Genomic DNA, 126,368 nt, shown 5'->3' on the forward strand with positions numbered 1-126,368 from the left:
AAAAACAGAGTGGGTTTCTGCTACCTACAAAAGCAAAGTGGAGACCAGCCTTTTCTGCCATGCTGTTAATCACCTATAGATGACTCTTCCACCTTATTGCATACTTATTTTACAACTGGCTTTTCAAAGCAGGTGTTCCCATTTACAGAATCCCTCCCCTGAGAGGCCTTGACTTCTCCACCTACAATTAGTATTGCTAATGTTGTTCTGCTAGGCTCTTTCATTCTCGTTTTCCTTCAGTCCTTACATTATATTGTGAGATTTTTCTTTTCTTCTGAGTCTTAATGCTTTTCAGCTTTTCATCTTGGATTAAGAATTTCTTCTTGATTTGTTACCAACTCTGTCTGGCTTTTTTTCTATCTGAGGTGTGTTCTCCAGGTGTATCCTGTTCTAAGAGAAATCTTACACTCCCAACATTCTACACAAATGTACTTCCTATTCTATTATTTTTTGCCCATTCTTCATCTAATGAGGCTTGAAAGAATGTCACTCTCTTTACTACCAGGCCTGCTGTATAGTAAGCATTGCCTGCTTCCACCGAAGTAAGTTAAGGATGCTCCACTCATTTAAGAAGGTACTTAGAACTCTAAATTAGAACTCTAGATTATATGTGCTCCATAAAACTGTATTAATCTGTACTCTAGCAGACAGACTAGATTCAGAAAACTAGTATAACTATATGGTAGCACATCTGTCTGCCAGTGTCCAGGGCATTTATAACAAAGTACAAGTTCAATTGTATAAATGTTGCAGTGCCACAAATAATGCATGTTTAATTTTCAGCGATTTCTTTTTAATCTGATAGTAACATGGACAGAAGAATAAGGTTTTATAACTGTGTTAGAGGAGAAGATCAGTGATTACAGGAGGAAACTTAAAAGTAGAGTATCAAATCAGTGACAAAACTGTGAACAGAACTGAGGCTTTTCTGTTCCCAGTCTCAACCCTTATGCACCTACTCAGGCTATAAGACTGTGAAATAAAAAGTGTTTGTTGTTTATAATAACATCCCTGGCTTGCCTATATTAGTTGGCAAAAAAAAAAAGAGATAAATGGAGCTTACCCACCTCTATATTGAGGAACAAAAATTGTCAAATGTTACTTACAAATTAAAGATGAAGTTGTGTTTTTACCACTAAGATAGTGACTTGGCATGTTTTGATATGTGACACCTTTAGCACTGGAAAATCCGTATATCCAGTTTGGAAAGGCTCTGAGATTTACAAACCACTGTCATGAGGCCCACTGGTACCTCTTTGTACTTAAGAAATATTTTAGTTTTGGTAAGAAATTTCAGCCACTGATATAGGAAGAGATTAAACTACATAGACCAAGTGCTCTGGAAGATAACACAGACTCTTCATTCCACTAAGAAGGGTGGGGGGATGTTGGGATGGGTAGTTTGATGCAATTATCCTTAAAATGCGTTTTGCTGAAACATTGTATAAGAAGCACAGTTCCTTCTTCTACTTACTTCCGTTGCCTATCATACAGTATGAAACAATTAAGAAATGCCTCATTAAAATGTTTGCTATAATTTAAAGCTAGCTCAATTTGGAAAAGATTTGACTCTTTGTCTTGCATATAATGTTGTGATTCATCTGTTTGCAGTTCCTTGTTGTTTGTTTCAGTGTTGCCATAGCAATTCTTGCCTTTCAAGTACCAAGTAAATTGTTGAAAATATATATTTTCTTGATTATGTAAACAGCATGCTTCTGTAGAAGGAAATACTTTACTATTATGTGCACTAACATTTCATCTATTGTAGCTACAGTCTCCCTCTTCAATACTTAAGGTCTTATTTCCAAATTCTTTTTTATCATGATTTCAAAAGACTCTGCCCTCACAATGACATTCAGAAGGTTTGCTCCTCAAAAAGTGCACAGTAATTAAATTATAAATTTTAATGTATTTCTTTTTTCATAACTGTTTTGTAGTATCCTTGTGCAAGCCAAGCACTTAACAACAGAAGTCTGCAACACATGTGCCAGAATTGCAGTCTAGTATCTCTCTGTAAATGGAATTCCTTTCATGTATCTGAGCAACCCCCAAAACAAAAAGAAATGCATCAGAAGATACAAAGCTCACAAATGGTTTGGCATCTTCCTGCGTAAAAAACCCGATGTCTTGTAAGAACTGCAAATAAACATAGAGGGAAAAGGAGACTGGATATTGCACAGATAGTGTCATTGGCTTTTCAGGAACGGGGCTTGGCAAATTTTTGGTTTTTCAAGATCATAGGATAATCTAGGTTGGAAGGGACCAAGGTCTCTAGTCCAGGCTTCTACTCAAAGCAGGATCAGGTTTGACATCATATCCAGAAAATCATGTTCATTTGCCCGGTGTGCAAAACACCAAAATACACACAGAGCAGAGGTATTTTTTCCAAGTCATTTTTGTGCAAAGTTTGGTGCTAGGTAGTAACCCACAAAGCTGGCCCCTGTACCAAGAAACTACAAGGCATTTATACAGTTAAATACGTCAATCACAGCTAATATTCACATGCCTCAGCTAATAATTGGTTAATTTTTTCTTGCTTCAATGTAACAGTACAGCTCACTTTAATTTACTGTGCATGCTCATAGATTAAGGGATTTACTAGAGCAGGTGGTGGTTCCTGGACTATGGGCCTGATTTTCAGTATTACTACAAGGATAGTCCCCCTACTGGGCACTTTGTTTTAGTTCTCATCCACATTCCAATTAGTTGTTTTCCTTGACTACACACTTTATCACCCAGTTCTCAGCTGCTTCTGAGGTGGGATGTTTGCTTTAATCCATCTCTCAGTTCTCCTCAAGATATCTCCTCAAGGATATAGTCATGAAAGAGGTGTTCCCTGTCTCTCTCCATTTCTGTCTCTGGCCCTGAGCTTCTGTTTTGCCAGGCTCGCATAATTCATTGTTATCTCTTTAGCCGACAGTTCCAAAAATTCCGTTTTCTTAGGGATATCAATACAAGACTGCTGAAGTCTTTATCAGGGAAGACTAGAGATGGCACGATCACTTTCAGGCACCTGCTAACTCTGTGCTTCTCCTCATGTGGAAAATATTTCTTATGATATCCTCATTATATGAACGTTTCTTGTTTCAAATTTTGTTTGTTGAGCTTGTCCCCCAACTTCCTGTCATGGACCACTGTGAAGAATCTGGCTTCATTTTCTCAGTGACCTTCCCATAGGTACTGGAGAGCTGCTGTTAGGTGCCTGGCAAGCCATTCCTCTAGCACCCATCCTGCAGCCTTGTCACAGGGCCTGTGCTCCAGCCTCCAACTGTCTTGGTGGCCCTCTGCTGAACTCTCACCAGTTTATCAATATCTTTTCTGTACAGGGGGCCCAAAACTCACTGTAGCGTCTAGATATGGGCTAACAAATGTGGAGTAGTGAGGGATAATCACCCCCTTCAAACTCCTGGCCCTGTGCCTGTTCACACAGCGCAGAAGGGTGCTGGCCCTTGCTGCAGCCCACACACACATATTGCACCTGCTCAGCTCCCTGCCCATGAGATGCCCCAGACTATCTACACAGTGCTTCTCTGCCATTGCCAGGTTTGTGTCATTTCCAGGGTCTTAGCCTTCCCAGGACTCAGCACTTGTCCCTGTTGAATTTCATCACGTTTCTGTCAATGTGTTCCTGCAGCCTACCTAGGTCCCTCTGGATGGCAGCTCCTTTCTCAAGTGTATCAACTGGTTGCCCCCAGTCTGGTGGCATACACCAAATGGATAAAAGTGATGATGGACAAAAGTATCCATCACCCCCTCCCCCACTCGTTGATAAAGTTGTTAAACAGGAAGGTCCCAGGACAGACCTCTGCTGTACCCCACTTACTACCAGCCTCTGGGCAGAGTAAGATTTGTTAACTACTATCAATCATTCAGCTATTTTTTAATCCATCTGATTGTCCACCATAATGTCCTAACAGGACTATTGTGGACAACAGCGCTAAGAGCCTTGATAAAGATAAGTGGCATCCACTGTTCTCCCCCGGTCCACAAATCCAATCATTTTGTTTCCAAAGGCAGCCAGGTTGATCAGGCATGATATATCCTTAGAAAATATATGCTGACTGTTCACAGCTTTCTTTACCTTCACTGGCTCAGAAATGGGCTGTAAGAAGAATCTGTGACTTTTTCAGGAACCAAACTGAGGGTAATCCCTTGTAGCTCCCCAGGCTGACTTTTGGCCTTTTTTGAATATGGGCGTATTTTGCAGCATTTTTATTTCTTTGTTTGCAGAGATCTTTCCCCATCTCCATGACCTTTTGAAGGTGACAGAGGGCAGCCTTTCAAGGAATTTGGACACTTCCTTCAGCACCCTTCAGTGCAGGCCACTGGGCCCCAGGGACTTGTGTGGGTTGATGTCTCACAAGCAATTCCTTACTCAATCCTCATCCCCTGGAGAGCCCCTCTCTTCCTTGAACCCTGTCACTGAGCACAGAGGCCTTTCAGACCTTGCTAGTGAGACAAGGAAGGCCACAAGTAATTCAGCCTTACCTGTGAACACCATCACTAAATCACCCCCAACCCATCTGTCAGCAGCAGTTTCACATTTTCCTTGTTCAGTCTTTTACTGCCAATGTCATGGCAGAAGCTCTTCCTGCTGTCCCTGACATTTCTTCCATGTCTCAACTCTATCTGAGCTTTCGCTTTCCTGATAACATCCCTCCTTCAAAGGCAACATTTCTTAAATTCTTCCTTTGTAGCCTTGCCCTCCTTACCTCTCCTGTACATTGCTATTCTGAAATGGGCTGTGCTATGAGTTCCCCATTTATCCAAGCTGATCTCCCAATATATTTACTTGATATCCTGAGTTTAGGGTGGTCTGCTCTTGTGTTTCTGAATAAGCCGAAATCTGTTCCTCTTAATTCCAGGATCTGTGCTCTGCTGCTCTCCTTCCTCACTGCTCTTGGGATCTTAAAAACCACTATTTCATGGTCACTGTTGCTGGGGTTGCCATTGATTACCACATGCCCAACCAGTGCCTCCTTGTTAGTGAACAGCAAATCCAGCTGTGTGTCACCCTTGCTTGGCCCATCCAGTACCTGACAATCCTCAGAAATTTTGATTGTTTGTGTCCTGCCAAACTGCCCTTCCAGAAGTTGTCAGGCATGTTAAAGCCCCCCAGAAGACGCGGAGTCTGTGACACAGGGATCTCCTTGTCTTGTTTAAAGATGGCTTCACCCACTTCCTCAGCCAGGCTGGCTGGTCTGTAACATATTCCCACTACGTTGTCAGTTTTACTGGCCTCTCCTCTGACCCGGGCCCACTAGCTCTCCCCCACCTGCCGTCTGTCCCACACATCTGACTGGTCCTTTGCATAGAGAGCATCCCCCTCCTCCCTGCCCTGTGTGTGCTTCCTGAAGGGCTTGAGTATGCCCACCACAGCACTCCAGTCCTGGGATCCATCCCACCTCCTCTGAGAGATCCCAGTAATGTCCGAGCTGTGTGACTGCACATGGTGCACTAGTCCCTCCTACTTGTCTCTCAGGCTGTGTGCGTATATACTGACACACTTGAGATGCCTGTCTCTTCATTCCATTTTACTGTTTCTGAGGTTTCTTTTCTTCTTGATCCAACATCTCCTCACTGAACTGTGGGTTGCTACCTCCTTTTTCCATCATTCCTAGTTTAAAACTCTCCTCAACCATTTGGTCAGCCTGTTGACAAAGATGCTCTTCGTCTGTTTTACTAAGTGGATCCCATCTCTTCCTAGCAGTCCTCAATCCACAGATTGGATCCTTTGGTGATAAAAGCTAAATTCCTGTCCATGACACCTGCTATACCTCCTGTGCAATGATGTATTCATTGGTTCATGTTGACCTGCAGAATCCATCAGCTCCCTTCCAAGCCTTTCTGCTAAACCAGCAGGCCAGATGAGACCCAACCTGGGCTATCATGCCCTTGACCCTCACCTCCAGAGCCATGCCATCACCCTCGATATATCTTGGCCCTATCACTGGAGCCTACACAGCTGAGTAGCAGGGAAGGATAGTGCAAGGGCTGGGTAAGCCACAGATTCCCAACTCCAAGTTCCCCACAAACAGCAAACCTCCCTAGACAGCACATCAGGTTAGCAGATGTGGGCCTCTGGAGTCACCCACTATTACTGATTCCTTCCAGTGCTCCTACAGGATTAGGGCTCTGATGCTTCTCCAGATGGGGCTTTCTGCCCCTCACCTACTATCAGGGCTCTATGTCTACTGTGCAGCTGCAGATCTGCAGGTGGAGCAGCAGCTGTCCTCTTGCGGCCAGAATTCACAAGCTTCCAGCATTCAACCCTCGCAGGAGTCTCTATGTGCCCCATGGCCAGCCACAGTCTGCCTGTCTCTCCTTGAGGGCAGTTGGGCTTCCTGCAGAGCCTCTGTGAAGATCTTGTCAGCACAATGCCTCCAACTGCCCCAGCCCTGGGACAGCCTGCAGCCCTGGCCACAGGGACCTGCCTCCTGCCCCTGGAGCTCTGTCTGAGTCCAGGCCTCTGACACGTTTTACCCGCTGTAGCTCAAGTAAACTGTCAGAACATCAAAGCAGGGGACAGTCAGTTCCAAATACCAAAATATTTCACAAAAATTCAACTGCAACTCAGTGAAACGTGTTGATGGTAAAGGATATTCTGCCTCTTATCTTCCTAGTCATGGTATTTCAGACTTTTCCCACGAATACAGTATCCAATATTTCCAACACTATCTGCCACCAGGTGGCTTGGGCAGAATAGCCTTTTCCTGCAAGGCTATTTCCTGCTGCCAACCATTAAGGTGTCTTCTCACAGCAGTCATTCAGTCTGGCGTTACCTCTGGTACGTGTCCTGCACCTGCAACCTATGTACCTAGCCCCACATTGAGGATCTCACCATAGAGGAAGATTTTGATGCCTTATTTATTCTAACAATTTGCACAGACAAATGAAAAGGTCATATTTTGACCACTGTAGTTTTCCACTCCTGTTAGCTAAATTTCTGGTGTTTACAAGCAATCTCAACACCTTGTCTGAAACCCAACTCTTGGTGCCATGTTGTCCCCCCTCAGTTTGCTTCACTTCCACAAGGCAACAGCAGCTCTGATTAGTTAGTGAATTCCTCCTGGGCCCATACTGGTAAAAAAAAGCATAGCAAGACCTTGAAGGATGAATAAATTTAATCAGAATCTGAATTCTTTGTCACAGACCTGCCAGACACTTTTGCTGCCTGATGCCCAGCTGAATTATTCATCTTCTCTTGAGACTAAGAGTAGCTCACAGGAAATTCTAGACCTTTTGTCAGAAAAGTCTGTTGACTGAATTATTTGGAGAATTAATTTCCTATGGGTAGATTCACCAATGTGCTCTTCCTCTTCTCTGCATATGAGAGAGAGATACTGGAAAATACAATCCTTTCTGACTCCTATTTTTTCAGGGACTCCTAGTAAGATGTAGATCTGACAAGCTCTCCTACACGTTTGCCTGTGAGACCAGTGTGGAAGACTAGAAGAACATGGCTGCTGTTCAACTGCCAGCCCCTATAAGCTTTAGTCTCTAGCCAAGCCCTAATTAGTTTTGGGGTTTGGGAAGCAGATGCAGTCACAGAATCACATCTGCAGCCACTTCTGAGTGGAAGCTACGTGGGACATATCTTGGTTTCAGGCCCAGTATGTTGAAGTGCATGGTAAAAAGCTGTTGATTTTCTTTACAAGGTGATATTAACCTACGGTTGTGGCCAAGGTGTCCAAGAAACAAAACATGTCACCCTTCCTAGAAGTTGATAGTTGCAAGTCAACAAACAATAAATAATTCAATTTATTAACTCTCCTGTTTCTCTGGAACAAATGGAATAATATAAACATCTGTATTTATATAAAGATTTATACACCTATATACCTTCCTGGTTTTATGCACAGAAATCCACACTTCCATGCTGATAAATGTGGTGGCAGCTAAGCTGACTCTACATCCCTATTTAACAGGAGTTTCAAAAGGTGTAGTAATATTCTTCAAAGCTCCTGTAATACTGGTACTAAGCCCTATTTTCTTCTACCTACCTACTTGCTTTTCCTGGGCTAGCTTATAATAAGCAGGTCCAATACAAAGTAGACCTGTAGTCTTCCACCCTAGTGCAAGTAATGCTAGTATCACCTTATTGTTTACATTCCAGATTCTGTTTCAGGTCTAGCCAACCCCTTATCTGCACTCATAAACACTAACATTTTCCAAATATTTCTGAAAAATCCCTCCCACACACATAAGCAATATAGCGTTCTATCTGGAGCTGCAGGTGTATTCATAAATGGGCAATGAACAGCATTTCTCATCTGATGTTTGAGACCCAAACTTGGAGGCTGTGTGATAAAACAAGTGACCACTATAAGAATTTTTCTGTAACATGATTGACTGCTCAGCCCACATTCCTTCTCCCAGCATTCTGGAGAACCAGACAGACACATCCTCTGACCACAGACAATCTTTGGAAAACCTGCAATAACTGTGCGCTAATGGCAACTTTTACCAATATTAGATATAAGGTCTTCACAGATTAGACTCTACTTTCACTGGCCTTGAAGATGAGTTTGGAAGGATATAGAAATCTCTGCTGTTGTTCTGGGACATCTTCACCTAAAAAGATTAACACACCATAAAGTTCCATTCTAATCAGAAATTTGCCCTACAAAATTTCCAGCACAAACTTTCTTTTTGATTGAGTCCAAGAGGCTTCCAGTCTAACTCTTTTAGCCTTAAAAATTCAACCTGGAAGTTAGGAATTTGGATTTTTTTTTCTTTACTTGCATGTTGTTCACCAAGCAAACCCTGCAACTCGAATGTGAATTTGGTTGCCTGTATCCATCTATGAGTCAGAATGGAACCTGTTCACTTGCTCACGGCTCAGCTCTCTGGTGCCAGGAGCAATAGTCTGCTGCAGGCATTAAAGTCCACAGGAGAAATTTTCACACACTCTGTACAGAATGATTGCATTAATTTACTTCTTAAACAATTACAGAAGACATCTACCTATCTTAATGGACTTTCAACTTTCAAATATTATTACTGCATACCAATAGGAACATTATGACATTCTGAATGTGATTTATTGGCAGTGCCGCTGCTTTCAGCAAAAATAAAAACGTATACGGAAGCCACAGTTGAATAACCTTGTATCATAACTTCTTTGGGAATGTGTGCAGGTACATCACAAGTAGGATATAGCTGGTCAGGAAATATTTAAATCAGTATATCCAGTAGCAACATTTTGAAAACACATTTTTTTGTGAAAATATCATGATTGTCCAAGCTGAAATGTATGAAAGACACTAACTTAGCTCTACAGAGTTCTTGTTGGGAAGCTTTTATAGCATCCCAGCTCAGACTGTCATTCCAGATGAGAGAGGATGACATTGAAAATCTGAACATTTTATCCAGAAACGGATATTTCAATGCAATTCTGCTTGTGCAAATGCTTTAAGAGTTCAGCTTTTATTTCAATGCAGAACAGAAACAAACTCAAAAAGCTTGGCTGTTATAATGAAATTGAATTCTCATCTTTCACCGACTCTAATAGTTTTATTATTTTCCAGAGGATTACAAAACTGGACTCAAAATATTCATGCAGACAACAGTACTTCTTAGTGCCTATTTCATCAGAGGATCTCAACTGTAATTAATTAAGCCTTGCAGTACTCCAGCCATGAACATCATACCTACATACTACAGAAAATACAGCACAGCACTTAAATAATTTCTCACTGTCAAAATAGTAGCCTGCCATGGAAATTGTATCTCTTGACTCCCAGTCCTTTTACCTGAACACAATGATCCTGTCAAGTTGTGGGAACTAATGACTATCATTAAACCAATCCAAAATATTACTGTCCACAAAAGCAGAAGTTACACTGTAGGTCTCAGAGGAGACAAAAGCTAAAAAGAACCTGTATTTAGTAAGTGACTTGTTATCTGTCAACCAGGAAAGTTCAAAATAATTTATTTTCTTTTTCAAAAAATGAGCTATTTCAGTGTTACTGTCATCAAGCGATTCACCATTTATTTGTTGAATAAGAGACCACTGTTACATCTGAAATGTGGACTAATTATTCTAAAAGCATTAATCAATTTGTTAAGAACTCCTTGGTAATAATACAGTCTCTTTGCTGCTACCACAGTAAGATTTACCTCACATAACCATAATCTGCTTACTGATACAAATACTACCTCCTTTTAGTTAATTTCAGGAAAACATTTTAGAAGTGCTCTAGGCTGAAAGGGATGATAAATAATTTTTAGACTGAAAGTTGAAGTGGATTGATTAGGAGCAATTTTTTATGTTTTACACAATAAAAAGATGAACTACATGGTTCACGGAGCCAATTTGCAGAGCAACCTCTTCTCTCTAATTGCTGCTAGACTAATGTAGAAGCACACTCCTAGGAAGTAGAGAAATCCATTTAGCCAATCATGTCATTTAAGCAGCGAATACAAGTAGCGGATTTTTCCATTACCTTTCATAATAGCCTTGCTACATTCCACCTGTGACCCTCATTTTAAGAGTGCAATGCTCTTTTATACAATTTTGTAACCATAATAAAGGTCCTCTTCAAAATTTTTCAAAGTGGACTAAGGACATTTTTAAAAAAAACATAATTAGGGACATAACCAACCTCACTAATTCCTGGTAATGTATTGTAAAACCAAATTATTTGCAAAAAGGTCTAATAAATTCCCATCTTCAGGGGTAGATAAGAACATTTCCTCTATTTCCTTTGGCACAAGAATCTAATGACTATTCTCTTCTGACTACTTACTCTGTGGTTGTCCCAGTTACTGAAAAATTTGTTTTAAGAATTGTTTGGGGTTTTTTTTAACAGGAAATGGGCAGACTCCTATTTAAATCAGAGAGGATTTTTTTTAATACTGTTCACATGAAAATAGGTAATATATTGTTGTTGGAGGGGAAAAAAGCATATACTTAGCTCCACCCATTATAGCAAATCAGAGTACACAGAATAATTAACTTTATGTTCCAGGTGTCTTGTCTAGGGACCATTTCTATTAACTGCTGGAACTACATTAAAAGAACAACATAAATAAAAACAACCCTGGGAGCAGAAGTGTGTTCTGTGCAATGCTTCTAAGATGCTTTACTGAAATAAGAACATGTTTTAAATTTTATTTTTCATAAATACCTAGAAAGAAAATGCAAACATGTTTGAAGAAAGTATTCTTCATTATTTTAGAATAAAAGCAAACAACATCATTGACAATGTCAGGTTATAGAGAGTTTCCTAATAGACCGAAATAATTTTATACAGTGTTTTCTGATCTTCGGATGCTATCTATTAAGTAAGTGTGAGGTGTTGTGACACTGTTACCACGAAGTATTTCTATGTTCTAGCAAGACTAAATTAAGGGAATTATTCAGGAATAACTGCTCTAATTCTGCATTATGCACACAAAGGTCACCAAAATCTGAAAAACTGTTACAGTTTTTGCTGCGGCATACAAATGATCTGTGCAGAGAAAAATAGAAGAACTGGTAATGCCAGGTTATTTTTTTTAATGACAGCAGTGCTACTTGTAACACATTAATACAGCTAACAACACTCCTGTTGCTTAATGCTCCACTTTAAAACATTATTAGGGAAACCTGCCACTTTCTGAAGGCTGTACTAACATTAACCACAGCAATTCAAAACAAATGTTAAATATCTGCTACTTGTCTAAATACTGATTTGAATGTACTATTTAGATACCTTAACAGCAAGACTAGCATGGATACATCTGTTTTGTAGTATTTGCTGGTTTTCAGCAGCACCTGGGTTTTAAAACGGGCCTCACAATGACCTGGTTGGGATGTTAGAAAGTAGTTAGTAAATATATTTTTACAAAGGCACATTTTAATGAACATATTGTACATACTGATAAAGACAGGGCATAATGCTTTTAAAATAATTAGCATCTTGAAGAAGGGTCAGTAGTCATGGTCTGCCTGCTGCATGCGCTGGTAATCCCACTACAGATATGGGATTTACTGAAGACTTACATAAAATGAGCTAAGTAACTCAATCTTCAAAAGAATATGACTTCTCCAAACTGCTAACAGCTCATGACCTGCTCCAGGGAAACCAAGGAACAAGTGAAAAATGGGCTATGATGTCCTAATTGAATAGCAGGAATTGAATTAGCAAAGGCTGTTTCAGCCAACACCTACAAGTCACTTGGAAGCACAGCTGTGGGTTGGGCTCCACCCTGTATTAGTGAAGTGGCATCTGGACAAGATGGGTATAAAATTCTGCCCATGAATTTCTTCTAAAGGCTCTTCTCTTTTGCTCTTTCCTGAGACCCTTCCTAGCAAACGTTTGAAATTGAGTAGGGGAAGTTGTGTCCTGAAATGTTTACAGATTTTTTTTTTTCCCAAACACTGTTGTGGCAGCATAATTTCACTGTCTCTGTTAGATTTAAAACAGATTTATATCAGTAAAATTGCGAAGAGAAGCAGGCAAGCATATTTACTTAGCATTAATGTAAAAATCTTAAGCAAGAACAAACTTTGCTTTTAAGGTGCAAAAGGAATTCTCACAAATGAAGTTTCACACTTGCACAGTGTGGATAATATAAGCATTTTACCTACTGATTTTCTGAAACAATTTACTAAATAGGCAACTTTTGCAAAATAAGATAAATAGTGTTTTAAGATCAGACTGTGGCTCTGAAAACTGGAAAACTTCCATTTTTCTAGTACCGGAGGCAGTCATCAGCAGTTAGCTTCTTCATGGATTCAGTCCTGGATATCAGGGAAGTTTCCCTTTCTGTTGCAGTAACCATATCTTCTTTACCATTTCTTGCTAATATATTGAACAGGTTGCATTCCTAAAGTTAAAACTACCCAAATAAACCCAGTTATTATCAGAGATGCCTGCTATATGTGAAGTGATATGATTGCTGAGTGATAGTAGTTGTGCCAGCAGAAGTCCCTAGTATAAATAGGATGCCACTGGCAAAACTACATTGATGATTCCAAGTGGTGGATGTAGAAACTATACAGCTGTGGATAAGCAAATTTGGCACATTTGTATGTCATAGTCCTCTTTTGTCAGGATAAAAACAAGCCTTTTAGGTAAGCCCACTTTTTCTAGGTATACCTGCATCCAACCCTGGGACAGCTTTAGGAATATCTATCTCAAGCATTGGAACTGTTCAACAGAAAAGGACTCTGTATTTTAATCCTAAAAAATGTTACAGCTGCTTATAATTTTATAGTAATAAGAAAATACATTTGAAGGGACCTACCTCTGTTTTGTAGCTCCAAACTCAAAGCTCAAGGCTTTCCCAATCAATCTGGTCTAACCCGTTTCTAAAGGCCTCCCGGCCATGGAGCCCACCACCTCCCCAGGTTCATAACAGATTTATTTGAGATCTTTGCATATAGTATCTTTAAGAGTATTTCCATCCTATCTAATCTGAATCTTTTCTGCAGTAATTTAAACCTGTTACTTCTTGTTCTATTGCGCACACGGAGAACAGATTGATTTCTTTCCCTGTAATAATCTTATGTAAAAATCTTATCTGTATTTGAAGATTATCATGTTTTCCCATTCCTCGCTCCCATCTTATTTCAGGTAAACAACTTGATTTCTTTCAACCCATCCTCACCACATTTTTTCTCTACCAATGACTATTCTTGCTGCTTTTCTGGACTTTTCCCGTTTGGTTCACACCTTCCCTGAAGCATAGTTCCTCAATCTGCACAGGGTAAACCTGCACAGATTTAGCAGTGCTGACCACAGAGCTACTTCATTGGTTTTGGTTGGGATGCAGTTAATTTTGTTCACAGCCCCCTGTTTTGGATTTGTGAACAAACCACTGTATGTAACAGAGGGATGTTCTAGTTATTGCAAAGCAGTTGCTAGGCAGCGTCAGGATCTTTTCCTTTCTCACACTGCCCCACCACCGAGCAGGCTGGTGGTGCACAACAGGTTGGGAGGGGACACAGCTGGGACAGCTGATCCCAAATGACCAGTGGGATATCCCCTGCCACATGGCATAGTGCTCAGCAATTAAAGCTGGGGGAAAGAAGGAGGAAGGGGGGATGTTTGGTGTTACAACATCTGTCTTCCCAAGTAACCATTACTCATGTTGGTGCCCTGCTGTCCTGGAGATGGCTGAACACATGCCTGCCCATGGGAAGGAGTGAATGCATTCCTTGGTTTGCTTTGCTTGCATGCACAGCTTTTGCTTAACTTACTAAAATGTTATCTCAACCACAGGTTTTCTCTTTTACCCTTCGATTCTCTCCCCCACCCCACTGGTGGGGAGGGAAGAAGCAGCTGCTTGGGGCTCAGCTGCCCGCTGAGGTTAGCCTAGCACATGCACATTTCACATTTTAATGCTTTTCATATTTCTCTTTTGACATCTGTCCTTTTCACAGTCACAAGAGGCTGAGGTCTGCTACATCCAATAACCCCCTTCCTGAAGACCTGCTCCCTAACCAGTTACTGCCCACACTTAATTTGAGCCGTCTTCAAGCTTAATTTGCTCCTCTTCAAGTGTAATACCTTGTACTTGTTCTGACTCGATTTCATTGTTGGTTGTTTTTAAACTATATGCCCCATTTGCCAAGGTTGTTTTGAATCGTATTTAAAACATTCAAGCATCGTCCCAGATTCCTACCCCAGGTTAAACCCAGAGAAATTTTAACAGAAATAGATAAGTAATTTCTGAGAGGAGGATGATGGAAAAAATACTATTTTGGCAGTGGCTTGACAAATGTTTTAGAAATACTAGTGCATATGATCCCATCTCTCTTACCTCTGTAGTCACAGGCAGTATACCCCCAGCCTGGCTGCCTGTCCCTTTCTGTCACACCATCAAGCTTCCTTTTTCCCAGCTCTGCAAGTTTCCAGTGTCCCAGCTTTCAGCTTCTGCCCATCTACCATCACCTTACAGTTCATGCTGAGACCCTTTCCCACGTCTGTTCAAGTTTCTCACCTTAGCTCTCCTGCCCTTTTACCTCTGCACGCCTTCACATACCCAAATTTCCTTTTTGTCTATTTACCCAACTCTTGCCTCCTTTTTACATGTATCTCCAGCTTTGCCTTCCTGTTCTTCTGTCCAGGTTCTAAGAAACTCAGGACTGTCCTCTGCCCCTGGACAACCCCTTACAAAAATATGATTTGCTGCATCTTTCATGCTTTTGCTTCCTCTAGCCTCTCCCTTTCACTTACTGTCTGTCTTCTGAAAACCCAGTCGTTTTCCCTGCATTTGCTTTCTCAGACATGGAGGTCTGCAGGGCAGGAAGAACTCCTTTTCTCTTAGCAGGTGTGCTAAGCGCCAGGTTGCTGCTGGCCGCCAGTGATGGCATCTATGGGGAAAGCCCTAGTCAGTCATTTCAGTTTTGTCACGCAGCACACAACATGCAGTACAGTTAAAACAGAAAGCCTCTAAAGAGAGGGATTGTCTGTGTAAAGTGGTTACTATCAGACACCCTACTTTATTAATAGAGTATCTACAAATATAGGACGTAGAGTGAGATGACAGTGCTGCCTCCATTCCAGCTCATACATGATTACCTGAAATCATATGAAAACCATAACACTTGACTTTGGAGGGAAGTGTATATGGAGGAAGGTTTGAGATTATGAATCCGCAGGCTCAACTATCAGGAAGTAAGCAAAAAAACTTCAATATTTCTGAGATGTAAGATAAAAAAATAGTTATGCCAGTCTCATGAGTCTTGGAGCAGAAATCCCATCCCTAATTGCACTATTGCTTTCCCATTGTTCATCACTCAAAAGCCTGGAACAAGGAAGGCTTGTGATGGAACAGTGCCACATTCTGATAATCTCCATCTTCTGAAATTAGTAGCTTCAACTGTCTTCTGGATTTTAAATCACATGGCAGAAAACCAGGTTTTTCTGAACAATTCTACTTCATTTCCTGTATCTGAAAAGGCAACAATAAATTGCCTGGGGTACTCAGCTCGCTGAGTTGGAAGACAGAGATGGGGAGCAGAATGAAGCCCCCATAATCCAAGGGGTGATGATTAGCGACCTGTTACACCACTTAGACAGACACAAGTCCATGGGGCCAGATGGGACCCACCCAAGAGTACTGAGGGAGCTGGTGAAAGTGCTCACCAAGCCGCTTTCAAACCTTTATCAGCAGCCTTGGCTAGCCGGGGTGGTACCAGTTGAGTGGAGGTTAGCAAATGTGATGCCCAACTACAAGAAGAGCAGGAAGGAGGATCTGGGGTACTACAGGCCTGTCAGCCTGACCGCAGTGCCAGGGAAGGTTATGGGGGAGATCACCTCGAGTGCCATGAGAGCAGGACCAACTATATTAGACCATTTAGTTAACAAATAAGTAACTAAAAAAACAATAGTACAAATCCTAATGAACTTACAGTTCAAGTAAACAAAACAAAGAATAGGAGAAAAAAGTATAAGTGGTATACACAGAAGGAAAGTGAGAAACTGAAAAAGAGGACTAAATTATTGGTAAGTCTTCTGTGTGGTTGAGATACTTGTTCTTAGCAATATAACTAGTTCTGTGTATTTACTTCTCTAACCTAAGGAAGATTTTCTTTAGAATGGCTATACCTTCACTGAAGTTAACAATTCTCAAAAAGATCTTTCAAAAGAATACTATATTTACCATTTCATGTAACATTGCTATGAATTCCAAACAATTATTAATTAGTATTATGATGATTAATCTACCACTACTTATAAATGTTCAGTTAGTGTTTTAAATTAGTTAGTTTCCATGTTTACACAGATTAACTTGTGTAGAGCTTTTTGTTTGTAGTTGGGGTTTTTGTGGGTTGTTTTTAAGGTTTAAGAAATTTTACTGATATGGGGATTACAGCATTAACTGTACTTCTGTTAGTGACTGTGAACATATCAGATTTTTTCAAACAGATTATCCTGGATAAGGCCTGTGTTGTAAAAGAAAGGGATAGCAATGACAGCAAACTAGGGATACATCTTACATTGACAAAATATTTGTTCTTTAGATATAAGTTTTTCAGTCCCTGATTCAGAGACAGTACACAAGAATCATATTTTTGGCCAACATTTGTTATTCACCAAACCTTCTGCTGTAGGTCTAGTCCAATTATTACATTTTCTTAAATCCTACCAGGAACTGTTAAGTGCAGCGGTACAACCTCTGGCTGAAGGGGTCCACAAGTCTGAGACTGTTGAAAGAACCAGGGAGGTAGCACTATATGCTAGCCATGCTACCCTTGGTACCTAGTACTAGGCATTTTCAGGGACAAAATACTGAATTACATGGGCTGTTGCTGTCAACCTTTACAGACTTCCTGTATTTTTGTTTATTAAAAAAAATTTATTAAAGATTTCATGTAGTTGCCCTAGTATTCCAACATAAGTTTATAACTGAATTCTTGTGTGTGAGTTTATTTATTTTGATTACAAATGGTTTTCTACACACTGGAGTTGTTGAAAATCACATTTTGTGTTCACCATATCATTTATATATTTTTAGTAATGTATTCTGAGAACTCATTAGGACACATGGGTGGAAAATTCTCATTTAAAGTAGAATAGTTGTTAAGCAACTTTAAAATTTAATTAGAACCCTTTGCTGCATTTCATTATGAGGTTATTTCATAATTACTCAGCAGGTCCTAGGTATTTACTAATGCAGAAGTGACAGTACATGATACTGCTGAATTATAACTGCACAGCTGGAGAAGATACTTAGAGAAATAAAGAACAGATAAATGCATCATTTAAAAAGCATCAGGGGAAAACTCAGCATTGAGCATCCTTCCCTCCCCGCCTTTGCAGTTGTAAATAATGCTACAAGATTCAGCATGGTTGTCTGTCTTCTAATGGCTTAAGGAGCTGATCAAATAGAACCAGTTCGTTCTTTACTTATGCAACTTACACGAATTGGGATAATAGTACCTGGAAGAAAGCTGTGCTCCTAATCAATGGCAAACTGCTACAACTGGCCCTGTACTCTCTGCTTTCAATTTAGTGCAGTAAGTCAACAGGATGGGGTAGAATTGGGTCAAAATATGCTGAGACACAGTACTTTTTTTTCCCTCTGGGGAAAAGAACCCCTAAACCTACAATTCCTTTTGCTTGAGTAGCACCTGCATTGCATACCCTCCCAAATTCTACCATGAAAAATGAAGTTACCACCATCATGCAAAGCTTTTTAAAGAATATGGTAATATGTTATTACCTTTCAGAGTGATAAAGACATGATTATTATCCAGACATTATTTGTGCACTCATTCACAGAAGTACAGTTTATATTTCGACGCTTCCAGACATAAGAAATGAAAGTTCAATGGAACCCTTATGAGAAAACAATGATTCGCTGTGCCTTCCTTCCTCTTTTGACTAGGAAAATTCCAACAGTAAACACAGTTTAGATACTGAAGCCCCTCAAATTAAGCAATTTCTTCCAATTATTTTGTGTATCTTCACTGGTATCTTTAATCAGCATGTAACTGATAAATATGTTGAAAAACATAAACTTGTATGTTTTTCATTTTAACTTCTCCTGCAGTCAAATTTGGCTTTCTGCAATCACTTACTCTTTTTCAACATCCCAAACAGCTTTGAATTTCCCTTTTTTTGCCTTCTTCTTTGCTTATTATTCTTTACTGGTCCCAACAAAGCCATTGTTTGATTTATGGAAGAAAACAGAGGATACAGTAAGCTTTTTCTCATTGTGATATTCAGAGCTCAACTTCTTAGTTTCCTTCCCTCCTGTTCTTTACTTGGCCTCTTCCTATATTTTAATCCGATTTTCCTCCTGCTGGTTCCAGAGGATGCTTGTTGCAATCCACCAACAGAACTGTCGCTGTGGCTGCGGTTTCACACGCATTAAACCAGCATATGCAGCTCTCTGTGACCCTCCCCCTGCTTCTTTTCACCCCTGCACCATTTCCTCCTTTGTACCTCAGGGAACTGATTCAAGCTAAAATCGAACCCAGCAGCTAAAGAGAATTTTTAACCCAGCAGCATTACTGTGATGTTTTTGATAGTTTTTATTCTAGCACAAAGAAGATGGTGTGTAAGCATGAAAACAGGGGCAGGAAAGGTGTAATAATAGCTTCTTTTAATGGTCAGGTGGTTCATATAGATCTAAATTAAATGCAGAACTACCATGTGACGGGATCAGCTCCTTAGTTTTTTGCAGTCAGCCAAATTCCACCCAAATCTTAAGGTGCAACATGGATGCTATTTTATTAACTGGGGTTATTACACAGCTTCTCCAAACTGGCACAAATTATACCACCTTATGCATCTTTATACCAATAGCACAGTGTCCAACGATTGTCAGTCTGTGTCAATTGTATCACAAGTAATTTAGTTGCACTGAACCTGCCCCCCATAAAACCCAGAAAAATTCACTTTCCATGCCTGAAAGGCAACAGGTTATCCCAGACATCTGAATGGTTTGCAGGCTTCTTCCATAGAATAAACATCCAAGTTTTTTTCCAACAATATCCTGGATGAGACAGTACAGTCAAAAAAACCCACAGCAGCTTTAAGTTTTGACACACACAGTTTGTAAGTACTATGGGAAATATTAAGGAGCACTTCTTGTAGATGAGTTCTGCTATGAGAGCGCCCAATAAAAATTTTGCTACTGATTGCTCTGTGCACACCACTAGTACAACATCAAATACACTATAAGTGTAAGGAACTCTGCTTCGTTACCTAGAACAGCAACCTTAGTTTAAATTTATTTTTCTACAGAAATCAAATTAAATTAAAACTAACAAATTATGTGTCTTTTTTTAATGTTGTTTTATTTAATCTTTTGCCTTTTTTCTCTACTTAAGAAAGGAAACATCTTGCTAAATTACACTTCCTTTAAGATATCTGACCTTGTCATCAATCACCCCTTATTTTCCACTAACAAATTCTCTTCTTCTAACAATCTCTTACGCTCCCAAGATGAAGTCAGAAATGCAGACACACAATTTCTCAATATCAGACCAACACAAAATCTTAGCTGACAAAATATTAGAACATGCCTCTGTCATGATAAAAATTTGGTTTGCTTACTTCCACCACTGAATGCTTTTCTTAAAAATTTTAAATCCTTGGTATAATACAATAAGAACAAACTGAATGTATTTCTCAGGAAGATCTGAAGTATTAAATTACACTGAAGACATAATATTGGATTTACAGATTCAAACATATTCATTTCACAAAATAATGAGTCTTCACAAATAATGTCGAGCTGCACATTTAAATCCATTTAAGATTATAAAAATATTAATATTTTTTCTTATCACACATTTTCATGTATCTGCAGCTGAAAAAAACTTCCTTAAAGAAAGCTTCCCTTTACAAAGAAGCGGCAGCAGAAGCTACAATATTTAATTCCTACCTACAAGACAGTGGTTTTGTAAGAGTTCCATCAACATATAGTATACTGTTGAAGTATATCACATTCTGTGTCACAAGAATAAACCACCATTAGAAAAATATATTAAAAATGGATAAATACATAGCCATACTGGATTTTTTACATTTGCTTCTGTCTATGCAGACTGATCAGCTCTACTTATATATGAATAAATAGAACTTAGCTGTGCCTATTCTCAATTATTTAACTTTTTAATTTTTGCACATGTACCCAGAGCCTAATTTACTGGTTATTATAAAGGCCGCTACAAAGATATCATTAGGTCAAACTAATTCCCTGTTCCGTTTTTCAAACAGCAGAAAAGGAAGAATGAACACTGAATCAGGAGTTTTAAATGCAATTGGAAAAAAATATTCACCTAACAGGTATTACCTGACAGAAGAGCACAAGATTTTTTTCTTCTATTTTTTTTTTTTTTTTGGGTCTCATGAGTGGTCACCTACTATCACCAATACTAGAGACAGTAGATGCGGTATTTTGCTGGAGATGGGGGATTATTTCACACCGTTCTCCCTTATTTTATATTAAAAGATTATAATTATGTTCTACAACACTAGTACTAGGAAACAAGAAGGTCACAAATAAAAGCTAATGTAGTTATTAAAAACATCATGTTGCACCAACCTCATGTTGTTTCATGAATAGCAACAGACCCTGTAAGACATCTGCTTTTCTCCTATTTTGGTTTTGCCTGCACTATCAAATGTGATCACATTACAGTATTTAACAGCTGATGCCTGTCAGCTTTGTATATGACCACTTGTGAGACAAAAAGCAAAACTTATTTCAGTGTTCTTGCATACTTAACATGTATTTTAAAGTAGTATATAATTTATTTTATATAGGCCCTTGCTGCACATACGCTTGGCAGCATAGTCTTGGCAGCCTAAGGGTATTTTTCCTCAATATTTGCATTTGAGTAACTGACTTGTAAGTAAAAGGTTCCAGGCAGTACGCATGTGTTTTCACAAAAATGTATCATCTATTGAATGATTATTTGCATGTTTAAATAAAAAGTAGATCCTTATTTACACTTTCTATGAAATGGCATTTTCTAGTTTGGAGAAACTGTATGAGGGCAATTACACTAATAGCTGGTACCAGGGGGTAAATTACCTAAGCATGTGCTTAGGTAGCCAGCAGCGCTGGGGCTGCTAAGTCTGTTTTTCTTTAAAATAAATGCCAGATTTGTGGTTTAATAGCAATAATGCTTGCCCATATTTTATATAGAGTACACATCTATTACATGATGATTTTATTGTAATTGTAAGTATTAAAAGAAACTGACCTAAATGCAGAAAACTCAGTTGTGGATATTTAGCTTGTAATTACATTTATTTCCTAAATGCTTAGAGGAACAAAACATTTCCTTTTAATTATCATAAATCACACTCTTTTCTGTCACACATTCTTTGAACATATGCATATTTTCACCTCAGTGTTTTAAGACTTTTTTAATCCAAAAGAATGCTTTGAGAAGGTTGTGATTCTGCCAGTGCTTTAGAAGTGAGATCAGACCTTCATGTGCTGCAGTAAATGCTACCATTGCCTCATACTTGTCCTATAATTATCAACATCATTAAAGAAAGCCCTTGACCCTTTATGCAGAAATAATAATCTGCTTTCCCACCCCCACCCCCCCACTTGATAGCAAAGGCTGCTTTCACACAAGAACAAAATTCAAAACTACCAAGAATGCAAACACAAAAAAGTTGCTTAAGACATCAGGGCTAACTGTATCAGCCAAGTTAACTGTGTAGGCTCTCCATGCAGTCTGTGCAAGGAGTTAAGTGCTTCTATAAAAGGGCTAAATCACTGGGCAGGGAAATACTGATTTAGCTAGTAAGAAGCACTAAGAACTGAATGTCTCCCAGCTCCCACCTCCATCTACACATATGGTTCTTAACAGAGCTGAAAAGCCACTTGGATCGAAATTCCTACTGCTCTTTGAGTAGCCACAGCATTGAGGCAAATTTGTTTTCCTTTGCCGCAATGAGCTTGTGAGAGCTCCCTCAGGAAACAGGGAAATACCCTTGCCCTGACAGCCCTCTATCTGTAAAATCCTTCTATGAATGTCCCCCTCAGTTCATCCTACTCTGTTCACTTCTCTGGGTCATTCTGTACTACCAGGCTGTACTATCGATACACATGGTATTTGGGAAGTGTGCATTTTGCCCTTTTTCACATTAATGGAACCTTGTTGGAATCAATGACAGTTTTGTCCTTGAAAATAGTGTAAACGTTAGATTTTTTGGTATTCATCTGCCACAAAACAATAGGCTGTATATTGCCATTGCCTTCTAAGTAGTATTGCCTAATCAAAAAAGTTATGTTCTTCCACCGTCCACTCTGCCAACACAGTAAAAGGTATTAAACTATTTTAAAGCCAGCATTAGCTGTGACTTGTAGTACAATATGAAACTATCATACAGTCCTTCCCCTGAAAAACTTACAGCTTACACAGGCAATACAGATACCAAAAGAAGTAGGTGATCCATGAGCGGATGACAGGAAAAGCTCTGCAGGACCTGCCACTAGTGAACAAGAAATACCTAAAGATGGAAGGGTTGAGGGTGTTCCTGGCTGCAGCAGTCTTGACGTTGTGTTAGTTTAAATGCTCAGTAAAGTGAGCAAGTTAAATAACACATCTCTGAGCTTCAGGAGATCTGACTGCAGCTTATTTAGGGATCTGCTTGGATCCAACAGGAGACTGCCTATGTAAGCAGAAAGGCGCAGCGCAGTGGGTTGCTTTTCCGGAAAACCTCTTTGAAGCACGCAAACACTGGACAGTGCAGACAATCACGCTGGTGTGGCAGGAAGCCAGCATGGCTCAGCAGGCAACTCCTGACTGAGCTGACATGTGAAAAAGGAAGTACACAGAGGGAATTTCAGAAAGAATATAGGGACACAGGCCAAGCATACAGGGATGAGAAGGGCAGCAAACAAGGCTTCTGTACGTTCATCAGGAGCAGAAGAAAGACTGAGGCAAATGGAGCTCAGTGAGAGAGGGGACCTACTGACAAAGGACATGGGAAAGATTAAATTCTTTTTTCACCTTGGTTTTCCCTGGTTAAGGTCTGCTTTCTGGCCGCACATTTCCCCGAATCTACAACAGGATCTGCAGAAAGGTAGTATAACCCACGTCAGGGGACAGCGGAGGGAGCACAGCAATCCTGACCAGAAGACCATTACACCCTGAGGAGCCGGTGACCCACATCGTGGTTAACCTGAGCAGGTGCAGTGTGGGCTTCAGGCGGCGTTAGGCTGTGATGGGCTGTGCAAAGCCCTTGGCCGCAGGACAAGCTCAGGACACACATGGTGCCAGAGGAGCTGGTGGGCATCTCCCACTTGGTACCAGAGAGATTATGCCACCTGCATGGCCTTGCCTTTATCCGAAAGTGTTAGCTCTAATAACTAGCATTTTAAATGGTACTTCACAGAGTCCAAGTGAGGATCATATGTACCAGTACCTGCTGGTGGAAACAGACTACTTCACCCTACAGACACATAAAACACTCCATGGGACCAGACAGGGTGCTGCTGAGGGCGCTTGCTCATGGCACCACAAGGCCACTCTCTACGGTATTGCAAAGCTTACGGCAATCAGGAGGTTCTTGGTGGCTGGAAAAGGCAAGTGTCACACCCATCTTCAGGAAGGAGGATCCAGGGAACTACCGAGTGAGCAGTCTGAGCTCAGTCCTAGAGGTTAGAGCAGATCCTCTCTGAATCCATACCTAGGCACATGAAGGGGATGGTGACTGGGAACAGCCGGCATGGGTCTACCAATGGCAAATCGTGTCTGCCCAACCTGATTCCCTCTAGGGAAATGTTTATGACTGTGTATATGGGGCAAGCTGGGGAGAAGTTACCAGACATGGCAGGGAGGGGCAGGGGGAAGAAAAGGGAAGCAAGCAGTCAGTGCTAGAGAACCAGTGCCATAGGGGCTGGACACATGGACTGATAGAAACCTCCTTAAGTTCAACAAAGGCAAATGCAAAGTCCTTCCTCTCAGCAGAAATAACCCCACGCAACAGCGCGGGTTGGGGGCCAACTAGTTACAAAGCCTTACAGAATAGGCCTGTATGTCCTGGTGGTCAGGCTGAACCTAAGTCAGCAGTGTGACTTTGCGGTGGTGACAACCAGCCACATACGAGGCTCTATCAGAGAAGCAAGCAGGTCCAGGAAAGCCAGCCACCTTCTGCTTTCAGCACTGTGTGACTGCATGTGGAGTGCTGTGTCCTATTTAGAGCTCTCTAGCACAAGAAAGCCACTAACATAGTGAAGCAGGTGACCAGCAGACAGCTGCCAAGGTGGTCAGGGAGGTGTAGCACATGCCATCCCTGGAGAGGATGAGAGAACAGGGTTTATTCAGCCTTAAGAGAACACTAAGAATCAGAAGCAGGACAAATTCTGACAGCAACACACTGTAATTTTGCCCTGTTAGAAAACCCAGTGTAAATAGGAGCAAAATCCTTAAGGACATAAAAGATTAAAAAAATGGCACGCTGATACAAACGTATGCTACACATACTTCTGACGATGGAGAAGCTGATTTATAGGAAACTTCTACCTCTTCTTTGAATTCAAAAGGGGTGCAATGTCAGGCTGCTGTTAACCTCTCATTTGTTGGCATTCTGCTCCTTCTAGGACCATAATGCAGAGAACTGGATCTGAAATGAGTGGTACTATTTACATTTTACAGTCCTTTTTCCCCTTTCGCCCCAAGTAAATACATTTAAGTTTGCTTGCCTCCAGAGAACTTCACAGTACTGTACTATAAATCACTTTTCCCTCCCTATAACAAAAAACTTATGTTACTGCCTTTTTGTTCTAAAGAGAAATACTTGACATTATTATACCAAGGGATTAAGAAATATAATTATTTAGGGTTTTATATTTAAAACCAAATGTTACATTTATTGTTCTATCTAATCACGTTCCATACTCAGCTACCATGAATATTTCTCCTACCAATATAATCTATCTTTTGGTGTAAAGTGACAGTACTGGAGCAGTACAGCACATCCTTCATGAAATCCTTTAATATTCCTAACTGATACTTTAAAATTACATTATTTCAAACTAGATGTTGCTTCCTTCGGACACTGCCTTAATTCAACAAGAAGGAAGTTTCTGGGTTATAATGACATGCATTGTTGTGACAAAACTAGTATCCAGTAGGATTACGCTAGTCCTCAAGCTGTTCTTGCCAGCCTGTTTGGATACCTGCCACATTCTTCAGTCCAGCCACTGCCTTGTTCTACAGTTTGACAGTGAACACCTTTAAAGGAAGTAGGGAGCAGCAAAGTTCCTGAAAACTTTATTTTTTTTCTACTCCCTTGCCTTAGTGACAGAGCTTTTACATGGGATATTCTGATGCAGGTTCCTGGTACCAGCATAGCCAATTTATTGTTTTCATTTTCTTTAATAACTCTAAGAAAGGCAGGAAGAGCAAGCTTTTGTCATTAGTATTACAATATCCAAGCCATTGTATGAGAACATTGTAGGTTTTGTACTTTAAAACTGAATTAGTTGGAATATTCTATTGTGATCAGCAATGAAAAAATGCGGTTTATTTTTCACATTAATATGAAAACATTCCTAAAGAATACAGCTTCTGAAACTGCACAGTCAGATATACTGCAGGTACAGAAGTCTCCTTAGCAGCTGAAAGAACACTAGAAAAAAAGTGAGTTTGTAAAATAGCATGGAGAAGAGAGGACAGAAAGATCATGAACTGCATTCTGCTAGAAGGCTACATGAAAGCCATGAGAGCAGCTGCTACGACAATCGCCTTCAGCAGCTCATACAGGAATTCTGTTGCACTCCCCAGCAGGAGAGTGGCCATACCTCTGCTTCAGGTCACTCCTGTGGTCGGCTGGGGCTGCAGCCTGTTCTCGGAATTCAATCTGTACCAAGTCTGATTACCTGGAGGACTGTGACATGTGCCACTGCTTGGCACAATCAGGCAATATACACACACACCACATACACGCAGCACAATAGCATTAAGACTAGTAATAGAGAAGTTGGTTCTGAGAGCCAATAAGACTGAAACAATGACTTGACTGGTACACAGAGCCACATATGCCATTTTATGTTTGACATATTGCTCCTAACTAAGCATGCTTTCACAAAACTACTTTATTTCCTTCCTTTTTCTTGTCTGAAAAACTATGCAATACTTTTCATTAATTCCAAAAGCTTAAACAGATCTGGAATCATTTTATGCCAGAAAATTGCACTGAAATACCTACAGAGCCAGTCAAGCTCTAAAGAGTTCGCAGTACTGACAGTTGCCTTCTTGCTTGCACTGTAGAACAGGCTCAGGAGTTGCCTTCCAGGAAGAACATCCTGTAAATGAAGACAAGGACCACAAGGAGGAGGGGGAGAAGGAAAATTCAGGCAAATAACTGTGTCTTTAAGGCAGCTGGGGGGGAAGAGGACAGAAGATGCATGAACTCCTTAGCAGAGATGACTAAACCTTAATACAAATGCAGAAAAAGGGCAGGTGCGACTTCATCAGCTGAAACAAAGACAACACTTAATTTGATCTCATGCTTTAAATGACATTTCTCTGGCTTTGCACAAGTAGAATAAAATCGGTGGCTTATTTGTTCAGCTTGAACTTTAAGGACTCCTATCCTTTTACATGGTAAGGCCAAAACTTCAAAGGAAGTTTCCGTAACTCATCATAAATGTTTCTGTAAAACTGCACTAAAGGTTTACAGTCAGCTGTATTACCCTTTACAGGGATTATGTGAGATGAAGCTTGGTCAGTTTCATACTAAGCAGCAACTTTTTCTGAAACTGTAACTAAAGACCCAGCAATATAGGTTCCACACATGAAAAAGCTTTTTCTGTTACCATTCTAAATGAGGTACAATTCGCAACAGCCTCAGAAAATAAACCAAAAGATGACGCACAGGGTTATGGTTTGCTCAGGTTCTCTTCAGAATGGGGAAGGAAAGGGGAGGAGAGGAATGAAAAGGGCACAGGAATTTATGCATTTCTAAACTGCATAAAACGAAGCCTAAAAGAGCACAAGATTCCTGCTCCTCCATTTTTACCTTACTGAGCAAATTACCTCCAGTTTTCCTTAGGTCACTTGGAGTCTCAAAGGATGCTTCTCACTCAGCTGGGGACAGGGCAGTAGGGCAATACACACAGTCTCTCCCAGCAATTCCTACTGGTTCAACAGACATTGTTCCGAGAGAGAAAAGCCTCTCAAAAGAAGATTCTGACAATCCAACTGAAAAACCTCTCTCCTGCCTACCAATTTTATATTCTTTGCAAACGCTGTCAACACTGCCCAGGATTCTCCTGTTGTTGGTCGTCTACCCCGACAGAATTTTACTTCTTCTAATTTCAAAGAAAAACAAAAGAGAAGGGAAAAGGATGGGAAGAAGGAAAAGAACAAAACCCCCAATCAAACCATTTCTGATACTCTATACACTCAGCAATGTGCATATTTTTCTTTTAAAGTGACTAAACAGTTTCCATCAAAGTTTTTAGTTAAACTTCAATATATTTATTTTTATGTTCTAAAAGGAGAAATTAAAAAAAACAACAACAAAAATTACGACCAACATTAAATACACATATACAACAGGTTTGTAGCACAAGTATTCGACTACACTGTGAAAAGGTTAGACAAATGATCATAAGAGTTAATGAATAAGGTTGCCTGTGGGTTCAAAACTATTAGCAATGATTAACATCAACATGACAAAAATAGACTCCCCATATATTATAAAAATTCTTCTCTGTTAATAAAAGATTTAAAAATACTTGGTGCTATTTTTGATTTATTTTTTAAAATATACAGCTTTTTATCTCATTTGTGTATAGGGTTGGGGGTTTCTTCTCCCCACATCTGAACATTTAGAAGAAAATCTTTCATTTCTCTACCCTTCAGGTTCTACTACACTGAATATGTATTTGAGTTTTCAGGTTGGCATAGTCAGAAGAGACTGCATTTAAACAATAATTCTTTATTTAAGTTTACTCAACTGCTTTCCTCCAAGCAAAGGCTGATAGCCTCCTATAGCTACTTTTTACAAATGACGTAAATAATTCCTGAAAAAGTAAAATAACAAGACGGTTTGTTCATTGTTTTCCATTTGCTGACAAATTCTGCTGCTCCAGGTCACCTGTCAACGACATGGAGGATTTTGCAGAATGAAAATGATACATGAGTATTTTAAATCAAGACAGAAATATTTGAAGGCTTATTTCAGTACTGTCACCGTAAAAAACAAACTGCTAATTTTGCTCCAACAGGTCATCTCCTCCTCTCACTTTTCCATTACTTTTCCTGATAAAAGACATACCACTTAGCTTTAAAATTTAACTTTCAACAGTCGTTCATGGCAAATCTGACTTAAATGTTTTCTAATACACAGTGTGCAAGTTTGCACACATTATTTGTACAAACGTTTCTTCAATTGTTCTAGATGCCTTGCATCAGCATCCTGGAGAATTAATACAGTGGCTTTAGACTGAAGTGGATTAAACTCTATAGTCATCAAACAACAGAGATCTATCAGTTGTTTTTGACATTTCTCTAAACCATCCTTAAGCTTCAGATGTGAAGCTGGATCCTTTTTCAGCCTATTCATTTCAGGCACTGAAAAGCCAAGCAAACTTGTTAGAATATCATCAGCAAAATCTACCTCAAGATAAGCTGAACCATCAGAAATTTTTGCCTTTATACTCCAGGAGCCGTTGCTGCTTGTGAGGCTTCCAGTAAGAGTAACAAGAAAACACTTAACTTTCAGAATTGTAACAGTTTCTGTTTTTTTTGCAAGGAGAAGGGAAATATATGTAAAAGGTGGAGAATCTAAATCCATGTGCGCCTCTGCTGCTGTGCAGGGCAACACCTGCAAATCACGCCCCTTCTGATCTGCTTCTGGATCAGTTTTTGAGAAAAATACAGGATAATCATTTAAGAGCCTGTTGCCAGAAGTGTGCTGGGATTTACATCTGCTCTCATCTAGGTCTGTATCATTCTGCCTTTCTTCAGGAGGATTTTCCAATGAAATATCTGCAGAACTGCAGGTCTGATGGATGGTATTCTGCTGTGAAAAGCTACTCATACTATTTCTATCTCCATCAAATATGGTTCTTCTGAAAGTTTTTTGCTTGCTGGTAGCTTCTAAAGGCTTATCTCTTTTACTTACAGCAACTTTTTCACAAGTGCCATTTAAAGATGAATTGCAGCAGCTTCTAGATGGGTGTGGAAGTCTCTCAGTAATTAAACCTATGTTTCCATTCATGACCACTGGCAGCACTTCTTCCAGCTCTCTTTCCATCTCTTCTTCCAGAAGAAAGTCATCTTCTACAGGAAAGTCATTTAAAAAGTCATCACCATATTCTATGGGAGGTGAAACTTGTTCATCTGAATGAAGCAAAAGACTTCCAGATTCCTGCAGCAAAACATTTCCATTGTGTGCAGTCAGTGAACCTGAGGCTGTACTAAAATTTTTGCTCCTACTGCAGTATCCACTTTCTAAAGATGCTGCGTTGTTTAAAGTAAATTCATTATTTTCATCAAGACTGGCTAAAAGCTCTTCATCCAAAGGGCCTAGACTTTGTTCTAATTCATCCACAGGCCTTGAAACAATTTGGTCATGACCAGCTTGTCCAGCAGAATTAGGGCTTTCAGTTCCTCCAATTAATCTAGCAAGGACTCTTCCCTGAGAATACTCCCCCAGAAGAGCATCCACTTCACCCCCCAACAGTTTCACATTTTCTGGTTTAAGAAGAAGGACTCCAAGACGATATGCAATATTACCCTGTACAGTGATTTTTGTTCCAGGAGGAAGATTACTGTGGAGGACAGACACTGGTTGGTACTCCATGCCCTGAATTTGATGTATCCCATCAGTTAGTTGCAGCATCAGCATTCGAGTAGGCTTTGCTTCCCAGGGCTTCTGGAATGCCTGAGTACTGGCTGTCACTTCCTCATTTACAGTATTTTTCCCTCTCAGCTTCTGCAACTGGGAATATGCTGGCTGGCTAACATCAACCAGTGAATCAATCTGTATGGAGTAGAAGCCTGACAACTCTCCTTTGGGAGCATCTAAGATACAGTCAGGCAAAATGGGATATTCCAAATCTCTTAGATCCGTAAGAAGCCATTGCTCAAATACCTGCCTGTTAATCTGAGCTTGACTTAAATTACTACCAGTATTTTCTTCCTGGATCCAACTAATACATGCTTCCAGCCATGTCAAAGGAACTTTAACATGCCATGTCGATGAAAGCCAGGTTTCCACTCTTGCTGCAATGTTAGATGTAGACATATTCTTTTAAGTTAAGAGAGTGAATTCCCTAGAACAAAACCCAAAAAGACAGTTACTCTTCTGACAACAGCTAAAGTTACAACAATTCTCTTGCTTGTGTTACACAGAATTTGCTCTCAGTTGAAAGTTTTGCTACTCTAAGAGTGACAACATAGAGGCAATTCAAATTAAAAACATTTCTACAGATACTAAAAATAGACATGCATTTCCAATACTTAAGGTCTCAATCAGCAGAAAAAGTATGTAAACTTCACTCATTTATGGAGTATCAGGAAAGTATGGAGACTTCCACATGCAATCCTGCTTGGTGAATTCTCCTTTTCTGTTGATTTAATTATAAACATACAACTGAAATCCTTTTGTTATGTGTGGAAAGCAAATGGATGAAAAAAACCCAAAACCAGAATTAGGTTGTTCTATACATGTCCTCTATTTGTTTTGGTTTTATTTCTGTGGGTGCTGCTGTTAATAACCAGTTTACTTCAGAAATTGACCTGAAAAGTTATTCACCCATATTGTCAGCACTGTTGAGGTAAGAGACCCCACCTTCAACAGAAGCACACTGGGATTTATCTGCCCTTTTATCACAAGGGTGACTTTTACATGGCAATTGGATGAAAGCTTTGTACCCAACAACAGAAAAGTAGCCTGAAACATCATTGTTATCTAGAGACCCAGTCCAGGGTTTGGCTGCAATCGCACTAAATCTTGGCAGTCATCATCTCAGGAAGAGCAGTGGTTAATAAGCTCTAGCTTCTTGCTAGTTTAGGAAGTAGTTATGCATGAATAGAACAGAACAGAATAGAATAGTTCAGCTGGAAGGGACCTACAACAATCATCTAGTCCAACTGCCTGGCCAATTTAGGGCTGGCCGGAAGTTAGAGCATGTTACTAAGGGCATTGTCCAAATTGCCTCTTAAACACTGACAGCCATGGGGCATCGGCCACCTCTCTAGGAACCCTGTTCCAGTGTTTGACCACCTTCTTGGTAAAGAAATGCTTCCTAATGCTTCCAGTCTACACATCCCCTGGTGCAGCTTTGGACCATTCCCATACAGCCTGTCGCTGGATCCCAGGCAGGAGAGATCAGCACCTCCCTCTCCACTTCCCTCCTCAGGAAGCTGTGGGGAGCAGTGAGGTCACCCCTCAGCCTCCTTTTCTCCAAACTAGACAAGCCCAGAGTCCTCAGCCTCTCCTCACAGGACATGCCTTCCAGCCCTGTCACCAGCTTTGTTGCCCTCCTCTGGACACAGTCAAGGACCTTCACATCCTTCTCAAATTGTGGGGCCCAGAACTGCACACAGTATTCAAGGTGAGGCTGTACCAATGCTGAGTACCACAGGATAATCACCTTTTTTTGACTCTGTTGTGCTTGATACACCCCAGGTTGTGGCTTGCCCTCTGTGCTGCCAGGGCACGCTGCTGACTCATACCGAGCCTGCTGTCAACCAGCACCCCCAGACCCCTTCCTGCAGGGCTGCTCTCCAGCATTTGTCTCTCAGTTCATACTTGTGCCCAGTGTTACTCCATGCTAGGTGCAGAATCCGGCATTTGCAGTGGTTAAATTTCATGCCATTGATGATTGTTCATTGCTTCAATCTATCTAGATCACTCTGCAAGGCCCCTTGCCCCTCAAGAGAGTCAACAGCACCTCCCAGTTTGGCATCACCAGCAAACTTGCTAATGGTGCATTCAGCTCCTGCATCCAGGTCATTGATAAATACATCAAAGACATATTGGGCTGCCTAACTGTGCCCGGATCACGTTTCACCCCTTAAAGCCTTAGAAAGAATGACCAAGGAGCTCAACCTCCCTACCGAGCGCCACACAACAAGAAACACTGTAGTAGTGAAGAAACACCAGGTTTGGGGTTTTTCTGCTGCTATAACTTGCAGCGAAGAAAACCCGCCCTGCCACCGTGCTCTCCCCAGAGTTACCCCACTCACAAGACAGCTCCGTAGCCCAAGCGTAGCGCCAGCCTGCCGCCCCCGCCGGCCGCTAAGGGAGGGCAGGGGAGGGGAGGCCGCACACCGCAGCCCCTCGGATGGGCCGACCCCTCACCCTCACCCGCACTTACCGGCGGGGCGACCCCGATCCACCGCACCAGGATCGGAAGGATCAGGAGGGCGCGGCCGCGCTCCTCTCGTGGCCCCCAAAAAACCCCGCGCGCCTCAGCAGCCAATAGGAGGCGCGCGTCGCGCGCGCTTTTAAGCATCGCGAGAGCCCTGCCTCCCACACCCCACTCGGCGACGGACAGCGAGCACAAGGCGGGGGGTTTCACAGACGCCATTTTCTGTTCCCTCGGCCGAAGTCGCTCTCGCTCTTCTTTGCCACCCTACAACCCGTCCACCGCGGCTCCCAAGGGGCAGGTGAGGGTACCGATCGGCCGTGGGGCGCCGGTGCGGGGCGGGCAGCGCCGTCCTCTTCCCGCTGGCCGGGCCTACCCGGCCTGGCGCTCACGGAGGGCGGGGCGGAGCGGGGGCTGCCGCCTCAGCGCCCTGATGGGCAGCGGCCTTACCCAATGAGGCGTCGGCGGTGCCGCGCAGGGGAGAAGCGGCGGGGCCAATCGAGTGGCGGCGCTAGCGGCCGTGCGCGTTGGCGGTGGGGGTGCTCGCTTTTTTCTCCTGTACGCGGTGGGGCTGGCGGCGAGCGCAGGTACGCACAGCCCGCGGCGAGGAGGGGGCGCTGTGGGGGGGGGGGACGACGGGGACAGGACACGCTGGTACACGGGCCAGGCTGTGCCCCTCCGGGCGTTGCTGCGTGACACAGCGGTGCGAGAGGCCCGCGCGTCCCCTGCGGCGGGGCCTCAGCCCCCGGCGGCCGCCGTTCCTCGGGGCCGCCGCGCACTTCGGCAGGGAGTGTGGCGGAATGGGCCGGGAGCTGCTTGGAGGAACCGGTGCTGAGGACAGCCCCTAGGGCGGCTGGGGGCAGTTCGGGGGTCCCGCCCGGCCCGAGAGAAAGGCGAGCGGTGCGGGCGCTGTCCCTGCGCCCGGTGGCCCGGCCACCGTGGCTCCCGGCGGTGCGGGGGCGGCCGGCAGCCCTAGCGGGTTGCGCTGTGAGGGCGGGGAAACGGCTGCCGCCGCCGCCTTCCTGCGCCCGCCCTTGATAACTCTGTGCCCGGGGCGAGTTGTCGGGAATGATGGCGGGCGGAGGGAATGGCGCTCTCGGCCACGGCGGGAGGCTGCTTTCGGGGGCGGCGGCGGGGACCCCCTCGGGCTGCGGGGCTGCCCCGTTCCGCCGGCTGCGCCGGCGCTTGGCCCGCGGGTCGTCTCCTTTGTGTCTCCCTGGGCTGAGGGGGTAAATCTCCCCGCGGCCGCGTGGTGGTGGCGGCGGCTTTTCCGCTCCGGGCTCCGCCTAGCAGCGGGCAGGCGCCATTACAGCGGCCGCCATTTCTGCTGGTCGCCGGCGGGGAGGCGAGGCGAAGCCGGGGCGGTGGGGGTTATGTAACGCCTCTGCTCCCCCGCCCCGCCGGGAGGGAAGGGGCGCGGAGGGCGGGCGGGCACCGGGGGCCAGCCGGGCCCCGCGGGGAGGAGCCGCTGCTGCGGGGCCCCAGAGGGAGCGGGGCCGGAGGTTCCTAGCTCTTATGCTCGTGGTGGCTGGTGCCGCCTCCCGCCTTTCGCGGCTGCTTTATCCCTCGGGTGGTTATAAAAACATGGCGTTCACCGGGCGAATCCCGCGAACTCCATTTTCCCAGCGGAGCGCGGTGACTGAGGTCACCTGGGGGAGGCCTGGCAAGGCGGGTAAATAGGCGCGACTAGGGGAAAATAAGCTTGGGGCAGCATATTGCAGTTCGCTCCTCGCAGCCCTGAAATTCTTGGCGTAGTTGGCAGTGGAGTAGCCGGGGTCCGAAAGGGCTGTTTAAACTGCGTAAAAAACGCACCCGGCCCTTCCCAACTCTCCCCCACGTAACAGCGTGTTGGCAGTCTCTGGCTGGGATTTCTGTATCATTAAACCTGCGTGTGCCCGTTAGCTAGCTTTAAGTGCCTGGGAAAACCAGCGTGTGTTGGGAAGGCAGTGCCTGCTGTTAGCCTGTATACACAGGGCATCAGTTACACATTAAGAGCTGGCTGAGAGTATGGCTAAAAAAGTTAAACGCACCGCGGTTTTTTTCTCTCCTTCATGGATATTGCCATGAGTGGCTCTTTGTTGAGGCAGTGGAAAAAATAAAATCCAAGGGGGCAGATATGATTGTTTGGCTGTGTTGTCTGTAGAAGCATGCTTCTGAAGAGAATAAGTTGCAAAATTATTTCTTTTGTCCAGACTTCACTCTAATGTGACTTACTAGTATTCCGAGATTAACTTAACAAAAGCAGGTCACAAATAAGATACCTATTTCAGAAAATCATAGTGAAGTTCAGCTGCTTTTGACGTTCTTGGTTGTGTGGGTGCAGAGGATTATACATAACTATGCAGGGTGACGTTTCTGAAAGCTTTTTTTCAGTGGGGCTAGAAGTTCTAATTTGTCTCTTGTTCATCCTTGAGTAGAACGCATGCGAAAATGTCTGCTAGTATGTTGCTAGAGAATTTATAAAACTAATGCTGACAATTACCATAATAGGACTTTTTTTAGTTTAAATTGTTTAGAACTAAACAACAGGAGTAGATCATTATGTAGCGTCCTTAAAAAGTAAATTCAAGGCATGTGTCCTATAACATCCTGAAAATAGGAGCTGGATGCGTGTTCGCTTTAAAGATCTGAAAATAATTTTCAGTAAATATGGTTATTTAAAACTACCATGTGCCCAAAAGCTATAATTCAGACAGTAATTGTTTATCTGTGAGTTTACAGACTTATGTCCTATGTACCTTTAGGGGTGGTTTTGGCCTGGGTATACTTTCTCTTTTAAAAAGAAACTTTGCAGCAAAAACTCAGGTCAAACCTCTGTGTTTTGGCTGTAGTGAGAATTGGAGCTGTAAGTGAGCAAAGTCACGATTGATATATGCTGTTTTTATAGGCTATTGAAGCAATAGGCTGTTGGATTTTGATCCCGCCCAGGATACTTGAGTTGTTCTCTGCAAGGATATATAATAGTGGTAAGTTCTAGAAGCAGGCATTTCTTTTTGCTTTTTCTCTTTAGTACGATCTACAGTTTGCCATTTCACAAACTAGATGTACCAACTTCTTTTTTCTTCAACAGGTTTTGCCTGCCTGTCTAAGAAGAAAAGGAGATGGAGACTGAACAACAGGAAGAGACCTTTACAAACACAGAGACAAATGGTAAATTTTTTAAAGGAGTATTTCTCTTTAGAAAATAAACTCCTTAAATTTCAGGGTTTCTGGATACTTTGTAATGCTTTAACTATATCAGATGTTTGTATCTGCAGTACTTTTGCATTCTGCATTAAATATTTTCATTTTTAATTAGACTGTATCATTACATATGCTTTTGAAGCATAAATGCATAATCTTTCTGTTGGGATGTTTTAGACATGAGGTAGGTGGTTGACAGTTATGACTAAAGATTTGAAAATATTTCAGGGTTAAATATTCATTACTTGTGGAGAGCGTAAATATATAAAAATACTATGAGGCATATCCATTAATTGCATTCTGTTTATCGCAGTTTTTACATGCAGTAAACTTGGGTGAAATACCTGTAAAGAGCTTCATGAAAAAATTCTTGGACATCATTAGTGAGGAAGCTAGGGCATTAGTGTTTTTAATTCATGCCAGTTTTTTCCAAACAGCGTTTGAAGTGCTACTTTACTGCTATTCTACCAGTATTTCTGTGCTGGACAAACTACATTTGAGCTTTTTGCCGAAAAGATTTTTCCTGATTGTAAATTATAAGTAAATACTGTGTGGGTGATGCTGCACCACATCAAACAGCGTGTCATGAATTTCTCACTGGCTGTGTGCAACATTCTCATTTAAACCACAGTTCTTAGATTTTTTTAAAAATGGATTTTCAGTAGTTAATTGACATGGAAGCTGTTAAGTAAGGACCTGTTTCCGTGCTATGGCTGCTCAGAGTAGGCATCAGTAATTAGCGTTGTGCTAATAGGAGAGAATGTGTTAAGAATACAGAGCATAAATTTGGCAAGTGTTCTAGCTTATTATGACTTAGAAAGTTAAATAAGTGTTTGTGTTTCCCCCCTATGGACCTCTCTACAGGCAAACGTCCTGCAGAAGATATGGAGGAAGAGCAGGCCTTCAAAAGATCTCGCAACACGGATGAGATGGTTGAGTTGCGCATCCTGCTTCAGAGCAAAGTATGCTTTTTCATTTTACTGGTTTTGCTTATAGCATTGGCTCATGACAGTAGTGACCAAGTGTATGTTGGGATATATGTTTAGAAAGAGTATGTACTTTATTTAATTCGAGATACCTTATCCGGAATAATTTAAGATGTGGGTGAATGGGAGTAAAAGTGGATTGTGATGGAATTATCTTCAGTGGTTCTTTTAAAGGGTAAGTCCCTACAGACTAATACAGTTATTTTTAAAAGATGTACTTTCTGAAAAAAAAAGAATAGAAATTGTAAGGTGTTCTTATATTTGAGTGAAAGGTTGTTATTTTGAGGGAAATGACTGTTAGTCTCTGGAAAGGAAGCCGTTTAGAAACGAATGATCAGCTAGTGATTGTAAATTAAATATGAGGGGCGAGACAAGAACTTGCTTAGGATTTTAGTAATACGCCCAAACAGATATATTAAACTTATTCAAATATATCAACAGGAAGAAATATGGGAATAATGCATCACAAATTGCAGTGGTTTCGTTGAGAAATGTAAATAGTTACAAGTAAAATTGCTATGTGTGAATTTCCTGTGGTGTTTCCAGTTGTACAGATGATTTGTCCTTTCTAAAGTGTTTCAGTCTTTTGTGTTGGCTTGGGGGAATGTTCCCTTAACCATGGGTGGTATTTCTGACCAATTGTCAAGTTACGTGGGGTACTGTAAAGTGTTTTGCATGCTAATGTATGATCTGTGTAGTAAAAGCAATGCTTTTGCATGTAATCCTTGAAATAACCTGGTAAAAATATAGTTTTGCAGTTACTGTTCTGGACTACCTGCCAGTTTATTCCTGTTGATGATAGAAACTTGAAGTTGTTGGCTGTTAACGTCGGCTTTAACCTTTTTCCAAATAGACTGCTCTGAGAAGGCAGCCCAAGTAACAGATAACAAAATAAGCACTTGAAATTATCGAGAAATGTTTGGCTTGCAAAAATGGAATTTGCAAATATATTCCTTGAAAAACAACTTTCCCCTCCCAAAAAACCCAAACAAAACTACACACCCCACCCCATCAAAACTAGGAAAACAAAAGTTGATCAAATAAATTAGGGAAACCATTGACAAACTTTATGTTCATACAGTGTATTTTTTGAGAGCTATAGTCTCTGAGATTGCTTTAACCAGGCAGAATTGCCTAGAAACTTCCTATTTGGAATTTAAGTATTAGTTGCAAAACTGAATATCCGTATCTTTCCAAAGGTCAGTGGCAAAAGCTGTTGGTCATTTTTACCATGGACAAACTATACCAGTTTGTTTCAATTTGATTTAAGTCTTTGAAAAGCAGTGCCTGCCTGCCCCCACCTCCTAGGCTAACAGGGTAATGGTAATGCAAAAATAGATCTACCATTCTTGATCTTGCGTTCAAAAACATAGTCTGTGCAGTCTTGGCGTAACATAACTTCTGAAAACTATTTTCCAGAATGCTGGAGCAGTGATTGGAAAAGGTGGCAAAAATATTAAGGCACTTCGTACAGACGTGAGTATATATGAGTTTGAACTAATCTAACACCAATTCTTTCAGAGCACTACCTCGAAAGCTTGATTGCGTGCATTTCTAGAAATGGGAGCAATTCAACTCTAGACATCAACAGTGTAGTTACAAGCCATATGTAGTGATTGTTAGAGTAGGTAACTTGGTTCTTCAATTTCTGCTGTAATTAAAACCCAGCTTGACTCATGTGGCGGAAGAGGTTTATTCTAAATCTCTTCGCTTTTGAATAGGATTCCACTAAATTACACACTTCAAGTGAATTAACATCCTAATTAGAAATATTGACAAAGCTTAAAACCCTTAATTGTACCATTTCCCATATGTGTGACTCAATTATAGTACTACTGAAACCACTCCAGGTGGCTGGCTTAACCCAGTGATAGTGGAATTCTTTAACTTCCTTTAAAGAAGCAAACAAAACAGAATGACCCATCTGTTCTATAACAGCTTGCACATGAAGCACAAAAGCATTAATTGTTAAGGTTGCTTGATTTAAATATGAGTATAAAACAGTAAAAGAACACTCTTCTGTTACTTGGAAGCATTTTTAAATGGTCATGACTTACTTGCCTATCTACATCTTACAGTGGGTTGACTCTTGTGATTAGACACATGCTTAGCCTTAATGTTGTGTATTTATAAAACTTGGCAGTGCTTCTTAAATTCCTTTTGTTTACACTCCTGTACTTAACATCAGCTACAATTTCAACAGTTTTTCTGATCAAGGCGCTGTTCAACACAAGATTTGGCAATATATCATTACAAATCAGTTCCAACTAAGTTCATAAACTACCGCAACTAGAATGGAGGTTTAAGTTGAAGTGGTCAGGAATCATACATATGCTCACTAACTTTGGCATCTAGTTGGTTTTTTTAGGGTGTTTTTTTCCTTTTGGGTTTTTTTTTCCAGTAAATAAATACGTCACCAAAGTCCAGATAATTTACATTGGTCTGGAAAACTAACTTTCCCGATTTGCCCGAAGTTCTACTAATATCAGTCTCGACAGGTTTTGTGTCTACCCTCATGAGCCAGCCTGCTACTATGTTAAAAGTAAAAAGTAGTTTAGTCAGATCAAGTGACTCATTTTTAAGGTCCATACTGTTAAGCCACAGTCGGTGTAGCAATCCGTTATTGTGTTAGTCTTCAGAACAACTTAAGCTTGTTTCATTAATTGAGAGTAATGAGTATAGTTTGTATTAAATTAAAATTTATTGCTTTTCCCCCTTTTCCCTCTCCTTGTTTTTTTGGCCATATATCTCCGTTGCCCATGTACTGGATCGACTTGCCCCTGCGTTGCCCACCATGACGTTGGCCCATCCGCCCCTGAACGCCCATGTGAAAACCCTGGTTGGCTATGCCCAAAAATGTGCTCGTTGCCAAACGGGTACCATACTTGACAACTTCCGATTGAATACCCATGCCCAATGCCAACATCCACGAACGCCAATGACCAATGCAGTACAATGCCAGTGTTTCAGTCCCAGACAGCAGTGGCCCCGAGCGGTATGTCCCAACAGTTTATGCCTCACTGCCTGATTAGAAAGAGAGAAATGTATTTTATTACCTGCCTTTGATATAATTAAATAGTATCCCCTTATAGACGGTGTATTGTTTTTTTCAAGTTTTCTGTCTTATTTTCCCCATTAAGTCTTTTTGTCACTGAACTTTTACGTGAGTTGCCCACCCAAACAATCCACTAATTTTATTTCAATGGAAGGAGCACAGCTTCAAGTGTTGCATATTTGCTGCATTGTAAATCAAATTGTTTCAAAATAGTCTCTCGCTCTGTCTTTGTGGCCCGCCTTGCTCCCTTCAACATTACCTGTTCATAATTATTTCTGATGAAATGCTAACTCTGGTTCACTTCCCTTCACTTCTCATTTGTTTTGTCTTTTTTTTGTCTTGCATTTGTATTTGTTTTCTTGGAGAGCCCATTAGTAATCTGATTTCTAACTGGTCTCATAAACTTACTCCAGATATGATGTTCACCACTTGCATATCCCCACTTCTTCTATGAGAAGGTGTGCCAGTTTTACCAATGTAATAGCGAGGGTGTCCTAAATTAGTGGTGGCGGGGAACACGAATATTCACTTCTGCTTTCAGTTCTGCGTCAATTTCTTGCCCACTTAATCTGAGCCCTTCCAAAAGCCCATTCTGTCTTTCTTTCTCTCTCTCTGCAAGACCTACCTAATCTTAAATTTATCATGCATATATATTGGGCATAAACAAAGATGCATGTGTTGTAAATTGAGCAAAGAGGTTTACTTTAAATGGGGAATATTTATTGTAAGCTCTTCTGTGTAGTAAATCTCTTTAGAATTTTATGTAAGATGATGAAAAACTTTACTTCTTCTTTTCCACCTTCTCCATATCGTCTGGCGTTATGGCCTCCAACAGCATCTTGAGTATAAGCGCAGACATCGAGACAATTGGAGAAATCTTGAAGAAGATTATCCCTACTTTAGAAGAGGTATGTCTCTTAATGTTTGTTTCTTTCTAGAGGTAAAAGATCAGCTTTTGAAGTTAGATGGTTCTAGATGATTTGCTGCTTTTTAAATACAGGAAATCAGAAAATAAATAATGAAAGCATTTTAAAGAAGGGTTATAGCTGTCGAGCTATATGTTGGCTTTTTTTTTGGTAGAGGACAGAGTCAGTCACTCGTTAAATTTAACATTTTGAACAGCCTCCCCCTTTCCAAATACTTGCCTCCTGACTTGTTTCGTCCCAATTTTGAAGCAGTTGTAACTTGTATCCTGCATTGACTTTGTAAGTAAGAATGTTGCACTGTTTGTTATATTCTTAAATCTTTGTAGAAGGTTATGCAATGTAATGTAATAAACAAGGCAAACTGATTTGGCATCAGTTTATATTGAGGTGAGGTGCTCAGATAGTTGTGATCCCATCAAAGGAGATAGAGGATTACATTTCAGCAAGAAATGAAGTCATACCATTGTGTTTGGAGGAAAAAACCTACTAAAACCCCAAATATTTTAAATTTTTGTTAACATACTTTCATGTAAAGAATAATATTTTATTCTTTTCCTTATATGCGTCTGTCTTACAGTATCAACACTACAAAGGCAGTGACTTCGACTGTGAATTAAGACTTCTTATTCATCAGAGTTTGGCAGGAGGAATTATTGGTGTCAAGGGTGCTAAAATTAAAGAACTCAGAGAGGTACTTGTTTCCTGTTGGTCTGAGATTTGGGTTTTGTTCAATAAACAACTTCAGTGTTTGTGTTCGTAAGGGGCAAATGTATCTTCTGTGCAGTAATTCCTTCAGAACATACTGCATACATGATTCCAATGCTTTGAGGTTGATCTGTGAGTTGCAACTTTTCTTGCAAACCCTCAGAAGTAAAGTTGTTGGTTATAAAGCCTACAGGACTTATAGTCAAGCTTCTGAGCAATATTTGTGGTACAGTAATCTTTTTAAAGAAAGGATTTTTTTCCCCCTCTACTAAAATGGCACTTTCCACTCCTAGAATGAACTGCTGCATAGACTAGATTAATTTGTGTGGTTGGACGTGCAAAATGGGTTAGAGTAAATGTATCTGCACAAACTTACAGTGATAATTCAAGGGATGTCTGAATATTACTCTAAAAGGGCTTTATTACTGTATTTTTTAAAATCTACTTTCTAGAAGACTGTATTTTTTCAGTGAAGGAATGAGGTTTTAATAAGCTAAGGGTCTCTGTGAATGGAAAACACCTGTTTTCTGTCCTTTGTTAGAGGCAATTTCAGATCAGTTCAGGTACAAGCTGATACCTGTTTGCACAGTTAAGAAAGGCAAGATAACTAGACATAACCCTAGCAATATCACTGTCCTGCATTCAAAGCATGTTTTCCTGTGTCCTGGTTAGTATAACCCGCAAACTTGCAATGGATAGGTGGTCCTTTTGCTAGTATTTAACTAAATAATGGTGTAGACAAGATAATTGAAAGAGGAGGAAATGGAACTATATTGGCACAGATTTAAAAAAAACACCAAAACCAAACAAAAAAAACCACTTAAATTTGCTGTGAGAACTCAGAAGCAAGCATGCACTTAAAATAGCTGGGAATTTAACTGTGTTTTGGATTGTTTCTTAAAAATGTTCTAATGAGTTTATAAAGTTTAAAGTACTTGTATTGGACAATCCTGGATTTCTTTTTTCTTCAACAGAACACTCAGACCACCATTAAGCTCTTCCAAGAGTGTTGTCCTCATTCTACTGACAGAGTGGTGCTTATTGGTGGAAAACCTGATAGAGTTGTTGAATGTATCAAAATTATCTTGGATCTTATCTCTGAGGTAATGTTTATTAAACTTATTCTTTCGTTGGCATTCATGAATGTTGGGGATCATCTGGGTGAAAAACGGTTTCTTTCAGTTTCTATTTTGGATTCAGTGCCTCCTACTTCCCTAGTAACAAAATGACTGTTACCACCTTTGGAAGCTTTCTGTTTTCTAGAATTGGGGTGCACCTTATGGGGGAGGGAAGCAGTTTTTGATGCTAGTGGGCCTTTATTCATTATTTGCATATCTTAATAAGATGCAAGAATCGAAGAGGAAGCAAGACAAAATTTGTTTGGTTTATGTTATTGATAAGTAACAGCAGTTTCTCTATCATAGTTAAGTTCACAGGAAACACATCACCATCTCCTCCTTTCTTACTAGCGTTATGAAATTGAGAACATGTTCCAAATGCATAAATTCATATTTGTTTGTTAAATGTATTTATTTAATTAAATATGCCAATTGTAATAGTCCTGATTGGGTTGGGGGGGGTTCTTTGTTTTAGTCTCCAATTAAAGGACGGGCCCAGCCTTACGATCCCAATTTCTATGATGAAACTTATGACTATGGTGGCTTCACAATGATGTTTGATGATAGAAGGGGACGTCCAGTAGGCTTTCCGATGCGTGGAAGAGGAGGTTTTGATCGAATGCCCCCTGGTCGTGGTGGACGACCAATGCCTCCATCGAGAAGAGATTATGATGATATGAGCCCTCGCAGAGGACCTCCACCACCTCCACCAGGTCGTGGTGGTAGAGGTGGCAGCAGAGCTCGTAACCTTCCTCTTCCTCCTCCACCACCTCCTCGTGGCGGGTGAGTTGTTGCATAAATAAATTATACAAAACTCACATTGTGTACAGTCTTCTGAATCATGTTCGGCTTTCCAGTGTTTTTCCTGCCCTTCATGTTGGTAGTGATTATGCAGGACTGAGTGTATTAAACCAGATTATTTCAAAATGTACTGGAATTTAATTATTTGCTGCACTGTAGTAATCTCCCAGGGCTATAGTCAGTAGTTCTGAAACTTCTAAGTCATTCACTGCTTGGCTAGAGTAATGTGAAATTAAGTTGCATGTGAACCACAAGTGTGAAAATTTAAATTCAATCAGAAACTATTTTATAATGCAATTCACGTGCTGCTGCTTTTTTCATTTTAGAGATCTTATGTCCTATGACCGAAGGGGCAGACCAGGAGACCGTTATGATGGCATGGTATGAGTTCGAAATTTGCCTTCTTCTGTTTTGTAAGCACACTTAGCATGCTGACTGTTAAAAGATACTGCTGCTGAACAGAAGCACCTAAGTGTGGTACATGCATGGTTTTCTGATGATAACAACCAAAATGTGCTGTCCGTACAAATGGTCCCCTCCTGTGGGAGGAGTGTTTTGTGTGTAAGTGGTATCTGAGACATGATCTGTTTTCCTTCTTTCCTCCCTGCCATTAAAAATGATACGGGAAGTTTGACCGTGCTCTACCCTGCAGGTTTTTTTGCACTGACTGTCTTAGATTTTTTTTAATCAGGGTGACAGAAATAGGAATTGGTAGGCTTTTCAGATAAAGAAAACACATCAGACAACTTTCTCTTAAATTCTTTTAATAAAAGCATTCTTAATGCTACTGTTGGAAAATATGAGTACAGATAGAGTAATACAGGTTATAGAATAGTATCTATGAAGAGCTCTAGTTGATCTGGAAAGTGTTTGATCTTTAAAGAATTGCCTATTTGCTGGTTTCTCTGTGCAAAAAATGCACTATAATTCTAAATGTTTTGGAGCAAGGACCGCTGCTAAGTTGAATACTAAATTAAATTAGGTACATGAAACCATATTAATTCTAATACTTGCTGAAGAAAAAAAAATTTTCTTCTATGGAAGCTTAAGAAAAGGCTTAAAGATATTCTTCCACATTATATTCTGAAATGCAACTTCCAGCAGACATCTGCTGTTGCGCTAGAGTCCTCTTCCCCGGGAAGAGAAATCATATGTGTCTGGGAGGTAAATACCTATAGTATCAGTCATCTTTTCTCCTCTGGGTTTGTTTGCCACCTTTAAGATGACAGGTGAGACAAGCGTGTCCCCCACTTAAAATCAGTGGAAGAGGAAGGAGCGGAGAACAGCAGTGACATGGGCTCCCTAAATGGGATTTACATGTTTCTTCCTTCTTGGGAGTAAGAGTTACTGGAAGTGTATATTGCAAGAATGTCATGTACTTAGTAGAAATAGTAAAAGGAAGGATTTGCACGCAGTTATAAAAGTGTGTTACCCATGGTAACTGTACCTCTTAAACTGGAAGAATTGAAGTATACTTCCAAGATTCCTTATTTGTATTTACATGTGTTCAAAGCTCAGTTTTTGTGTTCTTATATTTGCAGCTAATGAAGCCAGTGCTAGAGCATATAAACTGAGCAACTTGCCCTTCTTTGGGTATCTGGTTGAGCACAGTCTTACTTAGTTTAACTCTTGGGCAGTAGTGTGGTCTACTTTTATTCCATTCCAGCTAGAACAGAAAATCCATTTTGGCCACTGCTTAGCCTGACTTCTGTCAGGTTTACCTTTGCTTTCCAACATGAGTTTCTACAAGTAAGTAGAATCATCTCTGTTCATGTTTCTAATTCCAAAAAGCAATTTTTCCTGTTCACAGTGAAAGCTGCTCATGGCTTTGGCTCCTTTATGACCAAGTTTCATAGCCTGGTTAAAATGAGGACTGCTCAAACAGAAATTAAATAGCTTTTGTTGACTGCTCTGGTTTTAGTTAACCATGATCCTAGTATCCTAAATTGTATAAGCACATAGGAAGTCTTCATGTGGGTTGTGTCATGCCAGAGATGTAAGGTCATCTTAGGGTACCCTTGTTTCATACAGAAACCATTCTCTAGCAAAATATGTAAAATAGAGTAAACCAATGTCATCGTGGTTTGTGAACTAGGTAATGCATGGGAAAGGCTGCTCTGAGAGAGCAGTAGTAGTCCTCCACATAAATTCCATTTTACACAGTTGCAGTAAAAGGCAAGAACAGATGCTTTTCTCAGATGAACATCTCAGTCGTATAATGTTGAATGTATTGGTTGGGGTTTTTTTGGGGGTGTGTTTTAGTTTTTGTTTGTTTGGGTTTGTTTTTTTGCCAGTTCTCTTTTCCACTAAAGGCAGAAAGACTGAGTAGTTCAGGACCTTTAAAATTGGATGCTGAACTATGAATTTTCTGGAATTCCAGAGATACGACAGTAGTGACAGCCTTGTAAATGCCGAGATGAGAAAAACCCATTTCAATTTTAAAAGATAGGTTAATTCCCCTTGCCTATGCAGAGTCACCCACTTCATGAGATACTTGTCTGTTAGCTTGGCTTACCGTTGTAGTTTAACTATGCACTGCTGGTAAGAGTTCATATGGTTTATAATCTGTGGTCTGAAGCTTCTTCCTGAAGGACAGTCTTACATTGTTTCTCTGTTAAGAGCTACATATTTCAGTGTGTAACTAATCCAAAAGAAATGCCTGTGAAGAAAACCTGAATGTATTTCTTTAACACCCTCATCCTCAGAGGTCTTTCGGATACATAAACACACACAGCTACCAGTGAGAGGGGTGGAAAATAAAGTGGACAAGCATATAAAGTCATTTTATCCCCTCACCTCTTCTTTAACTAACTGATGAGGTACTAAAAATTTTCTAAGTACCAAACACTTTAAAATCTCAGTTAATAGAGACTTAAATCAGAATGGCTCCTGTTAAATGGACTGTCTCTTCAGAGTCCAGTATCCCAGACTTCTAATGTGCTTTGCCCCTTCAAGTGCTTCCTAGTTATTGATCTTTTCTAACTTACATATGTGTACATACGTGCGTTTTGCTGTATGAACACTTGAACAAAGGCATATACACTTAAAATACAAAACATTCTTCATGTTAGAGATGTGACGTTAACAAGCATGTAAAAAATCAGTAAAGCAAGAATATATAATTCTATTTATCCATGCAGATGCGGAAGAAAGTAACGAAATTTCACTGTCCTTGGTCACTGTTAAAGAGGGAAGATTATTATAAAAAAATAACATGAGTTAGGACCACATACATTCTCTTTCATTAGATGTAAAAGTTAAGCTCTTTCCTTTAGCCAGCCAGTGTGTCATCTGGTTTCTATTCTAGTACCAGTAGTCACTACTACAAATAAGTCTGTGCCGTAGAATATTGTTTTATATGTTAAGATATCCTGGGTGAGAAGCTGTTTCTAGAGTGCACAAACATCAATTGCTGAAACTGTAGAATTCTGAAAAAAAGAAATGCTACGTATCACAGGTTTTAAACATTATTAGATTTCTAATACAGTTAGGCAGCAGTAGATTGTTAGCCTAGTTATTTGGCTATATGAGATATATGGAAATGAGTTGGTAGAACATGAGAAGCAGTGCCCTTCCTGCTTGACCTGCTGTTGGCATAAATACAATCACTGACAGTTACTTGTTTCAACCTTACTAAGCCTTCTTTTTCTAATGCATAGCAGAAATAAAAGATTTTTCTAACGCATGGCACTTGAAGGCCATCTAAAAGAAAAGCTTGTTTAAGCTTTGCTCTGCCATTAGCTTTCTGACCTTCTTTGTTAGAGGAAAAAATCTATTTACACCACATAAGTAGGCATAAGTGAGTGTAACCACTTGCAGTTCCCCCAAAGTGAAATTGAAAGACACAGAATCTTAAAAGTGGTCTAAATCACATAGTTTAAGTCTTTGTTGTAATATAAATGTTTCTCTGTACCAGTATGTGTTTCTTCCCAAGCTAGCCATAAGTCTGCATAACATGGCCTTAATTTAGATTTCTTTCCTCTCTTTTTCCTATTATGTTGTGTCTGGAAGATGATGCAGTGTCATGTGGATGCCTGTGATGACATGCAGCCACCAGAGCTGGTGAGTGTGCTCAGCCTTTTTTTTGAAAACTCTTCTGTTGAACAAGTTAAGTGATAATGGGAATTTCTTGATCTTGAGTGGTAACTTGCACCTATTGAAAATCATAAAGCTGTCCTCCTGACTCAGAGTTTATTAGCAGTTTGACTTAATAGTATCTCCTGTGCCAGCAGGTAGTTAATAGAAATGTGGAAGTATGCAGCAGCATAGCCAGAAGAGAGGAGCTTTTCTGTGCCTCTTTCTGCCTCCTTTACACTCCTTTTTCATGCTGTAAATAGTAGCTTTTTCCATAACTGATGCGCTGTAGATGCATGCATTTAGGATATATATTTTGTATTCACTTCATAATATTCTTCATATTTCAAACAGCAAATATTGAAAGTAGCTTCTTACCTGTACTTGTGGATAAATTATGCTTTACTTAGCAATGTATTTGAAAATATACCATTTGATCAAATAGGTTTTGGAAAGGGAAGTTATGGGCTTTGTCAGGTGTTCATGCTGTCTAGAAGATGGCAAAGTGCTGCCAAATATTAAAGGATCGTTCTTAGCTTACATAACACAGCAAATGTAATTACTCAACTCATCTGCTGTCAAGTTCATTTGCTGTCCTATGGTCTGGGGAGGCAGAATTGATCAAGGAAAGGATTGTTCTTTAAAACAGATTAGTGGAAAAAGGGATCCTGTGGCAAATATCAACACAAATATGTCTGTGTGTATGGAGTATGCTGCTCTGATCAGCCTCTGAATAGCCTTAAACAGAGTCCTTCATTCCATTGTATTTTGGACTCCACTACAAGCTCTGTTAGGTTGTATTACAATCTGTATTGCTAAGTAACATGGTTACACAGTATAGGCTGTGTAGAGACAGGATAAGCTCAGCTCTTTGGTCTGAGTAGCTTCCATTTTGGCTGTCTAAAAAGGTGGCTGGTAAATAGTATTTTGGGAGAAGTAGTTGTGGTTGGTTGAACTTGGTTGGCTGCCATGTGCCCACCCAGCTGCTCTCTCACTCCTCCTCAGCAGGATGAGAGGAGAAAACAAGGTGGAAAAGCTTGTGACTCAGATGAAGACAGGGAGACGCTTACTAATTACCATCATGGGCAAAACAGAGTTGACTTGGGGAAGATTAATTTATTGCCACTTAAATATAGAGCAGCATGGTGAGAAAAAAAGAGGAAGACTAAAACCACCTTTCCCCCACCCTTCACTTCTTCCCAGGCTCAACTTCACTCCTTCATTCCCTACTGTTCTACTTCCCCTGCCATGAGTGGTACAGGGGGATGGGGAATGGTGAGTTGCAGTCAGTTCATCATACTTTGTCTCTGTTTCTTCCTCCTCACACTGTTCCCCTGCTCCAGTGTGGTGTCCTTCTCATGGGACACAGTAGTTAATAAACTGTCCTAATGTGGGTGCTTCCAATGGACTGCAGTTCTTCCAAGAACTTGGTCCAACCTGGGTTGTCTTCCTGGGGCACAGTCCTTCAGGAACAGACCGCTCCAGTGTGGATCTCCCCACCTACAGGCCACATGTCCTGCCAGGCGCTTGCACCTGCCTGTGCTCTCCGCAGGCCACAGCTTCCTTCATGGCCTGTCTGCCTGCTCCTGGCATAGGATCCTCCACAGGCCACAGTACGGGTATCAGCTCCAGACTGGTTCTCTCCATGGGCTGCAGGAGAATCTCTGTTACAGTGTCTGGAGCACCTCTTCCCCCTCCTTCACTGTGGTGTCTGCAGGGTTGTTTCTCTAGCTTTTTTCCCCCCTTGCTCATCTCTCACAACCACAGCCGGTGCACGCTGGTGGTGTTTTACACTTTCTTAAATGTTACCAGAGATGTGCCACCAGCTTTGCCGATGATCTCGGCTTTAAGCAGCACTGGGTCTATATTGGTGTTGGCTAGAACTGACTGGCTTTGTCCGGAACAGGGGCAGCCCCTGGCTTCTTCTCACAGAGGCCACCCCAGGACTCTCCCAGAAGCTGAATTCTGGAGAAGCGTGCGTATTTATTCTCTGCTTCTATAGGAAAGTATAAAAATGGGGTCCTGTGCACCTGGAAGTCATTAAAGGAAATGAAGCACTTGATGTCAAATACTGGTCTACAAATAATAAAAACAAAAAAGAGGCCAGGAATGCTCATTGCAGTGATTTGGATTTGGTATATGGTGACTTTAACAGGAGTAACTCATGTCATGAGAAATCTGTTCCAACGTACAAAGATGCAGTTGGAATCGAGAGACAAGTTATAGAGCTACTTTTAGAGCTTTGGGTTTTTTTTCCCTGAAGATGTAGATAAAGTAGGACAATTGACAGTCACCAGGTAAACATTTTGTGCTAAAACTGGAGGCTGGAGTATTTTCCTGAACTGTATTAGTAGCATTAATAAGGCTGTCCTTTGATCTTTTCATTTGAATGTTAGTTTAGACCAAGGGGCAGGAGTATGTCAGCATCAAGAGCTGTCTACCAGCAGCTGAGTTAGTGAGACTGCTTGGTAAACAGGTATGGCTGGATGCTTTATGCCACTTCATGGCTTGCTCCTAGAGGTTTTGACAGGGCAGGTTAAGAGGTTGATGAGATTTTCCCCCACCCACCCTTTTGTTTCTCGGTCTGCCCTCCAACTCAGGATGCCTTTGATGGCACAACACTGCTGAATTTATAGCAAAGTTGGGGGTTGAGGTTTTTGCATCAAATAGGTTAGGAGTTAACAATATGATACTTAAGATAAAAATACGTTAATGAAGTACGGCTATTCACTGTTTTAAGGTGTGGTTTTTTCTTTCTCTTACAGTTTGAGGGTGGTTCTGGATATGGTAAGTCTTTATATAGACTCTTTACATGTACTTCATTATGTAGTTATTGAAGGGCTTGATGCATACGTTTAAATCAGACTATTCTTACGCAGGGGGGCGTGGTTCCTATGGAGACCTTGGTGGACCCATCATCACAACACAAGTAACAATTCCCAAAGATGTAAGTAAAGTTGACTTGCTTTCAGCTTGTGTTTTCTCTTAAGAAAAAAAAATGTCATAGCCTTGTCTCACACTAGATAAGTAAATCAGAAATATTTAGAGTGCTTGATAAGGACTTCTAACGTTGTTTTTCTGAATCACCAGAAGTCAATTCTTCGGGTGTTTGTTTTGTCTTCACTTTATAGACATAAAAAAGAATTGTATTAATTGTTAATATTGAGTAGGTCGTGTGTTTTTTGCAAATGAGCAGCTAGTTCTCCCAGTTTTATCCCACCTGTGTTCATACAATTAATATTGCAGGGGATGTTTTCAGGCTGTAAAGAAGTAAGCTTCTGTTGGAGCTCTAAAAACTAAGCTTATGGAAGCTACTCAAACACTGCTGTGATTTCTGTAGCTGTTTTTAGAGAGAAAGTTGTGTCAGGAAATGAATGTTTGCTTTCTCCCCTAGTTGGCAGGATCTATTATTGGAAAGGGAGGCCAGAGAATCAAACAAATACGTCATGAGTCAGGAGCTTCAATCAAAATTGATGAACCATTAGAAGGCTCAGAAGATCGGATAATAACTATTACGGGAACACAGGACCAGATACAAAATGCACAGTATTTACTGCAGAACAGGCAAGTTGAAGTGTAATGTTGTCCCTACTGTCAATTTTAACCTGACTTGTACATTCTAAAGCTGTTCTTCTCTGTGGTAGAGTTTTTAGAAGGCAGGTTGTAACTACTTGAACCTAACTTCTTCAGTGGTAGTTCTGCCTTGATTCTCTTCTTTTTTCTATTCTAATTATAACGAAGACACCCTCAAAACTAATCTTGCTGGAAGATGCCTTAACCAAGCAGTCCTCTCATTTCTCTGGTGAAAACTGCTGCAAAAAAACTACTTGTAATAAATTATATAGAGCCTGTAGAAAATATAGAAGATATCAGTGGATGTTGGTCTAGTTCTGTGTGGAAGACTAGTGATTTTGTTGTTTTTAGATAACTAAATTGACAACAAATCACAGTCTGCCATATGGCACAGATCATGCCTCTACAGGACAAGTTGAAACCGATTTGGTGCTGTTATGCAGCATTTCACACCTTGCTGACATTACTTTGTCTTTTCTGCCAAATACTAACAGCTTCAGGTTTAATTTGCTTAGGTTTGCTTTACTAACACGTTGGCTCTCATAGCAGATTTTAATGTTTTAACACAAATATTTGGCTTTAGATCACTAATATTTAAATATGCCTAATACATTGATACACCTATAATTATTAGCCATTAATATTTTAAAATTATTTATTTTTAAATGTCTTAGGAATTTGTAATTTAATCTGCTCTAAGAATGTCATTGTGAATGTTGATGTAAGATGTATGGTCCATCATTCTAATACATGCTTTTTTCTTTTTCTTTTATAGTGTGAAGCAGTATGCAGATGTTGAAGGATTCTAATGCAAGATTATTTTTTCTTTTTTATAGTGTGAAGCAGTATTCTGGAAAGTTTTTCTAAGACTAGTGAAGAACTGAAGGAGTCCTGCACCCTTTTTTTTTTTTTTTTTTTAAATCTGCTTCTGTTTAAAAAGCCAACATTCCTCTGCTTCATAGGTGTTCTGCATTTGAGGTGTAGTGGAATCTTTGCTGTCCACCAGATGTAATGTTTTAGTACCTTACAAATACTTGGGTGGGGGGGAAAGGCGCATGAGGCTAACACTGAAATTTTGAAGCAGCAGCAGAGAGAGTGAATTTTATTTTTGTTCGTTGGTGGTGGGAAATTGTAATGTTTTTCTGTAATTGTTGTGAACACCTCGCTTGACCTACACTGTTTTTCAAGGGGAGAGAATACGGCTAGTCCATGTGTCCTTGGCATCCTTTAAGAGCAGTGTGCAGAATGTAATGCTCTTTTTCAGGGAACGAATGATTTTCAAATAAATTCAATGAACCTATTCTTGGTGGTCATTTTTCTTCAGATATACATAAGGTAGTATCAAAATGGATACACCTGTTCCCCCCCTCCCCCAAGACAATGCATAAATGAAAGGTCCTGTTAAGCTTGATCTTCTGCTTTGACATAGATGGAATTAGGTAGGGTTTTTTAACGAACTAAATTGTTTCCACAATGACTCTGCTTTGCTGTTTGGGAAAAAATGCAAAAACATTCATGCAAATGTTGTGTAAAACTTGACATTTTTGCAAGTGTTTGGCCCTCTGCAGCACATATATTGGTGACAGTATATAAATAAAATATTTAAAAAACTTTGGTGTCACTGAGTAAACAGTGGTAAAGTACACCTGGTTTTAGACAGCTTGCTTAATGCAGATAACTCTGTTAGAAATGACAGTTGCTGTACCATTACTGAATGACCTATAGTTGTTTTCTGAGCTTTTATTTGTATGAGGTAGACGTTCCTATAAATTGGCAAATCGATGGTATCTAACTCTGTAACTGTTTTTCATTGTACGCAAAACTTAAACTTGTTTGGTTTCCCTGTTGTATGTTGAATTTCATAGGAATTATTTGTGAGAAATTAAAAAAATATAAAGCCTCTGGATATATCATGTAATACCTTGGCATTTGTATTTATAGTTTACAAGTTCTAATCCACTTCCTGAATAAAAACAAATTTGAAAATGCAGGAGTTGCTTGTATGGATATGATGGGTCCAGACTAAGAGGGGGTTCCTTTATGGTTTGGTTGAGTGTTGGGGTTTTTTTTTTCCACCCCCACCTTTGGCAGGGGCAGGGATTCACTTTGCCTTTTTGTAATGGCGTGAGGTAATTCCTGACCTAGTAAAGAGCTACTCTGACACTTCAACGGGGAGGGCAAGGAGCCGCGAGGCTGACCTGGGCACCGCTACCACCAACCCGCCTCACAAGGAGGCTGCTCCTCGCTTTTCGGGCGGGGGGCGGCTCGGCGGCTTCACGCGCCTATGGAGGCGCGCGGCCGGGGGGGGCGGGACGCGAGGTGGGGGAAGGCCCGCCGGGGCGGGCGCTGAGCACGTGCCCTGCGCGGCTCGGCGGGAGCTGGGGGCGTTCTAGAATCGCAGACCGGCCGCAGTGTTCGCAGGGCCCCCGGGGGGTCGGCGCGGCGTTCCTCGGGCCTCCCCTCCTGCCCCCGAAAGCCGCCCGGCCCGCTTTCCAGGCTGCCCCCCCTCTGCGCCCGCGAGTGGGAGGTCCCGGCCCTTCCTCCACGCCCGAGCGGAGGCGGGCCGCGGATCACCGGCCCACGGCGGGCTTTGGGGCCGCGTTTTGAGCAAGGCGGGGCGGTCAGCGGGAACCGCGCCGCGGAGCAGCGCGGGAGGGCGGCGGTGGCGGATGCGGCTGCTGCTCCTGCCGCTGCGCTGAGAGAGGGCTGGGCTGGGCCGGGCCGGGGCGGGGCGCGGGAGGGGCCGGCCTCAAAAGAGTGCGTGTTTCCTGCCCCCAGAGAGAGGCGGTTGAGTATGGAGGTGTTCCCGTCCCCCCTGGAGTCCGCCCGGTTTATAGCCGGGAACAGCGAAGATGTTTGGGTGGACGAGGAGGGGGCGCGGCGGGTGGCGGAGAGTTTGTTCGACAGAGCCTCAGCGGCAGAGTTCGGGCTGGCGGGGTGGAAGAGCCTCCACGAGCTGAACCCGCGGGCCGCCAGCGCGGAGGCGGTGGACTGGGTCTTCCTGGTGGACTCGCTCAACTTCTCCTTCTGGTCCGAGCGGGAGGACCACAAGTACCTGGTGACCTACAAGGGGAAAACCTACAGCGGCTACTGGTCCCTCTGCGCCGCCGTCAACAGGGCCCTGGACGACGGTCAGTGAGCGCCGAGGGGAGCGGGGCCGGGCTGGGGGTTGGAAACCGAGCCACGAGTGTGAAATGAAGGCGCTACCCCCGGAACGGGAAGCGTTTCTGCGAAGCTTTCCTCGCCCTTTTAGTACATCTGCCTGTGCGGGCTGCCCCGTGGAGCTCGGGGGAGGTAACTGGACGCGCTTTAGCAATCATACCCTCACAGAAAATGTGTAACTTGCGGCTCTAGTTGGGTCATGGGACATCTCTATTCCATTAAAAAGACTTCTGAGCGGTGTCTGTAGTCAGCTGTTCAGGGCTTCGGTTATTTCACGTGTTTTCTTTAAGATCAGTCACCTATTTCTGTGACAAATGACAAAACGAGGCTTACACTGAGAATCCTCTGGACCAACCTAGTACCGAAGCGGCTCCAGTAAGCCTGAAAACCCATATGTCTCCACAACCAGTATTTTAGCGCCCACTCTTGTTGCTGTTATTGGGGGGGGGGGGGGGGGGGGGGGAATCTGTTTGTAGGTAGAGGTAGAAGTTTGAAATAATTTCCTACATATTTGTTTGTAAACTAAAGGAAGGTTTGTGTTAAGATACTTTTTATAAATGCACGATGTGATCAGGAGCTAAGGGAAAACAGGCCTACGCTGACTAACTATATTTGCCTGCGTGCTACATAAACACCACACTCAAAGGCTAAGCAGCCGGGAAAAATGATGTATAAAATGTAAGAAGGGTTGCACATCGGAAGTTGTTATCTGCAGAAGGAAGCAGTGTGTGCAGGCACAAATTCGATTTTAAGCAGTGTGTGAGTGCAGTTATCACTGGACGCTCAGTTGATTTTCAGAGTTCATGGACTGTTTAGATCTTAGTGTGTAAGTGCCCTCGTCTGTAGCCGGCCACTGCATTATGCCTTAGGATATGATAGCCTAAACATCTTATTTTTAATTTTCTGAAGGAATACCTATTACCAGTTCATCGTATTTTGCCACCATGACGCTTCAACAAGTTAGGCATGTATTTCGCTCTGACACTGAAGTGCCCATGCCTTTGATTGAAGAAAGACATCGAGTGCTGAATGAAAGCGGAACAGTTCTGTTAGAGAGATTCGGAGGATCTTTCCTCACCTGTGTTAAAATGAGTGAGAGAAGTGCTCAGAAACTACTATATCTAGTACTGGAAAATTTTCCTTCATACAGAGATGAAGCTGTGTTTCAGGTAAGCTAGTTCTAATGTTGAATTTCTTAAAATAAGCATTTACTCCTTACTGACTTTGACTTTAAAAGATAGCTCTTAGGTTGTCAATATAAGTTTTTCTGAGAGGATAGTCAGTTCAGAACTGATCCAATATTTCTGAATTGTTGGGGTCTGTAATCCAGGAGATGGAAGGCGAACAGAAACACTTCTACGGAACTCAGTGTTTTCAAAAATAAAATTCAAGGGAAATAAGGAAAATCACTATTATTTTAGTATTTTTGCCCCATCAACTCAAAGTAAAGGTATTTGTCTGTATAATGAAAGGAGAATCAGACTTTGAAACAGTTGATCTTAATTATGTAGATTGTTATGACTCATACAGGTAGGATAGCAGGCTTTTTAAAAAATACTTTTGGACCACAGTATACTTTTTTGTTAAGCTGGGGCAAAATTATTGGGATTTTATTTCTCTGTCAGTCTAAACTCTGTCAAACCTCAAAAATTAATCTAAACCTTTGAAAACAAAATAATGGAATCTATTAACAGTAGAAGAAACCTGATTGCCTTAGGTAATTAAATAGTCAGGAATGTATTTCTAATGGCAAGAGTCACCTTTTTTCCACAGAGGAGAGACATTTTTTTCATATGCTGTCTCTGTCTCCATCACTTTGTTGTAATTTATTTTCATATACTCCATGTGTCCAATTAGATCATGACTCCTTAAAAATCCATAATATTTGACATAATTTCTGCCTGAAAAATTATAATCTTTTTTCCCCCTCCACTTTCCCCCCACCCCTCGAATTGCTCCCGACCATCTCTCCCTCTTTCACAGAATCACAGAATGGTAGGGGTTGGAAGGGACCTCTGGAGATCGTCTTGTCCAACCCCCCTGCTTCAGCAGGCACACCCAGAGCAGGGGGCACAGGAACGCATCCGGGCGGGTTTTGAATGTCTCCAGAGAAGGAGACTCCACAGCCTCCCTGGGCAGCCTGTGCCCCTGCTCTGGCACCCTCACGGGAAAGGAGTTTTCCCCTCATACTCAGGTGGAACTTCCTGTGTTCCAACTTGTGCCCATTCCCCCTTGTCCTGTCATTGGGCACCACTGAAAAGAGCCTGGCCCCTTCCTCTTGACACCCACCCTTTAGATATTTATAAGCATTGATGAAATCCCCCCCTCAGTCTTCTCTTCTCCAGGCTGAACAAACCCAGGTCTCTCAGCCCTTCCTCATAAGGGAGATGCTCCAGCCCCCTGATCATCTTGGTAGCTCTCCGCTAGACTTGCTCAAGCAGTTCCCTGTCCTTCTTAGACTGGGGAGCCCAGAACCAGACGCAGTATTCCAGATGTGGCTTCACTAGGGCAGAGCAGAGGGGGAGGATAACCTCCCCTCGACCTGCTGGCTACGCTCCTTTTAATGCACCCAAGGATAGCATTGGCTTTCGTGGCCACAAAGGCACAGTGCTGGTTCAGGGTCAGCTTCCTGTCCATCAGTGCTCCCAAGTCCTTCTCAGCAGAGCTGCTTTCCAGCAGGTACTGTACTGGTGCATGTACTGCTGCATGGGGTTGTTCCTCCCCAGGCAGAGGATCTTGCACTTGCTCTTGTTGAATTTCACGAGGTTCCCCTCAGCCCAGCTCTCCAGCCTGTCCGGGTCTCGCTGAATGGCGGCACAGCCTTCTGGTGTATCAGGCACTCCTCCCAGCTTGGTATCATCAGTGAACTTGCTGAGGGTGTGCTCTGCCCTCCATCCAGGTCATTGACAAATAGGTTGAACAGGACTGGACCCAGCACAGACCCCTGGGGGACACCGCTAGTTACGGACCTCCGGCCTGACTCTGTCCTGTTGATCACAGACCTCTGAGGCACCCAGCTCTCTGTCTACCTCACTGTCCACTCATCCAACCCACATGTCCTTAGCTTACCCACAAGGATGTTATGGGAGACAGTATCAAAAGCCTTACTGAAGTCAAGGTAAACAACAACCACGGCTCTCCCTTCATCTACCCGGCCAGTCATACCATTATAGAAGGCTATCAGGTTGGTCAAGCGTGATGTCCCCTTGGTGAATCCATCTTGACTACTCCTGATAACCTTCTTTTCCTGCGCATGCCGGGAAGCGACCTCCGGGATGAACTGCTCCATTGCGTTTCCGGGGATGGAGGTGAGGCTGACTAGCCTAGAGTTCCCCGGGTCTTCCTTGCCCTTTTTGAAGACTGGAGTGACATTGGCTACCCTCCAGTCCTCAGGCACCTCTCCTATTCTCCACGACCTTTCAAAGATGATGGAGAGTGGCTTAGCAACAACATCCGCCAGCTCCGTCAGCACTTGTGGGTGCGTCCCATCGGGGCCCGTGGATTTGTGAGGATCCAGTTTGCCTAGGTGACCTCTAACCCAACCCTCCTCAACCAAGGGGAAGTCCTCCTTCCTCCAGATTTGCTCTCTCACCTCTGGGGGCTGGGGTGCCTGAGGGCCAGCCTTAGCAGTGAAGACTGAAGCACAGAAGGCATTCAGTAACTCTGCCTTCTCTGCATCCTGCGTCACCAGGGCCCCCACCTTGTTCAGCAGCAGGCCCACAATGTCCCCAGGCTTCCTTTTACTGCTGATGTATTTGAAGAAGCTGATGTATTTGAAGAAGCCCTTCTTGTTATCTGTGCCTTCTAGAGCCCTAACCCGTGGGACTCCTCCAAGCAGGTGTGAAGAGGCCAGAGTTGGCTCTCCTGAAGTCCAGGTTTGTAATCTGATGTGTTGCTCTGCTGCTACCACATAGGATCCTGAACTCCACCAGTTAGTGGTCACTGCAGCCAAGGCTACCCCCATCCCTCACATATTTACTCAGCCCTTCTTTGTTAGTATAAGGTCCTTCCTTGCTGGCTGTTCCACCACCTGTGTAAAAAACTTGTCCTCAATGCTCTGCAGGAACTTCCTGGATATCGTGTGCCTTACCATGTTGCTTTAACAGCATACCAGTTTTGTCTTTGGCCTGGCTTATATTCCTGTTGGATGTGATGACTCTAGCATTTCCACTTTAGACCCCACCCCTGAGACCAAGCTGGCCAGACTGCTGCCAAAGATTCCCTTGCCCCTTGTAGACAGGTGGATTCCATCCCTTCCTAACAGGCTATGATTGCTGGGGAAAGTCCTGTTGCCTTAAATGCCAAAACTCTCACGACAGCACTAGACACGTAGTCAAGAGCTGACTTGCATTATTCATCTATTACTGCTGCCCATTTTTCTCTGAACGGTAAAATGGAGGAGAAGATGACTTGGGCACCAATATTTTTCAGTTGCTTCTTCAGGGCTTTATAGCCTTCCTTGGTTCTGCCCAGGCTCTGGCCTAGAGCATCATTTGTGCCCACATGGAAGAGTAACAGCGGATAGTAATCTGTGCTCTTGACAGGTTGTGGAATCCTCTCAGCAGTGTCTCAGATTTTAGCACCTGGAGGGAGCAAACCTCTTGTGACTCCCAGTCAGGTGGGCAGATGGGTGCCTCAGTGCCTTTTAACAGAGTCACCTGCTATGAGCACTCGTCTCTTTTCTTTACAGTATCCACTCTGTGCTGCCAGTACAGTTGCACCTCGCAGACCTTGGTCATGAGTGTCTACAGCTGTTAAAGCTTCTTATCTGTTGTTGGTAGTGATGCTGGAGGCTATGGACTGAAGCAGCACCCTCCTTTTGTGGGTTGAAGGGGTCCCAGGATCCAGGGTACCTCATTCTCAGAGGTGTCTGCCACAGGAATGTGGTTCTGAAACCACCTATTTCCACCTCTGGTCCACTAATACTCTGCAGCCTTTTAACTGTTTCCTGCAACGCAGCCACCTGACGCAACAGGTCATCGACCCATGCACACCTTGTGCAAGTACTTACCTTTTCATAAGGAGAAGGGTCTGGGCACTCGCTGCAACCTACCGCCTGTACTGAAGCCTCTTCCTTATCATTTCTGTCTGGGTGGGTGCATCAGACATCTCTGGGGCTTTTTCCGTAGGAACCCTGGTTTTAGCTCTGGGGCGAGTGCCCACCATTTTGGCAGAGACCTAGAACACTTCCCTGGGCTGTGGGCCTACGAGCAGGGTGCAGTGCCCTTCCTGCGCAAACTGCCACACGGTGCCCTGGCTGATGTGCCATCCCCTGTTCTTAGCGCTCCTGGTCACTAGTGCTCCCTAGGGCTGTTTAAATCTCCCGCGGTTGCTCCTGGCCCCTTTCTTCTTTTACCTTGAGGATCTCTGCAGCTGATAAAGGAATTGAAACTCTGGTAGAATTGTGAAAATGTGCAACTATTGGGAATCCATGCTAACTCTTGTTGATTCAGTAGGCATTGCATGAATGACTACAGACCAGAATTAGCCCATGCTTTTGGTAGGGTTGACAGGATACTGAAGCTTTTTGGAGCCGTTTTCCTGAAAGAAACTGATGGGAAGAAAAAGAGAGACTGGGGTATTTTCCAAGTCTCTGGTTTTGCCTATACACGCATGATCATTATTTAGCATCAGTGTCATATGTAGCTGCTCCTGTGCTCAGTTCCATCTGCAGTAGTATTTGGCTGTTATATCATTATGTCCAAAAGACTGTTGTAGTGATAGTGTAGCCTATACTAGTAGCCTGTGCAGTCTTTTCAAGGTATATCCCTGCAACACAAATCACTGGAATTTTGAACCTATTGCATTTTTCACTTAAATCTCCCCTTCAGTAGGTGGCATGATTTTATCTTCCTTTGTCTCCTGATATGAGGTAAGATATGTTTACAAGAAAAATCGGGTTCTTACTGAATAATCTTTGAAGCTACTAATTTAATTAATTGGGATTTTTACATATAAAGTAATTTTTGGATTATTTTTATGATCAAAAAGGAAATATTTTACCAAGTAAAGTGATAGAGTATTTTCTTATCTTTATAGTGACTGTATTCACTGACATAATGTCTTTCATGAGATGATGCTGAGTGCTTTATAAACCAAGCCTCCCTAAAAGCAGCAGCAGCAGACTACAGAATGAAAACATGTTCCAAAAATGATCCCAGACCATAAGTACTGACATAGTAGTAAAGCCTATTGCATGAATATGGAAGCTGGTTTTCTGCTTTCACTAAGCAAGAGGTGTATTTTGAAGGCGGGTGAAATGATGTAGACCAAGTTTACACCCTACTTAAAAAAAAAAAAAATCAGTGTTAGCACCTGATGCATGGTCGTATAGATCACAGTATCAGCATAATTTCTGTTGCAGCAGGTTGAGATCTCACAAGAGGTAAGGCTTTGCATTCAATAAAGGCTTAGGAGGGAACTGAAAAGATGGTGAGAGATCCAAGAGCAAAACAGTGTTTTTCAGTAACTCTCCATAATAGAAATAATAGGATTATAAAATAAATTCTGCAGTAGAATCATACTGGCACAGACTACTACAGCCGTCCTACGTTATGACCTTCTAGAACTTCTAAAATTAATACAATTCTTTGGTTATATGTTTTTCCAAACACATACACAAAATATTTTTTCATAATTACACATCTCTGAATATAGTTGTAGAAGTTGCCTGTGTTCTTTTGCTTCTGAAAAATGAATTGCAAACCAAAACAAAAATTCCTAAAGGCTTTTTGTCCTTGGGTGGATAGTTCATATTTAGATGCTGTGCTGAATTTGAATCCTGACAGAAGTTTAAATACTAGACTGTATAATACTCGCCTATCAGGTTTTTCGTGTTCTAACATACACCGTGGAGTCCTTTCTGAGCTTCCAGTCATTGATGTTACATGTAGTTATCTCTTATTTCCCATCACCCAGGACCGAGGCTATAAAATTGTCATGATCCTCCTATTCTTTGGTTTTTTTTTCCTAGCTGTGCTATCACATTTTGCTTTTTGCAAACACAATGCACCTTGTTTCTTTTAATGTCAGTAGGTATTAGAGAAGACACAAGTGTCCCTATATGTGGTAGCTTCTCCTGGAAAGTGAGGGTGTTGTGGGGGTGGGGGGGGAAGGGGAGGGGTGGGCGCGGTGAAAAGTCTAGTTGTATTGCCATCTGGTAAAAGTTCAATTTTTGGACAAATTATACTATCCCTGAGGCACAGTATCATCTACCTAATGCTTTCCTTCTGTTGACAAGAAGGGTTGGAAAATTTACTAGAAATGCTTAATAGTCTTTTTCATATGGAGAATTTTACATAAACTTTAGAAGCTCTGTGCAGTATAAAAATTAACAATAATTGAAACAATTAAATTATAAATTCATCTGCTCAGTGGCAAGTCCCAGACAGTATCTTTCTTACCAATTAAATTGCAGCATGAGACTAAAAGTTCCATTTGAATTGCCCCTTCCTCTGCTCTTGCAGAATGGTGTGGTGCTGAAGGTGAACAGGTCAGAAAAATCTTAAAGCTATGAAAGAGCGTTGTCCTTGGTTTCCATTAGCTTTGGGGCAGCAGGAGCTGTGATGGGATTTGATCTGTTAATTTTTTACTTCCTGTTGTAACATTTCAGGTGATGTTTTATTTAACATACAAAATTGTGTATGTTCTGCAAGTATGGAATGAAGCACAGGGAAAGTAGTAGTTTTTGGGATGTTTGCAGAAGTTGTTCTGTGAAATGTAGTTGGACATCTTGTTCTCAATGTATTTGGAAAATAGCATTTAATGACAAAAATATGCTTCACTCTCAGGAATAGTGGCATCTTGGCAGTAAATAAAATTAAATTAGCTTAAAAAATGCCATTTATAAATCGTGGTGATGTGAAGGGTAGAAGAATAAAACTGGAAATAAATCGAATGCCCACCTGTTTGTATTTCAGATTAACCATTCCAGTTACATATTGTTGTTCAGCACGTTGTCAAAAGTCGAAAATATCATCAAGCTGTAAAGGAAAAAAAAAATCATAACCCACTAATACCTTTTTTTCTTAAAGATGCAGATTTACATCCACATGTTGTGTTTATCATAGAGTGAAAACCTTCTCTCCTTGAAATAAAAGGTTGGATCAACTCCAGAGTTTGTGAAAGAATTAATGTTTGCTGAACCCCCAACTACAGTGTTTGCCAAGTGGAAGTAAACCAACATTGATGTGTTTTGAGATCCGATTTTTATTCCACTGCAGTGTCTTCTATGTTTTTCTTTTATTTCAGTTTGTTTATGAGCATTCCATATGATATGTGTTTGGGGTTCGATATTGTTTAGAGTTTGAGTGTTGCACTTTTATTCTGTTTTAGTTAACTAATACGTTTGCTTTACCAAATGATAGTTTAGGTCTCATAAAGCAATGTAACTCTTACCTGCCTCTCTCTGTACCTGTCATTTGCTGTATTTATTGATGTTTCAGGCACTTACATAATCTGTAAATTTATTTCTTCAGAAAAAAAAAGTATCTTTCTATAAACGGGCCCAGATACTGGTGGCTGATACATGGAGTGTATTAGAAGGCAAAGGAGATGGCTCTTTCGATGACATTTCTAGTCTGACAATATTTGCTGACTACAGAATTCCTCAAGTTCTTGTTCACTTAAAAGCAATGAAGTATTCTGAAGAACTAATGAAGAAACTACGTGAAGGTTTGTTGCTTCTTTACTAGTACCAAGTAATGTAAGATTACTCTTGACATTGTAGATGAAAGCTGCTTTTAAAATGTAATGTTTTGTCCATGTAAGGGTTATGTGTATTTTTTTTTCTCCAGGGAACAAGGGCTTCTTATGTAGTGATGAGGTAACAGGAAGGATCTAATGATCTCAAATGAGATCTTAAGGTTACATTTTTATAAAGATCTAACTGTTCATTGGATTAAATATTGGTAAGTGAAGGGTTAAAGAGACTTTAAGCCAGTTGATCTCCAAGTTTCTGAAGGGCTGCTGTTGCTGAAAACACTTTGCAGCGGAAGTATGGCTGTGATTTTTTTGAAGTTTAGATAAAAGAAGCAATGATTTATTCATTAGTTCAATGACAACATAAAAGCATGAGATTTCCTCTTTATCTGGACTGAATTGCTAGTGGCAAGCAAGGTAAGCATCCATTAAAAAAAAAAAGATTGCTTTAAATGAAGTTAATTGCATAAGACTAGTCTTGTTTTTAAGCATGGTTCCATCTTCCAGTAACTTCCAGTTACTAAATTCTATCTTAAAGAATAAAAACATAAACCAATCCCTTTTCCACTGTAAAAGGACTGTATCTATCTAGAGCTGGGACTGCTATTATGCAATTTTAAAATTACACAGCAAGATAAAAGGATGAAGGCAGTCGTCCATGGATCTTAATAGAATGGCTCTGTGTGTGTGTATATATATCCCTATATATTTATAAAATAGTTCATGTAGACAGTTTCTTTTCCGTGAATCCTAATAAGGACATACCCAATCAAGTCATTCAAACAAATAGGTCCCCTTATATCTTTATAGTTTTTTGGTCTTCTGATGGGTGTTTTGGTTTGGGGTTTTTTTTGGGGTGACAGTTTTCGTTTCTTTTTCTTAAATTTTTTTTATCTTAGAGTTAGCATGTCAGAAAATATAGTCTCTAGAAATTGTTTGACTTGCCTTTTTGATTCCACAATCAAAGAAATATAGTGTGGCATAACCCAAATACCTGTTCTTTTCTTAAACCACTCTCAGTATACAGGATGTTGTTGTAATTGAGGGGGAGGTAAACTTACCAGTGCATATGGTAAAGCAATCATTAGAAAATGTGTAGCAACACTGCTAGCAGTTGTAATGCAAATCATGAAAAATGCAGTCCTAGAATAGAACACATGTTTGGGGGGGGGGAGGGAGGCGGGAAGGAAATTCAGACCATCCTGGGGCTTCACTCTCTTGAATGTAATTGTATTGCTGTCTCTTGTGTCCCGCAGGAACAATTTTCCAGTCTGGAGATAAAGAGGAGGTGGAGATCCGTGGCTGTTCTATTTGGTGTTGTGCATTGATTTGTAAGCACCTGCTGGAGCTCTATGAGAAGAAGGGTCATGACATGCGTGAAAAGATCAATGCGGTTTTACTCGATTATTATCTTTGGGACTATGCCAGAGATCATAGGGAAGAGATGAAAGATATTCCATTTCACCGAGTACGGTGTATATATTACTAAGGCCAGTCTGATACCAATTTTTCTGATGAATTATCTTTTGAATTTCATTTTGTCGTATACTAGTTTGGAACTGGCTAATTCAAATGCTCATTTTGTGATGATGTATCAATAGCTTGCTTTTCAAAATCAGAGTCTTTTGCTCACTATGACTGGAATTAAAAGTGTAAACTTTGCTGGACAATTCACCTTGATTTGGCATTTATTACTCCTGCTTTGAGTTCTGTGTTTGTGTTCGTACATGTATTTGCACACACATGTATGTACATAGGGACCTCTCTGCATGTATCTAAGCCCCCCAGGCAGGTACCTTGCCAAGCCTCTGCTGCTTGTGTCTGTTGCTTGTGTTCAGCAAAGGGGTGTCAAGGATAAAAAGAAGGGCTTCTTCAAATACATCAGCTTCTTCAAATACATCAGCAGTAAAAGGAAGCCTGGGGACATTGTGGGCCTGCTGCTGAACAAGGTGGGGGCCCTGGTGACGCAGGATGCAGAGAAGGCAGAGTTACTGAATGCCTTCTGTGCTTCAGTCTTCACTGCTAAGGCTGGCCCTCAGGCACCCCAGCCCCCAGAGGTGAGAGAGCAAATCTGGAGGAAGGAGGACTTCCCCTTGGTTGAGGAGGGTTGGGTTAGAGGTCACCTAGGCAAACTGGATCCTCACAAATCCACGGGCCCCGATGGGACGCACCCACAAGTGCTGACGGAGCTGGCGGATGTTGTTGCTAAGCCACTCTCCATCATCTTTGAAAGGTCGTGGAGAATAGGAGAGGTGCCTGAGGACTGGAGGGTAGCCAATGTCACTCCAGTCTTCAAAAAGGGCAAGGAAGACCCGGGGAACTCTAGGCTAGTCAGCCTCACCTCCATCCCCGGAAACGCAATGGAGCAGTTCATCCCGGAGGTCGCTTCCCGGCATGCGCAGGAAAAGAAGGTTATCAGGAGTAGTCAAGATGGATTCACCAAGGGGACATCACGCTTGACCAACCTGATAGCCTTCTATAATGGTATGACTGGCCGGGTAGATGAAGGGAGAGCCGTGGTTGTTGTTTACCTTGACTTCAGTAAGGCTTTTGATACTGTCTCCCATAACATCCTTGTGGGTAAGCTAAGGACATGTGGGTTGGATGAGTGGACAGTGAGGTAGACAGAGAGCTGGGTGCCTCAGAGGTCTGTGATCAACAGGACAGAGTCAGGCCAGAGGTCCGTAACTAGCGGTGTCCCCCAGGGGTCTGTGCTGGGTCCAGTCCTGTTCAACCTATTTGTCAATGACCTGGATGGAGGGCAGAGCACACCCTCAGCAAGTTCACTGATGATACCAAGCTGGGAGGAGCGCCTGATACACCAGAAGGCTGTGCTGCCATTCAGCGAGACCCGGACAGGCTGGAGAGCTGGGCTGAGGGGAACCTCGTGAAATTCAACAAGAGCAAGTGCAAGATCCTCTGCCTGGGGAGGAACAACCCCATGCAGCAGTACATGCACCAGTACAGTACCTGCTGGAAAGCAGCTCTGCTGAGAAGGACTTGGGAGCACTGATGGACAGGAAGCTGACCCTGAACCAGCACTGTGCCTTTGTGGCCACGAAAGCCAATGCTATCCTTGGGTGCATTAAAAGGAGCGTAGCCAGCAGGTCGAGGGGAGGTTATCCTCCCCCTCTGCTCTGCCCTAGTGAAGCCACATCTGGAATACTGCGTCTGGTTCTGGGCTCCCCAGTCTAAGAAGGACAGGGAACTGCTTGAGCAAGTCTAGCGGAGAGCTACCAAGATGATCAGGGGGCTGGAGCATCTCCCTTATGAGGAAGGGCTGAGAGACCTGGGTTTGTTCAGCCTGGAGAAGAGAAGACTGAGGGGGGGATTTCATCAATGCTTATAAATATCTAAAGGGTGGGTGTCAAGAGGAAGGGGCCAGGCTCTTTTCAGTGGTGCCCAATGACAGGACAAGGGGGAATGGGCACAAGTTGGAACACAGGAAGTTCCACCTGAGTATGAGGGGAAAACTCCTTTCCCGTGAGGGTGCCAGAGCAGGGGCACAGGCTGCCCAGGGAGGCTGTGGAGTCTCCTTCTCTGGAGACATTCAAAACCCGCCCGGATGCGTTCCTGTGCCCCCTGCTCTGGGTGTGCCTGCTGAAGCAGGGGGGTTGCACAAGACGATCTCCAGAGGTCCCTTCCAACCCCTACCATTCTGTGAAACACCTGACCCTCAGCGGCCGCGCTTGGCGAGGGCTGAACGGTTGCCGCCCCTAAAAAAGCCGTGTAGTGCGATCAGTGGCACGGTGCCCACCTCCCCCGTCTCTGATGGGGAGTCTCCGCCTCGGGCAGCAGGGGGAGGCCCCACCCTGTCCTCCAGCCGCTAGGGGGCGCTGTGGGCACCGGGCGGCGCATCCCTCTCCCGGAGGTCGGCGCCGCCGGACGTTGCCGCCGTTGCCTAGCGAGGCACCGTAAACAACGGGCCGCCGCCTCTCTCTCTGCCAGGCCCTGCCTACCCCACCGCCCCGGGCGCCCGCCGCCCTCTCTGTGCCTGCCTCCGCCCGGGCCTGGCGCCGCGGTGCGGTACCTGGGAGGCGGGGGCCGGCCCGGCGGAGCCGCAGCCGCAGCGGGGCCGGGCGGCGCCGTCAGCCCCGACGCCTGGATTCCGCGGCCCGGGGCGCTCCCGAGCCCCCGGCGCGATCCCCGTCCCGGCTCCTTTCAGGTTTGGAGTGACAGGCGCGCGGCGGGGCACGTAAAACGCACCGTCCCGCCCTGCACGCGCCCCGCCGGCAGAGTTCCCGCGGCGAGGGCACGCGCAGTGCCGGCACCGCACCGTCGTGCGGCATTGGCGTGCACCTATTTCGTGCTCCCGCGGTCTTTTAGGAAGTCGTGAATAGGATTTCCCGCTCTTTCCCCCGCCCCCGTGACTTGGTTTCATTTTATTCATTTAAAAGGGAGGTGGGAGTGTCAGCACTTTAAAACAGCACTTGCTAGGGGAAAAAAGTAGTGTACCTGGATAAACAAAGCCAGAAATCGATCAAAATGTGTTTTGAATCTGTAGTTAGTAAGTTTATATAGTTGTTTATGTAGTTGTTTCTGATCGCCATGTCCTTTATGATGCGAGTGTGATTTCGGTCTCGTGCTTCGCTTGTTTGTTTTACTTCTGTTAATAAAATGGGGCTTTGGGTTTTTTTTTTTCAACTGAAGATAGTTTCTCGACTCTGTATGGCTGAGTTCTCAAACTAAATGGAATAAAATGAAACGCCAAAACTCTTTTCTTTGCAACCAAAGGACAACAGTTTAAAGCTGCTTGTTTTCAACAAACTTGAATTTTGGGGGCTTAGCTGATGAGTTCTGCCAGTTTGGTAACACAGCTTTCTTAAAGGCAATGTGTGGACGTTCAGCAAACTTTCCCTTGCACTGCAATGATTCTTAGAATTAGCAAAAAAACCCAACCAGCCAAATATAAAACACCCCATATGCTAGGATCCAGCAGCATTTGGTATCTGTGGTGATTTTTGAATGACAGCTGCAAAGAAAGGCCATTCCCTGCTATTTACAGTTGTGCTGCTGTACAGTGCTTATGTTGTAAGAAGGAATAACCATGGAGTAGTATTAGCAGCCATGGTTGTTAAAATATATAATTAATAAAAAATAATTAAATGTGTGCTTAAACATACAGATTAAAACCAGAGGAATGCTTTATGTGTAGTAATTAGATACATTTAAAATCACACACCTCCTTTGTAGGCAACACAACTGGTTTCTCTGTTCTTGTTGAGTTAAAATGCATGACGCTTTGTAAGTGGAAGAAGGTTTTAAGACACGTGTGTCTATACATATAACTTTTGGAGAAAAAGGTTTTGTTTGACTGGTTTATGTTGCCTGTGCAACCGGGCAACTTAAGGTTAAGTCTGCTAGCTTGGAAATTAATAGAGGCAAAATGTATTTATTAATTGATTTATCAGTTACGAGTACAGCTGCTTTTCTGTCAGGTACTTTTCAAGGGTGTAATGGTGCTTATTTATTCTTTAGGAAATGTGGACTTTCTGCATTAGCAGGAAATTGATTCTTATGTATTATGTAATGCAGAAAACTTTTTCTTAGTTGCAGACAACTGCGGATGAGGTGAACACAGGAGCGGTAACAGATTTCTTGTTAACTGAGTGAATACTGCGGGGGAGCGCAGGGATGGAGTCTGTCATGGAGGAGATCCCAGTTAAAGTTGCAGTTCGAATCAGACCTCTGCTTTCCAAAGAAGTACTTCATAACCATCAAGTGTGTGTGAGATTAGTCCCAAATACACAACAAATTATCATTGGGAAAGACCGTGTCTTCACTTTTGACTTTGTATTTGGCAAAAACTCAACCCAAGAAGAAGTTTATGCTGTTTGCATTAAGCCTCTTTTAGTGTCTTTGACTGAGGGATACAATGCTACAGTGTTTGCATATGGACAGACAGGTTCTGGGAAGACTTATACCATCGGAGGTGGCCACATTGGTAGGTTATAGAAAGTTTGGAGTTTTTTTAAACTGTTGAACAATGTGTTTGTGCAAGTTAAATACTTAATACATAGCAGATGATGCTGCAGAATTTTTAAAGGCTAATGAAAAAAGGTATTGTAAAAAATGCTTCCAAGGTTTATGTGATAATTAAACTTTTCTAAAAACAAATTATCCATAAATTAGACTATACCAAAAATACCTAAGAAAAAGCAATTTATAAAGTGCTCTTTCTCATTCCTATTTTAACATGCAACTTAAATTAGAATTTCTTCCTGAAATGCAGTGTTCTGGAGATTCTTGCTACATTGATCTTACCTTGAAGATGTCTGCATTAGGCAATTAATTGTTTGCTTGCTCATTCTTTGCTGGTTTTTTTTTGAGAGACATTTCTATGACATTGTAGAAATTTATGATTTAAGTCTTCCAAATGGATATAAGTAGATTATTCTAAATCTCTTGGTAGGTATTAAAATCTTCCTTTTGTTTAGAATAGTAGAATCATAGAAGCATATAGGTTGGAAAAGATCCTTGAGATCATTGAGTCCAGCTGTTAACTAGCATCACCAAATCCATCACTAAACCATGCCCCTAAGCACCATGTGTACACATCTTTTAAACACCTCCAGGGATGGTGACTCAACCACCTCTCTGGGCAGCCTGAACCAATGCTTCACCCCTCCTTCAGGAAATTTTTCCTAATATCCAACCTAAATCTCCCCTGGCACAACTCGAGGCCGTTTCCTCTCATCCTATCACTAGTATGTTGGGAGAAGAGACCAACACCTACCTCACTACAACCTCCTTTCAAATAGTTGTAGAGAGTGATCAGCCTCCTCTCTCCAGACTAAACACCCCCAGCTGCCTCAGCTGCTCCTCATAAGACCTGCTCTCCAGACCCTTCACCAGCTTCATTGCCCTTCTCTGGACACGCTCCAGCACCTCAATATCCTTCTTGTAGTGAGGGGCCCAAAACTGAACACAGTATTCGAGGTGCGGCCTCACCACTGCCGAGTACAGGGGCACGATCACTGCCCTACTCGTGCCGGCCACAATATTCCTGATACAAGCCAGCATGCTGTTGGCCTTCTTGGCCACCTGGGCACGCTGCTGGTTCACGTTCAGCCGGCTGTCAACCAACCCCCCCCCCCCGGTCCTTCTCTGCTGAGCAGCTTTCCAGCCACTCCTCCCCAAGCCTGTAGCGTTGCATGGGGTTGTTGTGACACAAGTGCAGGACTCAGCACTTGGCCTTGTTAAACGTCATACAGTTGGCCTCTTAATTCTGCTTACTGTTATAATTTCACTTGTCTTTTCTCTAGTAGTACTTATTTAATGTTTTTATAAGTACCATTGCTAGCCAAATCTATTAGGTAGTGGATGTCACAATATAAGGCTGTTCATAGCTCAGAATTTTTGTTTTATATTTAGTAAATTTATAGTTAGATGTGAGCAACTATTTTTTTGGTAAAAGAGATTCTTGGTATCCCCTTATAGACAAACAGTTAGTTTCCATATTCTTGAATTAAGAATGCTATTTATGGAAGCATTGTCCTGTGCTGAATACTAAAAGGGAATAAAAAATGAGATTGGCATCAGTGTTCCATTTCTACTTTGAAAAAATAGGAAATTACTGTCAATGTTGGTCATAAGTCTTGTCTCACCAAGTTACTAATGGTCTTTGCTGTATTTAAGTGAAATTTATAGTATCTCAAACCCTTGCGATGTCGCTGCCAAGCATAATGAGAAGGATTAGAGAAGAAATCTATACTCTGAGGAGTACAGATTTAAGGAAACTCCATATTTTTCATAACTTTCATAACTATAATATTACATGATTTGGAACTTAACTGTGAATCCTATTAATGAATGCAAACAAATATTCTGAATCCCAGAAAAACGAATATTTACAAAACTCCCTCAGAACACTGAGCTGTTCAGACTCCTTAGTACATTGAGTAGCAAATATCACAGAGTTGCCTCAGTCTTCAGTCTTTGTAATTTATGCAGTAGAATGACTGCAAATTTCTGTGACGTCTTTGCTTATATTTTAGCATCAGTTGCAGAGGATGAAAAGGGCATAATCCCACGGGCTATTCAGGAATTATTTCAGCATATTTCTGAAAACCATAACATTGACTTCCACGTGAAAGTATCTTATATAGAGGTTTACAAGGAAGAACTTCGAGATTTATTGGAGTTGGAGACCTCTGTGAAAGAATTGCATATCCGAGAAGATGAAAAGGGAAACACAGGTAGGATTTCAGCTCTAAAATTTGGTGTGTGTGGTTTCAGTTGTGTTCCCAAGTTATTCTTGCCTTCTCTTGAAAGATCTTAATCATTACTAATACTATAAAAAAGTTACGTTTTCAGAATGTATATTCAGTTTAGCTGATTTGCAGCAGGTTTGATTTTAGATGCCTGTGAACAGAGCAGATGTTCCATCAGAAATGGCAACAAGTGATAAAGTAGAAATACAGTTATTATTTCTGCAAAATTTGTCTAGAAACACAATAGTGTGTGATTATTTGCTTGAATAAGTAAGGTTATAAGTTAAGGTTTAAGGTTAAACCTTTGCTGGTCCCTTCAAAATTATAATAGTTAAGCTGCTTATACTGTAAAGATCTGCCTCCCTTTCACTATGAAATGAGAAGATGATAACATTTCATTAAGAGTAGTATCTGATATTTTTGGAGGCTTTGAAATTAACACTTATCCTGTAGTTTTCCTGCTCACTACATGAAAATGCTAGAAAAATCCACTGCAGATATATTTTATTCTGAAACTGTATAATCTGTTTTGGGGTGTTTTTTTCTTTATTGTTTATATTGTAGTTGTTATGTTTGCTCTAATATTAGTATACCGTTGCACTGAGCAGGCATGGTTTTCTGGAAGAAGGCACTAATTTAGCATAAATCTTGCAGACAATATCATTGCCTCATAAAGACCTCACAATATATTTTAAACTATTTGTCTTCTTCAGTACAGTTTGAGTCAGCTTCTGTTGAATGTGTGTGCTAGGGCATTTTCCATCCTTCATTAAAACAAAAAATATGCTTGGTAGGAGTACTTGGTAAAAGTACACTTCCACATCATTAGATTACCAATAGACACTTCTCCAAAAGGCCCAACTACCTGAGCTGTATAGAATAGAAATTCTGTTCTTACCATAGGCTAGGAATAATTTCTACTACAAACTTTTTTATTTTTAGTCTTTTTTTTTTTAAACTGGCGAAATATCCTCTGAGCTGACTTTGTTATACTTTTTGTGGATGGTACTAGACTGCAAACTGCAGATGGCAATATGCAAAGGAGTAAAGCTGTGTATTGTGTTTAAGATACTGTTTCAAATGCTGTGACACAATACACCCATACATTAAATATATGCAGGTTTCAGATGTGTTGTACCTCACATTCACATATCGATGTCTTCTTTTTCTATAGCTATATGCTATGACATCATAATAATGCAGGCTTATATATTTCTCTGATTTGTGTTTATAGTTTGGCTATTCCTAATTGCTGTAAGAGTTTGCTGAAATATTTAGAATTAATTGAATTATTCTTGCTTTCTTTGGTTTGGTGTTTTAAGTGATTGTCGGTGCTAAGGAATTCCAAGTAGAATGTGCAGATGAAGTGATAAGCCTGTTGGAAAGTGGCAATGCAGCTCGTCACACAGGCACAACACAAATGAACGAGCACTCTAGTCGATCTCACGCCATTTTTACCATCAGTATTTGTCAAAAACAGTCTGCAGAGTCTCAGAAAAATACTGATGCTGCACAGGGTTCATCTTGGAAATCAGTCCAGATGATTGCTTCAAAGTTTCATTTTGTGGATTTGGCAGGATCAGAGAGGGTGACAAAGACTGGAAATACTGGTGAACGCTTCAAAGAATCAATTCAGATCAACAGTGGTCTGTTGGCCTTGGGAAACGTCATCAGTGCCCTGGGAGACCCAAAAAGGAAAAGCGTACATATTCCATACAGGGATGCTAAAATCACTCGTATTCTGAAAGACTCCCTTGGAGGAAATGCCAAGACTGTCATGATAACATGTATAAGTCCATCCTCGTCAGACTTTGATGAATCTTTAAATTCCCTCAAATATGCCAACAGAGCCAAAAACATTAGAAACAAACCAGTTGTAAATTACAACCCTGATCAAGACCGGATTGATGAAATGGAACTTGAAATCAGATTGCTTCGAGAAGCTTTGCAGAACCAACAAGTCAGTAACCAGTGTTCACATGATTTAAATCAAGAAAGAACTCGCATCAGTTCACTTGAGGACCAGCTCACCCGGCTACAGGTTCAATGTTTCAGTTACAGAAATTGCGTAGATGAAGCCTTCCCTTTTCTGGTTGATTTGAATGACGATGTTGGCTTAAAAAGAAGTCAGCGGGACAGGTTACAGAGCTGGATCACTATGGTACAGGAGGTAAGGAAGGAAGCTCTCACCTTGCAGCAGGAAACTGCCACAGGGATGGGGACCAGCCAAGAGCCACATCACATCACAATTCTTCAGCTAAAGAGGGAACTAAAGAAATGCCAGGTATTTAATTATAAGTTGATTATTTAACTAACTATGTGAAAGAGCAGTCTGCTAAAACTTGCATTCCATTTCAAAAGATATAAAACTGTTACACTTACCTGTACTTAATTTGACAATTTATAGTTAATTCACAGTCTTGCATAATGTCTAATCCCTGGGATAGCTTTATTTTAATGGGTGATTGAATAGACAATCATCTTAATCATGACAGGGATAAGTAAAGTAATTTTGTATTTTGGCTAGTCAGTTTCAAGATGATTCTATGAGGCTGAGCAGTTTTATTTGTTAGATTTCTGGTTTTAGCTATGCTAATGTACTAGGTCTGGCTAGGATAGAGGTCTGGCTGGGATAGAGATAGCAGTTTGTAGGATGCTGTGGTTTAGATTTGTGGCCAGTACAATGCTGATAGACACTAACGCTTTAGGTCTTGCTGAACAGTGTTTGCACAGCATCAGGCCTTCTCCGTTTCTGCGTCTGCCCCGCAGTGAATGGATTGGGGGGTGCACAAAAGGTTGGGGACACACACACATAACCAAGCAGATGTCCCGAACTAACCAAAGGGATATTTCATGCCATATAACATCATGCTCAGCAATTAAAAGGGAGAGGAGGAGGTTTCGGGAGGTTAGCCATATTTTGTCTGGGAACTGGCCTGGAAGGTGGTGAGTGATTGCCTTTGCCTCATTTGTTTTGTTTTCTTTTCTTTCTGTGTTCTTCCACTTCACCTTTACTTACTGAACAATTTCTATCTCGACACACAAGTTTTCTTGCTTTTACCTTTTCTTTGCTCTTTCCCCCACCAATCCCACGGGGTTGTGGGAAAAAAGTGAGGGAGTGTGCTTAGCTGCCTACTAGGGTTAACCCACAGCAGTCTTTTGGGGCCCAACATGGGCATCAAGGCTTTCGAGATAATAACAGATCTGGATTTGGTTAGAGTGTGCTAGATTAAACTTCTAGCTGTTATACCTGTTTAGATAAGTTGTTTTTTGAGCAGCTGTTAGCAGATCATGATGGTGGCATATTTACTTGGGGTGCTGACTTATGTGTTCCCTCAAGTTCGCCGATGCTTGATTCCCTTCTTGCTGTACAACAGAATCCAAGAACCATTAATGAATGTTTTCAGATTTTGCAGGTTAGTGTGTTGTTTATCACTTTTTTTTCCTTTGATTGGGAGAGCTATGATAAAACCACTGGCCTTCAGCCTAATGTGGTATTTGGGTTTGACATCACTGGTGTCCCAGCACCCCAAAAACCACCTCATGGACAAAACTAGCAACTATACTTTCTGCCTTTTCTCATCTGAGAGACAGTTTGTGGAGAGAGGAAAGTATGGCACCTATCCCTTCCTTCATCCAGGATATGTTTTTATAGCCTTGAGGTAATGGCTTCTCAGTTCCTTCAATACCCTCGTGTAATCAGACTGTTTATACCGGTGTGTGTTGTCATCCTGATTTTGATTATTGCTCGAAAGGTTAAACAACTAATTGGGGATGCCACATGGGCACATGCTTTAAGGCAATTGATCCCTGGGGTGGTACGGTGTATGGGAGGAGCTGGGCAGGTGTGCAGGGCCATTACTGCCTCTGAAAGCTTGGGATTTCATGCCTGGACAGGCTCATAAACCCATGAAACTAATACATCATGTGAAAGATGCAAGGTGAAGCACAGCGACTTCTGTGTTGGGACCTGGCCCATGCCTATCAAGACACTGTCCAGTGCCCACAGAGATGCAAGAGGGTGTCCTGATCTAAGAGCCCACAAACAGGCACTGAGGTCTCTTGCTCTGAGACCACACAGACAGATGCTAAACCAGAGACCAAACCCTCAGCTGTAATAGTTGCTCCTGTAGTCAAGAAGAAACAGTGGAATCAGAGGTCAACTCAGTAAGAGAAGCAGCAGCTCCTCCTGAGAGGGGAATAGAGGAAGAATGAGAAGAGGCAGCCTATTCTGCAGCAGGATGGGGAGGAAAGAGATAGAAATCATAAGAGGCAGAAACTACCCAGTCCCTATCCCTGACCAAGGTGCAAGATAGGCAGAAAGATTTTGTCGGTCAGCAAGATGAGTGAATTGCCACCTGATTGCTGCAGTGCTGCGATAGCGGGGCTAACTGTCCAGAACTAGAAGGTAGAGAAGGACAGCGCTGGGATCCATTCCTAGGGACTGTGGGATTGACAGAGGGATCAGAAGAGGGGCAGCCACCCACAGCCTCCAGAGGTGGCTCTTATTATGCATGAAGACAAGGTACCCTCTTAAGGAAGACACAATAATCCAGTGAGGCAAGTGGACTACCACAATGAAGGTATCCAGTGTCTGAGGGAATTAGCAGTGGTGGAGGTGGTCTACAGTGATGTGGGCAATAATCAGGCTCCCAAAGATCTGAATGACATACAGTGCACATGGTCTGTGTGGCAGAAGCCTGTACAGAGTGCACTGATGTCATGCGCCAGCAACCTAGTAATGGTGGATTGGGCTGGCACTGAGGCACTAACGTTGTATAGATGGGTCTGCCAGCTTTGGCTATTCGAAAAGACTCTCTGTTTGCCCTCCCTGCTACGGGCTTGCATCTCAGCTGTGGGAAAACTGTTCCACAAGGTCCAGCAACTCAAAGAGAATGTGGATAATCTCTCACTCCTTGCCCCTGTAGGCCAGCATCTCAGCCACCACAAGTCAGCCTTTCTTTGCTCAAACGAGAGGGAGTGATGGGCACACACCACATGCCACCCTGTGGTTCTAGCTGTGTGACTGTGCAGGGGATATGAGGAAGTGGGATTGTGCACCCACCTTGGTCCTAGAAGTCTGTGTACATGAATTGTGGGAAAAAGCAGTGGTTAAAAAGGGTCCTTCCAGGAAGATTACTGCTCCAGTTGCCATCAAGTGATTCTTGAGATGCAGTAGATGGGCTCAGGACCCCCCTCCTTTTTCTGATACTGATCCAATGGACTTAGGTCCACGTGGGTTTGAACCCCATGCCTCCTACCATGGGACCATGCTGGTTTGTAATAGGACCACACCTGTGAATAGCCCTTGTAGCATAGCCTGGGCAACAGAGACAAGGGCTCCTCTCATGGTGTAAAGAACCCTGGTTTGCAATTACAGGAGTCAGGTAATGAATGCTCTGGTTGGGAATAGGAGGACCCTCCCTCCGGCCAAGTGGAGGAAAGAGACAATTGGATTTACTTTGGTTTTGGTGGACACTGGTGCATAGTTACCCTAATCCTATTGGGATACAAGAAGGCCTAACATATCTGGATTTCTGGAGTGACAGTTATTGTCTGTGTTAGAAGCTGAGGTGAGCCTAACAGGAAGCAAGTGGCAGAAGCATCCTATTGTCACCAGTCTAGAGGCCCGTATATCCTTGCCACAGACACTCTCAAAAGAGGGTACTTCAGGGATCCAGAGTTACCATTGGGCCTTTGACGTATCCGTTGCAGGTTCAGAGAAGATTAAACAGATGTCATTGATGGCATCACTCTGTGGGGCAACACAGCTCTGGAAGTCCTTGTGAAAGGGAAAAGAAAATCCAGATTCTTCTGAAAGCTGGTTTTACCATAAAACAAAACAAGATCAAAGGACCTTTATGAGAAATTTAGTTTTGGGGAATAAAATGGCAAAATGGGTGTCATCACATCCTAGCAGATGTGATCAATAAGATGACAGCCATGTCCACATAAGTTAACAAAAAGGAAACCCAGGCTTTCCTAGGTATTGTGGAATTCTGGAGAATGCATATTCCAGGTTATAGTCAACTTGTAAGTCCTCTCTATTAAGTGACCTGAAAGAAGTATTTCAACTGGGTCCCCAGGCAACAACAAGCATTTGAACAGATCAGTCAGGAAATTGTTCATGTGGTGGCCCGTGGTGTATGACGGACATGGACTCCATAGGGTATAGGCACAGAATCACTTTATTATAAAATTCTTTAATTATATTTAGCATTTCAGTAAAGGGGAGGCCCCTTTACTCCCCCATCAGCACCTGATTCCTGTTCCCAGTATAGCTCAATGCTTATATTTTCTGTTCCTTCTGGCAGACGCTTGACACTTGTTTTTCAGCTCCTTATCTCCGGAATTTAGCCAGCCACCTGTTGTTTTCAAACCACTGGAACATGCAGAGGTTGTTTTGTACGTGCCCTTTCCTTGATCCATCATCCTTGGTCGTTTCAGCAAACAGGCCAAAGCTGCATTTTTCTCATGGTGTTTTTATTAAACAAGATGTTGCTCTCCACAGTGGTACTTGGGCCAGTCCAGGCAGGACCAAATGTGAGATATGTGCATTACACTGCTGCCAGGGAGCATAGTCTCAGCTGGAGCCGCTGGAGAGATCCGAGGTTGACCTCTAGGGTGTTGGAGCTTTGGGTATAGAGGATCCAAGGCCCACAAAAACCCCAACTGAAAAGGAGACACTAGCAGCCTATGAAGGGGGAGCTTCATACTGAAGCTCAGCTTCCCTTGACAGTGCAATTGTCTGTAGTGCATTGGATGTTCAAAGGAAACATCCACTCTACCCAGCATGCACCCAATGCTATGTGGAGTAAGTGGGTAGCACTAATCACACCATGGGCCTGAATGGAGAACTCCAAATGCTCTGGAATCCTGGAAGAGATCATGGGCTGGCCAGAAAGCAGCGACTATGGAGCATTGCCTGAGGAAGTGACTCACGCTGAAGAGGCCCCACTACATAATGAATTACCACAAAATGAGAAACAATGTTCTCTGTTTACTGATGGGTCCTGTTACATTGTAGGAAACCACCGGAGGTAGAAAACTGCTGTGTGGAGTCCCACATGACAAGTTGTAGCACAAGAACATCTGAAGAAGCATGCTTAAGGTTTCTTTAGTCTTTAGGCTGTTATCCGAGTTGCAGAATGAGGGGACCTGTCCTTATTTTCTCATTTGAGAAGTGTATTAATCTTATGGTTAATGCTGAGATCATGTGGCTACATCTTACAGCACCCTAAAGAGAGTAATTGGATTTAGGTATCTGCTTCAATAAAGTAGCTTTGGTTATGGGTACATTATTCCCTTTGGAAAAAAATCCAGAGATGAAGCAGAAGTGAAAAAGTAGCTGGTAGAAACCAGATAACCACTTGGACAGTTTGCCATACATACCTCAAAACTTTGTAGTTCTGATCACATCTTTTAACAACAAATGAGGTTTGGGTTGTGTTTTTTTTTTTCTTTTTCCAACTGTAAGAATAATAACGTCCCCTTTTGCCCAGCTCAACTTTTCTTTTATTACCTAGCAAGCTCTAGTTATGGATGAAGAAGTATTTAGCCAGAAGGATCATGAACTGCAGATACTGCAGAATCAGATAAAGACATTACTACAGGAAAATGAAGAACAACTGGAATCTTTAAGGGAGGCTCAAGAAACACATAGATTACAGGTATTTTTCCTCTGGTATACATTACATATATCTGTATTGAACCATCGTTCCTCTGTATAAATACCTTCATTATTTCAAGACAGGTCCCTCAATGATTTTTTTGGACATAACTACTTGTCAATTGTATGGGCATTTTGTTTGAATTAGAGCTGTATCACTTAATGAGTTGAGTTCATCTAGCGGATGAAGCACGACAGTGTGATTCCTGAAGTTTGTGTATCAGCCTAGCTGTGCCACAGCCTTCCTGTATTAAATGAGGTCAATCATTCACCCTTTCCATGCTTTCTAAAGCATAACATGCACCCCTCTCCCCAGGTGTGTATTACTGTTAAGTAGTTTCAGGATGATTAATCAATTATGATTTGAAAGGCCTTGAAAGATGCTATACAATCTAAAAAAGACTGTAAAGATCCTATAGAATGCTGTAATTGAAAGGCTGCGTAGAAACATATTTTATTATAGGTTTATTAAGAATTAGAGTATTGTTCCCTTTTGACCTTAAAAGACAGAATTTCATCCTAATTTTCTGACCATTTACTGTTAGAGAAAACTGAGTGACACAGTGGAAACATTGCTTGCCTCCTTCCTTCTCTATATCTTGTGCTTGCTGATGGAATTATGATGGGTAGTAAGTGTATAACATTTCAAGATCCAGGAAACCATAAATAGAATAGTTAATATTTTCCTGGCGTTGCCTGTCACGTGGATGATACAGAAATTATCATCTGACTTTTTAAAAGAGAAAAAAATAAGCATGGCTAGCAAGTACTCTTCTCCTTATACTACTTTTCTCCTTTTTCCTTTTCTTTGCTGGTGGCTTGGGGAGAGTCAATGAATGAAAGGTAAGTATATTAGTCATCATCTTTTTCTTCCCTCTGTCACTTCCTTTCTGTTCTGTCACCTCTGGCTAGATTGATTTTTTTTAAAAAAAAACCTGTACAGCATAGTGTCAACTTATTACACGGAGACAATGCTTATATAAACTCTGGAGGACACAAGGTAGAGGTAATGAACAGAAGCAGTCACAGTGTAGGTAAAGGATCATGATTGTTTTAGTATCAGAGACAGGAGAGAAGCTGGAGAGCTCTCAGGCACCATGTTGGTACTTAATCCCCTAAACTACCACTTCTATTTAAAAATATATAAAATAAGAAGAATAATGAAAAGCAAACACTTCTGTCAAATATTGTAAGTTGTATTTACAGGAATATGTAATTTAGTGATATATGAGAGAATAAGAACTTTAAAAGTAGCATGTACTAGATAGATATTAAATGTTTATGCACATATGTATTTACGTAATGTGTACATATGTACATATGTACATAACAAATATGTATTTATGTAATTTATGCACTGTGAGGTTGTATGTACAAGGGTATCTGGACAAAGAGTCTTAAAATGATTAAATAATAGCTTCAAGGTGGATCATCTGGCCTTTACTGCTTGACAAACCATAACAAACATGGTATTAATATGTATTTTCTATTTCCTGTGACACAGGAATATTATGTATTGTATTCCAACAAAATATCATTTTGTAAGGCAGTGTCTATGTGACTTTGGAAGGCACTTGCAGTCTAAGAAAACAAGATATAAAGAATGAATAAAAATGTATTATTCAAAGAATGAGAATGCAAAATATCCTTCATAGAATGCTTTTGGTTGACTTCACTAGCTATTCTTCAACTTTCCTGTTGTTATTAGGCCAGATTTTAAAGGTACTTTGAAAAGAAGTGAATGGAATAGAGGCAGTTGAAAATGGATATAATCTTGGCCCTATGGATGAATCAGTTTCGGTAAGATAAGTAGTTTTGAACAATGTACAGAAGAAGCAGATAAGTAAGCTTCTTCTGTAGAAGAAGCAGATAAATAAGTTCTCCAAACTAGCACTACCAGCAAAGTTGAGGCTGGGTAAAAGAAAAAGTAGTAGCCTGTACAAGGGATCCTGGGATCACATACATGTTTATGTTTATTAATACAAATAATCTTTGAAGTGGAACTGCTCAAAGAAGAAGAGGAAGCCTATATATATATTTAATTAATTAGACCCAGACCATGTATTTCATTTGAACATTTTTGTTGAATTCCCATTTTATTTCTCCATAAACACACATATAAAGCAAGCACAGGATGGTAAGTATGTCATCTACTTCTCACAAGATGGCTCGATAAACTAACATAACTTACTTGGGACAGGTCTTTCTGGACAAAAATGAGTCTAAAATGTATTGGAGTTGGGGGTGTGTGTTAGGTTAATGATATGTCATAGAACTTTGAATTTGTTGCAGAATTTGCACATGCACTGCAGAAGAATATAGGGTCAGTGTGTGATTTACAAGATTCATAACCTTTTTAGAAATGGTAAATATGATACAGATCTCATGATCAGCAACAGTCTTGCTTTGTTTTTTTTTCCCCCGTGAGAATGAGAAAATGGTGGAACAGCAAATGCTTATTGATCAGCTAAAAGAAAAATTACAGAGTTTTACAGACGTGAAAACTTCGGACTTCTCAAGTGCTTGTGGAAATGGACCAGCTGTTGTGGCACCTGCAAGGAGGCCATACAGCGTCCCACTCACAAAAAGTCTGGTACACTCCCTTCATCCACCTTCAGGGACAGAGACCCGAAAGGTAAGGTTTACCCAAAGGTTACTTTTTTTTTCCTTTACTTTGTAATGGTTATAGTTCAATAATTAGACTTGTCACAACAAATTATGGCAGCTTTCTCAGATGCTGTTTAGCTTCCCAGTGGACTCTGAAAAATTACTTTTTATTGTCTTGCAATACATGCTATGCCACAATTGTCCAAAATGGTCAGGCTTAAAATTACCACAAGTGTTAAAGCTCTAGCCTTTTCTGGGGTTTTAGCAGGTTCACATATGAAGCATTATCAAAAATGAATTATTATTCTTACTGATAATTTGAATATCTTGGATAATGAGTTGCTAACAGTGCCGTCTTCCACATTTGGAACAAGTGCTCTAAGCTCTCATAAAATCTTTTGTTACAAAGGTCTTCACAGTTATTATAGAAAACCTCTCTAATTTTGTTTGAAAACTCAGGTGATGACAGACTTAAAAAATATCAGTAACGAACTGCTGAATTGTTGCAAGTGTTTTAACTCAGCACTTTTTTTGTATGCTTTTTACAGGTATATACTAGCCCTCCTGCCTTCTCTCTGGCCAGGGTAATGGCAGAATTCCGTGCTCGCAGCCAGGTGATACTGAGCAACATAGAAGATCAGGATAAAGTCCTTCACTGCTACCTCTCTGATCAGAGTGATGAGGAAGAAGAAAATACAGGCAGCAAAAGGAAAACCTCATTTAAGTAATGTTTTGTTATTCTTTAACTTTGTGACAAATGTATAGCAAAGGTAGTATTATTGCCTAATCCTGCCATAATATGAGACCATTTGTGATGTTATTTACAGTAAACTTATGGGATCAACTGGGCATATTACAAAATAAGTTTAATAAACATAGGTTTTTGATTTAATAAAGATTGCATAATCCTTGTTTTGGGGCCAGAATCTACCGTGAAGACCAAGGTAGGGTGGGGAGCAGATGGGAAAGAAGGTAGATATGCTTATGTGAACTTGGGATTCTTTTCTGTTAAGATTATGTACTTTGCATGAAGCTTAAGGAAAAAAATCCGTGTGCGTTTGGAATGTAGCACGTTTTTCATTCTTCCTTAGGCATTCCATGAACCGAACATGGACACGAAAACAGGCTTCTCTGTGCTTTCTTCCTGATCTAAGCGACATGAAGCGTCAAGCAGACAAGTCTCATTTATGCAACAAATCTGTGCTACAAACAGACACAACCACAGGTAAAATAGAAGTCATGAGTGCAAATCTTATTACAGTATCAGAATATGCATAATGTTTTTAGCACATGTAATTATTTTTCTCAGCTAAATACATGTATTTGATACAAATGGGGTTTTGGTTATATCTCAAAACATAGGGTTTTGAGATCATCTTCCTCTTTCTGAAACTGATATCACTGATATGACCTTAATGTTTAAGTCATACTTGTTAGCCAGAAAGCACTTCACACACCAAAAAGCTGTTTAGATATAAATATTTAGTGCAGCTTCGATGAAAGAAAATAGATGCTATTATGTTATCAGAGATTGACTGAAATGGTTTCAGGAATATTCTTCCTCCCACTTAGGGTCTTCAAATGCTAGCGCATGCCATCCTTTCTTTACCTGTTTAGACACATGGCAGGGTAAAAGACTCTTTGCACTATTATCTCCTTTTGATTCTTTTAATTCATATGGAAGAACTCCACATACACAATGTTCCAGAGCACTATCTTTTTGATATACAGTGTATTTCAGACTTTTTTATCTCCATATTGCTTTGTTTTCTTTCAAGGTGAAGAGATTGACAGCCTCCAGAGAAGTCATGTTTTTAACATGCAGAAGTTAAAGAATTCAGAGTTGAGACTCACTGAGGCCGAGCAAAAAATGAGAGAACTTGCACTTAATATCAAAATGAAAGAGGAACTTATTAAGGAATTAGTAAGAACAGGTAACTGGCTACTGCAGGGAGAATTAGAATGAAGAAGTTCATTCTAATAAATATTCTAATTTTTTAGTTCATTCTAATAAAACTTCTGAAGTTCTGTATGTCTTAATTTGTATGTAATTATCTTGTGCAAGAATACTTTTAATAACTTAAGGATTCATAATTTTCGTTAAGTACTTGCTATGGTTACATGTAAGGCTGTACGTTTTGATTACAGCCTACTCTGCTACAATACACAGATGCATTTGTTAAATATTTTTTGTGCTCTGCTGATTACTGCTTTTATCCACCAATAGTGTAATTTTTCATGTATGCTCAGTGCTACCGATCTCTTTGTGGACATGTATTTGTCACATGGTGTCTGGGATAGGAGAGAAGATACATCACTGTGCTGGGAATGTAAGTATTCCCAGCACTGCAGTAGAGAAGCAGGAGTCAGACGTGGATAGGGAAAAAGATCAGTGTCCCTCTTAGCCTATACTCCTACATCTGTCCTGGTATATATACAGCTGCTAGAAACTAGCCGTATGATGACAGTAAGGAACTCTGCTCAACCCCTTCAATCACACTCTTCTCCTGCACATACTGTCTGTTGAGGTTGTCATCTGTCACTGTGAGAGATTCGGTGCCCCCAGAAATCGTACTTCGGGAAAGATCGCCCAAACAGGGCAATTCAGAGAGTGGAAACAGAATCCAAAGTTGCTTACAGATTATTAAGCTGAAAGTTGAGTAATAAATAAATAAATAAATGGCATATTCTTCTGGCAAAAGCGAAATTTATTAAATACAGGAGAGCCATATTGGTAAAGACTACAGTGGACAGAAGAATGTCACTTATTTTGCAGTTAGGAGGCACTTTATTTGGTGACATCAGGTGACTCATGAAGAATTCAGATTTAAGACTCCTTCCTTTATCTCTATTTAAGAGTTAGGAAGGAACTGTATGTATGCAACCCTAAAGGATATGGGTTGCAAAATGTCTCAGAAATTATTGGTTTAGCCAGAACGAAGTAAGTAATGATCCAACTACTGAATTAAGTATTCCATTTCAATGGATTATCCGGCTGTTTTTAAACTATTTGGGTATGGTGTCTTTAAGGTAAGGATGCTCAGTCTGTAAGCAGGCAATATTCTTTGAAGATAACTAAACTGGAGCAAGAATCTGAGCAGGCCAAAATGGAATTGGCTGAAACGCAAAAGCGGCTTCAGGAGCTGGAGAGTAAGGAGCTGAGAGACATTCCTGAGAAAGCCAAGTTACAAAAAGAGTTCCGGAAGAAAATGGATGCAGCTAAGCTGAAAGTGCAGGTATTTCTGATCTGACCATTGGGATCTGCAAATCTCTGTCTCACTATCACCTTTGAACTTTAACACTCTGCTTGTAAAACTCTCACTAGTTTTATGCATTGGAAGCTGGTTGGATTGAAGTAGCTAATGAGAAACTTAACACTATTATACTCAGAATGCAATTTAACTTTTATGTGGTTAGATAGGTACAGTATTTTCTTGGTAGATGAGAAATGAAGAAAGAAGTGGGTGATACGAGATGCTCATACACCGTTGTGTGTAATACTGTAAGAGAACCTACACAAGGAGACTATTACAAGTTTATTACCTGCTGTAAATAAAATCGATGTTTTATGAAAACACTATATAAATTCCAGCTCTAAGCAAAACACTGTGATGGTTTGCAAGACCAGGCCCAATACAGGCATATCTGTTTGGCATTGACCTTCTACTTATAAGTTCTGCTATACTGAAGTTTAAATTCTGTGTAAGGCCTGCCTAGGTGCTCTGTGCCTCTTTGTTTTAGACTGATGGGTCAAAAAAGTACTGACCAGAAAGAGGTAGCTGGTTTATTGACTTGAGCTCAGGACCCGCATTCTGGCACCATATGCCTCTGCACATTTTCCAGAGCTGTGATTTCTGTTAGATTTTACTATTTGCATTGTATTGCCAGGCATTAACTGTATCTTTACCTTTTCATGTTGCTTTCATGAGACTAATTCTGCCTGTGTGGATTTTACCAGGTAGCTCAGAAACCACAGAAATAGTGAGCGATTGTTTGGGCAGAAGTTAGTAAGTCTTGCTGTCTCTAAGAATTCAGTGAAATAAAGAATGAAGCTGAGTCACATTTTAGTGTTAAGTTTTCCTGCTATTAAGCTGAAATTTGCCATGAATATTCAGGCCTTACAGAAGAAGCAGCAAGACACTAAGAATCTGGCTTCATTATCTAACCAAAGTGAGAGACGAGCAACAGAGCTTGAGCAGAACGTGGCTCAGATGAAGCATCAGCAGACCCAGCTACAGAAGAGACTGTGTGAGGAGACTGAAAAAAAGAAGCACCTAGAAGCAGAGATTCAGCGGGACCAGCAGCAAATTAAAGTAGGGTCCTTCCTATTGCTTTATGACAGCGAATGACATGAGCCAGTTTTGCCTCTACTTCTCCACAGACAATAAACTATACTGCCAGGCTTTCTGTAGTTTTAAGTAATTACTTTATTGGCAAATGCACTGAAGAAATTGTCTATAAACATTTTCACAGAAATCTTCAGTTTGACTTTCTCTTCAGCTTTTTTATTTGTTTGTTTGTTTTATTATGTGATGTCTAGTCCTGAATTGCAATTTTACATGTAAATCTAGGGTCACTATTTTAGATTATATACTTGTGTGGACTCTGGCATTAAATGCCTTTTAAAAACAGACTGACTGAGGCAGGAAGAATGGTGTTTTTTGTTTATTTATAGGAACTTCAACTGAAGATGGAGCAACAACAGAAGATCCTTAAACTTAAGGATAAAGAGATTGCTGCATTTAAAAAGAAGAAAAATAACTCAGTGGGAACTTCACAGAAGCTACAGGTAGCTAATATATTCTGAATCTGTGTGGGCCCTCAAGAAAAATCTTTCTTCATCCATACTCATCTTTGTAAAGTGCTTGGAAGAAGAGTATTCACTGATAGTTTTGTCTTCTTTTTTGCTGTAGCAAAAATTGGGAGTATAGTCTATCAGCTTTTGTACTCTGTTTGAATGAAGGAAAGGAGAGGCTCTGATGTCTCTTCTTTCTGTGTTTTGTCAAAGATGCTGATTCAGATACCTGAGAATTTAGCAGGTTTGGTTGTCTGGTAGGTTTGAGGGTGACCCTTACGAGCTCTGTTGTAAACATTCCATGGTTTGTTTGTTTCTTTGTTTTTCCCCTCTGGTATATATGACAGAGGTCTGTGGTTTTGGTTGTTCCTAACAGTGTTAGAAAAGTAGGTGTTGTATGCAGCAGTGCCAGATGTGGGCATTGGAATATGAGAGTTTAATGAGTTGCTCAAGGTCTTTAAAGGTAAAAGAAATTTTAAAAGGTAAATGAAGGCAACTTTTTAGTCTTACCAGGAATATATCCACTGATAAACTGTGGCTTCAGAATAAGTTTATAATGGACTGTGCTAGCAGGATCAGAGCTGTCATTTACTGTCTGTCTTTCTGTCAGCATTGTAATTTCTTGTCACTTCGTGTTTTTCCACAAATAGTTGGTCTTGGGTAACTACAAGGCAATGAGATGGACTAGCTGAATTCCTGTGGTACCTTCCAAACCTAGTTCCTGTGATTTTATAGAAGATACCTATTTATGACACTGTTCTTAGAAACAGAATACATTTCATTAAAGGCATCTGATACAAATTTGTTTATACAAGATGTAGCAATGTAACATTGCTGAGCCTCTTTTCAAGTCAGTCCAATTTCTGTAATATTTTGAGTCAAGATTAAGTTGCAGAATTAATGTTAATATTAGAGATGTCAATTTCTTCTACAGTTTTATCAGTTATTCTAAAAAAGAGAAACTACAGTCATAAAATTCTGACCCAAAAAGTCCTGGTTAATGTTCTCTGGATCTCTAAACTTTAGAAATTAGAAGAACAGAAGAAATGGCTGGATGAAGAAATGGAAAGAATTCTCCAACAGCACCAACAGTTAGCAGAACTAGAAGAAGATTTAAAGAAAAGAGAAGCCATTGTAGCCAAAAAAGAAGCACTATTGCAAGAGAAAAGCCACCTGGAAATCAAGAAACTGAGATCTAGCCAGGTGATTTAAGAAAAACTGTGAAACTCACCACAGTTATAGTGCTGACTGAAAGAGTTTGCGGGGGGAGGCATATAGGTAGCAGAAGAGGCTCAGGCCATGTGACCTGAGTCTCTACCACTGCCATGAAGGTATTGTGTAGCTTGAGCAAATCAACATTTAAAATGTGAATAGCACAGAATAATAACTATTATTAACTTTTTCTCCCCAATATTCCAACAACAAAACAAAACTAAAAAATCTGAACTGTGGAGTTGTGTTATTGCATATACACAATGACTCAGTCCTTTTGCAAACTAAACATGACAGGGAAAAATTTCGCGTTATCTATTTTTCAGTAGCAAAAGTGAATAGAAATTGAAGTAGCATTGTCACTTATAATGACTAGCCCCTCTAATTTTTAGTATGTAGAAAACTGCACGTTGAGTGTTTTTGTTTTCTTCCATCTTTTGAGTAAACAGTAAATTATATGGTAGCTGTCTACTCAAAATAAATCGGGTCCCATTGCAAGAAGCAGGCAAGTCTTTCACTGCAGAATGTGACAGTCTCACCTACATTTTTCTTACTGGAAGGAGTATCTCATTTCGATATCTATGGTTGCTGTGGGTTTTTTTTAGGCTTTAAATAAAGATAGTATGAAATTGTCTACTCGCTTAAGTATGCTGGACCAGGAACTGTGTGATAAAGGTATGCAGCTTCAGGGCAGCACCACTGAAGATAAGACAGACATTTTGGAAAAAATTCAGATTCTCCAGACAGAAAGGGATCAGCTGCTCAGAAGAAGAAATAGTGTGGATGAGAAACTGAAAGATGGTAAAGTGTTGTCAACTGAAGTAAGTAAGCACTTCTGAGATATAGATTTCATGTAATGTATAATAAAGCATTCTAGTTAGAACCTAAAATGTGTCCAAGTATTGGATAAACTAGAACCAAGGAACTGAGGTTGGGTGCTTTTTTAAATAGCAGTGTTGAAATACTGCTATGATAGCACTACTTACATAACAGTGAACAAAGTTTATGTTCAGAGGTACTTAATTCAGCTAGTGCCTTGACAAACTCCACTGGCCTGAGGATCATATAATCAGAAATAAGGGAACAAGAAGTTCATCAGTTAATCATAGGCAGTTAGTTCAATGTTAGGACATAGAACAAGGCAATGTACTTACACAGTGGTGCCTCTTGATTCTTTTCATAGGAGTTTGTGAAAAAGCAAGCTTCACCTGAAGACCTCCATATTTTTACAGTGAAAATAAGTCATGTTACCTGGATGGTCCACACTTGAGTTGATCAGTATATTCAAGTTGAAAATATAATAAATTCATATAAAATGCACAGAATATTTATAGGTCTGGAGAAGCAGTATGGGCATGTGGCTCAGGTGATAATGTGCCAGAAATAACCCTACTTGCCTCACTGCTCAGTATCTTCTACAGTGCTTCAGGCCATGCATTTTGGCCACTTCCCTATACAAGTCATGGTCACCAAACTCCTTACTGACCTGATTAAGTCATTAACCCAACAGAAAACTAGCACAACCAAAAAAAAAAAAAAAAAGAAGTCAAACTGTGGGGAGGATGAGACAAGGATAAAAAAGGAAACGTGATATCTTTTTTTGTGATGAGCAATTTGACCAACCTCTGTATCGTGGAAGGGGTACTATGGCAGAAAAATACAAATGTTCTAGATATGAGGTAGATGCTCTGCCTTTCCGCCCCCCCTCCCCCATTCCATTCTCTGTACTGCATTAGTTTATCTTGCCCTTAAGTTTAGTTTCAGTCTTGGGAATGAATTTTAAGAATGTCTTATGTATAGAATGATTTATTCTACATTTTTTTAAAGATCTCGCTCATGTTTCTCTGTAGGAAGAACATGTACTTTTCCAGCTGGAAGAAGGAATTGAAGCCCTGGAGGCTGCTATTGATTACAAGAATGAAAGTATTCAGGATCGCCAGCAGCTGATTAGGTCATCTTCTCAGATTCTTTCACAGAGTGAGAATAATGTAATTGGAAAACTAGTTTCCCTGTCTGCTGCAGAGCTCAGAGCCATCCTCTTTAAATATTTCAACAAGGTTTGTTTTGGCCAATGAATAATATTTTATCCTATTATCTGTTACTCTTCTAGATAATGACATGAAATGGTGTCAAGAAATAAAAAGAAATTTAATGAGCTTTTGGTGAAAATCTCTTCAGGTTACATACATCTGCTGTTAATTCAGATACTTCTAATTTTTACATTAACCTAAATAAGATACTTGTGTGTTAATTTCGTATATCTTGTTTTGAGGTCATTAGCCTAAAAGGTTCTGCCAATCTGGAAATTTCCACTGCTCTGTGTTGCCAGCTTTTGGAGCAGCAACATATTTAAATAGTGGTGTCATATTGAAATTCTTCTCAACTGCAGGCTTCAGAAACCTCAGGCTAGTATTCCTATTTTTCTTCTAAATCCAGTATAACTCTTTTTGCATACACTGCAAAAAGTGTGTACAGCCAAATAGTGAAGAATCATATTGACATCTGGAAACATAAAAATGAAATACATTAGGACATGGTGTGTCTTTGTGACCTCGGATGAACCTTGGGTGATTTGGTGAACAAGCTGTGGGATGCAAGTTGGAAGTTTTCTAGAATTAGGAGAACACTGTTGTTTCAGTTTAAATTCTGCACAGGGTATTAAAAAAGGTCCACTAGCCCATGTGTTCAAAATGTACAGAGCTCATTTTTAAAGTGTGAACTTGTAGTGGCAGGCAACTCTAATATTAACTTACGACTTACAGAGACCATTGCTTTTGCAATCTTTAATCTATTAAGCAGAAGGGTAAAAGCTTTTATGAAAATGGTTTGATAAATCAAAAGAAGTGTATTTCTTTCTTAGATTGTTGGCCTACGAGAGTCTGAACATAAATTACAGCTGCAGATTGAAGAACAGGAAATGAAGGTCATAGACCAGGAAAACATAATACGTGAATTAGAATCTGCACTTGAACACATCAAGTTGCAGTGTGACAGGCAGCTGACCCTACAACACAAAGAACATGAGAAAAAACTACAGTTAATACTGCATCATTTCAAAGGTATTTGATTCTTGAGGGGGTGGGGATTGTACAGCAAGTATTGTCTTCAGTACCTACCGAGGAATACTATATTACAACTGAAAAAAAAAGGATAAGGTTCAGAAATATATTTTGGCTGTTACTAATTCTGATGTTGTGTAGGATGCTGAGGAACAGGCACATGGTGTCTGTATGAACAGAAATTGAGTATTTCTTTAAAGTGGTATCAGAATTGTTGTATTTTCACACTGAATTTGCTGATACTGGAAAGTTGAAAGATACCGGTCCTGCTGATCTTGACCTTCTAAATATTCCTATTAAAACTGACAAGCGGGGTTGGCATGGCCTTTCTGGTCCTGTTTCACACCTAGTTATAACGTACAGACTGCAAGCGAAGCATCAGTGAGACACAAGACCTATTCTGCCTAGGTGGGCATCTTGATTTTTGGCGCAGAGATATTTGGTTCTTAAACTAGTTTTACTTGTCCTAGAACAAGACAGTGAAGGTATTGCAGAAACATTGAAAGGGTATGAAGTAAAAGTTCAGCAATTGGAAAAAGACCTCTTTTTCTATAAGAAAACCAGCAGAGAGCTGAAGAAGAAACTGAAGGGCCTCTTTGGAGAGTCATCCCATCAATTATTGGCATCCACTAAATGTAAGTATAGTATCTTAAAATATTTATACAGTTTGTCAATAGACCATTTGAAGGGTGGAGAACACACAGAAGTATATCAGATAGACATAAAAATAATGTTTTTACTGAACTAACAGTTCTCCAGGAATATATTACTCCTCTCCCCCAGTTTCAAAGGAGAGACAACATTGATTTGTAGCTGTAGCAGTAATATACCAGTGGTTTAAACTGTTGTTCTGTTTTCTCTGGATTCTAACATAATTTCAGCATCTGCAACCTCAAACTGTTGTGGTTAAGTAAAAGAAATTTTACTATTTGAAGGGGTCTGAATGACATTGTAACTAACAGCTTTATCATATTCCATGCTTTGACAGACTGCTCCCAGCACTTTATTTCATAATAGTTAGTTACTGGGAGATTGTCAGTAAAGAGTTCCATACTTTCAGTTACCAACTTACTTTAGTTAGTTACTAAGGCTAAAAGAGAGGATTTATACACTTGTAAAAAAAAAAAAAGGGCTTTCCACTGTGATTCTGTGCTTTGACACAAAAAAAAAAAACACTGCAAAAAAGAAAGTAACAACCAACTGCTACTATAAGTTTTTGATTGTTCCATGTCCTACTTGCCAGAATCTAATCCTACAATAGAGCTATTTGGGTGGAGGAGAAAAGGTGGTTCAATTTCTGTCACTATTTTGCCTGTCTCACACCTCTTGACCCTACCACCAGCACCTCACATGCACAGTACAGCCTTCCAGGCCCTGTATTTCTCCTTAAGGCTCAGCACGGCTGCTTCTTCCTCCCAACAGATGCTTCTGTTTCTTTCCACTCGGGCAGTGCTGTGCCTTCCTAACACATAGATGCTGATCACATACCTGCTGCTCCCACAGTGAATTAAGGCTCAGCCCTTGCCCTCTAGGCAGGATAATGTGCCAACACATTCATTTCACTCTCTACAACTACCTGAAAGGAGGTTGTAGCGAGGTGGGGGCTGGACTCTTCTCCCTAGTAACAAGCAATAGGATGAGAGGAAACAGCCTCAAAGTGCGCCAGGGGAAGTTTAGGTTGGACATTAGGAAAAACTTCTTCACCGAAAGGGTTGTCAGGCATTGGAACAGGCTGCCCAGGGAGGTGGTGGAGTCTCCATCCCCGGAGGTATTTAAAAGAAGGGTAGATGTGGTGCGTGAGGGTATGGTTTAGTGGTGGACTTGGCAGTGATAGGTTAGCGGTCAGACTTGAGACTCAATGATTTAAGGGTCTTTTCCAACCTTAATGATTCTATGATTCTACAATTACTTCAAAAATAATAAAAGCCCTGCATGTATATTACAGTCAAAATTGCAGAATGTATTTTGTGTGTTGTCCAAGTGTAATTTCTCACTCTTTCTGAATATATGGACAATTTCATCTTTGACTGTCATGGTTCAGTTGTTTTAAGACTGCCTACTAGAGTACATTACAGGTTAGAATGGTGAGGCTTGTATTGCCAGCACCTAGTCAGAGGAAAGCAACAGCGAATACCTCTGATGTTCTTCTGGGTGACAAACTTTTTAACAGAAAGGACAAAATGTGAGGTGCTGATAATTTTTTTACCCAGTTCATTCTAGAAGTTACTGACGCTGTAAAACCATATTGACTAATATTTCTTGAAGGCAGGCACGCAGAGGAGTTGTAATTTTTGCCTATTTATCTCCTGACAAATTTCTTTTTAGATAACAGTGCTGGTGACAAGGTATCCAGTCAAGATGAAGCAGAAGTTGCTTCTGAAGAATTCAAGTTGATGCTTAACCCTGAAACCAATAGTCAACCAGGGAAGATAAAAGAAACAGACAGAACAAGTATCTTAAGAGCACAGCAGAATTCATACAACCTTGGAGAAAATGTTTCAGAATTTGGGTGCAACAAAGAATGTTTGTCGAGCACTAGTGATGGCAAAACAGGAACGGATGAAGCTCTGCCTTCAAAATTTCATCCTCAGCTACCTTCTGCTATCCAGAGAAGAGAAACCGCAACACAGTTTCAAGGAGTAACTCCAGTAAAACTATCACGCCGAGAGCTACGTTATATTCCTCCCTCTGAATTATCTTTGAGACGTTCAAGCCTTGGAGTTGGTGTTAGTTTTATTGCTCCGGATTCTATCGAAATGGACAAAAAGTCTAGCGTCACTAAGACATAGTTACTCTTCATTGCATTTTTAGTAGCTGTTGCTACCAAAGCAACTGTATTAGGTTTCTTTGTTCATGGTCTGGTTAAGTAGCAACCATGGATAAATAAGTGTTCTTTAGTTCTTATTTGTCACTATCAAGTAGTTAGGTGTTATACTTACAGTTTCAGTGAATCTGAGATGGATTTTAATTAGCACAGTACCTAAGAAGCTTCATTCAAAGGCCTTTTAATACTGAATAAATGGTTATGTTGGTTTGGGGTTTTTTCCAACTTCAAAAAATACAAATGTTTTTTCAGAAATTGCACTGTGAAGCGCACTGCACTTGTGTAACTAGGGTTTCTTAGAGCGATATTGTAATTTGCTTTCTTGGGTCAGAAACAATAAACTATTTAATTTATTCGGATATATAGCTAGAAAATTTAGTTGCCAGTCTGTCATCTACTATTTCTAATGACTGGCTTCTGTGCGCTTTTTATCTAAAAACATTTTATACGAGCCATGTTCAAGATCAAAGTCGGTAGCTAAAGATAAATTTGTTCCTGAAAAGGAATATAAAAATACTTTTTTTTCTTCTTTATGGCTTATTTATGAACTTAAGAGAATTTGTTACTTAATTTTCTGGTTTTGTTTGTTGGGCTTTTAAAGAATTGCAGTTGGCAACTCCAAGCGTGATATTTATTTCTGTACTACTAAAATGGAAAAAAACCAGAGGACCAAATTCAGCATCCTTTAAGTAAGCCAGATAGACCAATATATTATTTTATTTGTACTAATTAGTCATGTCCTGTCACAGACAAATTATTCTTCTGGATTCAATATCTGCTTCAGAGCAAAGATTACAAATATCCTTCAAGTTACTGCTATACTGCTGTTGGTAATGTATTCAGGATGAAAAGCAAATCTTTTTTCTAAGAGGACAGTGGTCACTAAGAAATGTATGTTTAACAGCTGCACAAACTTGAAGGCAGAGACCAGAATGTCCGCATTTAAATGAGATGAACTCTTCTAACTGTAACTTTCTCCTACATAAAAAGTGGCAGTGCTGAAAGTAACGTTAGTTTTATTTTAGTGGTGGACTTCAGCCAGTTGTGTTTGAAAATGTTGTCTTAGATTATTACATGAACTTAGGAAAGGAATTTTTGCTTTCTGCTGTTGTCTAGGCAAAGTCTTGTGTATAGCACGTGTGGCTAGAGGTATAAAAGAACTGCATTTTTGCATGCTGCAAGCCCAGCTCAAATCTGTCCATATTATGAAGATGCTGTTACAGCATGATAAATGGACCTATTGTCTTGCGGCACATTTTAACATTTTCTGAGTAGACTGCAAAATATTTCATTCTAATAAGATAGATAGACCACTTAACATGTCAAGTGACATTATCTTTCACAATTACACCTAATTATTACCTGTTGTCCAGCTGAATTGTGAGATAAGGACTGAGGTTTGTCTTGATCATTTTTTGGATTGGGCTTGATTGTTTTCAGTGTCATGGAAGTACTGAGTCCTAACTAATGCGAAGTTGAGTATTAGTGTATGTATCATTCACTTAATGTTTCAAGTCCAAAAGCAATAAACAGCAACAAGTAAATACAGTTTCAAGTGTGTATTTTTTTACTACATCTCCATATTAAGTGAAGGAATTGTTGAAGGCATTTCTTCTCAAGATAATACTGTGCATTATCATGCACCTCATACCACCCTACAAATAAACACAAATTCATCTCCTTTTGAAGTCTCCACAAATTAAAAACCTCTTATTTATGGATGCAAAATAAGCAAGGGAAGATGTAAGAGAGTACAGCTCAGTCACTAGTAGATGTCAGCTGGTACTTGAGGTCTCTGTAGCTGTGGCACTGCAGGTTTGAGCAATCATTCACACATGAGATTTGGCATGCCACACATACCCATTTCAAGACATAACTTTAATGACACCTAATGCCAAGCCAGATGAATACATCAGCTACGTTTGTGATCCTTGGAGAAGTGGAAGAATTGTTGACTGTGAGAGGGACCTCACATAAGCAAAGCAGTGAGAGAGGCCAGTGAGGCAGTCATACAGGGAAGAGAAACCTGAACAGTGACTTACGTTCTCATTTATGTAACTCTAATAGAGCTAGCAAATAAAATGGCTTTACCTCTTTCAGACAACATGTAGCTCCTCTTATTCCTGCTAATTAAAACCAACACTTTATCAGACAGGCTTTTGCTATCACTCTCTGTTTTACTTCGTTGATGTTATTCACTGGCATTTACGGCCTTCATTGGCATGGGGGTAAAAACAATACGGAGCTCATTTGCCGTGATCCGCCAGGCCACTATTGCACTTATTAACATCTCTTTCTCCTGCTATGTCCGCTAAAATGAACTGCAAAAAAAGCCATGCGTGTATCAGTTCTGATGTCTAGCTAGAAACTGTGAAATATAAACAAATTTTTCTTGTGATCTGAATTTTCTGTTATGACCGTCTGAGCACGGTGATGGCGGCATTTCTGTAACAGACCCCGGCCCTTTCCATTGCTGACTCTGCTTAGCACCGCGCGCTCGCGGCGGAGTTACCCCGCGCACGCAGCCCGCAGAAGTTCGCCGACCTGTGCAGATACCGCACCGCCTTTGAGCAGCAAATCTGGCTTCTACAAGTGAATGGCAGTTTTACCCCGCCTACCCCGAAACAAAGTTTCGGTCTCGGTAACTGAAAGGTGAGATTTAAGAGGTACTCAAGCTCCAACTCTGGGTGGGAGGCGGGGGACCTTTTATCCTGGCAAAGTGCTTTTCAACCCGGCTGATTTGAAGCTTCCAGCGTGAATTTGCTTTTATTGCAATGAACGGTACGTCAGCCCTGGTTGTCAGGGCGCGCGCGCTCACCGGTCAGGTCACTCCGCACAGGGTGTCCAATAGGTCCGCGAGTATTTCGAGACTCCCAGGGGGATCCAGGCACATGCCCGCTCTCCCCATCATCCGCACTCCTGCCGTGCCCCCCCCCCCCCCAGGAGGGGGCTACTTGTTTTGCCAGGGTACGCCCTCAACCCACCACAGCGGCCCGGGGCGGGGGGGGGCGGGCGTGCGGGCGGACGGGTGGGCACCGACAAACGCAGCGCAGCTCCGCCGCGGGGGACGCCGAGGTTTGGCGCGTCCCCGCTTGCCTCCGGCGCCGGCGGCGGCCGCTCTCCCGCGGCGGCAGAGTGCGGGTGGGCGCCCCGGGGGACGAGGAGAGGCGGCCGGGCTGCCCCGCGCTCAGGAGTTATTTTGGTCCTGCCCGCAGCCCGTACCGGCCGCCGGCGGCCGGCCTGCAGCCGTAAGGCCGCTGTGACGCAGCGCCCGGAGCGCAGCGCGCGCCCCGGTGCCCTGCCCCCAGCCTACCAGCGGGCTGAGGGACGCCGACCCACCCGCCGCGCCCCTGCCCCCGCCCGTTATAACCGCCCGGCCGCCACCCCGCTCGACTCGCTGCGCCGTTCCCCTAGCCGCTGCCGCCGGAGTGAGTGTCCCGCCGGGCCGCTCCCACCTGCCGCCCCCCTCCGCGGAGCCCCTGCCCTGCGCTGCCCGCCGTGGGCAAGCGGGCGCCGCGGGCCTGTGGCGGCGGGGCAGGAGGGCGCCCGGGGGCCGCGCCTCCCAGCGGGTCCCTCCCGGCGGGAGGGCGGCGCGGGGCGGAGTGGGCTGGGAGGGGCGGCAGGTGTCGGCCGCCGGGAGCAGCTGGTGGGTCTCCGGCGCCCGGGCGGGTGTAGCCGAGGGCCGGGGGACTGGCCGCCGCTCTCCCCGGACCGCCCCGAGGTAGCGCGGCCGCCTCCTGCGGCGCGCCGTCCTGCCTGTAACGGCCCTGCCCGGAGCTCACCCGTGGGTAACGGGGGCTGGCGGGCGCCGGCTGGGACCCGCGGGCGGGGGGGCCGTGCCTGCCCGCCAGGGGAACGCGAGCGCCTCCCCAAAAAGCTGGTTTTTCTGCCCGTTGGTTTTTCTCCCACAGAAAGGGGCTCGCCGCGTCCGGCGGCGCGCTTCGGAGAGCGGCACGTTGGTCTGGAGAAAATGCAGATGCAGCAAAAATACTGATACTAGTTAGAAGCCGAAACGTCGTCATTGAGACATAGTATTTACTGATCACTGGTTATTTAGGGTTACCAGTATGTATTGGTATCTAAGAACGCTAGTATCTTTTTTTGTTTTGTTTTGTTTTGCATTAGTAACGCACAGTGAACTGAGTGTGAAGTTTCAAAGTTTGTTAGATAAAACTTCCTAACTTTAAAGCTTAACTAATTAACTTTTTTTTGGGGGGTGGGGTGGCGGGGTGGATTAGAGGAAGAAAAGTGAGGGAGGTTATGCTGTCAGTCAGCATCCTGTGGTCAAACTAAAGTCAGACTTGTCATTTTTACATTTTAATCCTGAGATTTAAAAAAAAAAACAACGTTCTCCTTTAAAACCATTATTTTTTCCAAAGCGCAGCAGTAACTCACCTTATTCCCATTTCAAATTGTGCAAGGCCCTTTACCTGCCTTGGGTTTGTTGCTGCCAGTGCTGCAACTCTCAGGTAGATTTCTGAACCAGGGTTGGGGTTTCTTTGGCTGTAGAGTTAATTGTGAAATTTGCTGACAAGCTGATGACTTAAGTAATTTTAAGGATTTAGAGCAGTTTAATGCAGATTTATAGCTTTTGATCAGATAGAATAAACCAAAAGCAACTTAAATAGGGAGAGCTTGTCTACTGGGAGGACCTCCTGTGCAAAACTTCCCGTAAATGCGCTGATAAGTAGATTGAGCATGCTGTAGTAAATGTATAAACGGGCAAAGATCAATATGTGATGTGGAGAAGGTGTGAAGGTTGGGCAATGCCATCAGGGAGTGGACATATTTCTTCATTTACAAATGTATACTGTGTATTTTAGTGTTGTTTCAGGTTTACAGGCAACTACTGAAGTCAGTGGATACTTCAGGTGTTTGCTAAGAATGCGGATTGATTGTAGATTATTATACATATGTGTTTTGGTGGTAGAAACAAGTAGATTGTATGTGGGAAGAAGCTTTAGCCTGATGATAGCCTCTTTTCAAAGTTTTCTAAAATCTGCATTTTTATTAGCAGTTTACTTGATGATGAAAGTGGTTAAATAGGAAATGGGTTGTATCTTGGGGCGCTTCAGCATGTTTTCCTTGAAATAGTAAAACTTCGCATTTAAAGCTATGTGTTTGTTTCACAGATGCCTAAAGGTGTACAACTAGCTTCAGACTAGAGCTTCTTAAGTTGTGGTGCACTGCTCACTTCTCAGAGGTGCCTGAACACTTGCCAGTTACAGGGCAACTCATGTGCAAGTGCAGAGCTGCACACAGGCCAGGAAGCTGCTGAGGCTCAAACAAAATAAGCTTGTAGATCTCTGTTAAACTCATATTGGACAGTTCACAGTAGAGCTTTTAAAACTTAAGTATTTCAAAAGCTATTTCACCTTCAGCATGTGGATAAATCCTAGTAACTGCTACAAAAGGGATTTCAAGTTAGGGTAACACCAGAAGACTGTGCTACTTTTATTACCTCAATCTTTGTTACATCATGTCTAAAATGAGACTGAAGCTGTTTGGGGCATGACTGATCTCATGTTTCTGAAAAAATACTTAGCACACTTCAGGGGACTGAAGTTAACAAGATACTTTTTCTTTTCAGTCATGTCACAATTTAACTTCCTAAATACCTTTCTCCTTGTTTACCCAGAACTTGAAGTAGAGTAAGCAATTTGTGCTTACAAATCACTGTATCAGGGGTGCTAATGTAATACATTACATGTTTCATAAATGGGACCAACTTGGTATAATCTATTGATTTGGTATCAAATTCCAAAATAATCTGTTCATATAAGCTTACATGATGTACAAAAAAGCCTGACCTAGGAATGAATAGAACACTTAAAAAAAAAATTACTACTTGCTGGCCATCACAAATGCTTTTATGTTGCCTTGAACATAAGAATGAAATGTAATTTTCCTTTTTAATGATTCTTTTGGGTAATGGTCACAATGGTGACCATTTACCATAGCATTGCTTCCTGTTGATATGTCTGAGCAACTGTAGAGCACTTGTACAAGTTTGTCCTTGAGAAGGTCTGGAATTTAGCAATAAAACAGTCTCTTGAAATTTCTGTAGTTTTTCATGCTCTTCTGTAATAGTAGTTAACAAGCAACATATTCGTAGACCATCTAAGCAGGCATTCAACTTGCTGTGTTTACAGTTCTCAAACTGTAAGGATTCCTTTCAAACAGCGCTTTAAAAAAGTATGTATTGCTTCACTACACCTCTCTGTCATAGTGCATGAGCATAGCTAGGTGTCAGTTTTTTATGAAATTCATAATCACTGATGAAATAACGTCACTTTTGGTCTTCTAATTCTTTAAACTTTGCATTGAAAATTTGCAATTAGCCAAATATTCCTGTGCCAAAAATTCAACTTTACAGTAGCTAAATGATTTGTACTTGGAAATTGTGTCTTGGGGAAAGGCATTGGTGTTAGTTACAGAGGGCAACAGAAGGCTTAAGTGTGTGTTGCAGTTCTGCTGACCCCCAGCGCATCCTCTGTGTTGTGCTGTGAAAACAGGTGAGCCTAACATTTGGAAGCAGTACCAGCCACAATGCTGGGCTCTCCTTCCTGTGGGGAAAACTGCTTGCTGAGTCTCCAGTGGCTTGGGAACAAAATGTTACTACTTGCAAAATAAGAAATAAAGCTGTTTACCTAAAACTGGAGCCTGCATATGCATAATAACTACTTGCTTACTTTCTCAAATCTGTTTGTCGCTCTTGAAGGTTAGCATGTGAAACAGTTTTGGAGCACTACATTGTTCCAAACAAAAAAATCAAAACCAAGATACAGGTTGTTTTTTCCCCTCCAGATCATGAAGGCTAACTTCTTTTAAAGCCTTTGATTTGTGTTTTGATCAAACACAATCTCAGAACAAATGTACTAGCCTAAAATAACTTGTTTTGTAGAATACTTAAGGTAATACAACTTAGTAAAAATAAAGAAATAATACTGAATTTCGGGGTTTTTTATATTAGTCATGCAGCTAACAGATATGAGTTAGTGATTGTTCAGTCAAACACTGTTTTCATTCTTATTTCTGTGTTACTTTCCTAGGAAACCTAATAATAAAAAGAAGCCAGCTCAATAGAATTTCAATGTGGCAATGGCATCTGCTGTAATCAGTTCAGTTCCGACGACTGCATCTCGTTTTGCTTTATTACGAGTTGAAAGTGATACTGATTCAGAGCCTGGAAAAGGAAGACATGGCCAAGGTGCCAGTAAATCTCAGGCTTCAGGGAGGGGGTCATCTACAAATGAAAGAAAAAGAAAGAAAAGGAGAAAGAAGAAGGAACAACAGCAGAGTGAGGCCAATGAGGTAAAGGATTATATCTTCAGTAGTGGGTAAGGCTGTTATCTGATAAATATTTTTTGCTGTCCCTGAGAAGTCATTGTTTTGTCTTTTTTATGAAACAAATGCTACTTAGTTGCAGAGACTGCATTTTGTCTCTGCTGTATTAATAATTCTTTATACAAAGGTAGGATTCAACTATATTAGGTGAAATTTTTTAATGGGAATAAATCGCTAGGTTTTACTTTTTTGACAGCACCACTTGAATAATTAATTCTGGTGAAGGGAATGACCTTTCTAAAAAGCGATTGCTAGGAAACACCTTGTTTTCAGAGGTTTGTAGGTAGTCAGTTCTAGTTGCCTGCTTGGGCAGCCAGCATGCTAAAATTCAAAGGTGATTTCAAGGTTTTTTCTTTTTAGGAGATAGCTAGACCTGCCTACTTTCTCTAAAGTCTGTTTTGCTAAACTGTAATTTGCAGGTTTATCCATCACTCCAGCCCCCTAATCTATTAAATCCAGAGCCCTTTTTTTCTCTGTGAATTGGTTGGTGGAGTGGAGAACAGTGATTTTTCTGACATCGGGATTATTAAGCCTCAGATGAAATGGAAATTAAAAAGCGAGACTGAAAAAATTGTTCCAAGATTCTGGGAACTGGAATTCTAGATTTCTGTGTCTGACAATTTATCTGAGATAATCTTTTTGCCTGAAACTGTATACATCTCATCAACTTAAGTATGTAAAACAAATAAAACTTCCAAACCCATCTATTTTTGTTTTATGATACGTTAAACCTTAAAATCTTTGAAATTTTGGTAGTTGCAGTAATGCTAAGTGAAGTGATTTTTTTTTTTTTTTTGCTTTGCTGTTTTTATACATATTAAGTTTTCGGTAAGCATACCTTGATGTTTCTTTATGCCTGCCTTAACAGCATCCAAACTTCCAACACCATCACATCAATGTGTGTATGCCTATGGGTTGTATATACCTACAGAAATTCATTTGCACAGAAATGATACTTGATCCTGTGGCTGAGGGGCAAGTAAGGGCTGACTCATTTTCTTCACCCCAGCGTGTACTAAGTTTGTCACTATACTCCACTGAAATTATAAATTGGAATGGTTCACACCAGCGTTCTTGCCAGCACTGTAACCTGAAGAAGGAAGTAAGGGTTTTAGTGCTGGTACAGGCAGCAAGAAAGACGGAGCAAAGCAAAAAGCAGTATGTCAAGGGACTGTTTGGAGGGGAAGGGAAGTAGTTCTGAAGTGTCTGCATTATTGCCTGATTTTAAGTAACTTTAAGCTGCCATTTTAAGAAAGAATCATGACACTCGATAAACACCTATCAAGAAGAACATTGGTGTTGTCCTTTGTTTCTCTTTGTTTCATCTTTCATCTGATAATAGCTTCTTTCTCCCTTCCAGGAGCCTTTATGTTAAGAAAATACCTGTCTCTAAATTGATAGTAGATTGTATTGGTGCCTTTATTTTCACTCCAAGCAAGGACCAGAGTGTCACTTAATGTTTAAGCTTGAGCAGTGAATGTTTCTCTGAGCTGCCAAATGTGCAGGTTACTTGTTCACTATCAAATTTTATAATTATGTAAGGTGTTTTTAAGATGGCACTGTTGTATCCATATGGTACAGTGATTTAAAAATAATTTTTATTTCAGGTTCTTAAAATGTGAGTAACTTTAGATTGTTGGGAAACTGTAAGGACTGTCTATGTTGTTCTCTTTCTTCCTGAACCTCTAGTTCCTCTGTTTGCTAATGCCAAATCTGTGAATACCACCTATTCTTTGGCATTATTTAATTTGGGTCAGGTGTCAGGACACCATAATATCTGATCAACATGAAATCTGTCATGCACAGTTACCTCTTCAGATCTGTTGAAAGTACTTGCAGGTAGCAAAACATATTTTTTCATTTTTTATTGTTATGTGGCTGTGGTGTTTCTGATCCAGTTTTCCATACTTTTACGTTATGCTGCATACTATAAAGGACTAAACAAAAATGTATGCCAAAGTACAGAGTAAGCTAAAGCACATGCATGTCTATTTGCACATTTGCCTGAATGCCTTTGTTAGTAAAGACTTTTTCTGTTTACCTGTCAACATTCTGATTAACGTTAAAAATATTTGTTTTTCAGCTCAGAAACCTTGCTTTTAAAAAGATTCCTCAGAAATCCTCACATGGAGGCTGTCTATCTCAGCATAAACAAAAGGTGCATACTGCAATGCAGGAGGACTCTCAGGAAGAAAATTGGCAGGAATGGAGGCAAAAAGATGAGCAGGTACAGCTTACTGTATTTAGCTATCTTTGACTTTCCTGAAATATATTTCTTCTTGAAGTTAAGTCTCATGGATCAAGTGAGATGGCTAGAGAGGAAGCAACAAAATATTGCCAGATAGAAGGAAAGGTTTCCGTGGAAATTCGGGCCACATCTTCGCTCAAACAGAGTTTAGAGCCAGCACATGCTGCTGTTCACACACCTCATAGCTGGACTGTGAATACTGGAGTATGGTAAGAGGAATTTCTATCATTTGGACAAGTAGAAGTACTTCAGTGGAAGGATGGTGTAATGCTGTGGTGGGAGCAAAGCTGGGGATGTTTTGGTGGAGCAATATCTGGATATGCAGTACAGATCCATAGGAAACCAGGCTTGGTAAGTTCTGTTGGGCATGGAATTAACTAGTTCCTTTCTAGGTAACAAAGAACACTTGAACTATTGAGCGCTGACTGTCCTTCAGCACACTGTAGGGTACTCCTATCAGTCTAAGAGCCTCTGGGTTTTTAATGTTAGAACACCTTTTTGGTAATCATATTGTTAGTAGGGTTTATTAACACTTGAAGAATACAACAGAGAGAAAGCAAAGACTGACTGTACCTGTATGAAGGCCAATATAATGTTTTCACTGTGTTTCTTCTTGCCAGAGCTATCACAAACAGCAATTACACAGTGAAATGCACGTAATCCAAAACAGTAAAATAATCTCACCTTCAACAAATACTATTGTATTGGCTTGCTCTCCTTGTGATGTCAGTTAGGAAGAGTACTTAGAGTTACAATTAGCCTTTTTGGTTCTTGACTTGAATTCAGCATTTAAAATACTGCTTTTTTGATACTGAAGAATGTGTAGTGATAGTCTTCTATGGTGTTCTAAATTATATGAATGTCTGAATTGTTTGTAGTACTTCAGCTATTTTAGACCAAAATAGCATAGATGGACAAAGAGAATTTGTTTTAGTGCATTTTTTGGATGGAGCTTAAAGAAATGTTTTGGTACACTTTTTTCTAGATTCCTTTTAAATAACTGTCTGCTATGCACTCATTCAATGTAGATGATAGTTTGGGCTGTTTTGTTATGCTTAAAGGTGCTGCTCAGAGTATTAACTTTGCACAAACCTTTTCAAGGCAAGCTACTAATAAGTGACACCAACTAGATTCATGAAGCTGTCAGACTTCTATGCTGGCATCTACTGGGATGTTATTTTCTTCTACAGAGGAGTTTTCAACTTAACTCTCACAAAAAAAGATGGTATTGAACTGCTTCTGGTTCTAATTAAGACATGATACAGAAAGCCATATTGACAAAAGACATTTGGATACTGTCCTTGATTGTTTTGTATGTTGCTAATGCCTTGGTATAGGTGCCTCCTTAAATAGAGTATAGCCAAGTTCTTAAATTTGCAGGCTTCTAGATGATTGTCCTAGCAATGGAGTAATGACATAATAATCCTCTTGAAAATTTCCAAAGCTAATTAACTTCAGTATTACTTCTTAAGGTATAGATTTACTTTGCTCAGTACTTGCAGGTCTTTTATTCTTTGTGATAAAAAGCAATTATTTCAGGTAGAAAGAATTTTATAGTCTAATTACTGGGTGGTGAAATGGTCAGACAAAGTAAACTTAGTTATAAACAATCAATTCTTACTAATTTCAGTCAAATTGACATCTAGACTGTGAAGTTACCTTGGGATTCTTTTATTTTTTGAAAATAACTTTAGAGTAATTACCACAACTGTAAGATACAGTAGTTACAGCTCTAAAGACATCTCTGCCCATTTTTATGAGGGAAAAAAAATAATAGCCAAATGCTGTCACAGTGCTTGAGGTTGAAGAATAGACTGTTCTGCACCACACCTACATTTTCAGCAGCTTTCTGTGGTCACAGTGGACTGAACATAAAGAATGGAGTGTGGACTGAATATTTTTCCAACAAATCCTGTGTTAACTTCTCTTTTGCTATACTAAATGTTCAGCTAAATGGTTGACACGGGCATGATCACTGTTAGATTGCAGTGTTGAGATTTTGTAAACATGCAATAATTAAACTTTGTTTGAAGTTACTGGTATGACTTTGACACTACAGGTTTTGAGTCAACCACAGAGGTTTACAGGGAACTTTTTTGGTTCATAAATGGTTTAAAGCATTTGGTTTCAGATGTCAAAGTGCCAAAAAGTTGCCCAAATTGCTTTAAACTTACTTTTAATTTTACCCCCAAAAAAAGAAAAAGAAATTGCTACTTGTGATTCCTGCCTCAGAACAACAATCCAAATGCTTGCCATAGCTCAAAGTACATAACATGGAGTGCATCTCATGCATAATGAATAAGATTCCTTTTAAAACCGTTATTTCACTGTTTGTAGATGCTGTCCCATGTATTACAGCACTGGCAGCATTGAATTAACTTGTTTTTTTCTTATATGAGGGGAAAAAAAGGACACAAGTGGAAATGCTGAGGAATTTAGTTTAATTATAGTGTATGAGTTTTTAGGCTCTTAAGGAGAATTACTAAAAGCCTGTGAGTTCCCACTGATTCCTGCAGCAGCTTACTAACAAGGCAGTAAAGCACTTGTGACCCTGAAGTAAAAATTAAGAAGTAATGGCCAGTGTCACAGAAAGAACCATGAGCCTTCAATATCCACAGCTATTCTTTATTTTTTCTGTTTAATATTAACACCAACAGTTTCAGTAATAACTTGTTCCATTGTCTGTAATCTTATTGCCCGCTGCCCCAGACAGTTACATTTCAGCATATACATTCAATGTTAATTTCTGAAGGAACAGATTACAGCATTTGTGTATCACTTCTGTTGAATTGTTATGTTCTGTAAGACTGTAATTTGATGAATCCATCAATAACTCTTATTTAAAGAATTGCAATCTTAAGGTAAATGTGATTACGGACACAAGGCACAAGTATTAGAGACCTGGTGCTCTGAGCGTAGTAATGAGTGAAGAAAAGCGTATGCTTTAGAGTAGGTCTGAAAAGGCAAATCTGCTGAAGAATAATTTGTCTAGTCAATCTGAGCACAGGGACTCAGGGCTAATACATTACTGAGGGCCACAGGTAGTGTTTCCTCACGCTTGTTCAACACATAGCCCATTTGGCTGTATCCTCTAAACAACCCAAGAGGAAGTGGGACAGGCACTTGTCTAGCTTCTGTGTAGTTTAATTGTGAAATGACTTGAAATAAAATTTGGGATGTTGATGCTCCAGGCTCTTATCTTTCCCTTTCTGTGGCTGTGCCAAAAGCATGAATGCAGGTGTATTTACGTCTTTACCATTCCACCCTCCTGAAGTTGCCTTACTTTTACTGGGGGGTGTTGCATGGTATGTACACGTGTATACGCAGAGATTACCTTACCCAAGTCAAGTGCCTTAGCCTTTGAGCAGTGAGGTCCTGCTTTTCTCAGCCCACAGGGAGGGTGTTAAAGTCCTTATCGGCTGTTACCAGCTTATTGCATCACCACCCCTTTAGGAATATAAACTTGATAGGGTCTATTATAGCTTTTTAAGAACAAGTTGTATTAAAGGCAGATACAGAGGAAAAAAAATTAAAGGGACACAGAGAGAGAAGCAATGCTTATGTTGGTGTATTATGCATTAAAGGAAGAATCAGTTAAACTGCCTTGAAGCCCACAATAGCACCACCGTTAAAATTAGCAGGAGATGGTAGTTAAAACTGACAGGGGGTCCCTGTAGTAGGACAAAGAGGTAGGGTCTTCTTTCGAGATGAAGATGAGAAGTGTTGGAAGCTTATGAAAAGTGTGATTTTTTTTTTTTTTTAAATTGTTGTGGGAAAGACGGGATGAGCTGCAAAGTTGCTTCAGCAGACTTGAGAATGCAGAACTCTGAAACAAAATGGCATTATTCCACATCTATGATAATGTTTTGAAAGGTTCATTTCACAGAATATCTTTTTTAGTCAAGGTTGTATTAAATGTCCATTAGTGCTTTGAATTCTTATGCTGTCCCTGTGTTTTCTTCATAAAGTCAGGCTGACCATATTGTAAGATTTAATAAAAGCATCTCCTCTCTGAGGTGGAGAAACTGATTGGCAGGAAGGTTCAAACTGCAATTGGCACCTGCTTATGTGAGAGGAGAGACAAGAGTTTGAATTCTTCAGAGTCAAAAGGCATGAAATCCTAGTTTCCTTTCTCCAGTAATATAAAAACCTTGCCTCTAAGGTCCAGTGCAATCAGTTGGTGCTAAGCATGAACCACAAACCGAATGCAAAGCTAGGAATAACACACCCTGAAGTCTGAAATCTTGTAGCAATTTATGCCCAGAGCACTATTTTACTGTGTTTCAAGTAACGACTCAAAAAGGTTTGCTTTAACTGTGGATAAAACTAGAAGCCTTTCTTATGTGAGACTGATCATATGAATTGTTGAGCAAACAACTAGAAATGCATGTGCTTTTACACCATATAATAAATCACTTATAGGCTTATGTCAAGCATATGGGAACTTGTAAGGGGTTTGGGTTTTTTTTTTTTTTAGAACATGGTTCTTATAGATAAAAAAGCAAGTGTATGTCATGCAGCCCAGTTGAGAAAAGTACATTAAGACCACTTAAGTCATGTATTCACTTTAAAAGCCATTGTAGTTTATTCTGGAATTAATGAAAAGGACCTCATTTTGAAATTCAAAGAACAAGAAAGTGATGGTTAAAGTAATTATTTTTACTAATTAATATTTCAGTTAAGGGCATGAAAAGGAGAGAGCTATGACGAAGAACAAAGCTTCCGCTTGGTAGTCCACCACAGAAAGGATTGTAGTGACTCCCTAAGAGAGTAGACTTCAAAGAAACAAGTGTCTTGCATTAAGAACAATTTAATCTTGGTTAACTTTGCTGTAAGCAGTAACATAGGTTATTAGCTGTTTATACATTTAGATTATCCACGATCTACCTTGACTGTAGCATCTATATCCTCTAGGTAAATCTTTTATTTTGGTTCTGTTGGACTGTTGCTGGTACCAGTTTTCTCAATTCAGTCCTTCAACCTTGCATGCAGCAGGAGCTGGACTTCCCTGCACTCTCCTATTTTCCTATAACAGAAGAAAGAGAGATCCCATCTTTCATTCGTCTTTTGTTGTTCCTATTCTTTTTCTTAATATCTAGAAAGCTTCAATTTTCTTTCCATTTCCCAAGAAGATTTACATGCTTACTTTTCTAAGAAATGAAAGAGAACATATCTTGAAATAATTCAGGTTTTGTTAATTCTGCTCTTATTTTAAAAAAAAAAAAGCGTGCTTAACCTAGTCTTTTCTGTGCAATGGATGAGTGCTTAGACTTTTCTGGTGGTCTACAATGGCCACTGTAATCCTTCAACATACTCTGGTTTTCATGTTTCAGACTAGAAATAAAAATTGTTAATGAAATCTCACGTAAACAAATCATCACGACAGTAGCTGTATTACATGAAGATTTGCACAGCTTATTGTATGCTTACCTCATCACAAAGTTTCCTGAAGCGAGATACTTTAATACTTACGGTACAAAAATGTTTATTAGCTGTTAATAATGCCATATGTCGCATCAGTGAAACTTAGCTTTTTGGCAATTGTAGTGATATGGGTATTGAAACTGAAATTTTACTGTGGTCTTAGTGGTTTTGTCTGTTTTTTTTCAACAACCTAGTCACATTAAATATGTGAATTTTGTTTCTTCAGCTGACATCTGAGATGTTTGAAGCTGATCTTGAAAAAGCATTGCTGCTAAGCAAACTGGAATACGAAGAGCACAAAAAGGTATTTACAGGACTCATCCTCATGTAAAACCTGTACAAGTTTGAGGCTTGAATTTTAAAAACAAAGCAAAAAAACCCTCCTGAAAGTACCGTTTCTTCATATAATTGTTAGCTTACACTCTTCAGATGCTTAAGAGTTCAGAGAAATACTGGATTTGAAAGAAACCATATATAATACTATTGGGTGGTTTGTTTTTTTTTAATTGGCCTGTAAAGGTGGAAAATTACTTTTTCAATTTTCTGGCATATAAATGTGCTGAGATTTCTTACGAGCACAACAAGGGATCCTGACCTTCCTCAAAAAATCAAGCACATGTAACAGTAAGAGAATCAAAACACTGACTTCTCCTTAGGCCTTAAAGTGTTACTTATGGTTGAATCATTGCATTTTTCCTAACATCTTTTCTCTATTTTAAGTATTTAGTCTAATAAGCTCTATACATTTTATTAGCTTATGGAACACTTAAGAATTGTTCTCAAAAAGTATGCTTAGATGGAATTTTTATTTCTAATGTGAAGTTGCTTCTTACTTCTAATAAACCAGGAGCCAATAAAGTGTTATAAAAATATGTAAAATGCACATGCACTTTTGTGCAAATATCTCTGTATGATACATCAGTTTTTAAAGTGAAGACAATCTTTAGACGTAGTAGCATATCACTGTTTGTAGGCTTTTAAAGAACTACCTCTAAATAATTTAAAATACCTACTATATAATCAAAACATACAGTACATAAGTGCGCTGAACGGATCTTGTTTCTATGGAAAGAAAAGCACTCCATTTTCTCCTTTGCTTTCTATGTGACGATTTTTTCTTAAGACGATTTAGCATTTAAGACTATTTTTAATCTTAATATATTTAATTAGTATTTAAGATTATTTTTCACAGATGGGACATTGATAATTTGCTAAGAATGTTAATGTATATGTGTGTGGTGACGGGACTTCAGTTCAAATCACTGTCACGTACTAGGCTGTCTGATTTCAGTGGGAGTAAGGTCATTGGTAGAGCATTGCTGCACACTAATAGCTCTCTGACTTTTATTGAATCAGTACATATATTTTGAAAGTAAAAAAAAGGTACAGTAGAGTTTTTGTTTGAAGAAAGTGCTAACCTGCATTGTGTAGTACTTTGCCTTCCTGTGTTTGACTACTGTGTATTTGCAGTTCATGGGTTTCTGGATAAAAGTTGATGTAGGTGATGGAGGACGTGTTAGGCTGATAGTTAATTTGCTGTTTAGTGAAGAGCAATGCTCTAATGCAGAGAACAGAATCGATGCTGAATTGCTGATGTGACTTGCACTCTTCAAACCAATCTGAAGCCCGCAAATTGCTATTCAGGCTAAAATCTCCTTTAGTACGTTATCACTATTTTTACTTTATAAAGCTTCAGGAAAAAATATTTGGGTATTGAAAATTATACCAGTGGGACTTTATTCTTCTAGGAATATGAAAACGTTGAAAATACTTCACCTCAGTCAAAGTCTGTGAATAAGAGAGAGAAAAAGAACCAGCAAGGAAAAGACAAACCTCTCACTGTGTCTCTGAAAGACTTTCAGTCAGACAGTAATATAGGTATGCCTTATCATACCATATGAGCTGTTCTACTTGGAATTTTCATAGTGTGTGTGCTAACAGCAAAATGCCCTTCTGTCTCTGTTCATTAATACTGTGTTTAAAGAAATACTATATGAGTTGCGGTTAGTGTGTTCTACCAAGTCTAAAAGCTAAGTGTGCATTATATAATAATGGACTAGCTAGATTAGCAGGAAAAAAGAAGAGGTTAAGGAAAACATAATTTCATGTAGTATCCCTGGGGTGGGTGGTGGATTCAAACACTCTTAATGTGACTTTTCTTAAACCATCTAAGTGAGGGTTTTTTGTTTACTAATTCTGCACTCCTCAGGCAACTGAGTTTCTCTGTTTCCTGGGTAACAGCAAGTCATTTTTTGCCTTTCTTAATGATACTGGCTTCTATTAAGATGAGTAAATACTGAAATAATGTATAATCTACTAATTACATGCATTATTTCTATGTTTAAAATTCCTTCATCTGTGTCTATAGAGCAGAGATTTGAATTTTAGTGAAGAAATCAAGGTAGATAGTAGAAAAGTAATCTGTATTCTGAGGTTTTTCTTTTTAAGGATATTTTTATCTAAATCTACAATATTTATTTACACACATTATTTCCAAATAATCTGAATAGAGAAAGACTGAAAGCACAGCAGTCTGGAAGGCATGGAAGGCATTCAGGTATACAGTGAGATACACGCTATAAAAGCCTAAATGGACTTAAAAAGAAACAGATCAATACATTCCTTCAGTGTCTGTACCAAAGACATTGCCTTCCCTTTTAACTGAAGCAAATGACAATTGGATGCTGCTTTTGATTAAGTACTCTGAAAGGCCTACGAGAAGATGCAAATACAGGGATTGATGTAAAATATAGTTTATAGTCTTGGTTTCTAGTGCCAGTTGTACAAGCTTTGAGTAACATATTGATGTCTTTTTTTTCTGCTTTTTTTAGATAACATTGCTAAAAAACATGAGGTGAGTCTTATTCAAACTAGTTTAATTTAAAAAATGCACATAACTCATGTTTAGAAGATAATTATTTTGGCACTTTCTGTAGCAGCAATCAACTACACATTCTGAAACTGACTGATTTCCATCTGGAAAACTTTTACAGACGCAGATTTAAGAGATGTATGTCTGCAGTTCTTGGATCTTGAACATAGTATTGGCTTTCTTAGAACTACCTCTTGCTTTAGTTTTCAGATAGTCTGCAACTTGCAGATCTAAAAGCATGTTGAAAAATATAAATTGTAGTACAAAAAGGAGAAGCAAATTAGATAAAGTACTGTGATGCTGCTGTGTTGTGGTGCAGTCACAAATATTAAAACTCTCAAAGGGAAGAATAGTTAATAGTGAAAGAAAACATAAATTAGTATAGTTGCAGTGCAGAATTATTAAATTCCATCTTCATGCTTTTGTGTAATCTCATCAGCTAAATCTTAACTGTTAATTCATTTCCAGGGTTTTCAATTGGTATCATATTCTCTAGGTGGGAGTCATAATGTTCTCAGTACCAACAACATAAACCTTAATATCTAGATGTAATGCTTAAGCTATTTTTTAAATATGTTGATTTTAAGCTCAATATTAACTCATAGGTAAAGGAAGATATGTTATAGTACTTATTTTTGACAGGAACTGAACTCTTCCCAGTCATCGTTGCATGATGGAGGATTTTTCAACAGGCTGGAAGATGATGTTCAGAGAATACTTGAAAGAGAGAAAAGGAGAGTCCAGCTCACTGCTTGCAGTGAAACAAATAACTGCACATCTCATGAACACAACCAGGCATGTAAAACAGCAGTCATTCTGAAATGAAGAATTTTGCCCAGTGAAGCTTACTCAGTGATAAGGGTTCACCTGAGTAGAAGAAAGGACAAATCAAAAGTGTGATAATCTTAAAGAATTAGATCCCCCCAACACTAATATTTTAGCTATCTGAAGAGGTATTTAAATGACTTAATTTTTTACACATGAAACACTTGTGATTGAAATAATTTTTGCTCCACAGAAAATGCCAAAATTTCTTACTGTTTCTTATACTTTTGATATCTATGCACTCTTTCTATTAAAAGCTCGCTTCTCTAACAAACAAGTAAGTTGCCTTTGCCAAGTATTGACCAGATATGACTAAACTATTCAGTGATATTTTCTTCCTTACAGGAGAGTGTTTTGAGAGATGGAAAAACAGAACAACTAAAGCTGGAGCTTGAAAAAAAAGATGCAGAAATTGAGCAACTGAAAAATACAGTAACTCAGTGGGAGGTACGTAGCTGATACCTTCAGATACTAGATAAAACTTTATTATACATCTGAAACAAAGTATTAAAACTTGACCAATCTGTAGAGCTGCTTCAGGCTGGTCACAGATTACATATTTACAAAGCAAATTATTCCTTCACTACCACATAAAGTGGTCTTTCTTGGTAAGTAAAGCATCTAAAATAATAAAAAGAACCAAGACAAAGCATCCAGAAATAAACTTCATATCTGGCATGTCAGGCACTATGTGTTTTCTAGTCTTATTTTCATGGTCAAAAAAAAAAGTGATCTAAGACTAGGCAAGATTTTGAACAATCTGATCTGCCTTGGAAGTTAGCTCTGCTTTGAACAGGAAGTGGACTTTCTTAGGTCTTGTCCAACCTTTTTTTTAAAATTGTACTCAGCTTTTTTCATTTAATAACTACATATTGTTAGGATCTTTTTTGTAGATTCAGTCCAATATTTGAAGTGGTTAAAAAAAAATCCATGAATATTTTTCAGGTTTAAGAGAAGTTCCTTTAAAGCTGCAGTGTAACAAGAATGGAGTCCTGTATTTTGTTATCTTTTCCTACTACATACAAGTGAAATTGGAAATCAAATTCAGCATATGCAAAAACACACCAGGAAAAAAATATTTGCTCATTAATAATTATATGGTATTGCTAGACACTGGAGTAGCTAGAGAAAATATCTCTGTCTCCCTGTTTTTAGTCCATGTAAGCATTGTCTGGATAGCATCTAGAGCAAAAAGGGTAACATTTCCATGAAGAACTGGAATTGTAACAAAATACAGCAAAGCAGCATAAAATTATTTTATTACTATTTTTACTCATTGCTTAAAGTAGACTGAGCAGGTTGACAGACTGAGAGTTTTCTGGTGCCTCAAAGAACTTTTACTTGTAGTAAAAGATATTAACTTTGTTAACAGCTGTTTTAACTGTGTACTGAAGTTGAAATCCCCAGGTGACATTTTAAAGTATAAAACCATATTTACCACTATCTGATGGTAAGGTGGAGATAATCAGGTCGTGGCTGGGAGCACTTGATCACGTTTGACAGAATAAACACTATGCATAAGGATACTGGTGAGGTGATGGATGATGATAATACAGCTGTTGAATGTTATGAACTTGTCCAGAGACCTTAAGACAGCTTTAGATGGCCATGAAAGGCCTGGCTTAAATGCAAGTTAATTATTGATTCTCAAAGACTGGTGTGGTACTCAGTGGAAGATAGTAGCTTCTTTATTGCAAAAAAAGTATGCCTGAAATTAAACTTCTCACAAGACTTTATATACAGTCTGCTCTTGTAGAGATACTTGTGACAGGAAAAACAAGTTTACAGGTAAGATACATGGCTAGAACTGACATTGGTGGCCACTTAAGGAAAAGATTAACTCATGAAGAAAGAGTGGTGATGTCAGATAGGTTGGAAAAAAGGGAAAAATAGGTTCTTCAGTAGTAAACTGTAAAGAGTTGAAAAGGAAAGAAACTGTAATATAATAACTGCTGAATAAAATAATCTGTAGAACAGTGGAGTCTTGTCCTACTTGCCAAGTAATGTGGCAAACTATATTATCTCAGTGTCTAGAAAGTGCATTATAATTGTTCTAAATTTTCAGGGGAGAAGCTGCAAAGCCCTTGATGCAGCAGGAATATATATATACTTCACGTGGACCTGTGCTATCAATGCACTGACATAACTTTATGTTAACTTGCCCTAAGCCTTGTGCTTGCCTCTTGACTCTGTTATTAATCCACTTCTCCTGCCATATATTCCTTACCTTGGCTGTGGTTTAATTAAGACATAGATGATCTTAAAGGTCTTCTCCAACCTAAATGATTCCGTGATTAGTTTCTCCGCAGAAGTCCTAATTTTAACCTCTTAAGTTTGACTCTTAGTTGTTTTTAGTAGGGTGTACCATGAGCCACCACTGTGCCGTTGTGGCCAAGAAGGCCAGTGGTATCCTGAGATGCATTAAAAGGAGTGTGGCCAGCAGGTCAAGAGAGGTTATCCTCCCCCTCTGCTCTGCCCAGGTGAAGCCACATTTGGAGTGCTGTGTCCAGTTTTGGGCTCCCCAGTTTAAGAAGGACAGGGAACTGCTTGAGCAAGTCTAGCGGAGAGCTACCAAGATGGTCAGGGGACTGGAGCATCTCCCTTATGAGGAAAGGCTGAGACACTTGGGTTTGTTCAGCCTGGGGAAGAGAAGACTATGGGGGGATTTCATCAATGCCTATAAATATCTAAAGGGTGGGTGTCAGGACAATGGGACTAGGCTCTTTTCAGTGGTGCCCAATGACAGGGCAAGGGGGAATGGGCACAAGTTGGACACAGGAAGTTCCACCTGAATATGAGGGGAAAACTCCATTCCTGTGAGGGTGCCAGAGCAGGGGCACAGGCTGCCCGGGGAGGCTGTGGAGTCTCCTTCCCTGGAGACATTCAAAACCCACCTGGACGCATTCCTGTGTCCCCTGCTGAAGCAGGGGGGGTTGGACAAGATGATCTCCAGAGGTCCCTTCCAACCCCTACCATTCTGTGACTCTGTGATTCTGAAAACATACTCATTCAATCTCTTTAATACAGGCAAAGTATAAGGAAGTAAAAGCAAGAAATGCACAGCTTCTGAAGATGATGCAAGAAGGTGAAAGTAAGAAAGACTTTTATCAGGAAACTTACAAGTTCTTTTAAACATGGAAGGAGCTTCCAAAGCAGCTTTTTAAAAATAACTTGGCTCAGTGACCATTATAAAGAACTATGAAGCTATTAATTTGCAGGGACTCCAGTGAGCTACAGAATCTGGTGGACCACACAGTACTGCATTTCTGTTATTATATGATCTAATAATCATTTGCATGTTGACATAATTCTTTGAAATATAAACTGTTCAGTTAGGGTTTAGGTACAATGATTATTTGAGTTAGACTTTCTTTTGCTAGTGACAACTCTGTTCTGGACTGATCTCATCATAATATCTGTTTAGACATACTTGAGGAAAGCATTCAGTTCTTGCATATTTGCAAGCTGTGCTTTGAAGTCTTGGAAACATCATTCTACACCTAAGCCAGTTTTTTGCCACACAATGAATAGAAATATCTAAACCACTGGATTATACATGCAACTGTGTGATAATTTTCTTTCGTTATATTACTATTCAAAGTTTTTATGATTCAGAGTTTGTTGTCAAAGTTTGGGGAAAATTATATATACGCTAGGATATTTAAATATATCTGTTATCTTTAATACTTGTAATGCATAGGTATCCTTTACTATTCCTAATCTTGCTTGATGAAGTTGAGTCTATAATGCTAGCAACAATAATTCTGTTACAGAATTGTCTTTGCTTTTCAATTTCTTAGTTTAGCTGTTGCATGTAGTTTCTTCTCCAAGCTAAATTTTCAGCTGCTAAGAAAAGCTCTTTTTTCTCTAAAGTATGTTTACAAAAACTATGTCTAATGTAGTTCAAATGTTCACAATGTGATTGATCATTGCAAATTCTGATTTGGAATTTTATTAGTTCAGGTCAGTGTCTGAGCCAAGATGAAATATTTTTATCTTGAGAGGAAAGGGGTGAAGTTCTGAAGGTTTTTTCTTCATGGAATAGTACATGTTATAAAACAAGGAATTTTGTGTTTCCCTACAGACTGAGTGTTTGGAATTTTGGGGAGAAGAAGGTTCATGGCAGGACTGAGCCTTAAATAAAAACTTAAAGAAGTTTTCCAAGAAAAAAATCTTTGTTCATATTCAGAATTTCAAGTTATCCACAGATATTTCACAGACAGTAGCTAAATAAACATCTCTGTCTGAGTGAATAGAAGTTTCCAGAGCTATGACTGAGCTCATATGTGAAACTTCTGATCCCAAAATCTTCATTCATTGCCAATACTCAGTTTTCTGATGGACTTTGTTCACAGTGGGTATCTCTCAGTCCATGCTGCTTGCAGGGTTAAGTGTGGGGTAAGCAGTGCAATGTTGGGATTTAATCTCCAGAACGTTTCAAGCTGCTACTAATGGCAGTGGTAGCTAATGGTTGGCTTTGATCTAGAATGATCCTTACGCTATGTCTGTCTTTGTCTGTAGTGAAAGACAAAGCAGAAATACTCCTACAGGTTGATGAATCTCAAGTTATCAAAAATGAATTGACCGTACAGGTAAGCAAGGATTTTTAAATGTAAAATTTCATGGGCATTTCAAAGATGCTGTTTAAGGCAGTGATAGAGGCAGGGGAGGGAGGAAGCTGAAACAAAAACTTGTTTGACGCACAAAATGTTACATTTCATCCTTAGCCCTGCACTATGTGTGTCAGGGGACATGTATTCTGTAAATCTCCAGTATGACTCACTTAGAGGTCTTTCTGGAGAGACAGCAGACTTCATGGCTGACATGATTTTGCCCTGAACAGCACTTTAGGAATATAGTTCTCTGGTAGTCCAAGCTAGGAAGCTCGGAAAGGTGCTTCAGAAGATGCTTCTTTCCTGGGTGGGTTGTTTTTGTTTCTGTGGGTTGTTTTTTTTTCTTTTGATTTCTAGTCTCAAGTTTATGAACACAAGTAGGCTACAAATTACTTAAGACATGTCAGTTGGCAAGTCACTGTCGTAGAGAGCACAGAAGACTCTCATGCATAGTTTTTGGTCCGCAGCAGCTATCAATTCTAAGCCCTTGACTTGTCCAAATGGCTTTCATGTAACACAGTACTATTTCTTGCAGGTGATGTAATAACTGATTTTGTAGTATGGAACACAGATAAACTTGTGTTTTATGGACTAAACTAATGCAGAATCTAAATTGTCAGAAGAGTGTCTAACTTCATAGCTCTTCTATATCATTCTACAGATAAACCAGTAAATGTTGCTTGGAAAATAAGTCATTAAAGAATACTTTACTTGCACTTTCATGCACAATGACAGTGGTAGTCACTCTTGAACTCATCAAGTATTACCTGTTTGTCCAACCTCACAGGCATTAAGGATATCTTATGAATTCTTATTCTGTATGCTTTAGGTAACTGTACTTCATGCTGCATTAGAGCAAGAAAGATCCAAAGTGAAACTACTGCAAGCAGAATTAACAAAATACCAGGTAGTTGTTTTCTGGATTTGTAAGTTTACCTGTTCTTGGTGTAGCTGAGACTATCATGAGGTAATGTGCTCTGAACTGACCTATTAGCTCTAATTTTTCTAGTTTAAAAAAAGTTGATGGGTCATATTGTAGGGGGAAAAAAAACATAGTAAAACTAAAGGACAGCTTTGGCAAGTTGAAGTCTACCTCCTGTTTTGTACTTTAAAACTTCTTGAAGTATGCTCGTCAATAAACATACTTGGAGAAACCAACCAACTTGTACTTTCCAAGTCTGTGTGCAACTGGACTAACTGTAGACTTCATGGCTTCCCCCCCCCCCCGCCTTCTTTGGTTCTGTATCTTAGTTCCATCTCTAGCCAAATCTTTGTAGGAGATTCACAGCAAGTTGTATCAAAATATGAGTGATAAGATCAGTGTCTTGCTGACTGTGCATACGCTGTTTTATTCAACTTGGCTGCTAATGCAAGCCATGTTAGTGAATTTCAGTTAACTTTTGCATAAATAGTATGCTGATTAATATTCTGACTCTTTGAAGAGTGACAGTATGTGCCAACAGGATTTGTACTTGTGCATGACTTGACACATTTTGAGGGGGTTTTGTTTGGCTTTGGTGGGTTGGTTGGTTGTTTTGACAGTGACCTTTTGCATAGGTTACAAGGAGAGTCTGTACTCTATAATGGAAACTTCTAAGGTAGCCATGTAGTCTGTGGCAAGCTATCCTATTTCAAGTTACAACACATTGCTTGTGTTGGAATACAATAGTTTTGTGAAAACTGGCTCACTAAGCCATAATCAATTTTTCTGAAGAAAAAAATATTTTTATTACATCAAATTCTTTGGCTAGCATTACAAGGGGTTCTGTACATAATCTGCTTTCTTTGTGTTGTCTTCTTTCCCTTTATCACTTTACCACAAGTGAGCAAGTTGCTTCTCAAACTTGTCTTGCAGCAGTTGACAAATATATATGGTTATTCAGTCCCTTACAGACAAGCTTGAATGCTCATATCACTAACTGAAACTAAAGTAAATCCCTTGTCAAATTCAGTCATTCGCATCACTGTTCTGACTTACAACTTCAGTCTTTGTTTTCCCCTCCTGTCCATGCCTTTGCTAATGTTAAGTATTTTTCTCTGTAAATAGAAATTTTTGAATAAGATTAATTTATGTTGTGGTTAATTGTAATAAACAGCATTAACAGAATAACAGTAAAAAAAACTTTAAAAAATGGTCTTGCATGCTTAGTCATTACTGCAAAATCATTTATTCTGTTGCTTTTTTCCCACCGCCCTCCCCATCCTAATATGCTTTTATCTTTTCACATCTTGCTCTATTTCTTGCTTAATTAGGCACCCTGGGTTTTTTTTTTGTTTGGCTCATTGGGTTTTTCCTTTTTTGTAATTGGGATTTTTTTGTGGGGGGCTTCTTTTTGTTTGGTTTTCTTTGTCGGAAAACTGTCTCATCTGCCTTGCAGGGATTGTTTTTACTTTTATTATTCTCTCCTGTAATTGTGCAGGCTGACCAGGACAACCCTTCTTATATGACTACTTTTTGTGGCATTGTCTTTGATAACATGAGGCCCACTTTTTTTATGGAATACTGCTTTGAAACATAAGAATGCTTTTCAGAAGAAACTAACCAAAATCTATGGATTAAAAACAAGGAAGCAAACACAACAAAAACAAACAACAAAAAAAAAGCAATAAACCAGTGTGGCTTTATACCTAGATGTTAACATCTCTGTTATGTATCCTATAAGTGCATTGACTGTTTTAATTTATATAACAGTATTTTGTGTTCAGAAGACTTTGTGTCCCATAATAGCTGTATAATTTAACAAAAGTATGCAACTTAACTGCTGATATTTTTCTTGTTAATTTATACTACTTTAATATACAAGAGAATTGTGGGTATGAAGTGTCATGTCTAGTATATTAACTAAACATTTGTTTTGATTCTTTCTTACAGAGTGGGAAAAAAGGGAAAAGGCGCTCAGAATCTGACCAGTGTAGGTGATCTCCTCTGCCATTAGATTCAAAGCAAAAAAACATCATATCTTTCTTCAGGGTTTTGCAGAAATCTATATATTTGTTGTACAACTGCTCAACTATGCAGTTTTTGAAGAGAAATTGACAATTATTAGTTTGTTTAACAGTCTGAATAATTGATTTGTTGCACTTTCTGCTACAGAAAAGTTAGAAAAATAGTATTCCAGCAGAGCTGAAACTAATTGTAATGCCATTAGTTTTTCATCATTCAATAAAATTTACTCTTGCATTTCTGTGTTTGAATTCTTGCTTTCACAGAAGATCTTAATTAAGATGACTAATGACTATCAAGATTAAAATGCATTAGTATGCAAATGGTCAAAGTTTCACAAAGTCAAAACTGGAAATGGGACAGCTCATGCAAAAGCGTCTTGCAGTTGCAGGGCATCATGAGGTTCAACAAGGCCATGTGCAAGGTCCTCCAGCTGGGTTGGAGCAAACCCCGTTATTAGTACAGGTTGGAGGATGAAGGGATTGAGAACAGCCCTGTAGAGAAGGACTTTGGGATACTGGTGGATGGAAAAGGGCATGAGCTGGCAATGTGTGCCTGCAGCCCAGAAAGCCAACTGTATCCTAGGCTGCTTCAAAGAAAGTGTGGCCAGCAGACTGAGGGAGGTGATTCTGCACAACCTTGGGACTTCTGAAATCACAAGGTATAAGCAAGACCAAGCCCTCTGTTTGGCACTTCATTCACAGAAGACTGTCACATAAAACCCAGGTTACCGTGCAAGGTATTTTGCAAATGAGTCTGCTGTTTAGTGTTACTAGTCAAAAATACCACCAATAACAGATTAGGTTCGCAGACTTATTTTTTTGCTGAGGCAGGATGAGAATCACCCATACATTTCTAAAACAGAATCCCAAAACCATCATCAATACTTGTGGGTTTGTCTTCTTCTAATTATCAGGATCTAATGTGCTGCTTCTGAGGTGCCATGGTTTTAGCTGGGATAGAGTTAATTTTCCTCACTGCAGATGGCGTAGTGCTGTGCTTTGGACTTAGTATGAAAACAATGTTGATAACACACCGATGTTTTAGTTCTTGCTGGGCAGTGCTTGTACTAGTCAAGGACTTTTCTAGCTTCCCATGCTCTGCCGGGTACACAAGAAGGTGGGAGGGGAGGGGAGTACCGCTAGGAGAGCGGATCCAAACTGGCCAAAAGGATATTTTATCACAATAACATCATGCCCAGTATGTTAACAGGGGGGAGCCAGCTGGGTGCAGCTGGCTGGGTGCAGCAGGCTGCAATCGTGGCTTGGGGACTGGCAGTGTCGGTCAGCAGTCGTATCATTTGTAGTTTTGGTTTTTTCCCCCTTTTTTCCCCTTTTTCTTTTTATTATATTTTGTTGGGTTTTTTCTTTTGCTTTTGCTCTTCCAATTCTCTCCCCATCCCACAGGAGGGGGGAGAGTGAGTGAGCAGCTCTGTGGTGTTCAGTTGCCAACTGGGGCTGAACTACAACAGTCCTTTTTGGCGCCCAACATGGGGCTCAAAGGGCTTGAGATAATAACAGTTGCTGGTCACAGCATAGACTATTCTCAGGATTAGTTTGTCCTATCTGCACCATGCTCTTGTACTTGCTGTGTCTGTTAAAGATTGGTGCTGGTTTTTAGGGTCTGCTGTGCTCTGCAGTGATTAGAGATGTTTTCCCTGGCAGATTTGTTATTAAAACACTGGCCTTGAGTGTTACCGGTTATTTTGGTCTTGCATGAAAGCTGGTACCCCAAGTCCAGTAACACCTCTGAGAGGTTTTTTTTATGGAGGAAATACAGAATGGCACCTTGGCTACCTTCTTCTATAATGCCGCCTCCTTCATTATAACAACTTCTCAGTCTCTTGAACATCCTTGGGTAGTTAAGATACACCTGTTGATATTGCTTTGGCAGATGGTTTCAGTTCTGTCTAAGGTTAATAAGCAATTTAAGAATATCATCCAGAGGCCTGCCCCAGGGCTCGATAGCTATGCGTGGCAGGGTATGTCGGACAGTATGGGCAAACGCCTAAGACGGAGGGCACCCCCAGTGTTCTGGGACTTCACCCGGGAACAAGTGCAGAATCCTGAAAAATTAGTAGAATATTTGAGGAAAGTATGTTGTCACCCTGGCAATCCCAGAGAGACACAAATCACTGCCATGTGCTGGGGCCTGGCCCATGCCTACTGAGCCCTGTTTAACACTATTCAGTACCCCCAAGGGGAAGAGACGGCCTCTGGATCTAAAAAGACAAAGACAAGAAAACCGACAAGCACCACGGCCTCTCAAACCCCCACGACAGACCCTGTGGCTGCTCCAACCCCCACAAGCATTGCAGCTGAAGCAGAGGACCAACCCGTGCCAGTATCAGTCGCCCCTATAGACAGAAGAAATTCTGGAAGACAAAGTCAACTCATTTAGAAAGAAATTATGAAGAAGCAGGGCCATCACGAGGAGAGGAGGAGGAAGAGGAAAAACTCGTACAAGAAACAGAAACTACCCTGATCCCTATCCTTGAGTGAGCTGCGAGATATGCAAAGATTTTGGCGTTGTTCCGGTGAGCACATTGTCACCTGGCTGCTCCGATGCTGGGGTAACAGGGCCAGCAGCCTGGAATCAGAGGGGAAGGAAACCAAACAACTGGGTTCCCCCTCTAGGGAAGGGGGCATTGACAAAGCAATTGGAAAAGGAACACAAGCCCTCAGCCTATGGAAGTAGATTGGACATAAGGAAGGAATTCCTCACTATGAGGGTGGTGGGCATGGGAACAGGTTGCTCAGAGAAGTTGTAGATGCCCCATCCCTGGAAGCATTCAAGGCTGGGTTGGATGGGGCTTTGAGCAACCTAGTGTAGCAAAAGATGTCCCTGCACATGGCATAAGGATTGGAACTGAATGTTCTTTGGGTTGGAAGGGACCTTATTTTGTGATTTTATGATTCTATGATCTGTACCCTTTTCATACCTACATGGGTTTCAGCTGCAAAGTGTAGAAGCTGACATGTTCAACTGCCACATAAAAAGAGCTTTCCTACCTGTCATCTTTGAAAAGTGCCCTGTGTCATTCTTCAGACCTTGCCTAGTAGTAAAGAATTCCTCTTGTGCTAAGAGACAAAGCTCAAACATTTTATTTTGCCCCATGTTAACTCTTGGTGAATGCAATACAGCTATAAAAATGCAGATTTGTTTGTGCAGCACTGAATGTAGTACTAAACCCTTAGACCTTACTTATTTTGGGCTGGTTGTTGAGGTGAAACATTAGAACAGTACGAGTAGGAGCTGGCTGACTAGCAACAGATTAGAAAATCTGTCAGTTACCTGGGAAATCAGCAGAGAACTCAGAAGTTGGAAGGAAAGAAGCAGAGAAGAGACTAAGGAGGAGACCAAGCAAAATACCTGTAGATCTAAAACCAGAAGACTTTTAACTGAGTCTTTTTTTTTGAACACGCTGTAGCACTAAGCAATTTCCAAAGCAAAGTATGCGTGAAGACAGCACTTCACTGGGAGGCAGGGGAGGAAAGCAGGACAAAAGCACTTCTCAATGAATGTACTATGAATCTGTAATGCTTTTATAGTTAGCAGTGACTTCTGAAAACTAATACCATGAAGTTGCTAACAGTGGAATAAGACTTTTCTAAGAAACTAGGCATTGGAGCTGATAGCCCATAATTATTCAAAATTCATAACAATGCTGGAGGTCTTATCGTAATTTCACTGATCTGTTTGTCCTACCTTTTCTTTGGTTTTTTTGGTTGGGTTTTTGATTGTTTGTTTTATTTTGTTTTGTTCTGGCCAGTTCTTTGAAAATAATTTCCCAATACTGCGTCCTCAGGATGGGACTGATTTTTCAGAACTGTGAATCCTGTGACCTCACGAAACCAGAGTATCTTATCCTGGCAGATAAAACTACTAGGTGGAACAAAGTAATATGGGTTCTTACTAATCTGATAAAAACTAAAACCCCTTTATTTGGCAAGGTGGTATGTTTTCCATTGCCTCCTGCCCTACAGGAAGTACTTACTAGAACAAGACCATGACTTTTTTTCTATTTCAGTTCAGTGATGCCTATAAATTGAAGATGTGAGTTCTCTTCCAACATTCTTGTATTTGGAAGCAACTTTGAATTAGGAAATCCAGCCTATACATCTTTTCCCAAAATCTAATCAATCTGTTTCATGGTGCTATTATATAGCTAAATTATATTTAGAGAGAATAATTCAAAGTTCTATTTCTTCAGCTGCCTAGAAGCCAAAATCCAAAAGATTGACTACCTGCTATCCTATAAATTTGTCTTTCTCTAAGCTTTAATTTGCCCATTTGTCCCTATTTGAAATAGGCCCCTTCCCCTTCCCCCAGTAAGAGCTCCCCCACTGCCACTGGAGAACACTGGAGAACTAACCTTTGCTTTTTCTCGTGCTACTGAGTTTGTCATAAATGAAAATTAGTTTGTATGATGCTTGCTGATTAACAACATAAGGAATTCTACTGAAATGAAACAGAAGCTGTATTCTAAAAGTGCATGTTAATGTCCTCATAAAAAGCTACATTCTGGTTTTAAGTGCTAAAGAAGTACAACACGCATTTCTAATTTGGACAATGGTGAATACAGGTCTCGCTGTTCAACACAACTCCTTTCCCTGTTTGCCACTTTGTGTACTAGCTGGTCCACTATGAATGACACAGAAATTCTTCCACCACCTGATTTGTTCTCTGCTATGTCTCTCTTAGTCCGAAATTTTTGTATGACTCTTGGGAAAAAAAAATTGTACTTTCTCATATTTAGTTCCTTTTATATTTTTAATAACTGAATGTTCATAAAGACAAAGCTTTTTTGTATAGCTGTTGCAACCTGTTTTGGGTGGGATATTCCCAGTGTGCTTTCTTCTGAAAATTCAGCAATTGTCTTGCTATTACTTTCCCACAGTGAGTCATTTTAGACAGTGAGTGAACTTGGCAATAGCCAGCTTCATCATCCTTCTGACTTCGTGTATGAATCTTCAACAGTATTCTGTATCTGTCCTAGGTGCTTTGAAGTAAGCTGTAAATTGTATATGTAGCAACAGAATAAAACCTTTTTTAAAAAAAAATTCATTTAAAAAATAAAAAATCATCAGAATCTCATAACCAAAGAAAAGTGAGGTGAGAAAGACAAAAACAGAAGGAAGAGAAAAAGGCTCCTATTTACTGAACATTAGAAAGAGTTTAGACTGCATAGATTCTGTACTACCTCTAGAGTAAGTGGTTACAGCAATACCACAGATACAAGTTTCCCATGCTGAAAGTAGGAACACTAATGATTTTTTTTGGAAAAAAAACCTGAAACCCCCCCAACGCCCCCCCCCCAAGTCTTAAATGAGGGAAACTGAGGTGTTTTTGGCCAAAGAAATGAAAAGCTCCCCCCAATAGAGAGATTAGGGAGACCAAGAGGCTGTTGTAAAGACCAAAGCGTGCAGCGTGGAGCTGGAGAAAAAAATTGCTGGGATGGATACTGTTAAACTCAACTACAAACCTTTAAATATGACTTTTGTAAATCAAACCAACAAAAATAAGAAGGGATAGGGCTTAGGGAGTAGAGTACAATTGGAAAATACCTGTTAACTGATCAGGGTAATAAAACCAATTACTTTTTTTTTTTTTTTGAGACTTCTGTGTGTGTGATTCTAGCTAAGAACTAGCAGTCACAGTTCAGAAGCTTGGGGCTCTATTCCTGTCTAATGCTGCTTTTATGAAGATCTTTAATGTCTTCCAAAGGGTAAAGCAAACCCCACTGGAAACAAGACAAGAGCGTTTGATTTCTTAGAATTACTGATGAGCTGAAAAGGATGTTGCCTTCTGGTTCAGATCTAACAAGGCATTGTGCTTGTGGTTTCCCTTACCAAAGGCAGAGTATCCACACAGTAAGCCCCACATCCACATCAGGAGATAATGGCTGTCTACCCAGTTAACGCTTCAACATGCCAATTTTTTAATTTAACCCCTTTAACTGTATCTAAAACAAGAGTCCTGACCTTTGTTCTGGTAAATCAGGATTGGGAAACAATACACAGAATATCTTTTTAAGGTCATGTGAAAATAGAAGTCTATACTTTTCCCTTATACATCAGGAATAAATAACAAGTGTTTGTGTTCTGTTCTGGTTTTCATACTCAGAAATAAACGGAACGTTATAGCAAAACTTTGGAGATCTTGCACGTAAGGTTTATTGTCATTGGACCACTTGAGACCTTGTCTAAATTCAAAATTGTGTCACTAACTTCAGGTAAAACTTTAAATTGAGTTTAGCCAAACTGCTTCAAAACCCTGCTTCATTTGGTTCAACTCGACCTGAGCCAGTATTTTAATTCTGATGCAAAATACACTCTGGTCACTGCACATTCATTTTCAGTTTGTTCGTTTGTCTGCTTCAAGCCAATTTAGATGACTTTGCATTGGTTTTAATAACTGTGTATAGAAAAAATACCAAACAGAAGATATCTACTCAGAGTTGGGTATTAAGCTGAACTTCTCCAGAAAATACCATAACCATGGGTGCAGGAAATGGAGCGGCATAAAAATCAAGCTGCTCTGATAAACATTAGTAATTACACTCTTTAGTACCAGAAATTTATGAAAAAGAGTAGCACAGATGGTTACAGAAAGGGGAAATAAAAGCACAGAGGGAAGGAAGTGAGAAAGAAAAGAAAAAAAACCAAGAGAACAAGAGGAAAGA

General features: G+C 40.6%; 5 protein-coding genes across 33 annotated transcripts; 4 read left to right on the forward strand and 1 right to left on the reverse strand.

The window, feature by feature from the left end:
* Positions 1-28,173: 28,173 nt before the first annotated feature.
* On the reverse strand, positions 28,174-33,148 carry RMI1 (RecQ mediated genome instability 1). 2 transcript variants are annotated; one of them, XM_075079613.1, is made up of 2 exons: positions 33,060-33,148; positions 28,174-30,708 (listed from the first exon to the last, which is right to left on the reverse strand). In XM_075079613.1, exon 2 carries the CDS (start codon positions 30,678-30,680, stop codon positions 28,797-28,799), a length of 1,884 nt encoding a protein of 627 aa, XP_074935714.1. In that variant the 5' UTR covers positions 30,681-30,708; positions 33,060-33,148; the 3' UTR covers positions 28,174-28,796. The 2 variants fall into 2 exon arrangements, with proteins under 2 accessions (XP_074935714.1, XP_074935716.1); XM_075079615.1 differs by lacking the exon at positions 33,060-33,148 and adding an exon at positions 32,758-32,918.
* Positions 32,925-53,159, forward strand: HNRNPK (heterogeneous nuclear ribonucleoprotein K). Of its 20 annotated transcripts, none has more exons than XM_075079621.1 (17): positions 32,926-33,049; positions 35,636-35,714; positions 35,819-35,898; positions 36,796-36,893; positions 38,337-38,393; positions 39,869-39,912; positions 40,808-40,880; positions 41,476-41,589; positions 42,578-42,706; positions 43,197-43,504; positions 43,849-43,903; positions 47,534-47,584; positions 48,800-48,871; positions 50,362-50,383; positions 50,461-50,543; positions 50,991-51,160; positions 51,945-53,159. In XM_075079621.1, exons 3-17 carry the CDS (start codon positions 35,850-35,852, stop codon positions 51,976-51,978), a joined length of 1,359 nt encoding a protein of 452 aa, XP_074935722.1. In that variant the 5' UTR covers positions 32,926-33,049; positions 35,636-35,714; positions 35,819-35,849; the 3' UTR covers positions 51,979-53,159. The 20 variants fall into 20 exon arrangements, with proteins under 20 accessions (XP_074935720.1, XP_074935724.1, XP_074935717.1 ...); XM_075079624.1 differs by having other exon boundaries at positions 52,006-53,159; XM_075079622.1 differs by lacking the exon at positions 32,926-33,049 and adding an exon at positions 33,220-33,335.
* Positions 53,160-53,903: 744 nt separating this feature from the next.
* On the forward strand, positions 53,904-64,725 carry QNG1 (Q-nucleotide N-glycosylase 1). Its single transcript, XM_075078735.1, has 4 exons — positions 53,904-54,300; positions 55,241-55,500; positions 62,809-63,004; positions 64,288-64,725. The coding sequence occupies exons 1-4, from the start codon at positions 53,964-53,966 to the stop codon at positions 64,518-64,520; spliced, it is 1,026 nt and encodes a 341-aa protein (XP_074934836.1). The 5' UTR covers positions 53,904-53,963; the 3' UTR covers positions 64,521-64,725.
* A 2,182-nt stretch (positions 64,726-66,907) lies between these two features.
* KIF27 (kinesin family member 27) lies at positions 66,908-94,947 on the forward strand. Of its 2 annotated transcripts, XM_075078772.1 has the most exons (19): positions 66,908-67,196; positions 68,582-68,975; positions 71,029-71,229; positions 72,567-73,528; positions 78,771-78,914; positions 81,342-81,548; positions 82,069-82,244; positions 82,612-82,745; positions 83,299-83,454; positions 83,771-83,914; positions 84,551-84,756; positions 85,636-85,833; positions 86,196-86,309; positions 87,342-87,518; positions 88,133-88,348; positions 89,378-89,584; positions 90,388-90,586; positions 91,057-91,221; positions 92,912-94,947. In XM_075078772.1, the coding sequence occupies exons 2-19, from the start codon at positions 68,666-68,668 to the stop codon at positions 93,373-93,375; spliced, it is 4,380 nt and encodes a 1,459-aa protein (XP_074934873.1). In that variant the 5' UTR covers positions 66,908-67,196; positions 68,582-68,665; the 3' UTR covers positions 93,376-94,947. The 2 variants fall into 2 exon arrangements, with proteins under 2 accessions (XP_074934873.1, XP_074934872.1); XM_075078771.1 differs by lacking the exon at positions 83,771-83,914 and having other exon boundaries at positions 66,908-68,975.
* A 986-nt stretch (positions 94,948-95,933) lies between these two features.
* Positions 95,934-119,920, forward strand: GKAP1 (G kinase anchoring protein 1). 8 transcript variants are annotated; one of them, XM_075078538.1, is made up of 12 exons: positions 96,638-96,838; positions 100,463-100,724; positions 102,841-102,984; positions 108,656-108,733; positions 110,178-110,307; positions 111,261-111,283; positions 111,944-112,096; positions 112,472-112,573; positions 115,154-115,217; positions 116,648-116,718; positions 117,569-117,646; positions 119,612-119,919. In XM_075078538.1, exons 2-12 carry the CDS (start codon positions 100,512-100,514, stop codon positions 119,657-119,659), a joined length of 1,104 nt encoding a protein of 367 aa, XP_074934639.1. In that variant the 5' UTR covers positions 96,638-96,838; positions 100,463-100,511; the 3' UTR covers positions 119,660-119,919. The 8 variants fall into 8 exon arrangements, with proteins under 8 accessions (XP_074934633.1, XP_074934637.1, XP_074934634.1 ...); XM_075078532.1 differs by lacking the exons at positions 96,638-96,838; positions 111,944-112,096 and adding an exon at positions 95,934-96,062 and having other exon boundaries at positions 119,612-119,920; XM_075078533.1 differs by lacking the exons at positions 96,638-96,838; positions 111,944-112,096 and adding an exon at positions 96,065-96,191 and having other exon boundaries at positions 119,612-119,920.
* Positions 119,921-126,368: the final 6,448 nt, after the last annotated feature.

This window comes from Phalacrocorax aristotelis, chromosome Z (genome assembly GCF_949628215.1).
Source record: "Phalacrocorax aristotelis chromosome Z, bGulAri2.1, whole genome shotgun sequence".
Lineage (NCBI taxonomy): Eukaryota > Metazoa > Chordata > Aves > Suliformes > Phalacrocoracidae > Phalacrocorax > Phalacrocorax aristotelis.

What these genes read in the sequence shown, in the direction of transcription:
- HNRNPK (XM_075079616.1), top strand. Translation starts at nt 35,850, where the DNA reads ATGGAGACTGAACAACAGGAAGAGACCTTTACAAACACAGAGACAAAT. An exon ending in TTACAAACACAGAGACAAAT is followed by an intron (nt 35,898 to 36,782) that starts GGTAAATTTTTT and finishes TTCCCCCCTATG; the next exon opens with GACCTCTCTACAGGCAAACG. An exon ending in TCTTGGATCTTATCTCTGAG is followed by an intron (nt 42,707 to 43,196) that starts GTAATGTTTATT and finishes TCTTTGTTTTAG; the next exon opens with TCTCCAATTAAAGGACGGGC.
- QNG1 (XM_075078735.1), top strand. Translation starts at nt 53,964, where the DNA reads ATGGAGGTGTTCCCGTCCCCCCTGGAGTCCGCCCGGTTTATAGCCGGG. An exon ending in GAGATGAAGCTGTGTTTCAG is followed by an intron (nt 55,501 to 62,808) that starts GTAAGCTAGTTC and finishes TTATTTCTTCAG; the next exon opens with AAAAAAAAAGTATCTTTCTA. An exon ending in AATGAAGAAACTACGTGAAG is followed by an intron (nt 63,005 to 64,287) that starts GTTTGTTGCTTC and finishes TGTGTCCCGCAG; the next exon opens with GAACAATTTTCCAGTCTGGA.
- RMI1 (XM_075079613.1), bottom strand. Translation starts at nt 30,680, where the DNA reads ATGTCTACATCTAACATTGCAGCAAGAGTGGAAACCTGGCTTTCATCG.
- KIF27 (XM_075078772.1), top strand. Translation starts at nt 68,666, where the DNA reads ATGGAGTCTGTCATGGAGGAGATCCCAGTTAAAGTTGCAGTTCGAATC. An exon ending in GGGAACTAAAGAAATGCCAG is followed by an intron (nt 73,529 to 78,770) that starts GTATTTAATTAT and finishes TTTATTACCTAG; the next exon opens with CAAGCTCTAGTTATGGATGA. An exon ending in AATACTGCATCATTTCAAAG is followed by an intron (nt 90,587 to 91,056) that starts GTATTTGATTCT and finishes TACTTGTCCTAG; the next exon opens with AACAAGACAGTGAAGGTATT.
- GKAP1 (XM_075078538.1), top strand. Translation starts at nt 100,512, where the DNA reads ATGGCATCTGCTGTAATCAGTTCAGTTCCGACGACTGCATCTCGTTTT. An exon ending in AGCAGAGTGAGGCCAATGAG is followed by an intron (nt 100,725 to 102,840) that starts GTAAAGGATTAT and finishes TTTGTTTTTCAG; the next exon opens with CTCAGAAACCTTGCTTTTAA. An exon ending in ATACAGTAACTCAGTGGGAG is followed by an intron (nt 112,574 to 115,153) that starts GTACGTAGCTGA and finishes TCTTTAATACAG; the next exon opens with GCAAAGTATAAGGAAGTAAA.